Here is a 114,511-nt window from a genome sequence, read left to right on the forward strand (position 1 = left end):
AGAGCCCTGTTTCAGGTAGCTGGTTTTGAGGCAACCCCGAGTTTGTTCGCTCTGAGTTAGTGGAAACTCTGGGTTTTCCGTTTCAGGTAGCAGGTTCAGCGCAACCGAGAGTCAGTTGCTGCGGCAACATACGCCGTGGGTCTAACCTGCTCGGGAGGTGGTTAGACCTACTCTGAGTTTGTTGTCTATAAGGCTGAAGGCAGCTCTCCGACAGAAGGAAGTGTTAGAAATGGCATGTCCTTTTCTACGAGAGCCTGTGGACGTAGAGGCTGCTGCGATCCTCAGAAGGAATCTCCGTGAGGAACGATTATTAAGACCCCGGTTGGATATAATTTATTTTCCTGATAATTTTCTTCCCGAGCGCTATCGTTTTTCAGCGCAATCTACCATTTATTTAGACCACCTTCTCAGCCCCCATGTTAACTGTCAAACGCACCGGGGGCATGCTTTAAGTTTTGTTTTTTTATCGCAATTAACGCGTGCAGAATGATCCGCCCCTATCCCACCCGCTCTGTACAGTCACTTCAACGTTGTGGCTTTCCCATGATCAGAGTAGCTGACTAACCACGGACCTATAACTGCTGCAAGTCAAGAAACTCATTTTAAGAATGCAAGGCAGAAAAGACCCTGGTACTGCTTTTAACCAGATGCTGTTCTTCTCTACATGCACATGCTCAGCATAATCGTCTGCATTGTTCACTGAAATAAAACCCTTTGAGTAAACTGTTCAACAAAATAACTTGTCCCACCACAGCCCGTGTTCTAATAAAGACAATCTACTTATTATAAGGAATCCTTTATTTCCTGAAAGCACAAAAAAAATTAAGTAATTTATATTGGGTATGTTTTAAGAGCAGGGAACAGTATCCCAGTTTGCACCTCCCCCACCTTTAACTTATGTTCCAAAATTTGGATCTCCAAAGCATCCTTTTGCATCTTTTGAATTGTTACAATTGCATGGAAGTTGGTGAGGGCATCTGGTTCAAGTAGGGCGATGACGCCATCAGATGATTAGACAGTGCAATTACCTACTTGAGCCAGAATATTGCCCCATCTAATTTGCAACGCGCTGGGTTGCGTGTACATATTTAATTATTTTGAATAACCAACCTCTTATAAAGGCACTTCTATCCTGGGGGGTGGGGGGATCAGAGGAGCTCCCCCCAGTGATGCCCTCATCCACAGGACGCATACTCTGTTGGCTGAGGGCCATCTCCTCAGCCTCTGAGGGCTGTAGAGGTGGACCCCCTCCAGTCTGCCGGGCCTCTGCTTTTTTTCGATTTGCTAACATGGAGGAAAATGTTACCCTAATATTCAGTAAGCGCTATTTTGAAGACATATATATATATATATATTGCATTTTGCCTAGGTGTAGCCTTCTAATATATCTAAATCCTATTCAATATTGGCAGTGTTGGGGTGGCTGGGAAATGTACTACTTACATTTACTGCTTAAATATAGGCCCATCACATGTTGAATATCTGTTAAATTAGGTAGAGCAGGCAAAACAGCACAATTGATTTGATTTCAATTAAACATTAGTTTACCTGTTTAAACTATATTTTTGTACTTCATCTTCATTTGCTGCCAAGTCCTCGTGGGGCAACTCGGGGTTGCGTAAATTGACACACACACACACACACACACACACACACACACACACACACACTACATATTGAATAAGTGGAAGATATTAAACTTTCCTCTTATTTTATTTTATTTTACTAATTTATTTAACTGACGCATTGACTTGTTCAGCTATTTACTGCCAAGCTCTCTCTCGCGCTCTCGCTGCCGCGGCGGAATTGCTTTTTTTTGTTAAAATGGGTAACTGTTCGGCATACGCGTTCATTAGAATTTCCAATTCCGTGGGGGAAAAGTAAGTGGATCTACGCTTTTGTTCCATGTTTGATCATGTTATCAGAGATCCATTGATGATGGCTCTTTATAGTCAACAGGCACGCCCTCAACCCAGAGTGAACATACTCAGAGTTGATTAACCCAACGCTGATCACCTGTTCTGAAACCGAAAACCCAGAGTTGCTTTTCAACCCTGAACTCTGAGTCAACCAACTCAGAGCGCAGGATTAAACTCAGAGTATGTTAAACCAGCTACCGGAAACAGGCCTCAGGTATCGAAAAAAGTATCGTATCGAACCGGTATCGAAACCAAGGTATCGAAATTAGCACCGTATCGAAATATTTTGAACGATACCCACCCCTACCCATATGTGTTACTGTGCTCAAGATGTTCTAGTATAGTGTGTAACACAATGGCAATGGCATCCTCTATTGACCTGTTCTTCCGGTAAGCAAACTGATTCTGATCTAATGATGGCGGTATGGAGGCTTTAATGTGTTTCATGACTAGTTTCTCAAAGCATTTTGCGACGATAGGGGTGAGTGCCACAGGCCTGTAGTTGTTCAGACTTACAACATTTGGTTTCTTGGGAACCGGGACTATTGTTGCTGCCTTGAGACATCCTGGGACCCAGGATGAGGCCAGAGACAGGTTAAAGATGGTGGTGAGAACTGGAGCTAGTTCAGCCGCACAGTCCTTGAGCACCCGTCCCTGGACTCCATCTGGGCCTGCTGCCTTCCTGATGTTGATGTTGCGTAGGATGAGTCTGACCTCATGAGTGCTCAGGACTAGGGTGGAGCCGTCAGAGGGGAGAGGGGGAGACACCGGGTCCTTGTTGTTCCTGTCAAAACGTGCGTAAAAGATGTTTAACTCCTCCGCTAGCGGGGCGCTGCTGTTGACAGGGGGGGATGTTCTTCCCTTGTAGTCCGTTATTGCCCTAACGCCCTCCCACACCTGCCGGGGGCATGAGGCGCTGTTGAACTGAGCTTCAATGCGGGTCATGTATGCTTGCTTGGCAGAAGTGATGCCTTTCTTCAGGTCGGATCTTGCCGTGCAGTATGCATTGGTGTCACCGGTTCTGTACGCTGCATTCCTGGCTCGTAGTAAGGATTTTACTTTAGGTGTCATCCAGGGTTTAACGTTTGGGAAGACACGGAATTGTTTCCAGGATGTAACAATATCCACACAAAATTTGATGTAGTCAAGGACTGAGACAAGATAATTATTCAGAGACCTACGTGTCAACACACCCAGTCCACTGAAAATGTCCCAGTCTGTGGAGCTGAAGCAGTCCTGGAGCCTAGGGATGGCGTCCTCAGGCCAAATCCTGACAGACCTGACTTCGGGCCTACTGGCTCTGATTTTGGGTGAGTGCCAGGGGTGCAGGAGGAGCGAAACATGATCAGAGAGACCTAGGTGGGGGTACGCCTGGGTTCTGTATGGATGGGCTATGTTGGTATAAACCTGATCAAGTGTGTTGCTCCCTCTGGTAGCGCATTTTACATTACGGTGGAAAGAATGAAGTACAGACTTTAAGTCAGCATGATTAAAATCCCCCGCTGCAATAAAGATACTGTCGGGATGTGCCAGCAGGCTATTGTTTACAATGTCCTGTAGCCTTACTAGTGCCAGCTTAGCATTGGCGTTGGGTGGAATGTAAACAGCACAGATGTAAACAGAAGAGAATTCTCTTGGTAAGTAAAACGGTCTGCATTGGAGCAACAAAAATTCCACGTCAGGGCAACAATGTTTGCTAACAACTAGGGATGTGTCGGTCGCGACTGATTCGTTACAACGAACGAATCCTGTGAACGACAAGAACTGGTTCCCCAAAACAAGAAGAACTGGTTCTTTGATTCTTTTTTTTTAACATAAACCAAACATATGGTCACGTAAATAAAATATACAAACGAACAGAGCTCCGTCTCCCCGCGACTTCCATTGATTGAGTCTACAACTTTCTCAAAGATTCAGCCAATGAGAGGTAGCAATGGTGTTGGAATGGCACCTGGGTAAACCAATGACAAGGCGGTACCGTCGAATATGCGCGCTTTCTCTGTCTGACGTATCTTGGGTCATACCATTCGACTCATATATCCCCCTACATTTTTTCGAAAATAGACTTGACCTCCATCTGTTTATTGGATAAACGCATTTCCCAATCCCAGGAGTCTTTGCTCCATTCTACGTCAATTTAAGAACAAACAAAGAAATTAAACTGCAGTTCGTATTTTTTATTTATGACCATGCAAGTTCTGTAATGCCTGAACAATGAAGAATTAAATGTAAAATAAAATTATAAATGTAAAACCATGAATGAAATATAGAGAGTAAGCAAGTGGTATAAATATTGGTGGGACATTTGACATACTATATAGCAGGCATCTCCAAACGGCGGACTGCGGTCTTGACGGTCCTATCCGCCCACGACCAATTAAAAAAAAAGAAGAAATTATAAAAAATAGTTTATTTTTTTTTAAGATGTAATCTGACGTAACGAACGAATCAAATAAACGAATCGTTATAGTGAACTGAACTGAAAGAACTAGTTCCCGGAAAAGAATCATTTTGCCCATCCCTACTAACAACTGTGACATTGGTACACCACGAGTCATTGGTATAGATAGCTTCTTACCCGAGTCAGCTGTTCTGTCTGCTCGATAGGCAGTGCGGCCATCCAGCCCAAGACCGGGGTCTTTTCTCCAGCCAGGTTTCCGTAAAGACCAAGCTGCAGCAGTTCTCGTTCTCGATGTGCCCTGTGAAGCCAGTTCCAGTCGGATCTGCAGCCGCGCACAGCGTCTCCTCCTCCGCTTCTCAGCCTCAGGAGCGCTGGATGGCGAAGTCAGCTGGGAGTTGGCGAAAAGGAGCGTTGTTGATCTTTAAAAGTTAATTCCGGCTGTACTTCATTGTTGGGTCCGAAAGCAGTGTGAAAAGCCGTGTGAAATAATATTAAGTGCTACCAAAAATTACAAAAAAAACATGCCAGTTTGGGGAGCTCCGGGCCGCTGCAACTATGTGCGCCGCCGCCATGGCAACGTAATATCATATATCATATTTATTGGCTTTTCACATTTTTCAACAAATAGACAGACAAATACAAATATTCACATATAAAACAAATAAAAAACAAATCACAAGTAAATAATAATACCTAAAAAAAAATAAAAATCACAAGTAAATAATAATAATGTAAATAATAATAAACGATACTAAAAGAGAGATACATGAGTAATTACAACCTGCATTTTCTATAGAAATTATGCTCCGAAATTTTGCACTGGCATCAGAAATGACAATCTACATATCAAGTAAATCCCTTGCTTGGAGGCTCTCAAGAAATCCCATAAATTGTCCCCACACTTTAAAGAACATTTTCATTTTCCCCTTGGAGGCATATGTCAATTTTTCTAAAGCTAAACAGTTGGAGAGGCTTTTGAGCCAATGACTCACTGTCGGAGTCTCTGTACTTTTCCATGTGACTGCTATACAGTGTTTAGCCAGTAGGGAGCAGAGAATAAAAAAAATTCTGTTCAAACTTGACAACTGTAAATCTGGTGGAAGTATTCCAAGGATAAAAATTCGAGGGCAGACAGGCAACACGGTGCAAATCACATCTGAAATAGTTTCAATTACCTTTTCCCAAAAACTTTTAATATTAGGGCAGCTCCAGATGCAATGAAACAATATTCCTTCTTCGAGACCACATTTAATGCATACATCTGGGTTATTATTATCAAAGCGATGTAGCAGAGAGGGAGTTATGTATGTACGCATGATCAATTTAAATTGTAAAAGTTTGTATCTGGTATTGATAGTCTGGGTTTGTGCATCATGGCAAACTCTCTTCCATTCGTCCTCAGTTATCTCTACATCCATATCTCTAGACCAGGTCAATCTACTTTTATCTGATGATTCTTTAGATTCATTCACAAGGATCTTGTAAATCAAAGAGACCTGTCCGCGTCCTTTTAGATGATCAATAACAGCCTGTTCGAGAGTAGACAAAGGTGGTCTATAGGGGGACTGTTTGAGTGCTGTTAAAATATAACTCCTAATTTGTAGGTATTTGAAAAAATGTTTTGAAGGTATATTATAGATTGTTTTTAAATCATCAAAGCTGTAAAGCAGACCATCCTCATTATACACATCCATTACTTTATTAATCCCTCTCTCTGCCCACAATTTAAAGCCGAGGTCCCTTCTGCCGGGAGAAAATCTGCTATTTCCCCAGATCGGTGTAAAGCCTGAAATAACTGGGTCTATTTTAAAGTAAGATTGAATTTTATACCAGACTCTTATTGTATTCTTGACGAATGGGTGTCTTTAAGCAGATTTTTCAATGTATTAGAATACAGATAGAGCTTTAGTGGGAGAGGAGATGTATTGGCATTTTCTATTGAGACCCAGGGTATTGTGGAATTGTCTGAGAACCAGAACATTGCTGCACTAATCTGGGCCGCCCAATAATACCAGATAAAGTTAGGTACTTTCAGTCCTCCTCTTTCGAATGGCAAGTAAAGTAGGGTGAGTCTAAGCCTTGGGCGTTTGTTGTTCCAAATAAAGTTTGTTGTCATTTTTTTCAATTTGGGGCAGGGATGGGCAACTGGCGGCCCGCGGGCAGCATGCGTGCGGCCCGCGTCCTCACTCAGTCAGGCCCGCACATAAAAAAAAAAAAAAAGAATAATAATAATTGATTGTTACAGAAAACTCGGTCAAGAAAGATGAGAAGAATTCATAGAATTCGAAGGCAAACCCATGCGTCTAGTTTGCTTAGAAGCGATATCAGTCATTAAAGATATCCACTTAAGTCGCCACTACAACTACTACAACTGCTTGTTGGGTTTGAGTTCATTGAGTTGTTGCACTTAATGTTGGGCCACTGTTTTTCAGTTTTTTGACTTCATTGAATGATGATGTATGTGAGCCCTTTGCACTGATAAAAATACTGACCATTCATGTGGCTGTTTGAGCATGGAAAACATGAAATTAATGTATGTTGGTTCAATTAACATACCGTACATAGGTTATGATTCTGGATGATTTTTTAGGTAGTGGCCATCCCCAAAATGCACCAGAATACAGGAAATCATATCTACCAAATTCAAAATTGTGTAGCTTCTCTCAGCTCACGTTTAGTTGAAGTGTGCAGTCATGTGGCCCTCCGATGGTTATGATGAAAAATGTGGCCCTCTTTATCATGAAAGTTGCCCATCCCTGATTTGGGGAATAGATTAGAAGGGGGCTGCAAAGGGATAGATTGGAATAAATATAAAAGTTTTGGTAGGATATTCATCTTAATAATGTTGACACGGCCAATCATAGAAATGGGAAGCTCTGACCATCTTTTAAGGGATTCTGATACTGATTTTAAAATTGGATCGTAGTTTGTATGAACTATGTCGTTGATATCTGGAGTGTCCAACAATTTTATAAGTGTTGGTAAGGATTGCGCTAAGTGTCTCAAGAATATAACAATATCATCAGCAAAGAGGCCCAGACGGTGTTCATAATTTCCAATTGTAACTCCTGTTATTAAGGGGTGGGATCTGATAGTCATTGCTAGGGGTTCGATCGACAGGACAAATAAGAGAGGTGACAATGGGCACCCCTGTCGGGTACCCCTGGTTAGTGTAAAGGGTTCTGAAATAATTGTGTTTGTCAGAACTTCAGCAGTGGGATTGTTGGAGAGCAGTTTTATCCATTTAACAATGTTTTCTCCAAAACCGAATCTGGGCAATATTTCAAATAAGTAAGGCCATTCTACTCTGTCGAAGGCTTTTTCAGCGTCCAGGGATAGAATGGCCGCATCTGGTCTTTCCTTTTCGTTGTGAACAACATTGAGCACCCTTCTTAAATTTTGAAACGCCTGTCTGCCTCTAACGAATCCATTTTGGTCTACATGGATTAGACTTGGCAGGAGATTGTCTAGCCCCTTTGCTATGACCTTGGCTATAAGCTTTGCATCAGCATTTAAAAGTGATATGGGTCGATATGATTCACATTTAGATGGTGGTTTACCCGGCTTCAGAATGTTCATAATAAGAGCTTTAGAGAGAGAAGGTGGCAAGGAATTTATTTTGAATGCATCTTCAAGCATGTCCAGAAAGGGAGAAAGCAGCTTGTCTTTAAAAGTCTTTAATATATCGATGGGAAGTCCATCAGGGCCTGCCGCTTTTCCCCCCTTCATAGCTGCAAGTGCAATTTCTAGCTCTGAAAGCTTCATTGGACTGTCGAGAAGTTCCTGGTCCTCAACAGAAAGAGTTGGAAAATCAAGACTGTCCAGAAAACTGGTTCCTGTGATCTTGTTCGTGTTACTAGGCAGTTCAGATTTATAAAGTTTTTCATAATATAATTTAAATCTCTCATTTATTTCCTTTTGGTCATTTGTAACAACTCCAATTGAATTTTCAATTTCGTGGATCATTTTCTCATTCTGTAATTTTTTAATTCGCCAGGCAAGCAGTTTACCGGCTTTTTCCCCCTGGTCATAAAAGGACTGCATTAATTTATTTAAATTAGATAGGGCCTTGTTTGCTGACTGTTCATTATAATGGGCTCTCAGTATGGTTAGTTTATGTTCAAGTGCTGGGGTATGGTTAATTATGACCTCACCTTTCAACTCTTTAATTTGGTTTTCAATTTCTGTCATTTTGTTCTTGAACTGTTTAGATTTAAAGCTGGTATAACTAATGATCTGGCCTCTTATATACGCCTTAAAAGCTTCCCATCTAATTAAAGAAGAGGTTTCAGTGGTATTGACAAGAAAAAACAAATCTATATGTTGGTCAATGAAGCGGATAAATTCGTGATCCTGCAACCATCTAGTATCAAATTTCCATCTGGGAGGTTCAGAGAATTCTTTGGTAGCACTGTACTCAATAGATACGGTAGCATGATCGGAGATGATTATGCTATTGTAATAACAATTTTTCACATTTGGTACTAAAATTTTGGAGAACAGGAAGAAATCCAATCTTGAGAACGTCTTATGCGTAGTCGAATAACATGAAAACTCTCTCTTGTCTGGGTTACGCTCCCGCCAAACATCGCAAAGGCCCAACTCTTCCATGAAGTTAAGGATTATTTTCCTCGATTGATTGTGGGTGGAGACCTGGTTACCATTACGATCAAAATCTGGATTTAACGCACAATTGAAATCCCCACCTATAATATTATCCCCTCTAAGTGAGGCAAGTGTTAGGAAAATATTATTATAAAATTGTGGCTCATCTTTATTAGGGCCAGAGACATTTACTAAAATAAGATTTTGACCAAAGAGAGAGCCCTGTAATATAATGAACCTGCCCCCGGGGTCTAGAGTGGTGGTATTGACCTGAAATGGTATTGACTTTTGAATTAGGATGGCCACCCCTCTAGCATGGGATGAGAAATGAGCCACAAAGACCTGACCTTGCCACCTTCTCCTTAACCTGAAGTTAATTGTGTCTCCTGTAGGAGTACTATTTTAGAACCCAAGTGTTTAAGCCTTGTCATAACTTGTTTTAATTTGACCAATCTACCCAGGCCTCTGACATTCCAAGAGGATATTTTAAATAGCTGATTACGAGCCATGTAAACTTTGATAAATAGATCTGTCAAAAGGGACCATCCTGAATCTGAGTGGCTGTATCACCGTATCAACGAGCTTAACAAAAAAGGTTGAACAACAGGTCAAAATAACCATAAGACAAATTGTGAGAAATCCAAAAGGAAAAAAAACAAAACAAAGACAAAACAAACACACGAAAAGCAACATCGACATATAACAATTTGCTAGAACCTGCAAAACAACCAGTTAACACCTGTGTCATCGACCTAACGACTGCCTTCTATCTACAGTCAAAACTAAATTATTACACCAACTTCCTTGGCTTTTGTTGATCCTGCAAAGAGGAGCAACGGAAATAAATCTAACTCGTTTACGCTTTATCTCTGACTATTAGTCTACGTAATATAAAGACCCTTTGAATATACAGAATTTCTTATGAAACAGTTCCAGTCAACATTGAAATAAAGTCTACCATCGAAAGCTACTCAAACGTTTCAATAAATGCATCACTTAACATCTGTAAATACGCACTGTATTACCGTATGGCACACTGCTCCGTGTGGGGTGGGAACCCAGGCACATATGACATAACTCACTTATTCAACCTCTTCTGGGTGGCCGCTCCTGATATGTTTCTGGAGGAAGACATGTACATCTTGAGGCGACAGAAATGTATAGTTCTTTCCACCGTGTGTGATGCGGAGCTTAGCAGGGAACTGCAAACCGTACTGGATTCCCTTCGAGCGGAGCCTCTGTTTCACCGCGTCATAGGCTTTCCTCTGACGTTGCACTTCAGCGGAGAAGTCGGAAAAAAACTTCACTTGCCTGTTTTCGAACATAACTTTCCCCTTTGCTTGTGCCGCCTTCATCACTCGAACTTTATCCTTGAAGTTTAAAAACTTCATTATTAACGGCCTGGGAAAGGGGGCAGAGCGCGTGGAATTTGCTGGACCGATGGGGAAGCTGGGGATACGATGAGCCCGTTCAATCCGCACCGCCGTAGGGAAATTCTCAGCACCAAGGATATCGGGGAGCCACTTCTCCAGGAAGGCTTCTGCGTCCCTGCCTTCTGCGGTTTCTGGGAGGCCGATGAGACGGAGATTGGAGCGACGTGAGCGATTCTCGAGGTCCTCGTTCTTCTCAGTAAGAAACTTTACTTGCGTTTCCAACTTCGTCATCTTGGCTGTAAGCTGTGCTGCTGTATCTTCCGTGTCACCTATGCGGGTTTCGGCTGTGGTTAACCGTGCCCTGATTGTATTCAGATCGGTTCTGATGTGTGCTATACCGTCAAGGACTTCACGATGACGCTCTAAACTTTCTGCCTTTAGTGAATTAATGGCCGCAAGTATAGGATCTGGCTGTTGGGGACGAATGTAATGAGGCGACTCTTCATCGGAGACTGCGGCTGTATCCGTCATCTTGGTGTTGCCATTATTCGCGAGCGGGCTAGCAGCCTCCTCGTCGTCACCAGCCCGTTGCTCGTTGCTAGCTAGCGTCGACCTCGTTGTTGGTATTTCAGCATTAAACTGATTTTCAGTTTTTTGTCTTGTTGAATTTTTGCTCTTCCCCATTTTGGTTTGCTTTCTCCGCCTTAGCTGCCGTTCAGGACTTAAAAGGGTCTGTTTTATGATTCACTTGTCAGAGACTCACGAAGCGCGACTTTCTAGCTCGACGCCATAACCGGAAGCGCTTATTATTTTTAATCAACTCCAATGATGGAGCAAGTTAGCTTGCAAAATTAAAGAATGTACCTTACCTTCTACGTCTTTTTACTAAAAAGAATCATCAATTTACACTTCCACAGGTAAATAAGCATTCATGGCATCAAAAACTAGACCACACACGTCAGCCTGGAATAGGCTCAATCTAGAATTGAAATATTGTATATAAGTGGTATTTTTATAAGTGGGGAAGTATCTACTAATAATTTGTGTTGAAAAGATCAGCCACAGCTGTTTATTAACAATGGCTGCTTAAGGCTTGGCCAATGAAATGTCTGTTGGTATGAATAATCCAATAGGATTGCTAACCTTTCTTCAAGCATCTCTTTTGGAGTCTTCATACTCCTTCAGCAGAGCTATGTGGGTCGACTGGTACTGCACCACAAAATCGTCCAGTCTAGTGAGCCTGCTTGACCGGAACCGAATGTGTTTCAGATCCCACTGGCTCTTTTCCATGATTCCCTGGGTCCTGTTGTCTTCTGTTATGTTCTGAAAAAAAGAATCACACAAACACATTAGCTGTGTTCGAAATCGTTCCCTATACACTCGTTCCCTATTCCCTATATAGTGTACATGATATAGTGCACTATATAGGGAATAGGGAACGAGAATTCGGACACTACGCTGAACATTTCTAAACGTCATTTGCGTCAGTAAATGCGCCGGGTATTTGTGTGACGCAGACAGATGCGCCCACATCATGTAAACAAACCGGGCACTCACGAGGAAAGCTGGAGGTTGTATTGATGTTGAATGTTACATTTCCTTGTTCAAGTTTTTTTTAACTAATTTTGAATGTTAAATTTTCTATGTTAAATCCCAAATAAATTATTGACATTTCTATACGAAAGCCGGAGACTCCATCATTAAAGGTTGGGTATGGAATTCGCTTTTTTGGCCATTTTTGCAAAATTACTTGAAATCCTTATCATAACCCGCTTACAGCCACTGAGTTAGAAGTACTGACATGAAAATTAAACTTGTCAATCATCTGTGGAACGGGCAGGGCTCGAAAAACTCCAGCCAATCATTTGCATTGCCACCGAGTTGCATTGGACAGTAAGTACGTCAATCAAACGGTCGTACTGCACTCCCCCTCCCCCGCGCGCGACCCCTTCGTGCAGTGCTCGTGACCCAGAGCTCGTGACCCAGAGCAAGCTCCTGTTTGTTGTTATCCTGCGGTAGCTACTGGAACTAGTTAATCCACATTTGGACCTAGCAGTAGAAGACAATTTCCATGGCAGACAAGACGCCACCATCCCCACCACCACCACCACCACCACCAGCAAAGAGAAGGAAAACTCTTTTTCAGAGAGTAATTGATAATAAAAACGCTGAAAGAGAAAAACTGAAATCAAGAATAATCCTAGGCGCTGCTTTCGAACGTTGGCGGCAACTGAAAGAAGGGTCTAAAAACCGATGCTTGTGTGGCGGTTGACCTAGTTTCAAAGTTTATACCGTTTATACTCGGTAATACCGGTGTTGAGACGAGTGTATTACTCGGTGTAAAATGTCCACACCGCGGCAACCCTAGTGAAAACCAGGACTTCCAATACAATTATATGAAACAAACATACATTTTCTAAAAAATAGTAATGATTTATGTGACCGTTTAATGTAAAATAACCTTTTTTCAGCACTAGGTCATATGAGCATTAAATAAATGCTGCGTCTCAAAATGCCTTGGACAGCAGCGAGGATGACTCGCTTTGCCACGGGCCGAAACAGTTCGGAGCGACCACAGCCAGAGCGAACACAGCGGGGCAGAGGAGTGTCAGGAATAGTCTTTGGTGTACACATCAGTACGGCCTATTTGCACTACTGTTTAGTGGCAATGCAGTGTTTTATTCTATGCCTTTTTATTTTCGTATATTATTTCAATGAATACAATTTATTTATTCTTAAAAACAAGATCTGGTCTTCAAATCTTTTTTCCAAATATAGGTCGTCTTACAATGGGGTTTGTGTTTATATTCGGACCAATACGGTACAGCGGGCGCTCACATGACGTTAAGCATTTCCTGGTGCATAATGTGACGCTTCAGAACCTAAAATCCCGTTTCTCCCCGTTGACACGACAACACATAACCGGCGTTTTCAGAAATCTCCCCTTTGGCCGGAGTTTTTAGAAATGATCGTTTTCTGTGATAAGACAGGGCCTCGGACAGGGGGTGTTGCCGCACCCCCAGCACCCCTACTTCCCGCGGTACTGGGTGCAACTTACAGCTGAATGTAGTGCCATGTTGTTAAACGAAAACCTACGCTAGCCTGGCTCGCTCTCGCGCATCTCTGTTCGCGCTCGTGCATGATTGCGCGTCCAGGTACTTGGAATGGGTGGAGTCAGAGTCAGCGTTGAAGGAGAGGGGGTAGGACCATTTGAGTTGTGTATTTTCAAAATCTGCTGGCGTTTCGCAAATCCCATACCCAACCTTTAAATGTATTCGTTTTCGCGGTTATTCAGCTTCTTCTTCTCCTCCGGAAAAACACGACCGCATTGCATTGTGGTATACGGGAGTAACATGTAGGGTACATCGTATGTACCCTATTTTAAGTCCACTATAGAGTGGCAAAGTCACGCCCCTTCCGGTAGGGCTCATGGGACCTATGAGATCGAAAAATATGAATGGGTGTCAATGGAGAGAAAATAATTATTTTCTGGTCCCAGTCTTTATATGCCCTGGATTACACATATGTTGTTTGTGGATTTAAATGATAATTTTTCATGCAAAGAAAACTAAAAATGTTCGTGAAAAAGTTTGATAATTTTAGGTTTTATGTGAGGCCGCTTTGTGAACTACAGCTCTTCGCTGCTCTCGACGCATATGATATACGTCACCACACCCGTCCTTGGAACTCGGCACAGAGATGGCGATCTCTCTGCCCCACTTCACCGCTTTTTCCAAGGGGAGGATAAAAGCATCGAAAGAGGTGAAAACCATTATAAATCGGGGCACGTGCAGAGTTTCAGTTATGCCGATGGGATGATTGTCGGTCTTCTCCACGCCAGTCGCAGGGAGCGTGACGTCACATACGAGCCGTGTAGTCTTTCTCGTTGTGTTTTCTCTACAGCCTTTATCTGAACAATTGCACAATAAACGGTCGAACTCTTTGCATGAAAAATTATCCTTTATATCCACAAACAACATATGTGTAATCCAGGGCATATAAAGACCGGGACCAGAAAATAATTATTTTCTCTCCATTGACACCCATTCATATTTTTCGATCTCATAGGTCCCATGAGCCCTACCGGAAGGGGCGTGACTTCGCCACTCTATATAGTGCCCTATATAGTGGACCACTGAGAATTCGAACACCCTACAAAATGGCGTGCACCCTATTTAGTGCACTACATCCATGATAGGGAACGATTTCGAACACAGCTATTGTATGAATAACATGAACAGTCAAACAAACTTAACATTTATTTGAAAGAAAGAAAAAATTACTTGTCTCTTGATGTTTCTCAGGACAGTATATCTCCTACTGCACTCTACATATGCCTGCCCAGTGCCATGTCTTCCAAGGTCCCCTAAGCATTGAAATAGATTACGTTATTTTCTTTGCATACAATTCCTTGCACAAACAGACAAGGAAGACAATTTGCTTGTTCATTAATTACCTACCAAGCATTATTGCAGTCCAAAGTCCAGCATATGGAAGTAGGTATTTATTCATGTGAGTGAATAAACCTTAGCAGAGGTAGGGGTTTGGCTCTCCATCCACATCCAGTGAAGCTTTGGAAATAACTTCTTTGCAGTGGTTCCCAAAGTTGTTGTTTCCTTGGATTTCCTAGAGTGCATTGTACAATAATGATTACTAGTGTCTTTGAATGTTTAGTGGTGCACATTTGGAGATAAAACGGACCCAATGTCTAACCTTAAGGATACAAAAAAATAAGATTGAAATGATTTATAAGAAGTTATTAATGTGACGAGCGTCGTCAGCCCCTTTTTACTGGGGCACGTGCCCCAGTAAAAGTCTCCAGTGCCCCAGTAAAATTCCATTGATCATTATTAAATTAATCAGCAGAAGCGCCGCTCTCGCTATGGAATCGGCAGGATTCATCAAGTGCATCTCCTGCTGCCTCGGGAGTCTTCAGCCGAGCCTGCCACTTACCAGCCAATCAAAAAACGAAAGGGGCTGCATAAAAGCCAATCAGAAAATAGCCCTACTGTATGTGGGTAAGATTTAACGCAACAACCAATGAAAAAAATCAGTTATTTCCGGATTCGTCCACGTGACTCATGAATCCATCTTTGCATCTTTACCTTTACCAGTGCTTTAATATAGCCTACAGAATGACAGTGACAATGATTTTGAAGCTCGTACATACCCTTCTGTATCTATCTATTTCATATTGTGCACACGTAAAAAAAAAAGTGTTGGCAGTTGGGGGCCTGTGCCCCAGTAAAACTCTAGGTCTAGCAACGCCCCTCCCCTTATTCTTGAGCATGTCTCAGTCCCTTGAAACCGATCAGAAATTCTAAACCGATACATTCTTGAAGTCACCTTTACTTTACTTCATGGCACTTCTCATATCTCATAATCTATATTGTTGCTTGTGTTATTTCCCACAAGTGTATATTGCTTTTGATGAAAGCCTCTGTTCCGTCTTAACCAAAATAATTGCGTACCAAATCCTCTGCATTAATCTCCGACTTCACTGTCTCCTCTTTTGGAATTCCTTTGTTTTTTAGCCAGGACTGCAGGTTTAGCAAGTGTTTCTGAACATTGGCCCCACTGGATGGACTCGAAAACATAACTGCTGCACTTTCCAACATGTCATCCAGGTCACACAAGGACTTGGCTGTTGTCAGCAGACCAAAAGTGTGCATGGCCAGATGATAGTGTTTTGGTGCACTGTTGGATGTAAAAAAAGAAATTAGTTGAATGAATGATATGCAGGTCTAGTGGACATTTAATGAGAACAACATTTGTTTTTCTCTTGCACAGTTGAGGTTAGGAAATCCCAAGGCCCCTCTGCTAAGAGCATTCTAATGTGTGATCATTAGGAAGAGCAGATCTCACCATTGTACTTTTGAAAAGTAGAAAACGTTTTCGGATTTTATTTTGTTATTTTAAATACTTTAGGTCTTAAATGATTATGTTAAGAGAGTATTAGAAAATGATTTAACTCGCCGTTGTGTTTCCCCTGTGCATTAAAAGGCTGATACATAGTATTTTACATCTGAGACCTTCCGCTTTCACAAAAAATATAAGGTTTTCCAAATTTATCCTGTGAGTTAATGTAGATGGAAAAAATACATAGTAGGGATGGGCACGAGTAGTAAATTCCAAACTCGAGTGATCGAAGGAATTCCTCGAGGATCAATCGAGTACTCGTTAAATCAAATCTATTTTTAGAATGCAACGCATCTGCAGCAGGAATAGGCCTGATGATGAACGGCAATATTACCAACCAAACATGTAATGCTTATTCTCCATCAAAACAGTCAGTTATCAGAGTATTCATTATTTATTTTTGCAAACGTTCAAAACACATTTTCCTTACAAAAATAAATATGCGTCTCACAATTTAAATCACGTCGAACCAAGGCCTGTAACAGTTTAAAAAAAACGAAACAAGTAGCCTAACCATTGCAAATAAATGCTTAAAGCTGCAAATAAAACGGCAGCAAATGGACTATGGAAATACTCAGCGTTGTGATCTACTCTACACGCCCGGGATTACAGCTGCGTCTTGCGGCGGTGAAAATAGCCGACACACTTTCACTTTCACCGTTGCTGCGGGTCTGCTTTCCCGAACTCACCGTTGTGTTTCAGGAGCATATGTTGCCGCATAGTACTTTCTGGTAGCTCGATTTCGCTTGGCATATTTTACATTTCACCTTATGATCTCCTATTTCTTTAAAGTATTTAAATTCTTCGCTGCGGTTTGCTTTAACCGCCATCTCTTAACTTTTTGAATTCTGGCGTGCCTGCACACGGCACGGAACGCGCCATGGAAATGGATGCATTTAATTTTCTTTGTGCCCACGTCATGCGTTAGTGGCGCCGACAGAAAATTGATACATTTGCTTCAGAAAACTTTGTTTGTGTGTGTATATGCAAACTCGAGTTTGCCTGTCCACCAACCGAGTTCATTTGTAACGAGGAGTACTCGAGTAATCGATTCCTCACGCCCATCCCTAGTAGGTAATACTTACTACTTTCGACACATGTCTTTGGCATTCTTCATTATATGACTGAGACAGCGATGGAGAACAGGCAACCCAAAGTCCTTCTTGGTTGCTGTTCCACTGGCTATCCTGTAGTAGGCGTTGATGGTGTCATGCAGATTTTTTCGGGCAAATGTCAAACAAATGGCTTGCATTAGGACCATTGAGCCATCGCACATGATGGATATGGGTGCTTGAATGCCTCTGCGTCCGTAAGCCCTTGTGACATTAGTTTGAAAGGCCTCTAGGAAATACGTCGCTGAGGCGGTAGTGTGGTCACAGGTCAGGTAAGTCGCAACTGGAAGTGGAGATGATTTTTTTCAGGGATTTCTGACCACCAGTTCGTAGACATAAAATGCAGGCGTGTCCTTTTCTCTCTTCACGATGCTACCTGTAGCATCAACATAAAGGATGTCCTCCCGGCAGCGCTCCTGATAAATTTCAATGCTCCTTTGGGACCACAGGAGAACCCCTTTTGGATGAAGAAGGACTTTTTGAAGAACTTCATCAGCAGCATGGGTTCTCCTTTTTACCATTGCCTGTAGACTTAAGAGCTCATTTTCATGCAGGCGACTTTTCTTCCCATGAAATGTTTTTCAAAGCATTGGGAGTGTGGGAGTCTGGAGATACATAGCTCGGGGCAACTGTGTCTGCAACTTTTCCCCAAGGACATTTCTCTCTTCTGCCCTGACAGGTCTTTTCTTCAGTTGCATTTTGTTGTGGACACACATCCCCCCCTGAAAGTTCATTGTGGCTTTTAAGTCCTCCTCACTCTCTACAGTGACTGTCACAGTGACCGGGCAGTCCTCAAAACTGCAATATCCCAAACAGGTAAATTCTGGGCCTTGTTTTTGGGACCCGGAAACTTTTAGGGTGTGCCCTTTGAAATAAATTGAGCAAAATGGATAGATGCTCCTGATTCCTTTTGAAATGACATTTGTCCATTGAAGACCTTGAAATCTTCTTATTTGCCGTTTTCTTTTGATGTCATCCCACTCTTTCCGCTCAATATCAGAGAGGCTACCAGAGAGGACGCTGGCGTTGTTTGTTCGTCGCTTCTCTGCCCACGATCTTTTTTAAATTTTGTGACTGTTAAAATAGTTTTTCCTGTGATTTTGCACTTTTAGTGTTTACATTTTTTAACAAGCTATTGTTACGAGCCCTACCCATTTTACGGGACATTGATCCTAAGACTCACCGGCGTTGTTAGAGGGGTAGCTAGGCAACTAGTTGCTTCCAACTGTCAATCTTTGCCCCACCGGGAAAGAGCCCTCTGGTTCCAACTATCTACATCGCCTTGCCGGACAACTTTCCTCCCTTCCACCACCTTCCAGTACCTGGAGTTATCGCTTGTCTGGCCAGCAGCATCCCTCCTTGTGTCTGCACCAGGTTGTGACTTTACCAGACTGACACCGGCTGCCATTCTCCAGTGAATTCGCCGTAACCTGGTCGTAACCTGGTCGAAGACTCTGGGTAACTACTGTCTCATCAGAATACCGGAGATTCGGACGAGAGGACGCTGGCGTGCTTGGCTGCTGCTTCTCGCTCTGAAAAACGTTGTTTACGTTCTTTACTTTCTCGGCTAATTTACCTGTCTACCTGGATCTTCCTCGAACTAACAACCACGGTGGTGCTAGGCTACTGCTCCAGAGCCCCTCTCAGTGTTCTGTGCAGTGCGTTAGCTTGGACACCTACCGGCCAGTGTCGAAGGACTCTCCGCGGCAGGATCCATCGCCGTAACCTGGTCGAAGGTAAACCCGTAAGAATCTCCACCTGTACCGGTGCGGATGCTTTGGCCCTCTGCCGTGGCCAAGACCGCTGCCTTCCCATCAAACAAATCCTGCTCCCATCCAGTGGACATCTTCCATCGTAGCTCAGCTGAGGGTAGAGATCCGGGGCAGGGGTCCACCTGTCCTCAGCCTCAGCCATGGCACTTCGCTACTCATCCTTGCAGCTCCGCCAGCTCATTCCCCAAATTCCTCCTTCCACCGAACTCATCACCACTCTTAAAAATTCTCGACTTCTCCTCCGTCCCCGTTACATTCATCGAGGGTCCCGCCGCAAGTTTATGTACAGTTCCACCGCTAAAAACGTAATCCCAGCGCTGTGGTCTGATCGCAGCTCACCCACCGGCTCCCGCGCTTCCTCTCCGCGTCATCACAACAACACACGTCATCAGAACGCAACCAGAGTGAACACCTTCAACCTCCGTCCAATTCCTACTGCCGCCCCATCAATTTCAAATCAAAAAAGCACCTAAAAATTGCCCTCTTCAACACAAGATCCCTCAACAATAAAAGTCTCATTCTCAAGGAATTCATCATCGACCAACAACTTGACCTCCTGTGCCTTAATGAAACATGGCAAAAACCCCTGGATTATTTTTCACTAAACCAAACCACCTCTGCTGGATATTCCTACCTGGACAACCCACGCTCTGAGGGCAGAGGAGGGGGCATTGCTGCCATCTACCAACCTCCAACCTCGCCCTCTCACCATCCCTGCTGCTCCATCTTTTGAACACCTGGCTTTTAAATTACCCGGCCCAAAACCTCTCATCATTGCAATCATCTACCGCTCCCCCAAACCCAATCCATCATTTCTACCAGAACTCTCTGAATTCATCAACGCACTCTCCTCAATCTCACCATCTGTTTTACTTCTCGGTGATTTCAACCTACACATTGACTACCCGGACTGTAAAAATGCCATGGACTTTCTGGACCTTATCAACTGCCTCGGCTTCACACAACACATCAACTTTCCCACCCACAACCGTGGACACATCTTAGACCTGGTTTGCTCCATTGGCCTCCACATCCACAATATCTCCAGCACTGACCTCTCCATATCTGACCACCTGGCCATCACACTTGTCGTTGACACTCCCGCCCCACAACTCAAACAGGTCCGCACAATCACTTTCCGCAACATTAAATCCATCTGCCCAGTCTCTCTCTCCACCTGCATATCAAACACTCTTTCCAGCCTCACCTTTCCTGCAAGTCCAACCCCCATGGACCTCGTCAACATCTACAACAGCACACTGTCTTCATCCCTCAACAAACTGGCCCCCCTGAAAACCAAAACTGTCACCTTTACTCACTCGGCTCCCTGGTTCACCCCGGAAATTCACAAATTAAAAAAACAACTGCGACAACTAGAACGTCTCCACAAGAAAACAGGTCTCACAGTACACGCTAGGGATGGGCATTCGAATAAGTAGTTTTAGTCGATCGTCGGGAGGATTAACGATCAATTAGTCGATTAATCGTTAATATTTTACATTAAAATTATTTAAAAAATTATATTCAAAATGAAATGAAAATACAAATGCGTGTTTTCCTCATTGGGATCTTTATTATTAGATGAACAACTCAGTTAAACCAGATCCGTTCAATAGTTATGCGACAACAATCTTGGCAGTTATGCCAACAACAATCTTCCCAAAATAATAACTATAATAATACCAAAAAAACAATCATGTTATAACTTAACCAACCAGTCTACGGATTTTTGTTCAGAAAGATGAGCATGTTGACATGCTCTGGGGTCAGACGCGAACGCAGCCAGGAGACCGTCAGTCCAGCCGCCGAAAACACCCGCTCTGAGGGGACCGACGTTGCCGTGATGCACAAATACCTCCGTGCTAACTTGGCAAGGCGGGGGAACAACTTTCCACAATCCAGGGGCTCAGAAAGTTCTTTATGTCTGATTCGATGCTAACCTCGCCTTGAGTGGTAGGCCTATAGTGCTCCCCAAGAAGTCATTTTTTAAATCATAATGGTCCCACACCAGACTTCGCTGTGGCCTCGTCCGCTTCATGATTACATGCCTACTAGCCTACTATTCTTAGCCTACTAGTCTAAGTTTGAGTACGTAGGGCGTTCCGATTCAGATGGGGCGAAAATAATTGTACTGAAACAGTCAAATCGCGAAGTGTGTGGCGATGTACACTTTTCGTCGGCATCCACCTTAGCTACGTAGCGCAAGAAGGCGGAGCCAGGCTGAGCCAAAGTCGGCTCATTTTCCACATAGCCTGCATTAAGTCATTTTGTAGTTTCTTTTGTATTTATAGCTTTTAATAGCTGCTAGGCGTAAAGAGTTCACCGTTCAAAGCGGGATGTTTATTGCGGGGGAGGAGCCGCAAATTTAAATATTGCCCCCGTGTGGTAAAATGTTTAATTGCACACTGCATTAGTTTAATCAATGAAAAATCTACATAATCGACGAAATTCTTAACGATCAATTAGTCGATCGTCGATTAATCATGCCCATCCCTAGTACACGCCCTTGCATACAAAGAGCACACAAACCTCTACAAATCAGCACTAAACAAAGCCCGTTCAGTATACTACTCTGGCATCATTCACTCTGGATCCTCCAACCCACGCACCCTGTTTTCCACCATAAATAAACTCCTCAAGCCCCCCGACAACATTTCATCCTCATTCACCCCGGAGAAATCCAACAACCTCATTTCATTTTTCAACTCCAAAATAGAAAACATCCACAACCAGCTTGCAACCTCCTCTGCCTCCACCCCGGTCCCCGAACCCACACCTCCTTCATCCTCAGACCACCGGCTCTCTACCTTCTCACCGATAACCACTGCAGACCTCTCTAAAATACTCTCCACCATGAAATCATCCACCTCCCCCCTGGACCCCATGCCCTCTGAACTCGTCAAAGCCTGTTTTATCTCTCTCGCCCCACTGATCACTGACACCATCAACTCCTCCCTTACCTCTGGCACTGTCCCCCCACCCCCGTTTTTTAACCCCAGGTTAAAAAACCTGGTCTTGACTCTGACGACCCCAACAATTTCAGACCCATCTCCAACCTCACATTCATCTCAAAATTACTGGAAAGAGCCATCGCAACTCAACTCAAGACATACCTCCACATGGGGATCAGATATGATCCGATGAAAGTGAACGATACATCACCTGAGGGGCCCGACCCTATCCAGCTGTAATATGTAGAATAGTCAACACCTATACTATTCTAGTAGAAGCGCCTGTACACTGTAAAAAATTATTTTAGAGGGTGGTAAATACAATCCCTGCAAATTGGTTAAAATTTACTTACGAATATTGATTAGCAAGTTAACTTTATAATAATGGGTAAATTCTACCTACACTACCTATTTTTTAACAGTAACAACTTCTACCTAAAAAACGATCATAAAAAATACCCAAAGACCATCAGCTTTGCTCTACAATACGCATGTCAAGAACTGCGGCGGTTACTCGTACTCGTCACTTCTGCTCGTCGTCGTTGGAGGTTGGTTGCGGTCGGCTGGAGCTGCTGAATTTTATTGTCTGGATTGAAGGTAAGCTATGATTCCTGTTTATAATGTTGCTGTGTATCATATCGGGAATGTAAATAGTAAAGAGTTTTGTATTTCGGACCATTGAGACGCACGGTCAAAGTGTCACATTGCCGCCGACTGGCGGGAAAACCGGTTTGAAACCGGCTTAAACCGGTTTCAACAGGCTTCGCCTGAGCACGGGGACCGCCATAGGCTTAAATGTAAAAAATGTATAAACATATCCAGGGGTATCCATGTCTCGACTAAGTTGAAGTCGCAAATAAATACCATGTGATGTACATAGACACAATTAGCTTGTGAATACACCATGTATTCATACCTCTATTTTAATGCTAACATCAAATGAAGCCTAGCTAAGCTAAGTAACGGCTTAAAATGCTAGTTGGCCTGTCGGCTTGCGAAAAAAGTATTTAAACAAGCGGTCTACTTGCCCTGACTAAATTTGTGTGATATCTAAAAGACGACCCACGTTCATTCAAACACAAATGTTCGTCCAGAAACCTTTTAATTTTCTAACTGTTTAAGTAATGCTAACAAGTGGCTCGGCCTCGTGTCAGACTTTTCAGAACATCATGTATCAAACACGCACACGTTAAAGGGGTAGTTCGGAATTTTGGACATAGGGCCTGATTCCCAAGTGAGCATTGGTATTCTATATCACTGGAGACAGTTTAACACATTTCATACAGTCCTTCTAGTTGCAGAGTTCGCTCGTGCTAGGCTAGCGCAAGTCAACGGGCAATGTTAGCCTGCTATTAAAAACAGTCTTACCCACTCCACAGTACACCCGAGGTAAATCAATTATAACGACAGACTATAAATCTAAATGTCTGTTTATAGAATAATGTTAGAAATAAAACCAACCTTGCATTGCATTTTGAGGGAATTGCGGGGTCTCAGCAGCAGTGTTTATATTCCTGTACGTAGGCTACGGCAGCGGCGGACTGATACCTAGGTTACCTGCCGCTGTCATTGCTACAAACGCAGAGTACAGTGAACGAAGGAATTCTATAAGCATATTCAATTAACAAGATATGCCCACGTTTGGAGGAGTTAGCGATGCATCTGCTTTTGAAGACGATTATGAGGAATTTGTTGTATCCAACGAACCGTACATGTACGAGCCGGTGTTTTGATGTCCAAGCCAGCAGCAACAAGCCACAGTTGAGTCCTTTCTGGATCTCGCACTGGAAATTGGTGGAAACTTTGTGGAGCCCATCTGTACCGTATATTTCTACAATTTCTAAAAGCACACTGAACCATCATGTTGCCTAGTCGTTCAATTGCGCTTCTGTCCCTCGATTCTCTGTTTACGTTCTTCTGTCGTGATTCGGTTACAAACCTAACCAGCGCATAGTAAAATTCCGCTTCTGCTGAGAGAGTAGTCCCTCGATGATTCATGCGATACAAGGTTAGTTTTATTTCTAACATTATTCTATCAACACAGACATTTAAATCTATAGTCTGGCGTTATAATTGATTTACCTCGGGTGTACTGTGGAGTGGGTAAGACTGTTTTTAATAGCAGGCTAGCATTGCCCGTTGACTTGCGCTAGCCTAGCACGAGCGAACTCTGCAACTAGAAGGACTGTATGAAATGTGTTGAAAACTGTCTCCAGTGATATAGAATACCAATGCTCACTTGGGAATCAGGCCCTATGTCCAAAATTCCGAACTACCCCTTTAAAGTAATTGGTTTTCACGTCGGCCGTAGTGATGATTTGTATAAAATTAAAGATTTGCCAACACGTTTTCATCAGTGGCGGGCCGTGACCATGAGGCCTTCAATGCAATCATCCTGAAGTATACCGCTTTTCAAATGACTTAATAATGACGTCAGGGTTATTGCGATGTTGATGTAACCACCCAATTTAACCCTGACAACTGAACGGGCTTTAATGTTTTTTGTTTTTTTTTAAGCCGAAACAACCACAACAAAACACACGCAGCCTACCCTAGTCATAAGCTGAAAAGACCGTAATATTTGTCAGATTCTACAATTTCCGACTGTCCGTGAATGCAGCCAAAAATCTTCCGTCACTTAGAAAAAACGCTGTAAAGTACGTGCTTCTTTCCTAGAACCTGTGCTTTATTTAGAGGACTTTTGCAATAAATTCATACATATTCAATGCTACCAAACAAGAACCAATTCAAAACAATCCCATGTTACTTTAACAAACACATGTTGTTGTTTTTAAACCAAAAGAATATTAATTTAGGCTTTACAAATTAACCAGTGCGATTTCGTTGTGGAGCTCTGTTTCCCTTCTTGCTCATTGAGTTGAAATCCACTCGGGTGTCTCCGAACGTCTTCAACAAGACTGTTGCATGCAAGTGGCCCGCCGTACTTTGGTGTCTCAATGCCGACTTTGTAAGACAACTCAGGTTGGAAAACCCACCGTGGCTCCAAACAACACATCGATCCGTTGCAAATAGCAAGCATTCCCAGCAATACAGATTACAATGACCACTTGACGCTGTCAGCCAACTATACCTCGCGTAGTTGCTGGATTGAAAGTGCCGCACAAATCCTTTGCCCGGCTGGGTCAGAGCAGCTAGCTGCGGTGTTGGTCGTCCCTGTTTCACCATTTCTAGCTTTTCTGAGAAAATCCTTTTCGAAAAAGACTTTTTTAACAAGTCGGCCGCAATATCCAGTCCTTCTTCTCTGTCATCCATTGTAATTAAAGTGAATTTAATCTAAAAAAATCGAACCTAATTATCTATATAATTTCGCTGCTAGCTAGTTGTAATTCCTTTTGTTTTCCTCCTGATGGCGCCAAATAACAAGGCCAGCTAGAAGGCCTAGACGTGTAAAAAGATACACCCAACTCGGCATACTCGAAATCTGATTGGTTGAAGAACATGTCAATCAACAACATAGTCCCCATTAGCGTCAAAAGCGAGGGGATTCTCTCAGGATTCTGAAGGCCTCGGCTAGATAATTTTTTACCCGGAGACAGCGCAGGGAAATAATCTGATTGGATAAGGGCTCTAATATATATTTTATCGCACTGGAGGCAACGCAACTGAAGGAAAAACAAATAAATACGTATTTAGACTTATGTGAACAAACTTATTAAAATAGATAGAATGAATGAAAAAGTATATATTAAAAGGTATAAATTATATATTTTATAAAAATTAAAATACTGTATTGTTCTGAAAGTGTCTAGGCCAGCAGAGAAGGCTTTGCTGCCATAGTTCGACTATGCTCATCAATCAAACATGGCGGTGAGAAAATCGATTCATTGGCCAAAGCATTTCTTACCCCGGTACGATAGGCGGCGCTGTGCCGATTTCAACTAGTGGTAATAGTCACCGGTTTACCTCTTTACGTCACTAGCAACAACAAACTCAGGCGGCCGCAGCAGCATTCGAGAAAGATTTTTTCAGTAGACGGCTCTCAGTTCACTTCGGGTCCATGTCATTTCTCCGACGCTCCATTGTTCCGTATGCAGACTCCTCCGGCGGCGGAGGAGTCAGGCACATTAACATCTTATTAATGTGATGGGGTTAAATTATCATTTCGAATATATAAAAATGTTATTTACCACAGCTGTAGCCTGCACAGGAAAGTGTGTGTGTGTGTGTGTGTGTGTGTGTGTGTGTGTGTGTGTGTGTGTGTGTGTGTGTGTCAGGATTAATGTCCCCTTGTTTCTGATCATCTTGTGCTTATTAAAGTCTAAATTTTGGAATTATAACAATCATTGCCTTTTTGTCCTGGACATCGGAGGTGTTGGACACGTCTGCAAGAAGAAAATAAAAGAACCGAAGACCTAACTTGCGCAAGAGGAGCAAAGGAACTGGCTGTGCAAAGTATGTGACTTCACCACATCAAGACGATTGGATCTATTGAAGCACTATAGATTGCAACACGGGCATTTTGGGCGAAACCAGTCCATAAAGTGTCTTCATCATGATTGCCCTTGCACCTTTAGGACATGGGGTGCTTTACGGACACATTTGTCCAGATATCACCCACAGGCAACCAAACCAGGCCAGCTCCTTTCCTTCACGTGCCTGGTTTGCAATTCATGCTTTTTCGACACCGAAAGACTTTATTTTGAGCACCTGGGTTGCCATCTTAAAAAGTTTGAAACTGTGACTTGTGTTTTCAAAGGTTGTGAGTACAAGACAAATATATACTCAACATTCCACAGTCATAAGAGCAGGAAACATAATTCACATTCAGTGCAAGATTTTAAAACTTCTGTTTTTCATGAATGCCAAAGTCCAACAGACGAAGAAGGCGACCTTAATGAAAGCGAAACCTATTGTGACTCTGTCCTTGAAGAGGATTTGGACTCGAACAAAACTCTTATCAAGAGACTGGGTTTACTCCTCCTTAAATTGCAATGCATTTTCAATGTGTCCAATACATGCATAGATGAACTAGTAGAAGAACTTAATTTCCTTTCATCATCTGCATCTGGCCCAGTCATTAAAGAAATCATACTGAGGACTTTGAGGAAGCATAGCTGTACTCTTGAAGATTCACTGATTTCAGAACTGGTTAAAGATCTTTGCCAGCTAAACACTTTCAGTGCTTCTTTAGGGGTGGATGGGCCTTTAAGCACTCACTACAGGAGACAGCAATTTATGCAGGAGCATCTCTCAATGACTGAGCCAGTTGAGTACATACTTGATAGTGACAAGAAAAAAACTTACCAGTATGTTCCGATTCTCCCTTTATTGTCTCAACTTGCGAACAACAGACACATTCAAGACATAATCTTGCAGAACAGAAGGCCATCTGATGTTTCCTCTGGATACAAATCATTGCGAGACGGATTGTTTCTAAGAGAAAACGACTTTTTATGTGGAGATGAACTTACACTCCCACTCATTCTTTACATTGATGACTTTGAAGTATGCAACCCACTGGGAACATCCCGCAAGAAGCATAAAGTCACGGCTGTGTACTGGGTGTTCGCAGACATCCCTGCTACCTTGCGATCTACACTAACTTCTATTTACCTAGCATTCTTTGTAAGGCAGATGATGTCAAGCAATATGGATACCCAAAGGTGTTGGAGCCACTGCTTCAAGATTTGAAATCCTTTGAAGATAATGGTATTTTTATACCAAGTCTGGGTAAAGTGGTCAAGGGTACTGTATTTGCTGTAGTCGCAGACAATCTTGGCGCTCACTCTATAGGTGGGTTTGTTGAAAGTTTTTCTGCCTCACACGTCTGTCGCTTTTGCATTGGAGAGCATTCGCAGATCCAGGAGCACGAAGTAAGAGAAGGACTTTTTCCTCCACAGACTAAGTCCAGCCATAGCATGCATGTCAGAGCAGCATTGTCTGACCTTGATGGAGCTCATCATTGTGGAGTAAAAAGACAGTGTCCCATCTCTGACACATTGAGTTACTTTCATGCCAGGTTATCAGGTTATCCCCCTGACTCTTTGCATGATCTCTTTTGCAAGGGATCGTACCAGTAGAAATAGCTCTCTGTCTTGGTGTGTTCATCAAAAAAAAATACTTCTCTCTTCAGGAGCTTAATCATTCCATCCATCGGTTTCCTTACAAGTGGACCGACAAAACAAACAGTCCACAAGCTGTTCCCCTGACTTTTGCATCACGCAAGAATGTAGGACGCAACGCACATGAAAATTGGTGCTTGTTGAGGATCCTTCCTTTTTTGATAGGTGACAAAGTACCAGAAGATGACCCAGCGTGGGAGGTTTTGATGACCCTGAAAGATGTTGTCGAGCTTGTCATGGCTCCTGTCCACACAGATGAGACACTAGGATATATGGACAGCAAGATCAGTGAACACCGTTACAGGCTTTTAAATGTCTTCCCAGATGAGAAACTGAAACCGAAACACCACTTCCTTGAACATTATCCATGGCTTACAACTGCTTTTGGACCGCTTGTGGCTCTCTGGACAATGCGTTTTGAAGCCAAACACCGATTCTTTAAAAGGATTGTGAGACAGACCGGGTCTTTCAGAAACATTCTCATGACAATGGAAGGAAAACACCAATCAATGATTGCATATCACCTCCATGATGCTAACATTCAAAGGCCAACACTATCAGTGTTGGATGACTCAAGTGGCAGTCGACGTTCTAAAAGACAGCATTAAGGAGTCATTTGCAAGGAAGTTCCCTGGGGAAGTGGTTGTAAACATGACCAACAAGGTTAACATTTCAGGCACGGACTATAGTGTTGGAATGTTGTTGCCCTTTGGATCAACAGGAGGATTGCCTGACTTTGGAGAAATACTTCAAATAATCATTGTGCATGAAAGCCCTGTCTTTGTTCTGAAGTTACTGAGTGGTTGGTACCATGAGCACCTTAGGAGCTTCAAAGTGGAGCCAACAGGAGAGCTTGAGGTCCTTCAGCATTCAGAAATGAAAGATTCATACCCCTTGGCTGCGTATAATACAGCACATGGTCGAATGGTGTCCCTTAAACACTTCATTTGCACATCAGAGTAGGTACACTTCAGTTTAATTATTCTGTTATCATGCCATATCAATCATGTGTCAAGCACTGCATGTGAAAAGAACAAAACCTTTTTGCTTAACAAGGCACAAAGTCTAAAGGACTGCCCACACCAAGTATAACTATTTAAAAGTAGCTAACTCAGCTGCATGGAGTAGTCTAGACTGTAGCTTTATAGCTGTGGTGTGGACTCACTTGAGTTATAACAATTTTAGAACTTAATTTTTTTATAATGTAGATCTTGATGTGGATGGCCCTTAGTGGTAGTCTGGGTAGCCCCGCCCATTCTTCTGGCGAATTGAGTTCGCCCTGCACAAGGGTCATTGTGTAAAGTTTCTCATCAAGTTTTAAAAAACTCTAAATGTCTTCTCTTTCCCTCTGCAGCTGAGGACTACGTACTCAAATGACAATGGCAGTGCAGTTACGAGTCATTATCGAAGAACACGATATTCGAAAGTTGACGCTTCCATCAGGAATTCCCAATAGAGTGGAAGAACTTATTTCCATAGTCTGTAGCACACTCAATCTACACGAGGAATTTAGATTATTATACCAAGATATCGATTTTGGGAATCAATTTTTCAGTCTTACCTCAACTGCCGAACTGCATGACAAGGCCACTGTGAAGATAATAAGAACAGAGCCTTTGATTAACCTTGACTTGCATCCAATAGATGAGTCAGGACTGTCCTCTACACTAAGTGAAGTGGACAACAGCCCTGCAGATGATGAAGCATCCCCTCAAGTGGATGTGCATCGTCCAGCTCACAAGACATTACTCTCCCTGAATCATGCCGCTGTAATCCATGGCCAGTGCCATTTCAAATTCCACAGTTTTCCCGAGACATTGAAATAATCCTTGCAGAGGCAAACAAAATATATCATTCCTCTGGAACATACTTCAGAGATCCAAGCGTTAATTCTGCAATAATGTATGACCTTTCCAAAGTAATCTTCTCTGACACAGCCTACCCCTCCAGTCTGCAAGTATCCTCATGTGGCTGAAGCCCTTGTTCAGAAGTTTCCATGCCTGAAGGTGCCAGGGTCCTTTGCAGGGATGTATGGCTGGCAGATGCGCATCAAAAACAAGATGCACAATTACCGTGCCAAGCTGAAATCGCGAAAATATGCCTATCCGGAAATAGAGGTGAACACATTAAAGAGGAAACTGCCGGTCGATGCAACCCCATCCAAAAACGTGAAAAAGCCGAAGAGAGCAGAGATTAATTATCTCCCGGCACATCCTGTTGGAGAAAATGACAACAGTTTGGAGAAGGACAGGCTTGAGTTAATCAATGAATTAAAAAAAAAGAATAATGAAAAGATTATCGCGGAAAAAATGTCAAAAACCTTTTCTACTCGAAGAGTAGAGGTGGTGACCCTCAGCCCAAGTGTTGGTGCCTTCAAAGATAGGTGGCCTGCATTATTCAGTGCGGCTCAAGTAAGTAAAAATATTTTATGTTCCACCAAGAACTGTCATTTGTCGACTGAAACTTTGAGAAATTGATGTGGGAAGTGTATTATGTTGTCTCTTTACTAGTTTCCTAGATCAAAGAAGAGTTCCGTCGATAACGACAATTTCCTTGGAGGAGACGTTCATGAGGAAACTGGATGGGTACACACCACGTCTTCTGCAGCTGATGCGTGCCAAAGGAGGAGCTGTTGGTTCCAGGATGCGTCCTCTCCTGGACACTGTAAATGAGGTCTATTTTTGTTTCACTTTTTACTACTACTGTTTTTCTGCAAAAACTCAGAAGTTTGCATACATTCTAACTGAAGTCAGTAAAACTTTTTTTTTTTTTCATGTCTACATGAATTTGGTTAGAACATCTACTTTGCCACAATGCCACAAGATATTTTCCAACAATTGTTTACAGACATCATCTTCTCATCTCTTACATTCACCTCACATCCTCTCCTGTCCTTCCATCCTCTAATCTTCTATTCTCCTCCTAACTTCCTCTTCTCCTCCTCTCATGTTCTCTGTCTCTTCTCATTTCATCTAATCTCCTATGCCCCTCATCTCCTCTTCTTTCCTCATCTATCATCCTCATCTCAACTCCTTTTCTATTTCTCTCTTCTTCTCCTCTTCTCCTCCTGTCCTCATCTCCTATTCAAATGTCCTCTCATATTCCCCTCTTCTCATTTCCTCATCTCCTATCCTTCTCCTCCCTTGTCCTCCTCTCCTCATCTGACTGACATCTGACAACTATAAGTCCTCTCACTAAGATGCATCTCCTTTCAGTCCCAGAGCATTGACAAAAAGAGGGATGCCGTTGTCTGCTGCCTCATGGAATACTTTGGAGAACAGCAAGAACAGCTCTTCCTGGACCAGGTATGTTATTAAATTATTGATCAACACAGGGTATTCTACGGTGGCCCTGGAGTGCAAAACACAACAGCAATTCACACAACACACCCTCATCCTGATTGGGTGCACTGTTGGTCATTTACAATGCTTAATATAACGTCGGCTATGGCAGTTTCTTAATTTGCAGTGAAGGGGAACGGTAGGCTACATAAGTGTTGCAGAGTAGGCTAGGCTAGTTGCAGTGTCAAAGAAAATGGACGGAAAGTTATTAATTCACTGCAAATGAAGAAACTGCCGTTGCCGACGTTGTATTAAGCATTGTAAATGACAGACAGTGGACCAATGTCAGTGGACCAATGTGTACCTACCCTTTCCGTTGTGATGAAATGCTGGTGTGTTGCGTGAATTGCTGGTGTGTTTTGCACTTCAGGGCCACCGTAGTATTCACATGGTTACACATCCTCTCATCTCATGCCAGGATATGGATCAGTTCATGCACGCCTTGTGGTGATGTGTTGTGCTGTGTGAAAGAACATCAACATGTGATCTGTTGAATGTTTGAGGGTGCATTCACATGTCTGTGCTTCGTAGATAGTTTTGTAAATGGATGATTGAAAATTTAGAAATTAAAGTTCTCCACTCCACATCTGCTGTCCTCTTCTCATCTCCTGTTCTCATTTCGTCTCAACTTCTATTCTCCTCATCTCCTGTCCTCCTCTCCTCTGCTCTTATATTCTCCTCCTCATCCCTTCTTCTCACCACTCGTCTCTATTGCATTATGGGAAATGGGGATGCACCATTTGTGAAATTTGGGCCAATGCCAATGTTTAAAATAACAATGTACTACATTTGACTAAGAACTTAAATGTATATGAATAGCATATTGTTAATACACTAAATATGCAAAAAAAAATTTTAGATGGAGGACCAATGTGAGGGACACATGGACCACACCATGAAGGTGATTGTTACCCATGAGCCCACGAGTGAGGAGGATCAAGTGTCCATTGTGATTGAGGGCAACAAAGTCCTGACCAGGTGTGGGAACCGCAGCCGGGCTTGTATGCTTTTGATGGGGTTGATTTATGCCCTCAACCTGGAGTATGCCAAGACTCTGAGGAACACCTTTGAGGTATTCCACAAACTTTTTCTGGAGCTTGATGGGGCAAAGCTGCCCAAGAAAGTCCACAGCCTCAAAATGAAGCTACTGGAATGACTTTGTTGGACCCCCTAGGTTTAAATGTTCTGTTATGTACGGTTGTTCAGAAACCTGTTTGAAATGACCTGGCTGCACACACACACACACACACACACACACACACACACACACACACACACACACACACACACACACACACACACACACACACACACACACAGCACTGAGTTGTATTTATCTGTCTTTATTTTTTTGCAAAAAGGTTTAAATGTTCTATTATGTATGGTTGGTTGTTCAGAAACCAGCCTGGCTGCAGAAACACCCACATTCACAGCTGCAAAGTGACCCACACACACACACATACTCACACACACTTACACACAACGACGCACTGAGTTGTATTTATATATCTTTTTTTTTTGAGCTAACGGGTTTACTGAGTTCGAAAAAAAAACTGAGTTCGATAAAAAATATATATGCATATATATTATTGTTTGAATATGTTTTGTGATTCTCTTGAATATTCTTCAATATACTTTTGATCATTTGGTTGATTTCATCAATAAACAAGTTGATTTCATCAATACTGTGTCTGCTGTGTCTGAGAATAACTTCAAGTAAATCTAACCTTCCCTGAATAGGTAATAGTTCATTAGTCATATTAGCTCATTATTACTAATGATAAAGTAGATTAATAATGGCTAACAATCTTGAGTTAATATTACTAAATTATTTTGAGTAATTTGTATTGAATAATCTTAGGTAAACTTTACCTAATTTATTTTGGTATTTCATAGCTTTTCAATGTAGGTAGTCTTTACTCAAAATATTGGATTGAAATTTACCCAACCAAAGTAGATGCAAATTGTTACCTTAAATAAATTGGGTAAATTCTATAGGTTGTTTACAGTGTATATAAGATAATCAATATCTCGGATTTACTTGAATAACACATTTTTAAACAACCATACCAGGCTATGTTTGTTATTGTGTAGTGTTGCTTGGTTGCGAGTGCAACCCGTTATTTTTGTATCACTGCATTGATAATGGTACTGTTGATTTTCTTTGAGAAAGTTGTTTACAGGTTTCCTGTTGCTGACACAACGACGATTTAACGCCTGATGGAGGCTCCCATGATGTGAAAGTAACCTCTCTGTGAGCTGAGCCCTTGACAAGGAGGGACGAGTCTTGGGTTCATGAATTACAGGCCCCGACGGTGACAGAAGAAACAATGGCTGAGATTATAACAATGTCCAAAACCACCCACATGCAACAGCGCACCAATACATGAAGATCACCTGAACCACCCAAATCAATGCTAGCCTATCAATAATCTTGAATTTTTAAAAACTTTTAATATAACTACTAATTTTGTACTTGCACATGTTGAAAATTGTATGACCTTGTTACACATAACCAAAAAGTATTAGCCTAGGATTTCTATGGATACTTTTGTTTGTGTGCTGTTTGACCATATGATTGTATGATAACCAGGATATATGTTCATTGTTGTATTGTTACGTATTGTTACGTATTTTAAGAACCTGAGCTGCCTCCTCTAGGAAGCAGATTCAAACACACAAGCTGTATTACCCTCACTTAACCACTAGGAAGCAGGACCAAACATATAAACCGTAAATACTATACATAGCCACAAGGGGAGCAAGACCTTATTGAAGGCTGCTCCATCCACAGAAGGCAGCACCTTTAGATAGGTGAAGAAGCCGAAGCCATTACGTCACCCCGGCCACGCCCACTTCATATAGGCCACTTGACCCTATCAATCTCGACAGAGAAGTAGGACGTCAGAATCTTCTAAATGCTAGCAGACAAAGGGTTAATGTTTTTGATCAGCTGGGAGACGCTCAGCACGTGTTCAACACGCTTCCACCTCCTTTTGCTCCGTAGTTACCATACCGAAATACTTTAACAAATAAAGTAACTTAAAAAGATATCCGGATTCGACCACTTTCCTTGAAGAACTCTGCACAACCAACTTTAATGTAAGGCTGTGCCCCCCAAAATTTGATGAGAGCGTACACAGCATTGACTTAATACCTCAGAATACTCTTGTCCAGGCTCATCTGTTCCACTAGCCTGTGGCGATGGGGAGACTGGAGGTGTGTGCTTTGAAAGAAATGTTAAGTATTTTAAGAAGCTGCATTACCCTCAGATAGCCACTAGGAAGCAGGATCGAACACTGCAATAACTACCTTAGCCACAGATATCAGCACCTTTAGACAGGGGCGGAGCCATTACGGCAGCCCAGCCACGCCCACTACATAGGCCACGCCCACCTGACGTCCTCTAGCTGGTGATTTGAAGTGAGGAGGCCAAAAATCAATAGGTAGACGGCGGAGAGCCACCGGGCCTAAGCCCGGGGGCTTGAAGTAGATCACGGTATTTTCCTCTCCACGCGTTAGATACAATTCCCTCCCTAGCTTCATAGTTTACCATACCGAAACATGCCTACTTTAAAGGAGAAATCCGGTTTAAAATGGATCTGGGATATGTTTAAGATGATAACGAGATGGGATGTTCATTTGGGAGCACAAAAGCGCATGTAAACGCATTCTTAAATAGGCTGTTTTTAGCCGATTCTACCAAAACGCTGTAAACTGGGAACCATGGGGGCATCTTGTCATGGTAAAAACTAAATCGTTATTTTAAACAACTTAAAAGGCTAGAAGTAGCCTGACACTTCTTTGATAGTATAATATGGGTCTTAAAATATAAAACAAGTCATTGAGAACTTTGTAAGTGTACAGATTGTTTATTAAAAAGTACATGTTATACACACAATACCATCAGTAGATCACCCGTCGACGCCATTTTGTTTTCAAGACTCGATAAGTAGATTGACGAACACAGAGATTGTGTGTTGCTGACGGATGTCACAATCTCTGTGTTCGTCAATCTAAAAAGAGAGCGTACACAGCATTGACTTAATACCTCAGAATACTCTTGTCCAGGTTCATCTGCTAAACTAGCCTGTGGCGAAGGGGAAGCTTGAGATGTGTGCTTTGAAAGAAACACAACCAACATTTAGTGTAAGGCTTTGTGTCCCCCAAAATTTGATGAGAGCAGTGACTTAATACCTCAGAATACTGTTCTCCAGACTCATCTGTTCCACTAGCCTGTGGCGATGGAGATGCGTGCTTTGAAAGAAACACAACCAACATTAATGTAAGGCTGTGTGCCCCCCAAAATTTGATGAGAGAGCGTACACAGCATTGACTTAATACCTCAATATGATAAGTACACACCTTTTTAAATGATTGATGTGCTCCTCTAAGTCTTATTCGATGGATTTTTGTGTTTGGAATGCCAAGTCCGGTACAAACTTGACCCCAAAGTCCATCTCTAGCCCAGATATTTGTATTTTGTTTAATGCCAGTCTTCATCAGGTCCTCACATTTTTTAGAAATCTGTTTGTCCAAGATTTCTTTTGTTATGTTCTATTGAAAAATAAATCATAGTTTATCAGAGTTTCATCAACAACATGTTGGAAATAAAATTATGACTGTAAAATGTTTATAGAATAAAGTTGCGCACCCTGAATAACTTGAAAAAGTAGACTATATAAAAGTAAAAGGAAGAAAATGTTACAATAGCACTATACATTTTCATTGTCCAGAGTGCATCCTGCTCAAATAAATTCAAGAATTAAATCAGCATCATAGACAAAGTAAAGACTACAATAACACAGTTTTAAAGAAGTGAGTGGGACATACTTTTACAAAGGGTAGGCCTACTGTTTGTGCTAAGCCATGTTGGGCATAGGTTTTACTTACATGGGTTCATGTCATCCATGTGCCATTAATTAGAACACGTATCTAGTGTTCTATATATATCTATGGTCACGCTTGAGTCACTAGCTGCGTTTCCATCTAAAAGGTGATGCAGATCTTTAGAAAGTTCGCAAAAAAGTAATTCGAATTAGGTGCGTTTCCATCAAGTGGTTGGAGCGGAATAGGGTGATGACGTTACACGTTGATGTCGGCAGGGTTGCTATGGCTGGTCGTTATGCAGAAATCGGAAAGACTGTCAGTCCTGTGTGTTCAAAGTTCGCTACGTCACAGCTGTTTCGAAAAATGTGTTTCCATCTCCCATTTTGCGAATTTACTCTCTTTCGCATTTCTCAAAAACCACCTCAAGCGAGCGGACAAACCTTTTTGCGAATCAGAGGATTTTTATGCGAATTTTGGTGTTTCCATCACCGTTTACTGATTCGATACTTCAAAGTTTGCATAAAATCAGGGGGATGGAAACGCACCTAGGGCCCTATTTTAACGGTCTGAAACGCAAGTGGGAAGCGCAAAGCGCAAGTAGCTTTGTGGGCGGTTCTACGGCGCTATCGCTATTTTACAGGCGGATGAATGACGCTTGTGTCGCGGCGCAAGTGTCAAAAGGGTTGGTCTGAAGCAGCCTAGTTACCCGTAGGTGTGGTTTGGGCGTAACGTCCAACAAACCAATGAGAGTGCCAGCTCCCATCCCCTTTAAGAGCCATGAGCGCCTTTGAATCGGACGAGTTGATATTTTGACAGCGCGTCTGCAGTCTCCGATGAGACAAATGCACTTGAATTTCAAACTGCAAATGGCTCAGTTTATCGCCAAATAATATGGCCTAATTCACACATGGAATAAGGGGTTTTCTTCCACAATTTCAGAAATACTGAGTCCTCAAATAAATTTCGGCAAAGAAAACGTATATGATATAACATGTGATATGCGGTAACTGTGGTTCTATTTAATGATATACGCAATACATTATAAACATTGTTTCTTATCAGTATTGTATGCTATCCTAATATGCATGTGTCCCCGCGGTAATAGACATTGCCATTGATTGTATTATGCGTTACGTGTTTAATTTGCGTGTGTTTAAACAGAGCACACACGCGCGCATTCATTCATTCTTTACGCTCACTCGCGGTAAAACAATGTTTTTCACGATCAAATACTCATCAATCCTAAAAGTTATGGGCAGGAAGGCCTACACGATGTCTCTGTCAAGAAAATATGTGTTTGCTGTACGGTGTTTGCAGATGCATTGATTTAAAAGTACAACTTATTACCGCTGCATCAGCTGTTCTTTCCCAAATAATTTACCAAGAATGTGCGGCTAGGTAGATGGGAGAAGCAAAGTGTATGCGCGAGGTGCACAAGCAATCCGTGCCCTACAAAGGCAAAGTGCAGTAACTACGTATTTTGTCAAAATTGAGTTCAGAGTGAAAATGGGTTTTATAACACCTTCTTTGTCTTGAGACAAAAACTCTTGGTCCAACTGTGTCCCGTTTCAGAGATATCCCCAAGTCAAATTTGCAGTAACTACAAAATCCAACCTAATACCAAGGCTAAACGCAGTAAGTGAAGTTACTGCGTTCTGCCTTTGTTCACCCGGCTTTGACACAGTAGATACTGTGGTCTGCCTTATTAGCTCCATCCGAATCTACTGAGGAAAACTCATGGTGGAACTTATGTATTAACTTAAGTATCCAGACAATGGTAAGGACGATGGAAAAATATCAACAACTGACCTAAATCTATTAAGCCATTTTAGCCAACCTGCTCCCTTGAAGCCTGTAGCATCTTTCCACTCTGGAACCGCTGTCATAGTCCAATTACGATCACGTCGCTGTTTTGTTTCTTGTCTTCATTTCTGAAACTATTTTCGTTTCGGGGCAGCTAATCTAACTGATGTGAAGATAACAAAATCAGCCTACTCATTTAGTTAGTCGACTCCATTTAAGTCACTGTTACTTTAGCATTCTAGAGTTAGCTGATCTCCTGAGGAGAGCCGTGCAGCGCCTGCAGCCGCAAATACGATATTGAATGAAAATGAAATGTCCATTTAGATTGGTTGTTTACTTCTCATTCCACACGCTACATTTAAGCGTCTTAGAGTACCATATTAAGCGGTATATACATTTTATTTATTATTATTATTATTATTACATCACATGGTTTAGGTAAAATATCGCGTTGTCTAAAGGATAGCCAATGAAGTTCAAGCAGAAAGTCCAAAGGTTGCAAAACCACCATCGAGATCAGTTGACGTCTTCGGTTCATTTCTTCTATTGTATAAAATAGCAGTCACTCATTTTGACGTTAGATCTAGTTTGGGATATAATTGGCAAGTAATTTTTTATTATATCTACCTTATCTGTAGTTCTCATGGTTATTATATTTCAAACTAATGTAACTGAGTGACCTCTATGAATTGTTGATAGTCTTTTGCCACTTCTTGCCAAAACAGTAATATCCAATCTTGTATAATACTTACTTTAATACACACATATGTATGCATCCAAGAGTTCCAGTGAATCACTTATCTAAGCTTCCCACTGGCTGCCACCATGCAGTAGCCCCCCCCCCCCCCCCCTTAATTTTCTAATTAAAATGAAAATCCACAAACCAAAATACTATTGATTGTGTGTAAAATGTTAAAGGGACACTATGTAATATTTTGAGTAATTTATTACCTCAAATCAACATATTCATTCATAAATAAGTCCTCATTGGTGTAAAATGATCTCTGCCAAAAATCTCACTTATCCTCCTGAGCGAAGAATAATTAATATTAATATCAATATGGTTACATAGGACGGGTAAGCTTCATGGAGGCTTCCATTTTCTTCCGGTCTATGAGCTGCCGAGAGGGTCAAAAAGCACTACGTCGTACAGGAATTGCAAACGCGTTTTCACTCTGAGCCAGCGTAACGGTGGAACAGAGTTTAGTATAGCGAGACGAGATTTACCGGCAAATTTGAACATGCACCGCATTTGTTTGAAAGACCATAGTTATGCCACGCCACAGGAGAAGGAATCATCGACGCCAAAAAAAAACGACGATGTGTAAGTATGTATTAGGTGACCTTGGGTGTCTTGAAAGGCGCCTCTAAATGAAATGTATTATTATTATTATTATTATTATGTATAACATGGTTTTCCATGGCAACGAGATGGGCGCTCCTATGTTTGAGCGACTCGTCATTGAAAGGCTACTTTCCTCCTCATCCTCATCCTCATCCGCTTATCCGGGGTCGGGTCGCGGGGGGAGCAGCTCAAGCAGGGGGCCCCAGACTTCCCTTTCCCGGGCCACATTGACCAGCTCTGACGGGGGGATCCCGAGGCGTTCCCGAGGCGTGTTGAGATATAATCTCTCCACCTAGTCCTGGGTCTTCCCCGAGGTCTCCTCCCCACTGGACGTGCCTGAAACACCTCCCAAGGAAGGCGCCCAGTGGGCATCCTTACCAGATGCCCGAACCACCTCAGCTGACTCCTTTCTAAGTAAAGGAGCAGCGGCTCTAATCCGAGTTCCTCACGGATGGCTGAGCTTCTCACCCTATCCCTAAGGGAGACGCCAGCCACCCTTCTGAGAAAACTCATCTCGGCCGCTTGTACCCGCGATCTCGTCCTTTCGGTCATCACCCAGCCCTCATGACCATAGGTGAGGATAGGAACGAAGATCGACCGGTAGATCGAGAGCTTTGCCTTGCGGCTCAGCTCTCTTTTCGTTACAACGGTGCGGTAAAGCGAACGCAATACCGCAGGCTACATACAGCAGGCTACTTTATTACATATTTAATTTACTTTTTCATATTTTTGTCGAGTTTAAATCATGACAATATTCTTATGACTTATGGATACTGTCAAATGCGTTGGAGGAATTCAAAAGCCATTCTTCATCAAGTTATGGAGGTTTATTCTCTGCTGGGGTCACACGTATCCAAATCCACCAAGACGCACTTACGCTAGAGCGGACCTTCTGGAGCTTCAACTCGCTTGCCAGACAGTTGATTTATCACCCGAACAACTGGATTTCATACCAACAACTCTGATAAAGAAGACAATACGGAGGAAAAGAAGATCGAGAGGAGGAATTAGGAACAGGATAGGAGACGAGGAAGTAAACTCTTTGCCAGGGCGACTAACTGGCGGCGCGTACAGTCGCAGCGGCCCCTCTTGAGATCTGTGAGATTGAGATTGAATGTTTGAGTGTGAGACTTCCTACGAACGTAGTTTATGACAGGGAAACAATATTAAACATTAGGACATTGAGAGCGAGTAACATCACTGGCATTCGCTGGCATCTGGACATACTACGCAAACACAGGATACTAACGGACACTGTGACACCGTGCCCGGAACTGCCCGGAGGAGGAAGCAGCAGAGACGGGGTGGACGTAAACAAACTGAACAGCTTCTTTCAGCTCCTACCCTCCAAGAAACGCTATCGCAGCTTAAGATGCTCCACCACCAGGCTGCGGAACAGCTTCCTACCTCAAGCTGTCAGGATGCTCAATGCACCAGCGTCCCAGATCTTCTCACTGGACTTTATTTATTATTTATTTATTATTTATTTATTTATTCATCATTGGGACGTTTGTTTGTTTGTTTGTTTGTTTGAAATGTATGTTGATCTTGATCCGTGAGAAACGCCTTCTCGTTTTGTTGTTCAATCAACAAAATGACAATAAATTTGATTTGATTTGATTTTGATTTGATTCCGTACGTTACAATGTAAATTGTTGGTATTTAGAATACTGTTACATTGTTGAAATCAACGGATTACAATGCGTTGATTAGGATACGAACCTCATCATCACTCGAATGACTCGATGAGGTAGCCTAGTAGGTGTCATGTCACAGCTTCTTGGCACATACTGCCCACCGTAGTTTTTGGACAAGCGAGCACTATTAGTTTGAATGCAATATACAATTGTACCACTAGATGGGAGTAATTTTTACACAGTGTCCCTTTAAGGATATTTGGGAAGATAATGGCAATGTTGATGACAAAAAAAATGCAATTGAAGGGTTTGATTTCAAAACGCCATCTATATTTATAGTGTGTATCTCCAGTGATATCAAGAAAATAGTATTTTTGTTGTTTTGTTAAAGTTAAGATACATCACAGAACACTATCCCAACTGCAGGTTCACTGATATAACCTAAAACCTTTTTATATAAAAAAATGATTCATGAAAATTCATTAAAATTGTGGATATAGCGTGTTGGAACCAAACTCTTCAATTGTTTAGGGCTGCGATGTGACACGGACATAAGGACAAAATAGATTATTGAAAGTTACAAGCAATTTCAATACTCTCAAAAACCTTCATAAACGAAGCACAAGCAAATTAAATTAAATAAAAAGGCATTGGTAATGCAAAAAAGTTACTTTCAGAACACATTTAAATTGTAGATACTGCACTTTGCCTTTGTAATAGTACTCTAGTTGTTCGAGGTAATACAAAGGCAGAGTGCAGTATCTACAATTTTGAGGTCAAAGGTCATATCGTTGGTCTTTTCTTTTTCTATACAATTTTCCTTCCTATAAAGGTATTCATTGAAAGTATCACCACTATTGTACCTGCAACAGGTTTGGCCGGCCAGTATGAAAACTTTGAAGGCATTTTTCTCAGTTTCAATGTTGACGTAGTTACTGCACTTTGCCTTTGTAGGGCGGTATGCATCGCATGCGCATGTATGCATGCGCCCTTAAAATAGCATCTGAACAACGCGCCACTGACTTTAAACCAGGTATTTCCTGGTCAGTAGCGCAATGGTATTCAGAAACGGCAAAATACCGTTTGCGCCAGAACACGCCTCCTCCTTCCGCCGAACCGCCCCTTGGGGCGCATGATCAATCCCTAATTTACCGGCGGGTGGCGGTGGTCGGAAAAGAACGCTCTGCGCCAGTTGTAAACTAGCAACGACACATGCGCCAGTGACTAAGTCACTTGCGCCGGATGCAAGATAGGGCCCCTAGTGTCTAACGGAGTTAATTAAATAATGCTATCTGTTATTAAAGTCAGTTTCTGATTAATGTAGTAACATTACACCTACTTTATCATAATAAGTAATTATGATAAAGGGATGGGCTTATGGGATAAGGGATGGGCGTGAGTTAATTTAATGACCAAACGATGTAAAAACATTTTTTTTATATTAAAATAAAGTTGGGACTATTCAAAATATGTAACTTTAAGTCATATCTCTATCTTCAAGCAGAATATCGATATAAGATAAATTTGATAATGAAGATAACTTTATTTTCAAAGTTCAATGACATTAACACTAGCCATATAACGTTAAACTAATTAACTTTATATATTATTAATAATTAATATATAATTATTATATAACGGCTCCATATTTCTCCGCCGCCGTCCGGTTTGAACTGCAGCTGTCAGGGTTTCTAGGTGACAGGAGCGGCGCGTGATCACACAAGGTAAAGGGCTGTAACGGTTTGTTACGTAAACCAGAAATGCTCCGTAGGCTAGACCGTCCCATTTCAAAGCCGTTGGTTCGGCCGTCGGAGTGTCCTTTGCGGTCTATGAAGGCCGTTTAAATTTAATCAAAAGTTACAAATGTAAAAATTTATCTTTCTGTGTGGCGCGTGCCGTGCCGTGTGCACAACGCCACAATTCAAAAAGTTAAGAGATGGCACTTAGAGAAAAGCGCAGCGAAGTATGGAAATATTTTACAGAAATAGGAGATCATATGGTGGATTTGTAAAATATGCCAACCGAAATTGAGCTACTAGAGTAGGCCTACTACAAGTACTATGCGGCAACATATGATCCTGAAACACAATGGTGAGTTCGGGAAAGCAGACCCGCAGCAACCAAGTGTCGTGTGTCTGGCTTTTCACCGCCGCAAGACGCAACTGTAATCCCGGCCGTGGAGAGAAGATTAGTTTTATTTGCAACTTTAAATTATTTGCAATGGTTAGGCTACTTGTTTCGTTTAAAAAAAAAAACGTTACATGCCTTTGTTCGACGTGATTTAGTGAGACATTTTCCTTATTTATTTTTGAAAGGAAAATGTGTTTTGAACGTTTGAAAAAATAAATAATGAATACCAGTGGCGGCTGGTGGTCAACAAAATTATTGGTGAAGCAATCCCCGTCGACCGACGCACCGAAACGAGAACTGATTCCCAAACAAGAGAACTGATTTTTTTTTTTAAACATATAACAAAAATATTGTTGCGTAAATAAAATATACAAACGAACAGAGCTTCGTCTCCCCGCGACCTTATATTGATTGAGTCTAAAACGTTCTCATCTATTCAGCCAATGGTAGTGCAATCTAGTGTTGGCTCGTTCGTTCGCGAACCGGTTCGAATGAACGAGTCTTTAGAACGAACGACCCGAACCGGTTCGTCTCTCTCGTTCGTTCGGTCGTCTCGTTCACCCTTGCGATTCACCGGAAACTCGACTGAACGAACGAACGAGTTTCCGGTAGCACTAACTCCACTGAGTCTCACTGACTCAGTTGAGAACCGTGCTATGGCGTGCATTCCATGATGCGATTCACCGTTACCGGAAACTAGGCTGAATCGCAAACGACTCCTCCACGTTCAGTCGAGTTTCCGGTGAATCGATTCACCGGAAACTCGACTGAACTGGGAGGAGTCGTTCACGAATCATATGTTCGTTCAGCCTGGTTTCCGGTAGCGGTAAATCGCATCATGGAATGGACCCCATTGCACGGTTCTCAGCTGAGTCAGTCAGACTCAGTGGAGTTAGTGCTACCGGAAACTCGACTGAACGAACGAACGATTCGCGAACGACTCCTCGTGGCGAACTGAATCACGCGAACTGGGTCACGGAAACGAATCATTGAATCCACCGCAATCGCATTGCAATGGCACATGGGTAAACAAATGATAAGGCACCACGATCGCTGTAGGCTTCAATATCATGCAAGCACTTTGTTTTATTTTTATTTTGGTTCTACACCACAATTGCATGCTTTAAACATGACACGGGGCCAACAGTATAGGCGTTTTTTCAGCAAACTCCCTGTTAGCCAGTTTACCTTGTCATACATGGAGCAATTTAAAATGCTCCTTACCGTAGCACCAACGAGCTGTGTTGTTTTCACAGGAGGTTTTGGTCTGCCCTCTGCTTTCACTCGTAATTTGTCCTCATATGAAAATGACTGAAAAGAATCCTGTAAAATGCAGTCAACGGTGTTCATCCCCCCATCATCACCGTTAGTCCAATCCATCTTGCACGTGAGCTAGTGACTACGAGCAAAAAACCCTACCCCTAAACAACACTAACCCAACAAAATCCTCACCTACACAGAAAAAAAAAAGTGTATCTTATTAAATTAATGTTCAACAATGTTCAACAGTCGTCACTTTGACAGTGACGACTGTTTCGTCAGTCGTCACTGTCAAAGTCAGTTCACGATAGCTGCCCAATGAAGACGTGACTGGCCAGAGTGTTGTGTCAATCATGTTCAAGTGACGGAAGTGCAAAATTATACCCTATCGGTCACTGCTTCACGGGTGGGACTTATCTGCCATAAGGATCAATTGAAACGGAAAAAAAACACGAGCCGCCTGGGGTTCACTCGATTTACATTGAAGTCAATGGGAATAGTGGTGAAGCAAAGGAAAGTCTGCTTCACTGAAATGATCTGTTCCACCGCGGGTGGCGCTGTTGTGACTCACAGAATTGATTTCAGGAAAACAGCTTGTCTTACTGACTGTATTTCTGTTTCAAAGCACTGAAAATGGGACTGTTGTAAGATTTTCGGTTAATTTATTTTTTAACATTTTTTTGGTGAAGCACTGCTTCACCTGCAGTCTTATAGAAGCCTCCACTGATGAATACTCTGATAACTCTGACTGTTCTTGATTGAGAATAAGCATTACATGTTGGGTTGGTGATATTGCCGTTCATCATTAGGCCTATTCCTGCTGCAGATGCGTTGCATTCTAAAAATAGATAATAGATAAACGAGTACTCGATTGATCCTCGAGGAATTCCTTCGATCACTCGAGTTTGGAATTTAATACTCGTGCCCATCCCTGCATATGTAGCATTGTTAATTTATTCTGTGCATGAGAGAAATAATCACAAATTGATACATTAACAGGTGAAGGAAACAGCACAATGACTCCGGTCGAACACACACGTGTAGGCCTATTGGAATGGCTCATTAACGGAAAAACACTCAATTAACTTTTATCTCGCCTCACCTAATTATTGTAACTTCTGGAAACGTTTTATTATATTGACACAAGGTGAAATAAGGCCATTCATTGTATTTGTTATGTTGACAAGGAGTTTTATATGTTTTAAAAAAGAATGGTACTCACCCTCGCTCTTTCTTCGACATCTTTCGACCTTCTTCCAGGGGTGGACTGGGACCAAAATTCAGCCCTGGCATTTTCTGTCCAGACCAGCCCACTACATTATCAGCAGACACTACATATAAGTCCACAAATCTCGCAGCATCTCCTCTCATGTATACTACAAAGGAGAGTCATATTCCTTGATAGCAGTTAACAAATAAAGCACATAACTATGAACTCAAGGACTAAAATTGACAGCCATAGCAATCAATCAATCATTCTTTATTAATTATAGTGTCAAATCACAACAGAAGTTATGTCATGTCAGAGAGTGGCGGCAGAAAGTGGAGGCAGAGAGAGAGCAAGTCCTCGAACATGGACGGAGGGGGAACAACTCCTCAGGCTCTCACATGTCAAGTGGTCAACCTGAGAGGGAAATGGATACATTATTAAGTCTCTAATCATCACAAATTAAGTATGATTTCATAAAACATAAAAAATGATAAACTCACCAGACTAGAGGAGACTCAACAGCCAAACTTTGGTGCAGTGAATGCAGAGAGTGGAGTCAGAGAGAGAGCAAGTCCTCGAACATGGACGGAGGGGGAACAACTCCTCAGGCTCTCACATGTCAAGTGGTCAACCTGAGAGGGACATGGATACATTATTAATTCTGAAAAATAAAGAAAATGTTTTCCTCTGTCCTGCACCTAGAGTTGAAAACGTTTTGGATGTGCGTTTCTTTTAATACTTTTTTTAAAATATTATAATTATGAAGTATGAATTTATATAACATTCAAAAATACATGATAAACCTACCAAATTCTAACAGTGGTCTCAAATGAGAGAACAAGTCAACATATAGAACAGAGGGAGAACGACTCCTCAAATATATCAGAACAACCTGTAATGGAGAATAATTGATAATTTAGTGTACATGATCACGCCATTAAGGATAATAATAATAATAATAATGGATTGAATTTATATAGCGCTTTTCTAGACACTCAAAGACGCTGTTTATAGGGAAGGGGGAACCTCACTAACCACCACCAGTGTGTAGCACCAACACGGGTGATGCACGGCAGCCAATCTGCGCCAGAACGCTCACCACACACCAGCTTGAGGTGGAGAGTGAGGGAATTAATGAGTCAGCCAATTATACAGGAGGATGATTAGGGGGCCAGATTGAATGAGCCTGGTTGGGCCAGGACACCGGGGAAACCCCTACTCTTTACGATCAGTGCCATGGGATCTTTTATGACCACAGTGAGTCAGAACCTCGGTTTTACGTCTCCTCCGAAGGACGGCACCTTCCACAGCACAGTGTCCCCGTCACTGCACTGGGGCATCGGGATTGATGAGTAAGGGGGCCAGAGGGAAGAGTGCCACCTATAGGCCACCACCCGACACCACTTAGGATCAACACATAAGCACAATAAAACTTCTAAAAGCATCATTAAGATGACAAATAATTAATTACTACATCCATAATGTGTGATGTGTGATCATAACAATAACATTAAATATTTCTCGCCTTATCAGTGGAGCTCTCGTAGGGTTTCAAGGGGTTTCTTACCGGCGTTGCTATGGTTACCGGTATCGCGTGTTCCAACGGTTTATTCAATACTTCAGTCTATAAAATACTATATACAATACTCCCTGAAGCTGGCGCTAGCTTCAGGGAGTATTGTTAGTTAAGAGTATTGTTAATTAATTTGACAGCCCTAATAATAACCCATATTATCCCAATTCGGCATATTTAAACAAAATCAACCACCACAACAGTCACTCACAGCCCTGCAACTCTGGGCTAATATGTTGTCACAAGTATGCAGTTAATTAGGTCACATCATCACATTCAATGTAAAAACGTTTTCTATTTAGTTTTGGATAATGTTACTTACCATATATGCCTCCACTCGCTCGTCTTCCGGCGCAGCAGCACATGCTGGGGTGGTGACCCCGGCACCAAATAGGTCTGTCAATTTAGAACATTTAGCAGCACCTCCACCTCCAGAGACTTCAGCACCTCCACCTCCAGAGACTTCAGCACCTCCACCTCCAGAGACTTCAGCTTCTTAAGTCGCATTTTTTCAGCGCCACCCGGGCGTTTCTTACGGTTTTCCATTTTCACCATGACAGGTCCCAGCGTCCGCCCAGGGAGGGCGGGACCTCATCGCATGGGCCGGAGGTCCCGCCCACGTTTTTTATTTTATTATTTTTTTTTTTTTTATAAATACATAGCGGACCGGACCGGCCCATATTGGGTCAACGGCCCACCGGGACGATGCCCGGTATGCCAGATGGCCAGTCCACCCCTGCCTTCTTCTGACGAGGTTTGCACGTGTCAATAAATATTCAAATATATTTGAATATATTTGAATATTAACAAGTGATTTGATTGGCTGACGGATGCCTTTATTGGCTGACGGATGGGGGAGTAGTCTTTCGAGCAAGGACGCGGGAAGTGGGGTTGCTTAGGGTGCTGCAGCACTCCCCTGGCGGGCCCTGGCTGTAACTGCAAGTGAGAAAGTTTTCTTAACAAATCAATACTTTTTTAGAATTTTGTCATACAACATGATTTTTCATTAAATTATTGACATCCACCCTTTTTATTATATTTATCATATTATCATTTCATTTTATTTAGAACATTGTCTGTGTAGGCTGACGTAGGCTGTGACGCACAACGCAGAACAATGCTTTGCGTGCGGTGCGAAAATTCAAAAAGTCATGCTTGTTACAAGTGCAACATGTGGCAGAAAATAAGTATTTTCCGATTTTTTTTGGCTCCAAGAAGGCAAAACTTCACGATCAAAACACCAGCCGGACATCCGATTCCCTGCATTCCGTATGTGATCTGTCCATGGCTGAATATGGTACTATGCTGATTTGACATAAGCATGTTGGTGTTCAACATCTGTTGTAGTGCAAAACATTCTAAAACTGGTGTAAAATGTTGCTGGCCATATTAATAGACACGTTGAATGTTATCGTTTTGATTCTGGAATCAAAGACGGACGGTTCACTTGACGGAGAAACCGTCACTTTCCTCATATCAGACAACTCGTAACTCTGGATTAAAATGAAGGCTTTCTTTTACTGTCACTTGCCTCTGTAAACCTTTAGAAATAACCTCCTGAATCCTTGTTATAACGCTGTGTATTATCCCGAACCGCAACAGCTTGTCAGCATGTTGTTAGTGTGTGAAATTCAGCACAGTATCAGCCGAGTTTACTCTAATTTCCACATTGTTTACTTGCTAACGTTTGTGAATAACAGTGGCTAGTTGGCAGAGTTAGTCTTTTTACACACCAGTAGAGTGTTTATCAGAGCGGTGCCCTGAATGTGACGTCACCCGTCATCTCGTCTCTGTAAACAATGGATGTTGCGCAGCATTTATTATGACGTCATTATATAGACTCTCTCTCAGCACCCCCCACTCGGACTGACTTCCCGCGTCCCTGCTTTCGAGACTACTCCCTCATCCGTCAGCCAATCAAGGCATCCGTCAGCAAATCAAATCGCTTGTAAATATTCGAATATATTCAAATATATTCGAACATCAGTCAGCCACGCCTTCCGACGTCCGTTGACCGACGGTGCAGTGGGCACGAGGCGTCAGTGTTGCCAGATCAGATTGACAGTTTCCAGCCCAATCACATCTTAGAACCCGCCCACTCCAATAAAAACCAGCCCAAACCACAAAGTTGACACCCGTGTAAGCCCGTAAAATCATAACACATACAATAGAAAACACATCCAGAGCTTCATATCTGCATCAAATAACCACATATAAATGATAGATGAATAGGTTTTTGCAAATTGCAACCAACAAGCGCGTAGTAAGGACAACCATAGGCTACACAAATTGCAAAATAAACCTTTGGCATCCTAGCGCCAGGCCCAGATTAGTAATAATGCCAGCTACACGTAAAAAGGTGTACTTTAAATATTAAGCATATATAAAGCACATAGGGGAGAGGGTGAGTAGTGCCACTTTTTACTCAAAGTGACTTTAAAGTCACTTTGGCACAACTAAAGGTCTCGTGGCACAACTTGCCCCCGGTGCGGGGTAAGTTGTGCCTTTGGAGAGAATACGTTGGGGTAAATTGTGCCATTGATATATATCTCATAAACTGTAATGTTATGTAAAAGCAAGACAAATCCATTAGAAAATTAATAATCTAAGGTTTATTTAAAGTAAATAAAGAGTTCCAACCAGGATAATGCTGAACATCCTTTCTTCTACACCAAGAAGAAGACAAGAACACAAGAACAAAATGAGAAAGGAAACAAGAACAAAATTATATTCAAAATCAGGCCTTAATTGACTGCAACGCACAGATCCGGCCTACTACTTAACATTCCACTTGTTGATGCTGCAGGGGAATATGAACTTCTCCTCCCTTCTGGCTGTACCACCAAGTTTTTTTGGTGTTGGTAGTCTTTTTAGCACATCACCTCTAGGGATGACTCCTTCATCGTTGTCTTTAAATGTGAAGATGGGCTTTCCATCCACAGACCTCTTGCAACTTTGCCTTAGAAATTTTGCACTGATGTCGGCATCATCAACCTTCTCCACCAATCCAATGTAATTATAGGTTGCAGTTTTACCTGCAAAGCTCACAATGACAAAGTCACCAGCAGACAGATCTTTGTCACCATCATCATCATCATCATCATTCTGGCCATCTAAACTCTCATCAGTGGTGTCGTTAAGTGGAATGGAGATGTCAGACTTTTCTGAGCTACTGTAGACAACGACTTTCTTTTTGGGCTTGGTTGGTTTAATCCCTTTCAGAGCCCCTTTCTTCTTATATTCATTCCTTTTCTCCTTTTCAGCCCTTTTATTGTCTCTGTTGTGTGTGTTCTCCAGGTCATCTTCTGCTTCATCGTCAGTGGTGTCCTCAAGTGGAATGCCCATGGTGCTTTCTTCTGAGCTACTGTACACAACCTTTTTCTTCTTGATTTTGGTTTGATCTGAGCCTTTCAGAGCCCTTTTCTTCTGCCATTCAATCTTTTTATTTTCCTTTTCAGCCTTTTCATCTTCTTTTTCTTTGTGTGACTTCTCCAGCTCCATCTTCTCAGGTGTGTCGGTCACGATTCTTGTTTTTACTCTCTTATCATTCTGGGCCTTCTTGTTGTGGCTTTTGGCAGAGGATGTATGACTTCTGGAGACACATAACCCAAATGAGCACAAGAACCATTATCGTCACTTGATGAGTGCTTTGGATTTGGTTCTGGAAGAGTGGCAGGTGGCTCCACTGGATCTACACCTGCTTCGAGACCTGTGGCATGGGTTGGCTCCTTGTGTGATGGTACAGGCAGGTCAGCAGCAGCACTGGTGGAGGGCTCTTCTGGGTTTGGCCTGTCTGTTACCATTGATGGGGCATAATCTTCATCTGGGAAGATATTCCTGTTGAACGGGAATATGCCCGTTGCTCTGAAACCTGATGTGATATTTGTGGGTGTCATTGCAGGCATAAATGCTTGCTTAACAAGTTCTGCAACCTCGTAAATCGATACGGTTCGACCAGGATGTGTGACGACTGAAGGTTTTCAGTGGTCCATACACTGTTTTGACCAATGGTTGCAAACGGTGTGAGGTGGCAGGGTGAGCATAACTACACCATTTTCTTTAGAAGTTGTCACCACCTTCAGTGAGATGTGAGATTTATGGTTGTCCAGAATGAGCCAGATGGAGCAGTTGGTGTGGCGGATGAAGTGCTCCAGGTAGATGGTGAAGGCTTCTTCATTCATCCATCCAGACTTTGTAGAATGACCTATGGATCTTGCAGGTGATCCGTTCATTAAGTATTCTTTGAAACGGACACGCGGGAAAATAAACATGGGTGGGACTGCATTTCCAGTGGCGCTTATACCGTGAAACATTGCTGCTAGTGCTTTTATATGATCTATCAGCTCTGTCTCCATGTTTTCATTGATGACTTGGTTGGCATGTCCTGTTCTCTGATACCCTGTCTTTGTTACTTCTCCTCTCTTTTTCTTCTCCATAAATCTTTTCAAGGTCATCCTGCAGATCTTCATATCCCTTGCCACCTGACGTATGAACTTTGTTCGGGCAGAAGGCAGAAGGCTGTTCCGGTGGGTCTGCCAGACGCAAGACCCGACGCCGGAACACAGGTATAGCCCCGCCAGGCGCAAGGGCCAACTCTGTGCAGATAAGCAGCCCAGGTCAGCCCGAAAGACGCAAGGCTGACCAATTGAGGGCTCAGGGTTACCTCTGAGTCCGAGCCACACCAAGTACCTGCTCCGCAATGGAGGGTCCCGCTGCCACATTCAGGCGGTAGAATCTGGTGAATGTGGAGTGGGAGGACCAAGTGGCTGCTGCGCATATGGTGGCGAGAGAGGCACCCCGCCACAAAGCCCAAGAAGTCGACACGCTGCGGGTCGAGTGTGCTCGAATCCTGGAGGGGGCAGGAGCGCCCGAAAGGGTGTAACCTTGCTGGATGGTGTCCACAACCCAGTGAGAAAGTCGACACTTCGACAGTGGTCTGCCCAAGCAACTAGTGTGAAAACACACAAAGACCTGGTCTGACTTTCTTAGTGGCTTAGTGCGCCGCATATACTCCGACAGGGCCCTTACCGGGCAGAGTGCTAGCTGGTCCGCCGCTGAGACAGGTAGGGACTGCAGCTCTATGCTCTGGGACAGATGGAAGTCAGACAGAACCTTGGGCAAGAAGGCTGGGTTGGGGCGAAGAACCACCTTTGACCCCTCCGGAGAAAAAGTACAGCAGTCCCTGTGGACGGACAGCGCATGGAGCTCGTCTATCCTCCTAGCCGAAGTGATGGCCAAGAGGAAAGCTGTTTTTAGGGAGAGCCACTTTAGGTCCACATTGCCGAGGGGCTCAAAAGGCGGATGCTTCAGAGCTTCAAGGACAAGATACAAGTCCAAGGGTGGTACCTGAGGACCTCTACTGGACGCTGTAAGCCTTCGTGCCCCCCTTAGGTATCGGGAGATCATGGAGCAGCCATCCTCACTAATGGCAAACTCTCCGATATGGACTGCCTTGATAGCTGCCAGCATGCCTCTCAGGGTGACTGCAGATTTACCGGCCTCCAACTGCATCTGCAGGAAGAGCAGGATGTCCTGGGTTGAGGCCAAGAAGGGGTCTGTTTGGTGTGCCTGGCACCACGCTGTGAAGACCCGCCATCGATAAGTGTAGGCTGCCCTAGTTGATGGAGCTCGGGCCTCCTGCATCGTCCGCACCACTGCCTCTGGTAACCCTAGGGCCAGGAGCCGGACCCTCTCAGGGGCCAGGCTACCAGCCTCAGCCCTGTTGGGAAGGTGTGGAACAATTTCCCGCCTGCCTGGGACAGGAGGTCCCCCCTGAGAGGAAGCATCCATGGCTGACCCTCCAGTAGTGTAGGAATCATCGAGAACCAAGACATGTGAGGCCAAAACGGTGCAACCAGGATCAGCCTCACCTGTTCCATTTGCACCTTGTGCAGAAGGGCTTCTCAGGGAGAAGAAACGTGGGCAATGAGAAGATTCTCTGGTCGCAAACAGGTCGACCTCCGCCCTGCCAAATCGGGACCAGATTCCCTCGACCACCTGGGGGTGGAGTCTCCACTCTCCTGGACTTGGTCCCCCTCTGGACAACATGTCCGCCACCACGTTTAGGTGCCCTGGCACATGAACGGCCCTGAGTGAACTGAACTGTGGATGAGCCCATAGCCATAGAGCTGTTGCCAGTTTGCAGAGGGTTGGGGAGCCCAAACCCCCCTGCCTGTTGATGTACGCAGCTGTCACTGTGCTGTCGGTTCTGACTATGACATGCTGTCCCTTGAGCCGCGGCAGAAAGTGCTTTAGGGCTAGACAAACCGCCCTCAGCTCCAACAAGTTGATATACTGATACCCCCAGCGGCCCCTCCAGGGTCCGTTGATACCCTGACCTTTGTGTACGGCTCCCCAGCCTGCTAGGGATGCGTTTGTAAATACGATCTGGCGGTGAGTCACTGACCCCATGGTCTGCCACCTCCTGATGTTGGCTGGGTCCCTCCACCAGCGTAGGGCTCTGTGGAGCCTTTGGGAATCCGTCACCTTGGCACGGGCGGGGCTCTGTGGACACAGGCCTACACTTAGGAGACACCTCTGAACAGGGCGCATGTGAAGAAGGGCCAGAGGGACAATCTGGACGTAGCCCTGCCCTTTACCAACAGAAATGATGAGACATTATGGATAACACATAATACAATATATAAAAGGATACGTTTCTTTGATGATGGAATATTTATTTATAATAGCCTTATGATGATGCACCTACTTTTTGGAGGTGAACCGGGAAGCTGAAAAGGGATGGAATAACACCATCACGTAGTCTGACAATCTGACCTGTCCTGTCCTGTCAAAATCAGCCTGCTTAAAATGTTGACTGCAGACAATTGAACGATCACTTGCAGTGAATCCTTCTCTCCTCAAAGCCACTTCCCACTTCTTCCTCACATCTTTGTCTTCAAAAGTGTCAGATGTAATCTAGGTCAGTGCTTATGGAATATGATTTTATCAAGTCTCAGTTCATAGCTGGGTGAACACATAGCCTAATTCAAAAGTAATTCCATGATTACCCCATTCCAGGTGTCAGGTAAGTGTGGCAGGGCCTTTTCCTGTTTATCACACATTTTGTCCCACACATTTCACGAAGGTGGGCTACACAAAAATGGGTTGGAAAGCTAGACTAGCTATACTGTATAGCCACTGTCCATCTGATTGTCTACTTAGTTAATACTACCCCCCTACACAATCTGGACTGTGGTCCTAACTTTTAGCCCTGTTGGCTTTTACAATCTTTATCTTCATCATTTATTTATTCAAGTATCAAGTATATTATTATTCCACTGTGATCCTACAAAGAGAAAAGCATTCAAATATTTAATAAACGTGAACAGCAATGAAGCCCATGTGCTGGAGGAATAGGGCCAAAAGCAAAAATGGGAAATCAAACAGGAATAACTATTCTAAACACATAGAAAATGTTGTAAATTAGAAATATTTACATGGAGACGGGTTTAAAAAATCTACACATCAGAATGTCCTGAAACTTCTTGGGTGACACTATGGGGTCGTGAACTATGACCCTGAAGTGGAATGAGTGTGGAATAACAGGGCGTTTCCTTTTAAATTTAATCCAAAATCATATCTTAATATGTCTCATATTTCAATATCTAGTGGGCTTTTAATTTGAAATTACACATCAGCATATCCTGAAACTTCTTGGGTGACACTATGGGGTTGTGAACTATTACCCTCAAGTGGAATGAGTCTGGAATAACAGGGCGTTTCATTTTAAATTTAATCCAAAATCATATGTAATAATGTAATAACTGGGACCCTGAAGTGGAATGAGTTTGGAATAAGAGGGCGTTTCCTTTTAAATTGAAGCCAAAAAAATATGTAATAAGTCTCAAATAGCTCAGGAGGTAGAGCAGTTGACTTGTAACCGAAAAGGTTGCTAGTTCGATCCCCAGCTCCTCCTAGCTGAGTGTTGATGTGTCCCTGAGCAAGACACTTAACCCTAATTGCTCCTGACGAGCTGGCTGTCGCCTTGCATGGTTGACTCTGCCGTCGGTGTGTCAATGTGTGTATTAACCGATGTAAGTCGCTTTGGATAAAAGCATCTGCTAAATGCCCTAAATGTAAATGTAATAAGTCTCATATTTCAATATCGAGTGGGCATTTAATTTGAAACTACACACCAGAATATCCTGAAACTTCTTGGGTATCACTATGGGGTTGTGAACTATGACCCTGAAGTGGAATGAGTCTGGAATAACAGGGCGTTTCCTATTAAATGTAATCCAAATTCATATCTAAATCATATCTAATGTCTCATATTTCAATATCTAGTGGGCTTTTAATTTGAAACTAAACATCAGAATATCCTGAAACTTCTTGGGTGACACTATGGGGTCTTAAACTGTGACCCTGAAGTGGAATGAGTCTGGAATAACAGGGAGTTTCCCTTTTACATTGAAACCAAAAAAATATGTAATAAGTCTCATATTTCAATATCTAGTGGGCTTTTAATTTGAAACTACTCTTCAGAATATCCTGAAACTTCTTGGGTGACACTATAGGGTCGTAAACTGTGACCCTGAAGTGGAATGAGTGTGGAATAACAGGGCGTTTCCTTTTAAATTTAATCCAAAATCTTATCTAATATGTCTCATATTTCAATATCTAGTGGGCTTTTAATTTGAAACTACTCATCAGAATATCCTGAAACTTCTTGGTATCACTATGGGGTTGTGAACTATGACCCTGACGTGGAATGAGTCTGGAATAACAGGGCGTTTCCTTTTAAATGTAATCCAAATTCATATCTAAATCATATCTAATGTCACATATTTCAATATCTAGTGGGCTTTTAATTTGAAACTACACATCAGAATATCCTGAAACTTCTTGGGTGACACTATGGGTTCTTAAACTGTGACCCTGAAGTGGAATGAGTCTGGAATAACAGGGAGTTTCCTTTTAAATTTAATCCAAATTCATATCTAAATCATATCTAATGTCTCATATTTCAATATCTAGTGGGCTTTTAATTTGAAACTACTCATCAGAATATCCTGAAACTTCTTGGGTGACACTATAGGGTCGTAAACTGTGACCCTGAAGTGGAATGAGTGTGGAATAACAGGGCGTTTCCTTTTAAATTTAATCCAAAATCGTATCTAATATGTCTCATATTTCAATATCTAGTGGGCTTTTAATTTGAAACTACTCATCAGAATATCCTGAAACTTCTTGGTATCACTATGGGGTTGTGAACTATGACCCTGACGTGGAATGAGTCTGGAATAACAGGGCGTTTCCTTTTAAATGTAATCCAAATTCATATCTAAATCATATCTAATGTCACATATTTCAATATCTAGTGGGCTTTTAATTTGAAACTACACATCAGAATATCCTGAAACTTCTTGGGTGACACTATGGGTTCTTAAACTGTGACCCTGAAGTGGAATGAGTCTGGAATAACAGGGAGTTTCCTTTTAAATTTAATCCAAATTCATATCTAAATCATATCTAATGTCTCATATTTCAATATCTAGTGGGCTTTTAATTTTAAACTACACGTCAGAATATCCTGAAACTTCTTGGGTGACACTATGGGGTCGTAAACTGTGACCCTGAAGTGGAATGAGTCCGGAATAACAGGGCGTTTCCTTTTCAATATAATCCAAAATCATATCTAAAATGTCTCATATTTCAATATCTAGTGGGCTTTTAATTTGAAACTACACATCAGAATGTCCTGAAACTGTTTGGGAGACACTATGGGGTCGTGAACTATGACCCTGAAGTGGAATGAGTCTGGAATAACAGGGCGTTTCCTTTTAAATGTAATCCAAAATAATGTGTAATATGTCTCATATTTCAATATCTAGTGGGCTTTTAATTTGAAACTAAATATCAGAATATCCTGAAACTGTTTGGGAGACACTATGGGGTCGTGAACTATGACTCTGACGTGGAATGAGTCTGGGATAACAGGGCGTTTCATTTTAAATCTCCAATAAACTATTGGTATAAGCTTACATTTGTCAATTAGCTGGGCTTTTATTTTGAAAGTAAATATCACAACGTCCGTACATTTCCTTTGATAGTATTTGCTTTTAATGACTGTCTTTCGGTATGTACCAGACAAGTGCTTTTATTTTGAACACTAGTTCTGAGGCGCTGAGGCGCTATTACCGTAATGGCTAGTACAGGTACAGCAAAAAACTGGGTCGGCTGGCTTGACTGTCGTTCTCGATGGGTCGGCTGGCTTGACCGCAGTGAAAAATGGCATTCGGGCCAGCCCTAAATACCAATAACTAGGTCTATTGTAAGGTATCGACCACAAAAATAGACTATGCACAATAACACTGCCGGAACGTTAAGAACGAACGTTATTTTACCGGTTCAGGAACGATATGTTGGTGGTGGAACGCAAGAACGAAAACGTTAAATATACCGGTTCCGTTCGGAGCGGAACGATTGAAAAATAATTTCGTTTTCAAGCCCTGGTTACTTCGAAGGCAAACTAAATCTAAAATACAAGATAAACACAAAAACCTACATTCAACCAGTGGTACCCTCACATGGCCCCTGACTCTCTGAGGAGGTACTTCCAGGTAGGCCTACCCCCTCCATGCCAGGGCGCCCTGAATTGATGTCTATTAACAGCTCCTCCACCGGGGTCAAGATCCAGTCTGCGTACTGTCAGCCTTTTCATGATTGGCTTAAAAAAAGGGCTTATTTAAAAGCTTACCAGTTTGTATGTTTTTATACTTAATTTTTACTTGATCCGCTGACCGCTTGGGAGCCATCGGAGTACATCTTTTTTTAGAAGAAAAGGGTTATGTGGTAGGAACAGTGACGGCTGGTGGTGATTTTCGGTGGGTGGGCTAACGAATGCTAACTTCACAGGGCTCCAGACGCCATGAGGTCACCTTTATATCTCTGTTCATAACTTTCATATAATGTGAATGATTTTTAAACAAGAATAAGGTGTAGGGAAATGCGTGTCTTTATTTGAGCACAATTATAAAAAAAAAAGAAAATAAGGTGTTTAAAGTGCTTCAGTGAGCTGAAATTGAACATTTCGAACTAAACCATTAAGCAAAATAAAACTTAAAGTATTAAACAATTAAAATGTTGACCGGTCTCCCTTTGCGCAAAATGCGGCTGTAGACGATCACACACTCTTTGGTAAAGACGTCTGTGTCGCCGTCAATCATGAAGGACATGTAGGCCTATGTGGCGTTTCCGACGTCCGCAGCTGTCTTTTGCTTTAAAGGTCCCATGACATGCTATTTTATGTATTCTTTAATATAGGTCTCAGTGGGCAACTAACACAGTATACATAGTTTTCACGTGACGTCACGCCCTTGTGGGAACGCCCACTTGGAGGGCAAAAGACACAATTTCAACTGCCGGTCCGCTGCCCGCCAGCTACTTTTCTTTGCTAGCTTTGGCTTAACTTTTACCAAAATGCCAGATAGTTGTTGTGCAATTGGCTGCACAAATCGACGAGGAGACAAGCCTGGGTTGTGCTTTTACAGAATCCCGTCTGAGAAAGAAAACCCAGAGAGGAGGAGGTTGTGGATATGTGCCTTGAGACGTGCCTCCGTCCCTGGGGAAAACAAACAATGGCAACCATCCAAGTACACACGTCTTTGTAGCGAACATTTCATCAAAGGTAAGGTTAAGCTCGTTAGTCAACACAGTATTTTAATTATTGTACTGTCAGTCATTATATATTTACGTATTCGTTCTGACATGGTTCGCTTAAGTGGACCTATGCACCCAACTCCAGCGGCCTTGCTGATCATTTTCAGTCTGAATAGATAACAGTCAGATGTAGGAAGGGGAGAGGGTTTTACCAATTTGCATGCAGTGTAAATTTTCCGAAAATTCAGATGATATTATTCGTTTACGTCATTTTATTTCATGAATAAATTATTATGGTAACGTTAGTTATATGAATGAAGTACTGTAACAAACACGTAGCTTAGATGACTAAAGTCTAAACAGCTAGCTCAGGATAACGTTACTTATTTCTCTTCTTTTTTTCTCTTACAGCCAGGAGAAATATCATTTAGCAAAATCCATTACAGTATCATGAAACTGTCTGAGAACATAATGACTAAAACATGGAATACAATTTGACTTTAATTAAAACTGTGTTCCACTACCTACTTTAAACATTTACAAAAACAAAATTGGACTAACTAAATACAATTTTCAGTAAGTGACAAAGACTAAAACGTCTGAAGGAATGATATCACAATGTTCTTGATGTTACTAATAACTTGTTGGCATATGTGGGACATAAACCCTCTTGTGTCATTATAGGTGCCAAATGTGACAACCCGTTGTCCCCTGACTGGGTTCCATCCATCTTCTCACACATTCCAGCCACCAAGAAGAGGAAAAGGGAGAAAGACATGGAAAGGTATGAGCAGCACAGCAGAATGAAGAACAAGAGGGTGGAGGAGAAAAAGAAGAAAGATGCAGTGGATGTCCTCCTTGACCTGTCATCAGTACCAGATGCTGGACCTGCGCCACCTGCTGTGGATGAACAACAGTGTGACAACAAGCCATGCAAGGAAAACATTGCAAGATTACAAAGGGAGTGTAATGACCTCAGGGAGGAAAACCGTAAACTGAAAGAAATTATTAAATCAGGAACATTTGATGAACTGGCTTTTGAAAAAGATGATGATAAAGTGAAGGCAATGACTGGAATCCCCTCATATTCAAAGTTACAAGTAGTTTTAACATTTGTGTTTTCATTTCTGCAGACTGGTACAAACCTCTCTCCCTTCCAACAAATTCTGTTAACTCTTATGAGGCTGAAAATGAACCTTCCCCTGTCATTGCTTGGTTGTATGTTTAAGATCTCAATTCCCACTGCCAGCAGAACATTTAGAAGCACCATTGAAGTGCTGAATGCAAGACTTGCTCCACTTTTGTTTTGGCCAAATCGAGAGGAGCTTCAGTTGTCAATGCCTATGATATTTAGACAGGTTTTTTCGTAAATGTGCTTGTATTATTGACTGCTTTGAAATTTTTATTGAAAGGCCTAGAAACCTAAGAGCACGAGCACAGACATACTCAAAATACAAACATCACCATACCATGAAATATCTAATTGGCATTACACCACAAGGAACAGTTTATTTTATATCAAAAGGATGGGGTGGGAGAACATCAGACAAACACTTGACTGAAAGAAGTGGATTTTTGGATCACCTCAACCCAGGTGATGTCATACTAGCTGATAGAGGGTTTGATGTGGCAGACTCAGTTGGTCTGTACAATGCTGAGCTTAAGATCCCAGCTTTCACTAGAGGCAAAAAGCAGTTGGGTCCAGTGGAATTAGAGTCCACACGAGGACTTGCATCAGTTAGGATACATGTGGAAAGAGTTATCGGTGAGGCAAGGAATCGGTACACCATACTTCAAAGTACAATTGGGATTCAAATGTGTGAAGCTGAGCATCCTGAAGGTCTTACACCTCTAGATAAAATAGTCTGTGTGTGCTGTGCCCTGACAAATTTGTCTCCTTCAATTATTCCTTTGGGTTGAACATGAGAAGAAACTTTAATAACAGTGAAGTCACTGTTATTTCCATCAATGAAATAAGGACAGTGACAAAAATGAATTCATACTTTTAATATTTTAGTGTTTTATTACCTTTTTACAATTTTTTTCTATGAATTATTGGTCCTATTGTAATAAATAATTTGTTTTTGTAAAGTGATTGAAAAATCCTTGAAATGTAACATTACAAAAGAGTGGCAACCCTGTAAATAACTATATACAAAACGGTACTGTGTGTGTATGTATATATGTAACTTACTATATACATCTATATACAAAACTACTGTGTGTATGTATATATGTAACTATATACATCTATATACAAAACTTTACTGTGTGTATGTAAATATGTAACTATATACATCTATATACAAAACTACTGTGTGTATGTATATATGTAACTATATACATCTATATACAAAACTGTACTGTGTGTATGTATATATGTAATTATATACATCTATATACAAAACTGTACTATATATCTATCTGTCTATATACATCTATCTAAATATTTTCTATACACACCTGTGTTGAATAAAACACTTACACTTTGTTCAGATTGTTCTGTTTTTTGTTATCCCTCTTCTCTTTAGCTATTTCACGTATACAGTCACTGCATTTCCAACTTGATGTTTTTAAATGTGTGGTGTCAAACTTTAAGCAACTTCTATGAATGAGTTGTCTTTTACAGATTCCTGACTTACACTCAAGTCTGTCTTCATTGTGCAGTACAGGGACCCCACAGTAACAGCCCTTGCCTTCAGATGTTTTTTTGTCATGTGATGTTAGAATAGGAGCTGTGAACACCTTTGCTACAAGCTCTGGGATGACACATTTCTTCACAAATTTGCTAACCTTTTCACACATGGACTCAAAAAAGTCAGTATTGGGCAGAATCCTCTCAATGTGCATTTCCCCATTCCCTCCTTTCCCCGGTCCCCAGACAGCAAAGTCACAGTAGCTTGCTTGTGTCAGATGAATTTGTGTCTGCACCTGATAGAAGTACTGATGGTCCCTCTTTAAGAAAAGTTTACCGCCAACCTCTTTGAGACAGAACGTGCTGTCCTGTTTACTTTTCTCCCCCAAAGTGCTATTATCAAGACTGCTGGGTGCCTTTACTTCCAACACACCCATTTCATGGCAGTCACATGTTAATATGCCGTCTGGGGATGCCCCTAACCATGGATATTGAGGGTTGATGACCAGGCCTCCCTTCCTGACAGTGAGGTTGGTGTGGTGGCTCTCCATTGTTTTGGTGTACTCCTCAATTGCCGTTCCCTCGTGTTCAGTGCCCCATCTAAAACAGAAAAATGTACACAATGTCATTCTAAATGATGTGTTATTTATCTTCATCATTTGTGTTTTACCAGCAAGGTGATAAGGTAAGCAAATGTTAAGGTAAGTAAATGTTAATCACAAAAGTGCCGTTGAGGGAAAGCACGACAATTGGCAGAAAAGTTTTTAATACAGCCGTAGTCATCTTTCACAACATTGTGGGCTTATAAAAAAACATTTTAAATCTACATGCGGACCACACAAGTTGCATGAAGATTTAATGTGTTGTGTTTTTTTATAAGCCTACAATGTTGTGAAAGAGTGACTATGGCTGTATTAAAAACGTTACTGCCACTTGTCGTGCTTTCCCTCACCAGCACTTTTGGGGTTGCTTTTGCCCTATTTGAAAATCCTGATTTCCACTTTTTTTGTGTGTTGCTTTTATCCAGTGTTAAGGGGATATGAATATCTGAGAGAGTGTGGTGTGTTGTTGTTTGGGTCCTTGTAGGCCACTGGATAGCACAGTTTCTTCAGCAGGGAAACAGCTGGTTTGTCTGGGTCCGTGTGGCAGGCTGCTCGGATGTTTGACGCAGTCACCCTTCCTGCCTTCTGGTCAAACCACATGGCACATTTTGCCTGTGGTCTTGTCTCATTTTCTATGACACGGCACTTGAGGTAGCAAGGTAGAGTAGCAAGTTAGTGATATGTGACATCTAAACAGTGATGTATTAACTTTTATTGACAAAAAATATTTAAAAAAAAAGTGACTATTGAATTCTGAGGAGAACGTTTTCTGCACTTGAGCTATCATAGTTACTGCCTGAGACATTCCTGACATCCATATCTATCTTCAATCACATTTACTGACTGATGTAAAATTGTACCTGTTCTTCTGTTATGCTTAACCCTGTGAACACTTCCTCACTCTTTGCCTGCAGTTCTTGGTGTGACAGTGACCTGTGCTGGGGCTTGTACATCTGGCTTAAGGGTGCTGGGATGTTCAGTTGCACTGCTCGAGGTATATACCTCTTTGCATGGCCAGGGATAACAGACAAAATTGAACTTTTGACCGGTTGCTTTTCAGTGCTTTCTGATGAATGTAGCATACTGTAGAGTGCTGTCCATTCATCTTGGGTTGGAGGTGGAATCTTGACCGGGGGGAGGTCACCACAACCATCAGCAGATCTCTTTCTCTGGGCCTTTGTGAAACCTATCTGGCTCCCTTCTGCATACCCTACTGTCTTTATGGCTGCCATACTAGGCTCGTTCCAGCTACAGGCCTTATCAGTGCATGCAGTGCCACTCAGTTTGTTCACAGCTGCTAGCAAAGCGTAGAGCAGGGGTTTTCAAAGTGTGAGAGAGTGAGCCCCCCCTCAGAGAAAAAATTTCAGCTGAGCCCCCCCAATTTTTTTTTTCTAAATGCCTGTGTTTTGAAAGATATTTGAATTATTTTACACATTTTAAACATCTCTGATCATAATTTTAAAACATTTGAAACATATTTTTGAAACATTTGAAACATATTTTTTAATCGTTACATCTTTGTGCGTTTTTAAACACATTTCTTAACACAATTTAACAACTTTATCTAAGCATGTTTTAGCTTAACCTTTTTTAAATACATTTGAACATCTTAATCTGTGTAAACTGCCAGTCGAATCAGATCTGCATTTTCAGTCCAGAGATTAGACTAATCGGCGGGGTTTGTTTACCGGCGTTGCTATGGTGACCTAAATTATTATAAGCAACTGAAAACGATGCCGGTAAGAAACTAAAAACTGTTATTCTGAAAAAAGTATAAATGCTATCAAAATTCCGTTTCGATAGTATTGAAGATACAAGTGTGTAGATTTGTTTAATGGTTTGAACGATGGTAAACGGTTGAAAAAGGAATGAGTTACGAACAGAGGCGGAGTGGCCGTCGGGACGATCGGGAGATTTCCCAGTCGGCCGGCCGGCCAGCCAGCGAGTTCAGGTGGACCGGCCCACAATTGTGTAGCGGCCTGCGAAGTCAGTTGGACCGGCCCACAGTTGTGAGCGGCCGCGAGGCGTCTGCAAGCCGGCCCTGAGCATAATTTATTCTCCGCCAAGACGCCGTGAAAATCCCCGAAATAAACAATATATGTCTCAAGAACATCCAACCAATATTTATACCACTTGCTTACTCTCTATGTCTCATTCATGTTTTTTTTTTTATATTATTTTTTTTTTCATTATTCTTCATTATTCAAGCGTTACAGAACTTTCATGGCCATGAATAAATAATACGAACTACAGTTTACTTTAATATGTTTGTTCTTGAATTGACGTAATGGAGCAAAGACTCCTGGGATTGGGAAATGCGTTTATCCAATAAACAGCTTGCAGGTCAAGTCCATTTTCGGAAATGTAGGGGGATAGCCCTAAAGACGCGTCAGACAGAGAAGGCGAGCAAGTTCGTGGTTGCTTGCTTTTGCTTGTTGTGGCACTCATGGAAGGCAAGAAGAGAAAAGAGAAAGGAGGGGCTGAAAAGGCCAGAATAAAGAAGAAGCGGATGCTGGAGGGGGATGCATCTAAGTGCTGAAATCAGGCATTAAAGAGTTGTGCAGGTGAATTAGCCAGAGCTCCACCATTGACGTTATTGCTAGGCGGGAGCTAGCACAAGCTGCTAGTCAAATGTGTATGTGCTGGCTGGTATATTTCAGACGAATTAATGACTTAACTGATCTTTCTCTTTTAATGGATGGAGAATACGTTAACAGATTTGGAACATGTAGTAGTAGTCGTCTAGTCGTGTCAACACGTTACACCGGTATTACCGAGCATAAATGGTATAAACTTTGAAACTAGGTCACTCCGTCAACTCTCCTCTCACACTAGGTGACAGCGTCTTATAACGTTCTATATTATATAATAGTATAATATAATTGTATAGATAATATCACGGCCAAAAGCTCTGCGCCTCCGGATGGCTGTAGTGCGGGGAGCACTACGGCCATCCGGAGTGCTTTTGTTTACCGGCGTTGCTATGGTTACTGGGAAGTGCGCCAATTCTCGGAGCGCCAATTCTCTTCCGCACAGAGCAGAACTGTGACCTATTTTACCCATAGGTAAATTCTTAATTATAATTATATCATTCATTTTTACCAATTTTTTTTTTTATTACTGAAAAAATATATAAATAAACGGTGTTGCAGGGGGGTGGGGCCGGACCGGGGGAAGATTCTCCCGGTGGCTATTAGTGCCCCACTCCGCCCCTGGTTACGAATACGATGTCTAGAAGTAGGTGTATCAGAATGGGCTGACGTCTTCAATGAAAACAGCTGCAAACGAAGCGGTATGAAACTAAAACTGTGATTCTGAAGAAATTTTAAATGATATCAGGTTTTTTTCGGGTTTATTTTTTTCTCACGTCGCGCCCCCCCTGAAGAACTCTGGCGCCCCCCAGGGGGGGCGCGGCCCACAGTTTGAAAACCACTGGCGTAGAGTATGGCACCAGGCCCCCAGGATAGGGGCTTACTTCCGCAATCCACCAGTGCTCAGAGGCCAAGCCTGGTATTGCAGCTGTTTAAGCTGGCAGTGGACGGGGGTCCGTCATTTCATGTGGCCCAGAAGTAGATATCGCCGTCCACTCCAATACAAGTGGGGAACAGGATTGTGTCTCCGCAAAAAATGTCTGGATGTCAATCAAAGGCTCATAATTATAATTCTACCCTGTTCTAAAAAAATTTAAGTTTTTTCTTTTCAAAACGCCTCCTCAAGTGTTTTATTAGCAGTCTATGTTGGGTGGGCAGCTGAAAGGAGCCGTACTGAAACAAACGGCTCCTTGCTATGGACCTATTTTGAAGTGCACGGCTCCATTAACTTCCGAATTAAATTAAATTCCGAATTAACTTCCATTAACTCCATTAACTTCCAAAGTCTGAGATTTGTCCTTTTACTTAACATGAATGGCGTTGAACACGGATATATAACACACATATCATTGAAATAGCTGTAACAGGCACGGACGTATTGATTACCTGAATGATTATGGGAGACCTACGTCATTTTCATAATATTGTTAATTGTCTAATATTAACATTTCAGTTGCGTTGGTAGGTATTACATTTTCATTTGCTTGTTTAGCTATATATGACAGGGTTATGGTTAGCTATGTATGACAGTTGACAATGTTGGTGTATTACAATTCATTATTTGGGTAGGCTGCTCCAACTTCGTTGCTGGTCGATATGTAAACATTTACTTTTATATAAATTATTGATTGCATTTTTCGTAAATAGTTAGTTGGAAGTTTCTGTTTCTTAAGCAATAACATTGAACTGAATTTTTTAGGCCTACATACGTTTACTATGTTACTATGGTATTATATGGAGCAATCTTACATATTTATGAAGTTTCCAGATCAATAAAGTTCTATCTCTTTTTATTTGAACTGCCTGTATGTCCTCTTGATTATAGTATTACAGTGTGTACCTTGGTTATTATCAGCTATCATAGAATGGTGTCAATGTGGTATTGGCATATATATTCCAGAATTTGAAAAAGGATATGGATATAGAGTGGGTGACTTTATCAGTATACTCAATCGAGATGGCCACAATAATAACCGCTCTTAGATGGGTTGTAGATACTAAGTTGGTGACAATGTGGTATTGGCATATATATTCCAGAATTTGAAAAAGGATATGGATATAGAGTGGGTGACTTTATCAGTATACTCAATCGAGATGGCCACAATAATAACCGCTCTTAGATGGGTTGTAGATACTAAGTTTTATAACAGATAATTCAATACGTGAAGATTTGGTGATAGAGGTAAAGCATCTTCTTTTAAATATTATAAGCCTTGGTTTAGTTATTAAGTTATGTTGGATTCCAGCCCACCATGGAATATATGGCAATGAAATTGCTGATAAATTAGCTAAAAGATACTAACCTAATTAGATGAATTTAACCTTAAGTATATATATATATATATATATTTTTTTTTTATTAATTTATTTTGTTAGTTTGTTTTATTTTGTTTATTTTGTTTCGTTTGTTTGGTTTTTTCTTTGAATTTATTTTTATGATTTAAAGTATCATTTGCCAACGTCCTTGTCACAAACTCCTGTGTAGTAGTCCAGTAGGTGGCGGTAAATGGGGAAGAACTATGATCCTCCACTAAACTAGAAGAAGAAGAAGATCTCTGCATCCGGTACGTCACGGACTAGGTCACGTGTCTTGGCCACATAACGTGGAAGCAAATCGCTCCTGTATGATGCCCTGCGCCACTGAGCAGTTTCCATAGGAATGAATGGGCGGCCATTTTCGGTCTGTGGTCCATCCTTTAATATGTCCATGTATGGCACCTACATGTGAACACACTTCCCCTAAACCGGCCATACATGTGCAGTGGACAAATCGCACCAATCCCTCTTTCTCCACAGCAACCCAAGCTGTCAACTGGGAGTCATTTAACCTGTAGGAATGGTTTACCTGACATTTGGGAGGGAGAACGTTTTGATTATATTTATGTTATAAGGGACTGCGTCAACCTAACCAAAATATTCATGCATTGTCACTACTGCCCTAGAATGCTGACTGAAAAAGTGAACTGACACTAAGGCCTAAAAAAAAAAAAAGTTTGGTTCCTGTTGGTTGTCAGTTGAGGTCATGGGTAGGTAGGGAATTTATTTTATTTTTTTATTTTATTTTTTCCAGCGGCAGCGAATGATAGGTAGGTTGTTTTCATTTAAAAACGAGAAAATTCGCTCATCCTTGTACAGAATGAAGAGGTGCTGTACCAAAACGTAATTATAGTTTGCATCAAAAAAAGAAAAAAAAAAATATCTATATTTTTTTTTATAAAGCTCATAAAATAATTTGGGTCGCGCATAAATTGACAGGGTCGGTCGGAAACCGTAACCAAAATTTTTTTTTTTTTAGGCCTAACAACCCAGATCAAAGTTAGATAACGCTAATTAACACTCACCTTCGCTTTGACAATGAAAAAATTCTTGTCCTTCACCTCCCAAACGGCAGCATTATTGACCCATCCAGATTGAAAATACATATAACTGTCCGTACTTTTGTATGCTCTCATCCTGGCGGCTGTGTAAGGGGAGGGATTCTCCACAAGATAAAGGTAAACATCTCCGAATTGGAGGTCTGGCAGGGACTTGGCTGTTTTTAACAGCTGAAATACGGCGGCGGGTGCAGTGTATGGGTCGCAAGTGCCCAAAACTTGCAGTTTAAACATATACCTGGCATTTTGTTCTTTGGAGAGATGATTTAAATATTCGTGGCTTGAAACCGTTTGGAAATTGACAGGTTTGCGTTGTTGTTCTCCAGCATTTCCAGTGTTAACCGCCATCTTGGAACCGTTTTTTTGCCCTCCAGGAGGCAGCGTGAGTCACGTGACTGAAAACTATGTATTCAAAGACGTTCCCGAAATTCAGCCGTGGTGCAGAGTTACAGCTACTCCGAGCCAGTCACACATTGAGCTTCCCCCAAATGCGCTGTTTTGGTGTCTGTAGCTATAATGCAAATGAGGAGGAGCGAGGCGGGTCAAGGAGGAGGGTGGGGGTGTGGCCCTGAGCAGCTTGCAGCCACGGTACCATGCGCTCTGTTCACAGTGGATGTATCGCAATGGCGAGGCGCACACAGCCTTTAGCCGTGTTCTGTAAATATTCTAGAACACACGGGAGTCCTGGAGCTCTATATCTAAATCATATAGCCTACATTGATATCTATATCATATAATATATATTATCACGGCCAAAAGCTGTGTGAGCCGATATTATGAATCTCAAACGACTGCGTTGGGTTCTCCGACGTTCCTGGTTCTTCAACGTCCACATCAATGTGAAGTAGACTGAACCGCGACAAGGAGGAGAAAGGGATCGTTGCCGATCCCTTTCATTCTCAATTCATTCTCAACCTTGGCTGAGATAACCCCCAATACGAGTCTCGTTGTGAAATACCAGAGACGAGAGTCCGACGTGTTATGCGCCATAACACCAAAAGCAGAACGGTTATCCAAATAACTAGGAAGTGTACAACACTTGCGTTACAGTCCTGGAGCTCTATATGTAAATAATATCATATAATACATAGATATCTATATCATAGAATATACATATTATCACGGCAAAAAGCTGTGTGCGCCTCCAGACGATATTATGAATCACAAACGACTTTGTCGGGTTCTGCGACGTCTCTGGTTCTTCCACTTTCACATCAACCTGAAGTCGACTGAACCGCGCGCTGCCTGCTGCCGGCTGCCCGCTGCCGGCTGCCGGCTGCCGGGCGATGGTGCCTCGCGGCAACCGGCGGCATGTCGTAGTTCATGTACTTCAGCGAGTCAAAGCCAAAGTTCCTTTCCCCCAATTCCTTCTCAACCATGGCTCAGATAACCCCCACAGTCTCGTTGTGGAAATACAAGACACGTCAAAGAACCGACAAGAAACACTTGCGTTACAGTGTGTGTATTCACACACACACATGTGGCGCTCGCACGGTCGAGTCTCATTGGCGGGCCAACGTCTCTGGGCGGGCCAGGCAGAGTAAGGGGAGGAGCATGATGACGTTTAGGACGTCATCATGCTTGATGACGTCCTAAACACAGACATTCCAAATCAGCGCACTTGAGCCTCCGTTTTTTCAAAGGCGAGCAGAACAGCTAGTGCTCGTTTTACACCAAACGCAAGTTTTAGCCACTGGGGGACCATAGGCAGGCTAGGGGAACTCATATTTATGTTAGAAAACCTCATAAAGTGAGATTTTCATGTCATGGGTCCTTTAAGGTGTCGCCTATCACCACAATGAATTGTGAACATGCCATCTCATTGCTATACGTCGGGTTGACGTTTAATCCATTTTTCTTCATGAGAATAATTTCGGATTTAAAATTGGTGAATGGCAACTCCTCTTTGGCAATGTTGTATGCAACATTAAATTTGATCATTTCCGATAATTTTAGAGAACCTTATTGTTACTGCCTGTCGCTGAAATGCAGCTGGGAGAGGGGCCACTTTCTCTACACACTTGTCATGTCATGTTGGATTATTTAGATATTATGCTTTTTTAATGTTTCGATACGAAACGTTGTTGACCCGCATACAAATTCACAATTACCGGCCATATTCTGACCGCACTCCGGACAGTAAAAGCAGTGCGTTCCGTAATGCACTGCGTAATGATAAAATGTTATATAGATGAGTCAGCATTTAATTAATTTGTCTGACAGAAAAAACTAAATTTCATGGATACATTTAAAGTTTATTCATTTATTTAAATAAATAAATTATGATAGAAACGTTCAAAAACACATACTACACATACGTCATACTGCACTTGCGCTACTGTGCTGTGATTGGTCGAAGGTCACTGTACTGTAGCTACTGTGCTTAAACTTAATTAGCCCAAATGGGAAGCATATGAAGGGGGCGTGTCAGGGCACCTGTCAATCAAACGTCAATGGAAGCTTACGCTACAGTGCTTGGGCTAAATGAAATTAGCCCAAATGGGGGCGTGTCACGACACCTGCCAATCACAATGAAATGGCCTCTTACGCTACTGTGCTTGGGCTGAATGACTTTAGCCCAAATGGGAAGCATATGAGGGAGGCGTGTCTCGATACCTGTCAATCTAAATTGAATGGAAGCTTACGCTACTCCGCTTGGGCTGAATACATTTAGCCCATTCACAGCAAAAAAAACAAGATATATCATATATCCTGTGTTTTTCTGTCACTTTTTGGTGCTGTTGCTGCTTTAGGTTCTACCAAAATATAAAACAATATGTTCTGAGGATTTTAATAATATTTTTTCATTTTTACTGTAAAAGGTAGGGAGGGCTTAGCCCTGTTAGCCCATTTATACCAGCCGTCCCTGGGTAGGAACGTTAAGAATGCTGAACTGGGATATTCATAGATTCATCACTCAAATATTAAGGATCATGCTTATGCGGTCAGCGATCCGCTGCCAGGCTTTGGTTTTCCGGGTTGCAGAGGCTTTAGCGTTCCCTTTTCTTGTGATAATGTCCTTCTCCTCGTCATAACTCTCCAGGAGAACCTGGAGTTCCATTTCATTGAAATAAGCGGCCCGTTTCGCCATTTCGATCAGGGTTTCCATGATCCATACATATCGTCTTTATAGGTTTGGCGTGGACGCGCCAGCCCTGTGTTAACCAACCCCGAGTTGATTGAACTAATGCATGACCCGTGCGGTGGAATCGACAACTCTGGTTTAGTTGGCACAGGGTCAATCAATCTAGAGTTCAGCGTTAACTCTGTGTTTGTTAGTTCGTGGAATACCCCACAGCATTAAAGGTCCCATGACATGAAAATCTCAATTTATGAGGTTTTCTAACATAAATATGAGTTCCCCTAGCCTGCCTATGGTCCCCCAGTGGCTAAAACTTGCGTTTGGTGTAAAACGAGCACTAGCTGTTCTGCTCGCCTTTGAAAAAACGGAGGCTCAAGCGCGCTGATTTGGAAATCTGTGCTCATGACGTCATGAGGAATCTCAGCTCCTCCCCTTACTCTGCCTGGCCCGCCCAGAGACGTTGGCCCGCCAATGAGACTCGACCGTGCGAGCGCCACATGTGTGTGTGTGTGAATACACACACTGTAACGCAAGTGTTTCTTGTCGGTTCTTTGACGTGTCTTGTATTTCCACAACGAGACTGTCGTGGGGGTTATCTGAGCCATGGTTGAGAAGGAATTGGGGGAAAGGAACTTTGGTTTGACTCGCTGAAGTACATGAACTGCGACATGCCGCCGGTTGCCGCGAGGCACCATCGCCCGGCAGCGGGCAGCCGGCAGCAGGCAGCAGGCAGCGCGCGGTTCAGTCGACTTCAGGTTGATGTGAAAGTGGAAGAACCAGAGACGTCGCAGAACCCGACAAAGTCGTTTGTGATTCATAATATCGTCTGGAGGCGCACACAATATGTTATATGATATAGATATCTATGTATTATATGATATTATTTAGATATAGAGCTCCAGGACTGTAACGCAAGTGTTGTACACTTCCTTGTTATTTGGATAACCGTTCTGCTGTTGGTGTGATGGCGCATCACATCGGACTCTCGTCTCTACAACGAGACTCGTATTGGGGGTTATCTCAGCCAAGGTTGAGAATGAATTGGGGGGAAGGAACTTTGGCTTTGACTCCCTCAAGACCATGAACCACGAGAAGGAGGAGAAAGGGATCTTTGCCGGGCAGCGCTTATGCACCTCCGCCTCCGGCGGTGGTCCCTCAGCGGGGCTCAAGCGGGAGACATTCGCCGCCAACAATCCCTTTCTCCTCCATGTCGTGGTTCATGTTCTTGAGGGAGTCAAAGCCAAAGTTCCTTCCCCCCAATTCATTCATTCGTGTTATGCGCCATCACACCAACAGCAGAACGGTTATCCAAATAACAAGGAAGTGTACAACACTTGCGTTACAGTCCTGGAGCTCTATATCTAAATAATATCATATAATACATAGATATCTATATCATATAACATATTGTGTGCGACTCCAGACGATATTATGAATCACAAACGACTTTGTCGGGTTCTGCGACGTCTCTGGTTCTTCCACTTTCACATCAACCTGAAGTCGACTGAACCGCGCGCTGCCGGCTGCCCGCTGCCGGCCGATGGTGCCTCGAGGCAACCGGCGGCATGTCGCAGTTCATGTACTTCAGCGAGTCAAACCAAAGTTCCTTTCCCCCAATTCCTTCTCAACCACGGCTCAGATAACCCCCACGACAGTCTCGTTGTGGAAATACAAGACAAGTCAAAGAACCAACAAGAAACACTTGCGTTACAGTGTGTGTATTCACATTGATGTGGACGTTGAAGAACCAGGAACGTCCGAGAACCCAACGCGGTCGTTTGAGATTCATAATATCGGCTCACACAGCTTTTGGCCGTGATAATATATATTATATGATATAGATATCTGTGTAGGCTATATGATAATATTTAGATATAGAGCTCCAGGACTCCCGTGTGTTCTAGAATATTTACAGAACACGGCTAAAGGGTGTGCGCCTCGCCATTGCGATACATCCACTGTAAACAGAGCGCATGGTGGTGGCTGCAAGCTGCTCAGGGCCACACCCCCACCCTCCTCCTTGACACGCCCACCGAAACAGCGCATTTGGGGGAAGCTCAATGTGCGACTGGCTCGGAGTGGCTGTAACTCTGCACCACGGCTGAATTTAGGGAACGTCTTTGAATACTGTGTTAGTTGCCCACTAATACCTATATTAAAGAATACATAAAATAGCATGTCATGGGACCTTTAAAAGCAGTGTTGTTAAAAAATATATCTATATCTAGTTTGTGTGTGGAGCCAGGGGTGTGTTTGGATACTTAATTGTATTCAATCAATTCATAGTAATGCACCGCATTTAACGTTCCGTAACGGTAACGGTGTTGTGACGACGGAAACATTAATTAGTTAGATTACCCCGTTACTGAAAAAATAACGGCGTAACGCCGTTATTTTAAATGGCGTTATTACAAACATTGGTAATGATAGGCTATATTTTGCATGGATTGATTTGTTTAAATATGTAAGTAGGTGGTGTTAAAACAATCTACTGTCGAAATAAAAAAATATTTCGACACGTTAGTAACCATTTTTATAGCTTGGACAAGGTTTTTTAACGTTATTTAGCCCCGGAGAACAACACCCTGGCGTGACAACAACCCAGGCGCGACGGAAAATCGGAAACCGAAGATGAACCATGGAAGTAAGTGTGACTGTCAATATGCTTAATATATTGAGTAATATTCATGTTAAAGTCTTGCCGTAGTTTATTTACTTTTCGCTAAATTCGAATACAATAATATTGCGCCCTTTTAGAAAAATTAGTGTCATTTAGTGTCATCCCTAATCACCAATGTGATGCTACAGCAACACAATTTAGCAAAACTGGCCACCGGAGCAGAAAAGTGTCTGTTTCTCCTGGGGAATATCTAATAGGCTACTAAAACCTAGCCTGTATAAAAACAAGGCTATTACTATTATAAGTCATGCAATCTTATGACCATAACGAATACCACAACCAACTGTGAAATGTTACTGTAATTCAATAGTGATCAACGTATACATTTTCTTTGAATTATTATAAAAAATAGAAAATAATAATAAATAGGTCCCCTATAGTGTTTTTATCCTATTGTGCATTTATCTTAAACCAAAGCATTCATGCCTACACAAAGACCCATTCCACACAAAACCAGTTCACTTTGAAAGATGGATACATTTAATTAGAAGATAAGCTTCGCAATATCAGGTTATGGGTAGTATTTAAATATATTGATAGTAACTTTAATTTTCTTGCCCATCTTTACGATACTAATCTCTGTTATTCTAGTCGTCCAACCGCCAAACAAATGGCGGTTGGACTACTTCAACCAGTCTTCAGACTGAAGCGAAAAAGAGAAGTGAATGACGTTTCCAGTGACAGAATACAAATAATATATTGTATAGGCTTAATATTGACTTGACTGTTTGATTCTTTTGACAGTGAGTTGGAGCTGATGGTAGCATGAAGAACCTATATCTTTAAGATTCTGTATATTATTTGTTGAATAAATTGTGAGGAAACTTTGGTGTGGTCATTCTTCAATGTATCTTTATATCAAATTATGATGATATACTTGACCAAAAATTTAATTTGATTCTATTAGACATATTAAATCAATTACTTAATTCTAATGGTAAATTACTTAATGAGTAAAGTGTATAATACACTCAATTCCATTCAATAAATGTCTACACACAGCACTAATTTATTCGTCTAAATAACGTTAAAAAAATATACGTTATAAGCAAAGCTATAAAAATGGTTACTGACATGTATAATGTTTTATTATTTAAATGTTTTGGTCTAATAAGTTCAATAACGCAAAGAATCCTGAGGTATTTGTATAAATAACGTTAAAAAACCTTTTCTAAGCTATAAAAATGGTTACTAACGTGTCGAAATATTTTTTTATTTCTTTGTTATTCAAGCGATAAATACGTTTATTTGTCTATAGAAAATAATCCGAGGTAACTTCCGGCGATAAATACGTTTATTTGTCTATAGAAAATAATCGGAGATAACTTCCGTCCAGCCACAGTACTTCCGTCACGCCAGGGCGTTCTGTCACGCCAGGGTGTTCTTCTCCGGACAGTTTGGGAACTAGTGTGTAACACCGGCAGCAACACGTATCGCTCTTGAATGCAACACAGCCCGTTTATGCAACTAACATTATACAACACCACAGTGTTCCCCAACGAGGAGTCAGACTGACGGAGTCAACGTCAAGGTTATTAATCTACGGTCTATGTAATCTTGCTGACATGTTTTCATTTGAAGAAATGTTGCTCCAACATCGCTGCTCGCCTTGGTTTTAATATGTATTATCTGTCTACCGTTTGTCCATCTAAAACCACAGTAGCCTACGTAACTTAACCCAAAGAAAGATTTTCGACTTTAAATGTCTGTCATCCAATGTGAGAATGCCAGTCGTCAAAGGACGAATGTGAATGATAGATAGTAGGGGTGAGCATTTCTCCTTTATAGATCGATCCGATACGTATCTAGATACATGTGCTACGATTCAGGGACGATACATTTTAATATGGAACGATGCGTTTCGATTCAATGTTCTAACATCCGGTGCGATTTGATAAAATATCAATCTGATAGTTTATGTCCGTTTAACGTTCACACATTCATTTTCTATCAATTAAAATAATCCTTCTATAAAAGAGACGTTGCATACTTTCAAATACATGTAGGCTATGGGGACCATGGAATCTTAGGGTTTTATATTTATTTCTTTATGGCATGGGGGAAAAATGGAAGACACATTTATTTCATTATTTATAGACTTGATCGCTGTCCTACACAATTTAAAAAATAGCGAAGCTTTTGTCAATTTTTCCCCTCCTTATAAGTGCCAAAAGGGTTCGACACGTTTGATTTCAGATTCGCTGGTGTGCGGAAACGCAGAGTTACGTATGTAACTCCGGTTCTATGAATCCTGGATGACCGCCAGAGGCGGTGCATTAAGCACTGGATTTATCCGTCTCGCGCATGCGCAGTTCGAGTACCTATACCAACAAGGTCACATGTGACCCTCGTGACACCGGATTGGCTATACAGCCCGGTGTCGACAGAGGATCTGTTCCCAGAATCTTCTCGCGAACCACGAGACTTCTGAGTGACCTGTAACTCTGGCGGTCATCCAGGATTCATAGAACCGGAGTTACATACGTAACTCTGCGTTCTATTTCATCCTTACTGACCGCCAGAGGCGGTGCATTAAGCACTGGATGGCCAATACCAACAACGTCACGAAGAGTCAAGGTGCTCACCTACTGATCAGAGAAAGCAGAGCTTGGCATTAGGGCCACGCCCATTGAATGGGGAGTGGCAACGTTGACCCGGTAGAACCTGGAGAATGTGCTAGGCGACGCCCATGACGCCGCGGCACAGATGGTCCCCAGGGGCACCCCTCTCAGGGCAGCCCATGATGTGGAGACGCTCCTAGTTGAGTGACACCTCACCCTGGATGGCGGGGGGCGGCCACTGGCCCCATAGGCGTGTGTTATGATCTCCACAATCCAGTGGGACAGCCTCTGCTTTGTTAAAGCACGGCCCCTGTTAAGGCCACCATGGCAAACAAAAAGCTGCTCCGACTGGCGAATACCGGCGGTAGCAGAAATATAAGCCCTAAGGGCCCGCACCGGGCACAGCAGCTCAGACCCACCCTCCCCAGAAGGGGGGTCAAAGCGTGCTAAATGGATGGGCTGGTTAAGGTGATTGCGTGGCAGGGTCTTTGGCAGGAACGCAACGTTCGGCCATAGAGTGACACCCGAGCCATCAGAGTTCCACCTCAGGCATGTATCACTCACTGATAGGGCATGTAACTCCCCGACCCGCTTGGCAGATGTTATGGCGAGTAAAAAGGCAGCCTTCATAGACAGCCACTTCAAACCCCCTTGACCCAAAGGCTCGAAGGGAGGAGATGACAAGGCTTCCAGCACCAGCGGCAGGTCCCATGCTGGAGACCGCATGGCTGTAGGGGGACGCAGCCTCAAAGCCCCTCTTAGAAAGAGGGACACTAATCTGTGGCGCCCTACCGTGGCGCTGTCAACCCTATCATGTAGGGAGGAGATGGCAGCGACATAGACCCTCAAGGTAGAGTGCGACCGGCCACTATCCAGGAGGGACTGCAGAAATTCCAGCACCGTGGTCACAGCGCAGTGCACTGGATCCACGGCCCTAGCCGCACACCAGTTGGAGAACAGCTTCCACCTGTTTCCGTACTGCAACCTGGTCGATGGTGCCCTGGCACTCATGACCGTACCCCTGACAGCCGCAGTGCACTCCCTCAGCAGTGGGTCGGGCCCTGCAGTGGCCAAGCCCAGAGCTGTAGGCGAGAGGGGTCGGGATGCCAGATCTGACCCCCCAGCTGGGACAGGAGATCCCTCCTGTCGGGGAGGCGCCATGGCGAGCTGCAGCAGAGCCTGAGCAGCAGTGGATACCAGAGCCTCCCCGGCCAAAAGGGGGCCACCAGAAGGAGCCGGTGGCCCTGCAAAAGGACCCTCTGGAGTGTCGGCAGAACCAGAGGCAAAGGGCTGGACGCTTCTGCCCAGGAGAACCAGAGGGGGCAATGCGCCGACTCCTCCGAGGCAAAGAGGTCCACCTCTGCCCTGCCAAAGAGGCCCCACATTGACTCCACCACCTCGGGGTGAAGCCGCCATTCCCCCGGTGGAGGCTTCCGTCGGGAGAGGAAGTCTGCCGCCCGATTCTGGGCCCCCGGCAAATAGACTGCCCGTAGGCTGGCCAGACGGGGAGAAGCCCAAGTCCACAGGCTCTGGGATACCCGGAGTAGCCGTGCTGACCTGGTGCCCCCCTGGTGGTTCACCTGCGAAACCGTGGCCATGTTGTCCGACCGGACCAGGACATGCCGGCCTGCCAAATGGGGCAGAAAGCTGGCTAATGCCAGCTGCACAGCCCGGAGTTCCAGCACATTGATGTGTTGTGCCACGTCCCGGCCAGACCACCGTCCCTGCGCAGTCCTGCCCTGCCACACTGCGCCCCATCCCGAGAGGCAGGCGTCGGTTGTCACCAACTCCCGGCGTGCCGGGATTGCGCCCATGGGCACGCCTGCCTCCAGATACGCTCTCCTTCTCCATGGAGCCAGAGAGACAAGACACTGCAGGGTCACCTTGACCCTCCTCTGCCTGTGCCACTTGGCATCTAGGTGCAGGCTGTTCAGCCACATTTGGAGTGGGCGCAGGGACAGTAAGCCCAGAGGCACCACAGCTGAAGCAGCTGCCAGCTTGCCCAGAAGCTGAAGAAAATGAATAACAAGCATGAATAACAACCTCCTTCCCCCTCTGAAGAGGGGAAGGAGGCGGAAGGATGTCGTTCACCCGTCGAGGTGAAAGGTAGGCCTTCATGGCGACCGAGTCCAGGACCAACCCCAGATAGGTAACCCGTTGGGAAGGGTCCAGGCAACTCTTTGTTTGATTCACCGTCAAGCCCAGCCGGGCGACGTGCAACAGCAGGCGGGCCGTGTCCTGGGCCACCTGTGACCTGGAGGGCGCACAGACCAGCCAGTCGTCCAGATACGGCAGGACCTTCATGCCCTGCGCCTGCAGGGGTGCGAGGGCTGCCGCCACAACCCTGGTGAAAACCCTCGGGGAGAGGGAAAGCCCGAAGGGAAGTACCCTGAATTGGTAATGCCTGCCCCGATAGGCAAACCTCAGGAACCGCCTGTGGTGTGCCGCAACCGGCACATGAAAATAGGCGTCCTTTAGGTCTATAGTCGTGAACCACTCCCCCCTGGCAACTACCCTCAGGGTGTCCGCCGAGGTGAGCATGTGAAATGGTAAAATTTTTAAAAACATGTTCAGGCCCTTTAGGTCTAGAATGGGCCTGAATCCGCCGTCTTTCTTGGTCACCAGAAAGTAGGCCGAGTAGAACCCCCCGGGTTGTAACTGAGGGTCCACTGGCTCGATCGCACCCTTGGCCAGGAGGGCGGATAGCTCCTGGGCCAGAGCTGCGGCCTTCGTCGGGTCGCGGACGACTGTCATCCTGACCCGGCCGAAGGCCTGGGGCCGGCGTCGGAACTGTAATTCGTACCCCCGGGTTAAGGTGGAAACCACCCAGGGGTCTATAGTACAGGCAGCCCAGTAGCTGATCTGCTGCTGGGAAAAACAGCCGACGACCGGCCCCGTGGTCCTAGCGCCTGGCCCCCCGGCCTCTGTCGGCTCTGGAGGGGTACCGGTGAGGCTCCGCGGCCCGAGGCTGCCCGGGCGATGGGCGGGCGGGGGCGCGAAAGCTATCAGCGGGCTGCTGGGCGGACCGCCGAGACCTGCGTAGGCCCTCATCTCTTGCTGGGTAAGAGCGTGGTGGCTGGTAGCGGCCCCGGGGGGCAGCCGGGGGGGCTCTAGGCCTGCCAGGAGCGGAGACACTCCTGTGAAGACCCGACAGCTGCAGGTTGGTTTGCCTAGCTTGGGCAGCTCGCTCCAGCGTCTCCAGGGCAGCTGACCCAAACAGCTCCCCCGGTACCACTGGCACGGCTCTAAGGGCCTTCCTGCACGCCTCCGTCAGGGGCGACTGAGCCAACCAAACCTGGCGGCGAGTCTGGACCAGGGTGGACATAACCCGCCCCAATTCCCTGGACATGAGCGCAAAGGCCTGTAGGGACGCGTCGCTCAGGTCCTGTGTAGACGGCTCAACTGCAGCTTGTTGCAGCGAGGTCGAGAGCGCCAGCATTAGGTGGGAGAGGGAGTTGCCAATCCGCCCCATACGTGCTGCTGCGTCATAGGCCTTCGAAAGCAGGTCGTCTGTGACCCTGCACTGGGGCCGAGGACACCTGGCATCCGGCCGCAAGGCCTGATCGGGGGTTAGAATGAGGGAGGCAATGGCGGGCTCAACGGGTGGCATACAACCCAAACCATACTGCGCTGGATCCCGCATGGCAGCCAAGGCTCGAGCACTGGAAGAAGGACGGGGGAGAGCCTTGGCGTCCTTCCAGCAGAGGTGTAGCTCCTTTAAATACTCCTCCGAAGGAGGGACAGAGAAAGGGGCTGTGGCAGGGCTGCGCCTGAAAAAGGCGCTAGGCTGGGCCAAGTCTGCCTGAGGAGCATCGAGCCCCAGGCGAGCCAGGGCCGTACGGATGACGGCCCCGATGGGGTTACCCTCTGTGCTGTGCCCAGAGCTCTGAGCAGAGGAGCGGGAGGCCTCCCCAAAAGCATTTGAGGCTTCCTCCCCCGTGACACCCTCACTGAAGAGGTTGGCTGATGCCGCCAGCGACAGGACATCGTCCGTCCCCGGCACATCCCCCAAGGAAGGGTCAGGCCGGATGTCAGCCACCGCGCCACCTGCGCCAGGTTGCAGGGTCAGGAGGAGTTCCTGTATCCTCTCCATATCGGACGACAAGCGATCCACCTTGGATGCTAGCTCGTCCCTAGCCCTTTTCCTGGGGGGGGGGCCTGCTCTACCCCGACGCCAAGAATGGCCGGGCTGAGCTGGAGGAAGTGGCGCCATTGATGGTAGGTCGACAGCTGCCGGATGTTCCACCGCTGCGAGCCTAGCCAGCCTGAGTGCCAAGGGCATGGAGCCGCAGTTCATACAGGCCCTCTCGGTAAGGCCCTCCCTCAAATGCTCGAAGCCGAGGCAAGAGGGGCAGCGATCATGGCCATCGTAAGGCTCAAGGAGGGCCACACAGGCGCCACACACATGAGCCATCAGCAGAACACTGGGAGAGGGAGCACTGCCTTCACCAGTGAGCTACTAATTCAAGAAAAGCCAAGAAAGTGTTACCGGGAGAGGACGCGAGAGCGCAGTCTTCACCAGCAAGTGACTGAAAAAATAATTACACACTCAAATATACAGCAGTGTTCTCGGGAGAGGACGCGAGAGCGCTGCCTTCACCGGTAAGTGACTGAAAAGAAACACACAAGTGTTACAGGGAGAGGGTGCGAGAGCGCTGCCTTCACCGGTAAGTGACTGAAAAATAAACCCCAACAGTGTTACAGGGAGAGGGCGCGAGAGCGCTGCCTTCACCGGTAAGTGACCGAAAGAAATAAACAACAGTGTTACAGGGAGAGGACGCGAGAACGCTGCCTTCACCGGTAAGTGACTGACTGGAAAAACTTTTACCAAATAAATTTGGTAACCCAGAACACAGCCGAGCTGTTTCTATAAGGGAGCTATCAGTAGTGAAAATAATCCCAGCAGTGTTGCCGGGAGAGGACGCGAGAGCGCTGCCTTCACCGGTAAGTGACTGAAACTAAACAAAAACTTGGAAGCTTCTACTCAAGGGAAGCCTTTCAGCGCTGTACAGACCAACAGCCCCTGGAGGACGAGTTCACCCGTTGCTCCGACCCTTGGTCGCGAGGCTGCACACAGTCTGGAGCGCGATCCTTTTCAAAAAGCGAATACGCTATCTGCAAGCGGTACTACAACATGCGTCTTTGCGAGAAGATGAAAGGAACAGATCCTCTGTCGACACCGGGCTGTATAGCCAATCCGGTGTCACGAGGGTCACATGTGACCTTGTTGGTATAGGTACTCGAACTGCGCATGCGCGAGACGGATAAATCCAGTGCTTAATGCACCGCCTCTGGCGGTCAGTAAGGATGAAATAGAACTCGTTTCACCCTTTTCGGACATATAGATGCTATTCGCTCACTCACTTCTCCGGTTGTTCCCTGCTCGCGAGACGCAGGGCGCGCGCAAACAAGCACAAACACGGATCCGCCCGCTTCCTTAAAGGCACCCAGTGCAACTTTCGAGGCTTAAAAATAAACATTCAATTTCTAGTCTTTTTTACACGTAGTAAGTTTCAATAACTCCATACCATTGCATAGCGACATTTAAGCAGCAAAGATGAGCCATCGTTGTGTGGTGAGAACTGATACAAAATCGATAACAACAACAATGCCGCCATTTTCTTTATTTTTTGTAACCTACAATAAATAAAGCAGGCTTCCAGTCAATGGAAAAATGGCTTCTCCCCACCGGCGATTGTTGTTGTTTACGATTTTCTATCAGTTCTCACCACACAACGACGTCTCATCTTTGCTCCTTGAATGTCGATATGTAATGGTATGGAGTTATTGAAACTTACTACGTGTAAAAAAGACTAGAAATTGAATGTTTATTTTTCATTGAATGTTTACATAAAGTTGCACTGGGTGCCTTTTAAGTTTCATTTTCTGGATCCGTATGGAAACGGAATGAAATTAGTGGACAATGCTGTCTTGATATCAGGCTAAAGCTTCACTCAACCGATTCGCAACGTTTCAATAATCGATTCAGGTGCCCACGTATCGATGTAGTCGCATCTGTTATAATACAACCAGATACTGATTCGTATCGGTGAATCGTTACACCCCTAATAGACAGGGGTCACTCACATTGAACTTAAGGTTCCTACCATAACTAGCTTTACCTCCTGGATGTAGACACTCTGTAAGAGGGGCCATGTAGTGCCCTATTGTTGAACATCTAAGTCTTATCTGATTGTATTTAATGGCGTTAATATCCCCAATATTGCACATCTAGGGGCAGCTTGGGTCATCCCGTTTATATCGGCATGCCTAGGGTTTACCAAAATCATTGTGCGTCATGTATGTGCAACTTTCTGTCAAGAAGTCTGTGGAAACATGTTGAGTATTCGGAGAACGCTTCACAGCCTTATTGACAGTTGTACTACTCTTAAATGACCAACAATGATTTTTGTGCAACGTCGTTTGCGGCTCATCAAAATCGAATTACTTATCCTGTAATATATGAACGATGCTGAAGTTAACGTGTTAACTGAAAACGGTCCTTTCATTTATCTCCAGTAGTCAAGAGTGTGAGGATGAACATGACGGAGGAGATGGTGGAGAGGTTTGTGGATGCAGCATCTAGGGGGGATGTGGCGGCGGTCTCGAGCCTGATCTCCCGCTGCGCCTCCCTCCTCGACCGGCCCGGAGCCAACGGCTGGAATGCTCTGATGCTGGCCGCCCGCAACGGACACTACACCGTAACAGAGACCCTGCTGTCACACGGGTTCGAACCGCAAACCTCTATAACCCAAACCAAAAAAGTTAAAATGTTCAAAACTCATGTTGCTCTAACGCTGACACTGTGCTTTAACTGAACTTTAGCAATCAAAGCATACAGTAAGAATTAAAATCAGCCACTGGACCAAGTGGCCCTAGAACTTTGAACAATCTCCTCTCTCCCATTCGACCGCTCCCCTCCTTTCCCTCCTCTAGGGCCGATCGCTTGGTCGTAAATCGCTCATCCCAGACAGCCTATGACATCGCCAAGTTCTGGGGTCACACGCACATTGGCAACCTGTTGGTGGGGACGGACAACCAATCCCAACACATCCTAGCGACCACTGACCCGAGCCAGGAGATCTACTTCAGCGCCGAGCCTCTGGACCGTCTAAGCGAGAGGAGGAGCGATGCGACGTGGCAGCAGGACAAACAGAACCAACCTGACTCCGTCTTCCTGCTCTTCTCCGAACTCAGCCCTCTGGTTCACAGTCTGGAGCCCAGCACAGGATCTGGGGTAGGTAGTCGGGTCCTCGGAGGGAGACATAGAGGGAGGTTGTCTTGGGTTCTGGTCCCAACAGACTGAGACCAGAAGTTTTTCTGGTCCCAACAGGCTCAGACCAGCTTGTCCCGGTTCTCCTCCTCGCTGGTAAAGGAGTTGCTGCTCAAGCCAGGCTCAGTGCTGGTCTTCCTGGGCGTGGAGAGGAGACGTCCCTCCTCCTCCCCTGAGACCTCCAGTGAGCCTCCTGCCTGGTTTGCCATCAACTCCACAGAGGATCCAGAGGTTTTGCTTAAGTTGGGTGGGGAGAAGGACCTCTTCTGGGCACGAAGACCCAACAGAGACCTGCTGAACTTCAGCCAGGACGAGGCAGGTCAGTAGAAGTAGAATGTTTTATTTATTAACTGACATGTTCTTCAATAGGGATTCCTAGTTTATTTATGATAGACCCAGGGAATAAGACCCAGGTGGTAGAGATACATGGCATAGGCACCCAGAGCATAGGGACCCATGGGGTAGAGACCAAGGAAGTAGCGAACCAGGGCAAAGGGACTCATGAGGTAGAGACCCAGGGGGGTATAGAAACAGGGGGTTGAGCCCCAGGGCATAGAGACCCGGGGGCTAGAGACCCACGGCATAGGGACCCAGGGGGGTAGTGACCCTGGGTACACATGCAGTAGCTAATCAACAGTGAAGTATCACTTGCCTTGACCTTCTCAGTTATACTCTGTAACTGGACCTCAAACCCCCAGGTATCTTAGCGCAGGCACGGGCGGTGTTGGCGTGGCACAGTCGCTACGCCTTCTGCCCAACCTGTGGGAGCAGTTCCAGGTCAGAGGAGGCGGGGTACAAGAGGACCTGCACCAATGCCAGCTGTAGCAGTCTGCAGGGGGTCCACAACACCAGCTACCCTCGCGTCGGTGATAAGACCCATGCTCTTTTTCTTTCACCACTGTAGTTCGTTTAATTTTGCATGATGTGGTTTGATTTGTGGTACGATGCAGATAGTTTTAATGCACTGGCTTGATCTTGTTATCACAGATCACACCAGTCTTTTCAATACTCAGTTAATTTACCGTCTCTGAGAATATTATACAAAGATAATAGGTAGGCTTGTAGGGATAGGGAATACATCTCTCTGTGCCCATCCCTAAACCAGCTACAAAGACAATCACTGGGCCTTTCATTAATGCTCCAAGTGAAACTGTAGGACTGACCCTTGTGCTTGATGTCCTTCATGGTTTAAAAGACAAACATCCACAAGCCCTATTCTTTCATGTGGTGTCTAACCTTTGACCTCCTGGTGTTGTGATTGAACCTTGACTTAGACCCAGTGGTGATCATGCTGGTCCTCCACCCGGATGGGGAGCAGTGTCTGCTGGGACGCAAAAAGGTCTTCCCCACTGGGATGTTCTCCTGTCTGGCTGGCTTCATAGAGCCGGGTAACTAACACAAACAACACCACAGAGGAGGTAACTTAACACAAATAACGCAACAGAGGAGGTAACTAACACAAAAGACACGACAGAGGTGGTGACCAACACTAACAAAACAAACATAGGTGACTAACACTAACAACACAACAGAGGAGGTAACTAACACAAACAACACCACAGAGGAGGTAACTAACACTAACGACACAACAGAGGAGGTAGCTAACACAAACCACAACAGAGGAGGTAACTAACACAAACCACAACAGAGGAGGTAACTAACACAAACAACACCACAGATGAGGTGACTAACACAAAAAACACAACAGAGGAGGTAACTAACACTAGCAACACAACAGAGGAGGTAACTAATGCTGTGTCTGAAATCGAGCACTTACGTAAGTGCACTTACATTGAGTGCACTTCATTATCCCTACAGTACACTTACTTATAGGCTCAGTGCTCTCCTTTCTGCAGTGCACTGTCAAAACAGCCTTTGCGCACCTACCGGAAATGAGTTTGCAGTTTGACGGTTCTTCTTCTGTGGTGTTTTTCTTTCTGCTTGATCATTTCCATAATTCGCCTATCATTTTAATAGCTATCCATTTAAATTACAATCAATCAATTTCTATTGATTTTATTTGTATTTATTTTAGCGCTGTATAGTACTAATCAACTGCGGCCGTTGAGGGTGGAAAGTGTCCAACGGTCCACACTCAAGTTTTAGATAGTTTTGAGTGCCAAAACGATCTAAAACTTGAGTGTGGACCGATGGACACTTTCCAACAGCAGATAACAAGATCTTGGGCTGGGGGGTACCCAGTCTATGCTTCTCACTCTCCTAGGGGAGAGTGAGCAGGATAGACTGGATACCCCCAGCCCAAGATCTTGTTATCTGCTGTTGGACACTTTCCAACAGCAGATAACAAGATCTTGGGCTGGGGGGTACCCAGTCTATGCTTCTCACTCTCCTAGGGGAGAGTGAGCAGGATAGACTGGATACCCCCAGCCCATTATGCCGGCGATTTGAAAGGAGAGGAGCAATACATTTCTTTCTGCTTCCGATATGCTTTTGCGGGAGCCAATCAAGAAGCTGGCTTTTCCCCCTGGCACATTATTGGCTGGTTTAACACAATGACGACAGGGAAGCGACGGCAAGCAGACAATTACGTACAGTCATTTTAACTAGGCCCGTCGACGCCTCTTGTGCTGAAGAAAATGACAGCAGCCTCCCAAGACCAATCTGCAATGTGATTGAGCTTGGTCAAGGCAATAGCCAGGCTATGAGCAGGAGGTATAAACATGTGCTTCTCCTCTAGGAGAGTGAAGAGTATCAACTAGGGCTGTAACGATACACAAATTCACGATTTGGTTTGTATCACGATTTTTGACCCACGGTTCGATACATCCCACGATTCTTTTAAATTTAAAAAGCATTTTATTTAAACAACACTTAAATACCAATTATCTTAATGTAACATTTAATAACAAATAATTTGGAACACTGAACAGATTTGAACCGAAAGAATACTATTAAAGTATAGCTAAATTAATAAAGAAATAACCAAAGATTGCAGTTGGAGGATGCTTTTTGCTGGTAGGCATAATAGGGCCCCTTTAACTGTTTGGTTGGTTTATTCAAATATCCTTATTAGCGCTTCTTATTAGGCTATGTAGCTTAAATAATGACATAATCAGGCCGTATAGAATGCAACATGTTTAATAGCCTAACTTTCAATAGATGAGGAAAAACATGAACGTCGCAATAACGAGGCATAGTGTTACGAGTAGCATATGTGTGTGCGGTGGAATGGCAGTGTGCGTATGCGTGTGTGAGTGACGTCAGCGAGTGAGTGGACGAGCGAGGAGAGCGAGCGAGGAGAGCGAGCGGTAGCGCGTGTGTCTAGTGAAGAAGCGAACGAGTCCGGTAGAATAAAGTACCCATCCTGTCAATAATCGGTGGCCGCTTCATTCCGACCTATAAGCAGACAAACTGCCAGTCAAATTACACAAAACAATAGAGACAGGATCACACAGGCAATTTTTTTCGCGCTTGGCCCACTCTGGATAAATGTCGTTCATATCGCATATGAGGACTTCGACGGCTGTGGAGAAATGCAATCCTCCGTAGCCACGGAGAGCTGTGATCACAGAGAGGGCATCTCGTCACATATTTACGGCATCGATAGGAGGGGGCGCTGTCAGCAGACTATTATTTAGACAAATTATTAGCAAATTTCAATCTGACAATTTGACCGAAGAGTTAGAAAGGGCATATCGCGCTTCTGCCTTCTCACACCGCGAGACAGGTTCGTGGCTTTGAGTATCGCGATTTTCGGTTTGATACGCGTATCGTTACAGCCCTAGTATCAACATGTAGTTCTCCCCTAGGAGAGAGTGTGGAGAGTGCTGTGCGGAGGGAGGTGGAGGAGGAGAGCGGGGTGAAGGTGGGGTCTGTGCGCTATGTGGCATGTCAGCCCTGGCCCGTCCCCTCCTCCCTCATGATTGGCTGCCTGGCCGTCGCACTGTCTACGGACATCAAAGTGGATGAGAATGAGATCGAAGAGGCACGCTGGTTTCCACGGCAAAAGGTCAGCTACTTCCTCAAAACTTGATGTTACTCCGACAGTGTGCTTGTGATTGTGAACATGTTTTCTGTCTTTCAGGTGATTGATGCCCTCTTCAGGGGAGGTAGTCCCGTCCTCCTCCTCTCTCCTCAACAGACCATCGCCCACCAGCTCGTCAAACACTGGATTGGCTGCAACTCCAACCTTTAACACCTCACATACTACACATGAACAGCAACATGCTACAATCCCATACATGCATACAACCACCAACATGAATACAACAGTCAACCTCCAACATGCTTCATACAAAGGACAACATGCAACACCAAAACACATAACCACTATGGAATACCTGAACCCAACATCGGCCTGGATTAAGTTTAATCAAAAGTTTTGATTGGACACATTCATTGCAGATATTCCCTTAAAGGGCAGACGGTCCAAGTGGGACCTCATCAGCTACCAAGCACTTCCAGACTTGAACATAACATTCAAATGACACAGTTCTTTCCAGAGCAGCCATTGCTTTTTTTAAAAGTCCAAAGGACGTCAGATATTTCCAAGTTATGGCCGATGTAATAAAAATACAATTTCCTGAATAAAATGGTTGCATGCTGCAATCACTAACCTGGCTGCCCACTGCTCCTAGCTAGGATACCTTCAATGCAGAGGAAGAATTGATCCAATATGAGTTCAGTTCATAATTACAAGTTCATTTGAAATGATTTAATTACAATATTAAAGAGTAACCTGACTCTAAAACCAAACCGCAAATACAGAATCCCCAGTTTAGCAGAGTTATTTAAATTAATATGTTTTTTTTTTTTACCAAATTGTAAACTGCGCCAGGAGAAGTATATATGATCCTGGTTCAGTCAGGTGGAAGATAATCGTGTCCAGGGTAAAAAATGTAATCTTTGCTTTAGAATGTATCAAGAAGTGTGGTTGTTCTATTGTACTTCAGCACCAGCCACTCGGATACAGGAGCTCCCAAAAGGACTGGTCTCAGTGAAGTTTGAGCTGAGGATGTAATCTCCCTCGCAGACCATCAGAGGAACCCCTGCGCGGTGCAGACCCTCACCTAAACAAAGATTGAAAACCTCTGGGTTGTGGAACTTGCTGAGCTGTGAGGTCACTTCCTCTTCCTGGGGAAAAAAGCAATAGCTGCGTAGGAGGGGTCGTTGAATGAGGGTCTGCATCCTGTCAGAAAGTGCTTCCTTGGCGACGAGGCTGTTGGCGATGTAGTCCGGGCTTGGGAAAGAACGCACTTATTTTATACAGCGAGGACATAGCTATGACCTGCGCAGCGGCCACGTATTCCTGGGAGAGGGGTAATAATAATAATAATAATACATTTAATTTAGAGGCGCCTTTCAAGACACCCAAGGTCACCTTACAGAGCATATAGTCATCATTCAAAACTATGTAAAACAGACTAGGAATAAAAGGAAAACAGAGGTTAAACATGAAGAATAATAATAATTAATAACACTCAAAGACGCCTAAAGTGAAGGGGGGACCTCACTAACCACCACCAATATGTAGCACCCACTTGGGTGATGCACGGCAGCCAATCGGTGCCAGAACGCTCACTACACACCAGCTTGAGGTGGAGAGTTAGGGATGAGGTGGAGAGTGAGGGAATAGAACATTTAAACACTATCGACCATATTTAAACACTATCGATCACATTTAAACAATATCGACCACATGTAAACACTATCGACCACATTTAAACACTATCGACCATATTTAAACACTATGGACCACATGTAAACCCTATCGACCACATGTAAACACTATCGCCCACATTTAAACACTATCACCCACATTTAAACACTATGGACCACACGTAAACCCTATCGACCACATTTAAACACTAACGCCCACATTTAAACACTATCGCCCACATTTAAACACTGGACCACATTTAAACACTATGGACCACATGTAAACCCTATCGACCACATGTAAACCCTATCGACCATATATAAACACTATCGACCACATTTAAACATGTAAACCCTATCGACATGTAAACCCTAGGGTAGCTCTCCTAGAGAAGCTGGAGGGGCGTCGGTACTCTCGCTGGCCTCTAGTGCACCTCCAGTGATCTTGATGGGATGTTTGTCCCCCAAAAAAAAGTCTTCGATATTCAAGATGTTCCTCACCAACGCCTGGATATATGAGCAGAACATAGAAACATACTGCATATGTTGTACTAATGGTACTTATTAGGGCACGACCGATTCATCGGCCTGCCGATTTAATCGGCCGATTATAGCCTTTTTGAAAATAATCAACATCTGCCAAAAAGACGCCGATTACAACCTTTTTTTTTTTCTTTTTTTTTTTATGTTATTGCGCTTAGTATCCTGCAGATTGCGCTCCTACTCGCCTTGCTAACTAACAACTTTAGCTGGAGTAAAAAAGAGGAGATTGAATTTTACCGTACAACATGAAAGTACGCTCGCTCAGGCAGCTGCGCGCTCACCTCACCAATGTACACAAGACGCGTTGTTTGAGCATGTTGTGCCTGTTTTACTTTAGGTCCCATGCCATGTTAATTTGTTATACTGTAGACTCTAACGGTGAGACCATACTGCTCAGCACGCACGTGTTAGTCACTGCTCACGAGCGCAGCACATTGGGAGTTAGTTATTTATTTTACATTTTACATTACACTCATTTTTTACTGTAAATGTATTCTAAAACACTCAAAGGTTCTGCATTCAATTCACATATTCATCAAAAGTGTTTAAAGTATATTTAAGGTATCAAAAACTACGTTTTATATGCTTTTTTTTGTTTTGTTTTTAATCCTTTCTCTGAAAATAATCGGCATCGGCACTCAAAAATCTATATCGGTCGGGCCCTAGTACTTATATAAGACACACACACACACCTGTTGGTGTTGGTCCATCAGCCAGAGTCCTATTGTGCTTCTCCTGGGGCTGGAAATCCTCGACACAAAGTAACTCCTGCACCTGTACCACAAACAGGGATGGGCACAAATCCATCAAAATGTATTTCCAAATAAAATACCAAATACCAACCTTAAAAATGTATCAAAATAAGCTACAAAATACAGCAGCCAAAAAATGTCTCAAAATAAAATAATGTATTTTTGAATTTTCAAAATACTACAAAATACTTCTTTCCCCAAGGCAGTTTTTTAAACAACCTTTCTCTAATATACTTTTTCAGCTATCCTTTCACTTGTACATCAACTGGAAAAACAAGAGCAAGAGACTCCTTCCATCATCAGTCAACAGATTAGATATGCTGACCCCTCATGTTAGAGACATCCCAATATAAACCTCTGCCCTGAGAAATGTTCGGTAGCTCAAGGAACCCTACCTTATTTACTCTATTGGTGTAATTATTTGCCCACAATGAATCAGTGACAATAACTCAAAGACAAACAATCCAAATGGATGATTTATTTAAAAATTTAAACTAGGAAGCATTTGAACCTTCTGTTATTTAACACCATCACTACCAAACTTATGGTAAATTGCATCGCAGTTGAATAATTTTGTATACACACTCAAAAAAACAACTCATTGGATGAACTCAATTAAATTGTGGGCAGGATTTCCATCCAATAAATATATGTTACCCCAACCTAAAACAAGTCCATCGATTCAATACAATGTATTTGAGTTCATCTACCAATTTTTTTTTAAGTTGGTCCAGCTGAAACTAAATTCATCTATCTAATGAAATTAGATTGAGTTACCACTGCATATTTGTAACAAAGAGAGGTAAACAAAAGTTATTATATTAAAGTAGTTAAAATAAATTGTGTTTGTTCAACCTAAAAATATATGGTTCATTGGAAATGAATTATTCAAAAATCCCCCCCTCCCATTCTACCCCCTACCCCAATATAACATACATGAGACATTAGCTGTTTGAGGTTATTTTATTACAGGGTTCCTACAGATTTGTTCAAGTCAAATTCAAGTCTTTTTAAGTCCCTTTTAAGACCACTTATATAAAAATTAATACCTATTTCACGGCCTATTTCACAGACCTACCGACAACGTTTGTTCAAAATTTGTTCATTTATTTCAACAAATGTGAAAATGTGGACTGTAAAGCATTATGGAATATTGCAGCATAGTGGTGAGTACTTACGCCAACAGCACAGACTCCTGAACAATAAACAATGAAAATCAACTGAACAATAAATACAATTATGATCACACAGTCAACTCCTAAACTCTGCACTCTTAGCAGCGATCTCTTTATCAAGGAGAGCCAGTTCTGCCAACTTCTCCTTATGGCCTCTCCGCAGGATGTTTGACCTGGTGATCAGGCCAGCCATCTTGCTCCCTGCCTTCGCTTCAGCCTCCTCAGCCATCTTGTCCGCATCCCTAGCCAGACCCTCAGATACCTCCTGTACACGTCTCCTCTTAACCTTCAGCTCCTCAAGACAGTCCTCTGCTTCCCTCCTCTTGAGAGCCTGGTCTTTTGCCTCCCTGTTCCTTCTTTTGGTCTCCAGATGGGTACGATACCTTGTCCTTGCCCTTGCTACACTTTCCAGTAGCGGTTTACTGAGTGGAACCTGGGTATCGGGTTGGGGAAAGAGAACCAGATTCAGTGACAAACTCAAGAGACCAACTATGTTGATTCTATCAACTTTTAAGTCAACAGCATAATACTACTCCAGACAGGAGTCATCTTACCTTGGTAACACCTCCATGTTGTATGATGTAGTCACACACCAGTCTCCGTGTGACCACAGTATCCTCCGCCAAGTTATCAGACTCCACCTCTTTATTGATTGAGAATCCACGCTCAACTGTAGCTTGACCGTGGGAGAGGATGAGCAGCTTCTTGCAGAAGGCCCACAGCTCGGGATAAGGCTCCATGGCGTTGCTCAGGAAGATGTCCAGCCTCTTCTGCATGGGTTGAAAGGAGAGGAAGTCCTCACTCCGGCTCTCCAAGGACAGGAGACTGTCAAACTGCTGCAGTATGACATCCCCTACGACAAAACAAATGAGAAAATAGAGAAAAACATTGATAAATCTTTGGGCATTACCAGCTAATTAGATTGAGGATAAATTCATGTGTAGCCTATAATTTGCCTTATTCTTACCCGAAGAAGTATCAGTAAGCTGTTTGTCCTGGAGAAACCTTTGAACCAGCCCTTTCATGTGATTCCTGCCTCTTTCTGGTTCTCTATACATTACTGACGGATCCAGGCACACCATCTGCCTAACAGTCAGATACTTGAGGGGGCTCTTGTCCTGCACTTTCTTGATCATGTTACTCAGTCCCTGCATGCACTCTCTCTTGAACTCGAGCACCCTGAGCTCTGCACCTTTGATTCTCTAGAGAGAGAAATTAGCCATGAATATAGAACATGTCTTCAATGACACCTGGTTCACCCTAACCATTTGTAAAATTATCTTTTGAAAACATCACACTACCTAAAGGACTGACTCTGCACCTAGACCAATGCTGATGTCTTGTGGGCTGAGCCAGATGGTCTTGTCTGTGACATCCAGTTTGGTCAGCTGCAGGGCAGTGATATTGTGTAGTACTTTTATGAAGCGTCTGAGTAGACTCTGTCAACAGACAAACACAAAAATGTCTGGTGCGGCACATTAATCACCAACATCAAATTATCTTATGATGATGCACAATGTAGCCACTATTTTTTACACATCCTAACCACAAACACCATTTTGTCATAATGGATCAATTGAGCCCAATCAGTGGTTATAACGTTAAGTAAATTGTTACCATCATCAACTCGGTCAGGTCCTTGGGGAGGAATGGGAGCACAGGCTCATCCGTCTGATATTTTTTCAGGAAGGGATTGAAGGTCCTGGCAATTGCTGCGTAGAACTGCAATTTGGCCAAGACGAGTGGATCCTTTATGGCTGCTGCAACTGTGTCATATGATGCTGAGAAAAAGACATACAGACAGTCAGACATTTCAACTTAGCCATATATTACAAAAACTATGACAAGGCCACACCACCACCAGGGTTAGGACACAGTCACAGACCTATTCACATCATTTAAGAAGGGCCTACCTGTTCCAGGGTTCGGGAGTCTCTTAGTTTTCACAGCTTCCATGTACAGGAGAAATGATGGCCAGACTGCCAGGGCTCTCTCCACAACCGGAAGGTTTTCTACCCAACAATGGGCACAGAAAGATAGACGGAACACACTGGACTTGGTTACGGTGATGTAATCCTCTCTCTTGGCAGGCGTATTGTGAAACAATGTGTGCATTGCTCTCAGCAATTTGTCCAGCTGCCATACAGTGAACCCACACTTGAAGGAGTTGTGTAGCGTGTGTAGGCCACAGCTCCCCACACAAACGAGCTGAAGACCTAAAGGTTTCAATGCAAACTTGATATTAGAAACCAAATTAGAACTTTGAAATTGTTTATTCAATGTTAAGTGCACTACAAATAAAATACATTTTTATAATTACTAATGGATCAGAAACACACTCACCCACACACACAGTAATAGCATTATAAACTCCTCACCTCCGTACTGCTCAGCTTGATCTTTCTGGAAAAGGTCGAAGAGTTTCCAATTCACATTGGGCCCATCCATTGAAATAGACACCAAGTTCCTGAGGTTCAGTTTGTCCATACATTTCTGAAAAAAGGGCTGCATTTCATTACTCAAAATAAGAGGACTAGGTGAGCATCACATATTGTTAGACACACACACACACACACACACACACACACACACACACACAAAATGTTGACTATTGGTCCTTTCTCTGGTATTGGCTAACACAATGGCTGGCTACGTGCATGCACAAACCTGTCCTTAAAAAAAACCTAAACGTTCGTTTTCAGAAATGTGCAACTCACCGAGTTGTTGTGTACGTTGATGTTCCAAATCAAGTAACAGTTTCTGTCATGTTTTATTGCACATGTATCGCATTTTATAAATCCCATTGATTCCGGTTGGAAGAATCATTGCCCGGTAGAAACTGTATTTCGCTACGATACTTGATTTGGAACAACGAACGAACACCACTAACCACTCGGTGAGTTGCACATTTCTGAAAACTTCGGTGTCAACTGAGACCAACCAGAAATGGGGCTCAATGGCTCAATGTTCAAAATACCGGAATTGTAATAAAATTGCTCTGCAGTGAAAAAAATAGCAGATTCTCACCTAGCCTAACGGAAAGTAGACTATACGTTAAACCGTTATATTCCTGCAGAGGTAACTCGTTTTATTTTCCCTCTGAGCCATGTGCTGACTGACACTGAGCATGTCCGGCATGTCTGCGGACTCCGCGACGTTCGCGCCCATTATTCAGGATACATAAATTGGCCTTAAAGCTTTAAATCAAAGAGAGCCCCTTGTAAACAAGTAAATCTATCACAAAAAAAAAAATCATCATTACAAGACAGTGTGCTTATGTCAGTGTGCTTTCTTTACTACGATATTAAGCTAGCTCAAAACTGAAATGAGGCCTCACACAGCCACTGCCTGCCAACTCAACCTTTAAAAAACCATGTGAAATTCTTCTGTTCTTTACATTATCACGGCAACTTTACAGATGCCAATTTATAGAACAGCATGCAATAGCTCCCAGTTTGGGACTACTGAAAAAAATGCAAACTTACCGACGACGCTGAAGTTGGCATCCGATTCGCAGCATCCGATTCGGCTTGAAAACCACTTAGAATCTTCAAATCGGTCCTGATTGAAAACCACTACACCTATACTCTTCAAATCTGGACTACATTATCACAGTGAGGCTATACATTATGTAAAACATAGTTTCAGATTTTTGAAACCTTTACCCTATTTGTGAAAATGCAATGCGGTCTGGACCCCTAAATGAGCCTGTATTGCATTTTCACAAATAGGGTAAAGGTTTCACAAATCTGGAAATATGTTTTACATAATGTATAGCCTCACTGTGATAATTTAGTCCAGATTTGAAGAGTCTAGGTGTAGTGGTTTTTAATCAGGATCAGTTCTAATGCGGTCTGGACCCCTAAAAAGCATTAAAATGTGCCTTTATTGCATTTTCACAAATAGGGTAAAGGTTTCACAAATCTGAAACTATGTTTTACATAATGTATAGCCTCACTGTGATCATTTAGTCCAGATTTGAAGAGTCTAGGTGTAGTGGTTTTCAATCAGGACCGATTTAAAGTGGACCAGCTGCCGAATCGGATGCTGCGAATCGGATGCCAACTTCAGCGTCGTAACTTACCGAGAGTAAGTTGAAGTCGCTCGCTGCAGGCAGAAGATGAACAAAATGGCGCGCTGCTTCAGGGCATGGAAAGAGGGGCGTGGTCACCTCACGTGCGCATACTTCCGTCATTGACCTCAATCTTTTTGGGTTGAACGGATAGGTCAGCAGCGTCAGCGGAGACGATGAATACATTTTAAGTTGTACGAGTTAAACTATTTTGGTTTTTATTTGAATTAATATATATTTCATTAGACAAATAGAATATTAATTTGTCACATCTAAGAAGTGCTTGAATCATTTTTATGAGTGCACCTGAAACTGGTGTGTGCACAACCTCTATCAATGTAAATAAAAAAAAAAAGCAAAAAATCAATCAATCTGGTTGTCACATTAATACCATCCAATCAGTTACTAGAAGCCAACAATTATGACATTATCAATCATTTCTTACTTGAAATGTGCACCTAGGAAGCATTGACCGGTGACCGCCCGTAACGTTTGCAATGTTGCATGCCCATAGCAAGTGTGAAACAGCGTCAAAAAATCACAGTGGCCAACAGCGGTATCACAGGCTTCACCATGCAAGGGTGCCACAGACAGACAGACAGACAGACAGACAGACAGACAGACAGACAGACAGACAGACAGACAGACAGACAGACAGACAGACAGACAGACAGACAGACAGACAGACAGACAGACAGACAGACAGACAGACAGACAGACAGACAGACAGACAGACAGACAGACAGACAGACAGACAGACAGACAGACAGACAGACAGACAGACAGACAGACAGACAGACAGACAGACAGACAGACAGACAGACAGACAGACAGACAGACAGACAGACAGACAGACAGACAGACAGACAGACAGACAGACAGACAGACAGACAGACAGACAGACAGACAGACAGACAGACAGACAGACAGACAGACAGACAGACAGACAGACAGACAGACAGACAGACAGACAGACAGACAGACAGACAGACAGACAGACAGACAGACAGACAGACAGACAGACAGACAGACAGACAGACAGACAGACAGACAGACAGACAGACAGACAGACAGACAGACAGACAGACAGACAGACAGACAGACAGACAGACAGACAGACAGACAGACAGACAGACAGACAGACAGACAGACAGACAGACAGACAGACAGACAGACAGACAGACAGACAGACAGACAGACAGACAGACAGACAGACAGACAGACAGACAGACAGACAGACAGACAGACAGACAGACAGACAGACAGACAGACAGACAGACAGACAGACAGACAGACAGACAGACAGACAGACAGACAGACAGACAGACAGACAGACAGACAGACAGACAGACAGACAGACAGACAGACAGACAGACAGACAGACAGACAGACAGACAGACAGACAGACAGACAGACAGACAGACAGACAGACAGACAGACAGACAGACAGACAGACAGACAGACAGACAGACAGACAGACAGACAGACAGACAGACAGACAGACAGACAGACAGACAGACAGACAGACAGACAGACAGACAGACAGACAGACAGACAGACAGACAGACAGACAGACAGACAGACAGACAGACAGACAGACAGACAGACAGACAGACAGACAGACAGACAGACAGACAGACAGACAGACAGACAGACAGACAGACAGACAGACAGACAGACAGACAGACAGACAGACAGACAGACAGACAGACAGACAGACAGACAGACAGACAGACAGACAGACAGACAGACAGACAGACAGACAGACAGACAGACAGACAGACAGACAGACAGACAGACAGACAGACAGACAGACAGACAGACAGACAGACAGACAGACAGACAGACAGACAGACAGACAGACAGACAGACAGACAGACAGACAGACAGACACGATCGATACGATATAACTTTATTAATCCCCCGTAGGAGAAATTTGTTTGTTGTAGCAGCAGTGGAAAGACACAGGACAAAATAACAATGTAAAAAATACAATAAATAAATAAATAAATACAAAGTGCTAATGCATAAGGAGACGCTTATAGTTAATAGGGACAAAAACAAGACAAACAGAAACAACATCAAGATGGGTGATGCATATACACATATATACGCATACCTAAACACACACACACATGCATATGCAAACACATAGACATACACAAACACAATCATCATCGGGCACTGTTGAACAGCCTAATGGCTACCGGCACAAAGGAGCACCTGAAGCGCTCCGTCTTGCACCTGGGGAACATCAACCTGTGACTGAAGGTGCTCCCCATCTGCCACAGCTCAGCATGGAGGGGATGGGAGGGGTTGCCCATGATGGACTTGAATTTGTCCCTCATCCTCCTCTCCACCACCACCTCCAGACTGTCCAGCTCAAGTCCCACAACAGAGCTGGCTTTCCTAACCAGCTTGTTGAGTCTGTTTGACTCCCCAGCCTTGATGCCTCCTCCCCAGCACGCCCCAGCAAAGAACAGCGTGCTGGCTACCACAGACAGATAAAATGTCCTTAGCAGCCTGCCACACACGTCAAACGACCTGAGCCTCCTGAGGAAGAAGAGTCTGCTCTGACTCTTCCGGTAGAGGGCCTCTGTGTTGTCAGACCAGTCCAGTTTATTGTTGATGTGTACTCCAAGGAACTTATACGAATCCACCGTCTCAATTTCAACCCCCTGGATGGTAATAGGGGTTGGGGGCTTCCTCTTCCGGCGGAAGTCCACCACCAGCTCCTTGGTCTTGCCGATGTTGAGTTGGAGGTGGTTCTCCTCAGACCATCTGACGAAGTCCTCCACCACACCTCTGTACTCGTCCTCCCTGTCCTCACTGATGCAGCCCACGATGGAGGAGTCATCTGAGAATTTCTGGAGATGGCAGGTTCCAGAGTTGAAGCTGAAGTCAGAGGTGTAGATGGTAAAGAGGAAGGGTGAAAGTACTGTTCCTTGGGGTGCGCCAGTGTTGCTCATCAACACATCTGACAGGCTGCTCTGCAGCCGCACGTACTGTGGCCTGCTGGAAAGGTAGTCACCAATCCAGGCCACCATGTCAGGGTGTACCTGCATTGCTGAGAGCTTCTTCTCAAGCAGGGGAGGCTGGATGGTATTAAACGCACTGGAGAAGTCGAAGAACATGACTCTCACTGAGCTCCCCGGCTTCTCCAGGTGTGAGTAAGCCCTGTGCAGCAGATAAATGATGGCGTCGTCCACGCTGAGTTGGGCCTGGTACGCGAACTGCAGTGGGTCCATGGAGTCACACACCTGGGGCCTGAGGTGCTGTAGAACCAGTCTTTCGAAGGTCTTCATGATGTGTGAGATCAGCACCACTGGCCTGTAGTCATTGGGAGAGCTAGGACGAGCTATCTTAGGCACCGGAACAATGCAGGAGGTCTTCCACAACTGGGGCACCTTCTTTAGCCTCAGGGAGAGGTTGAAGAGGTGTTGGAACACTCCAGCAAGCTGTCCGGCACACGCTTTAAGCACCTTGGGATTGATGTTGTCCGGACCCATTGCCTTATACCTCTGGAGCTTAGATAGCTCCTGCCTCACCTGGCCTGATGTAATGACAAGACTGGTAGCAAGGGGGAGTGGAGGGGGAAAGGGAGGGGAGGTGACTGGGTTGGGGGTAGGGGAGGTGAAGGAGGGGGGCACAGACTGACTCGCTGAGCTCACTGGGGCAGGGGTTGAGTCTAACCTATTGAAGAATAGGTTCAGCTCATTAGCACGTTCATGCCCGCCCCCCACAGCTGGACCTGGCAGTCTGTGTCCCGTAATCTGCTTCATCCCATCCCACACCTCCTTGGCACTGTTCATTTCCAGCTTGCCCTCCAGCCTCTCCTTATAGCGGTTTTTGGCCGCCCTTAGTTCCCTTCTCAGCTCCTTCTGAACTGATTTATATTTATATATATATTTAACTGATTTTTGATAGATAGGCAGGCAGGCATGAAGGTAGGTAGACAGATAGACAGATGACATCACAGTGTTTGACAGAAAGTATTTTACCGTATTTTTAAAATACAAAAATACACAACACTGAAGTATTTTGATACAAAATACGAAGGCATTTTCATAATCTCAATAAAATACAAATTACAAAATAGTCTTTTGTATTTGAAATACGTGTTTGAAATACATGTTTCAGAAATACTGCCCATCCCTGACCAAAAAAACTGTTAAGGGCTCAACATGGTTTGTACTTTGTGCACACTGCACACAACATGCAACATTGCACTTACAATGTAATGTCTAATTCTACATAAATGTTAATTAGAATCAAAGGTAAGCTAGGTTAGGTGTAGCCTGCATTTGTGAGACAGCACATGTCTTCATGCTTAGGGGTCATCTTAGCTCAGGTAGTAGAGCCGAAAGGTTGTTAGTTCAATCCCCAGCCCCTCCTAGCTAGGTGTCGATGTGTCCCTGAGCAAGACACTTAACCCTAACTGCTCCTGATGAGCTGGCTGTCGCCTTGCATGGTTGACTCTAAAAAAGCAGCATTCGAATGTTAATAATTATGTTGGTAGCAATGCTTTTACTACCAAAACAATGAGGACAAAACCGAGATATTTGGTGGCGAAACGGAAATGCTTAAAGTTATCATGGATTCAGATTTACACTTTGACAGTCACATCAAATCAGTAACAGAATCTTCATATTATCACTTTAAATACGTGTTAAGACTTAGAGGGCTTATCTCCACAGAAGACTTCCAAAAACGTATACATGCCTTTATCACTAGTACTTGATAACTGCAATGGTCTCCTTACAGGTCTCCCAAAAAAAAACTCATAGGCAACTACAGCTTGTTCAGAATTCTTCTTTTGAGTTCTAATAAAGACCAACAATTTTGAACAAATCACACAAATTCTTAAATCGTTACATTGGCTCCCTGTATGTCAGAGAATCTATTTTGAAAGCATGTTGCTAACCTATAAATCCCTACATGGTTTTGGGCCAAAATATTTAACTGATATGCTTCCACTACATAAGCCTTCTAGATCTTCTGAGACCAATCTGTTCATTATCCCCAGAGTAAACACGAAACATGGGAAAGCAGGATTTGTTACTATGCAACAAATAGCTGGAATAAACTCCCTGGATTTAAGACCTGCCCCAACTCTGACCACTTTTAAAACAAGACCGAAGACTTTTATGTTTGCTTTAGCTTTCTGCTAAATCTTAAATACATTGCACTTTCATGATTTCATAATGCTTTTTTTTTTTTACTTTGCCTTTATTTTCTATGAATTTTATAAATATATTTTAACTTTGCCTATGTTTTTCTTTATTTATCTATTATTTTACTTTATTGACAATGTTTCTATGTGAAGTACTTTTTTTCATACAAGAGTTTCCCTCTTGTATGAAAAGTGCTATATAAATAAGGTTGCCTTGCCTTCCCTTTTTTGTAATTGTTTAGCTTCAATCGTGACATTATTTTTCATCACGGGAACATATTGTTTTGTTTGAAATCAGCCACAGCGTGACGGATTCATGGCTAATCCAAGTTTTTATTACCTTAGGTTATGGCGTATTTACTACGTTTTATATTACTTCTCTGAAAATAGCGCTGTATCATCAACAAAAAATCCCATGTTGGATTGTGATGTTAAGCCCTCTACTTGTACCACAGTACATCTCTATATGTGTACGTACACTGCACTGGACAGGACGCAGAGTAACATTGCGACCACCCATAGGATCACGGTGGCTGTTGAGACGTCTGAGGAGGAAACCAAATAGAACAGGTTAAAGCAATTCATAATTTCAACACTCAATGGTCTGCCAATAAGAGTGCATTCAACCCTTAGTGATCAGCCAAGGAGTTTGCCGTTAAAGGAAACTTTGTTATTGTTCCTTGACCCAATGTTCACACCATTTTTGGGTCTTAAAGGGACACTATGTAATATTTTGAGTAATTTATTACCTCAAATCAACATATTCATTCATAAATAAGTCCTCATTGGTGTAAAATGATCTCTGCCAAAAATCTCACTTATCCTCCTGAGCGAAGAATAATTAATATTAATATCAATATGGTTACATAGGACGGGTAAGCTTCATGGAGGCTTCCATTTTCTTCCGTTCTATGAGCTGCCGAGAGGGTCAAAAAGCACTACGTCGTACAGGAATTGCAAACGCGTTTTCACTCTGAGCCAGCGTGACGGTGGAACAGAGCTTAGTTTAGCGAGACGAGTTTTACCGGCAAATTTGAACATGCACCGCATTTTTTTCAAAGACCATAGTTATGCCACGCCACAGGAGAAGGAATCATCGTCGCCAAAAAAAACGACGATGTGTAAGCAAAGCATGTATAACATGGTTTTTCATGGCAACGAGATGCGGGGCGCTATGTTTGAGCGACTCGTCATTGAAAGGCTACTTTATTACATATTTAATTTACTATTTCACATTTTTGTCGAGTTTAAATCGTGACAATATTCTTATGACTTATGGATACTGTCAAATGCGTTGGAGGAATTCAAAAGCCATTCTTCATCAAGTTATGGAGGTTTATTCTCTGCTGGGGTCACCACGTATCCAAATCCACTGAGACGCACTTAGGCTAGAGCGGACCTTCTGGAGCTTCAACTCGCTTGCGAGACAGTTGATTTATCACCCGAACAACTGGATTTCATACCAACAACTCTGATAAAGAAGACAATACGGAGGAAAAGAAGATCGAGAGGAGGAAATAGGAACAGGATAGGAGACGAGGAAGTAAACTCGTTGCCAGGGCGACTAACTGGCGGCGCGCAGTCGCAGCGGCCCCTCTTGAGATCTGTGAGATTGAGATTGAATGTTTGAGTGTGAGACGTCCTACGACGAACGTAGTTTATGACAGGGAAACAATATTAAACATTTGGACATTGAGAGCTAGTAACATCACTGGCATTCGCTGGCATCTGGACATACTACGCAAACACAGGATACTAACGGACACGGTGACACTGTGCCCGCAACTGCCCGGAGGAGGAAGCAGCAGAGACGGGGTGGACGTAAACAAACTGAACAGCTTCTTTCAGCTCCTACCCTCCAAGAAGCGCTATCGCAGCTTAAGATGCTCCACCACCAGGCTGCGGAACAGCTTCCTAACTCAAGCTGTCAGGATGCTCAATGCATCAGCGTCCCAGATCTTCTCACTGGACTTTATTTATTATTTATTCATCATTGGGACGTTTGTTTGTTTGAAATGTATGTTGATCTTGATCCGTGAGAAACGCCTTCTCGTTTTGTTGTTCAATCAACAAAATGACAATAAATTTGATTTGATTTGATTCCGTTAGTTACAATGTAAATTGTTGGTATTTAGAATACTGTTACATTGTTGAAATCAACGGGTTACAATGCGTTGATTAGGATGCGTGCTCAGCCGCACGCATTATGGGAATTATTGTTTTGATTATCGGTAACTCCAAGACTACCAAAGGCTATGTCAACTTTTATGTTATGACATTTTATGTAATCTGACATTAAATGACCTACTGTTATTTATCATCTGTATAGTTATTTGTCATGTTGGAAAGTCCACAACTGCTGGAGTCAAGTTCGTTGTCTGTAAGAATGCTTGGTCAATAAACCTGATCTGATTTGTCCAGCCTAGTAGGTGTCATGTCACAGCTTCTTGGCACATACTGCCCACCGTAGTTTTTGGACAAGCGAGCACTATTAGTTTGAATGCAATATACAATTGTACCACTAGATGGGAGTCATTTTTACACAGTGTCCCTTTAAGTGACTAAAGTCGACGATTTTGGAGATTTTGATTAGGCTTTTATCCAATACGACTTACAACCATTCATTCGCACACCGACGGTGGTGTCCACCACGCAGGGCAACAGCAAGCTTGTCAGGAGCAGTTAGGGTAAGGTGTCTTGCTCAGGGACGTAACGAGATGTTAATACTAGCTAATACTAATACGTCCAAGCTCCAAATACTTGGAGCTTGGAATAAACCAACCCGCTTGAAGATTGCTTAAAAATAAGGCAATTTAGAGGGATTTTGAGTGTGAAAGGACCTCTGTCCCATCAACGTTCAATAATTCAGGTGGCTGGTTACCCCGCGGCAAGATGGCGGCGGTATTGACACAAATGTTCCACTGAACAGCGCAGCTCAGGCGATATCTTCTAGTCAGTATATAGTATATAAGCCTATGTAGACGGGTCAAAATATGATTTGACCCTAAAAAAATTGCAACAAAAGGTTTCTCAGCTGTTTTTTTAGTATTGGGTGTCCTGAATAACATACTACCAAAATCGGACTCGGTAGGTGTTATTTTCAAGATGGAAAAGTAATTTTGGTGTCTAACCCTATGTTTTTGTTACCTAGGAATCCAATTAGCTTACATAAAGTATAGTGAAGTGATTACTAGTACAACAATGTATTAAAAATGGTTATTTATGTTAAAAATGAAAAAAGTTTTTCAATATAAATGGGCATTTGTCCTTTTTCAACCAACACAGTCTCACTCCGAGAACGTCAAATACCGACTGTTGGCAAAGGCCCTTTAGCGTCGGTGACTGACGGGAAAGGTACCCTTTTTATTCGGTCGGTGACGGTAAAGGTACCCTTCGGCGTCTTCTGCATACGGAATGGGGGGTGCCTCACTACGTCTCTAATAGACGATGTGAGCATCTTTCCTATTGGATAGTTTTTTAGGATATTCTTCTGTGAAAATGGCGGACATACTTTTTATCCTGGGTGGAAAATATGATATTTTAGAATAGTTACACCATTAAAAGTGTTTATGTAAACATTTTTAGCGAGAAATGTGCATTTTACTTTCATAATCGTCGTTCGGCGAATGTGAAGGATGTTTGGTTTGATAGATATGACGAAGAATATTTCATCGGGCGATAATGGCCGGCGTACAGGCATCCCGGGCTCACGAAAATAGGTGACACTGTCACGTTATTTAATCTATTGAAATGTGATCAGGTACACGTATTTTCTAAATGTTCGTGTCAAAAAGCAAAAATTTCAAACTCATGCATATCAATTGGAAGTATTTGTCGTGATTCGTCACTAAGCACGACTTCCATCTAAGGTTCTGTCCGGGAGCTTTCTCCCTATTGTCCCTTAAGGAGCTCCGTACAGAACATTTATTGTTAAAAATTGTCTGTGATAACTAAGAATATGACAGCTTTTCCAGTCTCACCAATATGCGCACAGATCGCACGGTTTGACACTTTCAAGATGCGTGCAGTAGCCTACATACGCCAAATGACCATTTCGTGTGCATACGATACGCAAAACCCAGCATTAACTACTGTGGAGGGCGGATACGTCCATTTCGCGTGCATATGTGCATATGATACGAAAAACCCAGCATTAACTGAATGGGAGATGCAATATTTTAAGACAGATTCACCATTTAACGTGTTTCTAATGACATTTCTAGCGAGAAATGTACTTTTCCCTTGAATAATCCTCAATCAGTGAATGTGTATGATCTTTATTAATCTTTATTATCTGAATGGGAAATGCAGCTCACGTGTTTCCTGCTTTTGTGTTATTAAACCGTTACTTTATGTAACTTTTAATGATATCATCTTGTTAGAAACACGTACGTTTTCGTGAACACTGGATTACGTCGCATTTCAACATAAAATAGCGTGTTATACACACACACACACACACACACACACACACACACACACACACACACACTGCATTTCGCTGCCAAATAAATAAATACTAAGGCAGAATAAAGAATAAATTAATTCATTATCATTCAACTTCAACATGCGTTATTACAGTATAGTGGTGGAGGGATGACGTGTGTTGGCCAACCCGGAAGTGAGCGTCGCCCTGGGTTCCCTTGACAAAAAGCCAACGGGTTTTTCCATTTGATTTTGGATTATTGCAGAAAAATTAGCATCTTTGAAGCACCTCCTCAAAAACTGAAAATAAATAAAAAATAACTGTGCTCCAAAGAAAGAAATGTAAACCAATGCATTCCGAATGGGAGTGTTTTCTCCGATTTTTCCATGCTACACAGAACGAAATGTAAACCCATGCAAATAAAGACTTCATGGTCATAATCATTTAAATATCATTAATCTCCTGAGGGTGGTATTCTATTTTTTTCAACGGGGCTGAATCCAGTCACTTGACCGTCATGGTTGCTATGGTGGTTGCTATCCACCAGCCCCTCTAATCCTTACATGGCTCTAAAAACCACGCGGCAAATGAGCTGCCGTAATTTGTGTTGTTTTTGTCGTAAACTAGTGTCCGATGGTTAAAAAATAGACGGATATTCCAAGGTATCCTTAAAAGGCAGCTTGGATGTTTTTATTTTCTGCAGTTTAGACTTCTTCTATAACCTATTTTTGAAAGCAAAACACCAAGCTCATTGATTTAACGAGGCAGGGTTATTTGTTTTATTTATTAAATAAATATTTATGAGAGGTCATTCCTTCTCCTGAGTTTTCTTCCTATTTATGTCTAGTGTACAACCCTACTGTCCACAAGCATCACCCCCCCCTCCCCATATGGATTTGGAGAATTGTTGCCACGTCCCAGTGGTGGAGGTATCATATATATGAAAGAGGGCATTCAATTATACTACAATGATCAATTAGGAGGCCGAAGCCCTAAAGGAAGTGATGCAATAGGTGACTGGGTCGACGACATTTAAGTAAGCTTTACTTTGAGGTCTCTTATATATCAAAGGGGGTCTCAAAGGACGCATATGCTTCAACCTGTGGCTCCGGTCCTACAGGAAATGACTCAGCAAGTGCTCCATCTCGTTGCACCTGCACCCAGCGGCTCGCTTGCAAGATTTTGGCCTGAAGTTATTCCCAGACCTACACCGTAGCCATCCAACCTGCATATCTGAGAATCAGGCCTCTCTTTAATAATGACAAAATGTATGAGAGAAATACACATTAACTTTTGACTCATAAGCGGCGTGGTGCCGGCTCCTTTTGACCTTTTGACCCCAGACTTCTGGGGGAATAGCTGAATCAATTCATTAGTCAATCAAAAGCATGTAAATATCTTCCCGGTGACGTAAGAGGGAGAACAAGGTGTCCTTCAACATCTACGCTTCCAGGCGATTGCAACGGTGCCACACATGAGCATATTCGAACATGTTTAATGGTAGTAATTAGCTGTCGAAATTGGAGGCCTTAATCAATAATGAGCAGCTATTGATTTGCTTCCCGATAGAAATTTGTGACAAATGACATGTTATTTAGCCTCTACACGTTGAGTTGAGTCCAATGACACCAAGCATGACACTCTAGAAAATGGTAACATGTATTTTACATGGTACACCTAGGTCTAGGACATGATCTCGGTGTAGCAAGAGGGCGAGCTTCATCTCATTGGACTCAGCTTAACGTGTAGATGCTAAATAACATGTAATTTGTCAAAAATCTCCATCGGGAAGCAAATCTATAGCTGGTCATTATTGATAAAGGCCTCCAAAATCGACAGCTAATTACTACCCCGAAACATATTCAAATATGACCATGTGTGGCACTGTTGCAATCGCCTCGAAACGTAGATGTCAAAGGAAACCTTGTTTGCCCCGTTACGTAACCGGGAAGATATTTTCATACTTCTAATGAATTGATTCATATTTTAAGGTTCTCGGAGTGAGACTTTAAGCGGCTGCAGCAGAAGTGTTGAGACGAAAGATGATATCAAGACATTTATAGAATATTCACATTCACATTATGATTCTTCGTCATAACATCCGACCAAACATCCTTTACAGTCACCAAGCGAGGATTATGAAAGTCCAGGCCCCCCCTTCCGGCACTCAAGGTCCGACTGGGCCAAGTTTAGGGCAGGAAGGGCCCCCCATTCCGGCCCTCGGGGTCCGACCGGGCCAAGTTTCGGTGCGGGGGTCCCAGTTAGGCCTTAGAATAAGGTATTCAAATTTCAGGGCGGTAGGACCTTCCTATCTCAAAAACTGTTTTTCCACCACATTCTGAACCATTAGGTCTTGCAGGTAACACATCTGAGGGGCTTTGTCCTTTAGGCCGAAGCCCTAAAGGAAGTGATGCAATAGGTGACTGGGTCGACAACATTTAAGTATGCTTTACTTTGAGGTCTCTTATATATATTAAAGGGGGTCTCAAAGGACGCATACGCTTCAACCTGTGGCTCCAGCCCTACAGGAAATGACTCAGCAAGTGCTCCATCTCGTTGCACCTGCACCCAGCGGCTCACTTGCAAGATTTTGGCCTGAAGTTCTTCCCAGACCTACACCCTAGCCATCCAACACGCATATCTTAGAATCAGGCTTCTCTTTAATAATGACAAAAAGCTATTAGAGAAATACACATTCACTTTTTGTTATCTCATAAGCGGCGTGGTGCCGGCTCCTTTTGACCTTTTGACCCCAGACTTCAAAAACGTGGCCACAGGCCAGCTGTGACTACACACCTTAAGCCACAAATGTACACCTCCATCCCACAAAAAATGGGGACTAGAAACGAACCTCTGTCTTATGTACATTTACCGTACTGTGGGAGGTCACGCCCCTTTTCCGGCCTTTTCGAGATAGCTAGGGATGCTAAAATGTTTACACACATTTCCCGGGGCCCCGAGAACGACATATCCGAGATTTGGAGTTCTAGCCCTTAGAGAAAAAAAGTTTTCCCAAATGGACTGTCATTTGGACAAAGCCCCTCAGAAGTGTTACCTGCAAGACCTAATGGTTCAGAATGTGGTGGAAAAACAGTTTTTGAGATAGGAAGGTCCTACCGCCCTGAAATTTGAATTCCTTATTCTAAGGCCTAACTGGGACCCCCGCACCGAAACTTGGCCCGGTCGGACCCCGAGGGCCGGAATGGGGGGCCCTTCCTGCCCTAAACTTGGCCCAGTCGGACCTTGAGTGCCGGAAGGGGGGGCCTGGACTTTCATAATCCTCGCTTGGTGACTGTAAAGGATGTTTGGTCGGATGTTATGACGAAGAATCATAATGTGAATGTGAATATTCTATAAATGTCTTGATATCATCTTTCGTCTCAACACTTCTGCTGCAGCCGCTTAAAGTCTCACTCCGAGAACCTTAAAATATGAATCAATTCATTAGAAGTATGAAAATATCTTCCCGGTTACGTAACGGGGCAAACAAGGTTTCCTTTGACATCTACGTTTCGAGGCGATTGCAACAGTGCCACACATGGTCATATTTGAATATGTTTCGGGGTAGTAATTAGCTGTCGATTTTGGAGGCCTTTATCAATAATGACCAGCTATAGATTTGCTTCCCGATGGAGATTTTTGACAAATTACATGTTATTTAGCATCTACACGTTAAGCTGAGTCCAATGAGATGAAGCTCGCCCTCTTGCTACACCGAGATCATGTCCTAGACCTAGGTGTACCATGTAAAATACATGTTACCATTTTCTAGAGTGTCATGCTTGGTGTCATTGGACTCAACTCAACGTGTAGAGGCTAAATAACATGTCATTTGTCACAAATTTCTATCGGGAAGCAAATCAATAGCTGCTCATTATTGATTAAGGCCTCCAATTTCGACAGCTAATTACTACCATTAAACATGTTCGAATATGCTCATGTGTGGCACCGTTGCAATCGCCTGGAAGCGTAGATGTTGAAGGACACCTTGTTCTCCCTCTTACGTCACCGGGAAGATATTTACATGCTTTTGATTGACTAATGAATTGATTCAGCTATTCCCCCAGAAGTCTGGGGTCAAAAGGTCAAAAGGAGCCGGCACCACGCCGCTTATGAGTCAAAAGTTAATGTGTATTTCTCTCATACATTTTGTCATTATTAAAGAGAGGCCTGATTCTCAGATATGCAGGTTGGATGGCTACGGTGTAGGTCTGGGAATAACTTCAGGCCAAAATCTTGCAAGCGAGCCGCTGGGTGCAGGTGCAACGAGATGGAGCACTTGCTGAGTCATTTCCTGTAGGACCGGAGCCACAGGTTGAAGCATATGCGTCCTTTGAGACCCCCTTTGATATATAAGAGACCTCAAAGTAAAGCTTACTTAAATGTCGTCGACCCAGTCACCTATTGCATCACTTCCTTTAGGGCTTCGGCCTCCTAATTGATCATTGTAGTATAATTGAATGCCCTCTTTCATATATATGATACCTCCACCACTGGGACGTGGCAACAATTCTCCAAATCCATATGGGGAGGGGGGGGTGATGCTTGTGGACAGTAGGGTTGTACACTAGACATAAATAGGAAGAAAACTCAGGAGAAGGAATGACCTCTCATAAATATTTATTTAATAAATAAAACAAATAACCCTGCCTCGTTAAATCAATGAGCTTGGTGTTTTGCTTTCAAAAATAGGTTATAGAAGAAGTCTAAACTGCAGAAAATAAAAACATCCAAGCTGCCTTTTAAGGATACCTTGGAATATCCGTCTATTTTTTAACCATCGGACACTAGTTTACGACAAAAACAACACAAATTACGGCAGCTCATTTGCCGCGTGGTTTTTAGAGCCATGTAAGGATTAGAGGGGCTGGTGGATAGCAACCACCATAGCAACCATGACGGTCAAGTGACTGGATTCAGCCCCGTTGAAAAAAATAGAATACCACCCTCAGGAGATTAATGATATTTAAATGATTATGACCATGAAGTCTTTATTTGCATGGGTTTACATTTCGTTCTGTGTAGCATGGAAAAATCGGAGAAAACACTCCCATTCGGAATGCATTGGTTTACATTTCTTTCTTTGGAGCACAGTTATTTTTTATTTATTTTCAGTTTTTGAGGAGGTGCTTCAAAGATGCTAATTTTTCTGCAATAATCCAAAATCAAATGGAAAAACCCGTTGGCTTTTTGTCAAGGGAACCCAGGGCGACGCTCACTTCCGGGTTGGCCAACACACGTCATCCCTCCACCACTATACTGTAATAACGCATGTTGAAGTTGAATGATAATGAATTAATTTATTCTTTATTCTGCCTTAGTATTTATTTATTTGGCAGCGAAATGCAGTGTGTGTGTGTGTGTGTGTGTGTGTGTGTGTGTGTGTGTGTATAACACGCTATTTTATGTTGAAATGCGACGTAATCCAGTGTTCACGAAAACATACGTGTTTCTAACAAGATGATATCATTAAAAGTTACATAAAGTAACGGTTTAATAACACAAAAGCAGGAAACACGTGAGCTGCATTTCCCATTCAGATAATAAAGATTAATAAAGATCATACACATTCACTGACTGAGGATTATTCAAGGGAAAAGTACATTTCTCGCTAGAAATGTCATTAGAAACACGTTAAATGGTGAATCTGTCCTAAAATATTGCATCTCCCATTCAGTTAATGCTGGGTTTTTCGTATCATATGCACATATGCACGCGAAATGGACGTATCCGCCCTCCACAGTAGTTAATGCTGGGTTTTGCGTATCGTATGCACACAAAATGGTCATTTGGCGTATGTAGGCTACGGCACGCATCTTGAAAGTGTCAAACCGTGCGATCTGTGCGCATATTGGTGAGACTGGAAAAGCTGTCATATTCTTAGTTATCACAGACAATTTTTAACAATAAATGTTTTGTACGGAGCTCCTTAAGGGACAATAGGGAGAAAGCTCCCGGACCGAACCTTAGATGGAAGTCGTGCTTAGTGACAAATCACGACAAATACTTCCAATTGATATGCATGAGTTTGAAAATTTTGCTTTTTGACACGAACATTTAGAAAATACGTGTACCTGATCACGTTTCAATAGATTAAATAACGTGACAGTGTCACCTATTTTCGTGAGCCCGGGATGCCTGTACGCCGGCCATTATCGCCCGATGAAATATTCTTCGTCATATCTATCAAACCAAACATCCTTCACATTCGCCGAACGACGATTATGAAAGTAAAATGCACATTTCTCGCTAATTTTTTTTACATAAACACTTTTAATGGTGTAACTATTCTAAAATATCATATTTTCCACCCAGGATAAAAAGTATGTCCGCCATTTTCACAGAAGAATATCCTAAAAAACTATCCAATAGGAAAGATGCTCACATCGTCTATTAGAGACGTAGTGAGGCACCCCCCATTCCGTATGCAGAAGACGCCGAAGGGTACCTTTAGCGTCACCGACCGAATAAAAAGGGTACCTTTCCCGTCAGTCACCGACGCTAAAGGGCCTTTGCCAACAGTCGGTATTTGACGTTCTCGGAGTGAGACTGTGTTGTTTCAACATGCCATAATGTTTGTTTTTTTTCGTGTTTTTTTTCATTCCTGCTTTTTCACTTTGTATTTTTTTTTTCTTTGATCTGCACGAGGGTTACAATTAGTTGTCACACTCTTCCTCCCATAAAGGTTGATTATGCAGATTCTCACAATTTTCGACTTGGCATGGTCCACAAGCAGGCATGCATGGCAGTCCGTATCGTCTGCAACTACACCGTCGTGTTCGGCAGGCAGTTGTGCAATTACAATGGACCATATGCAGGAGGCTTTCTGGGGCAGCAGTTTTGTTGGTCATAATTGGCACAAAGTGATTGTCCTCCAATTTCCATCCGTCACTCTCCATTTCGGTAATCTGGTAATAAACTCTTTGTCAGTGATATTTAGTCGAATGCTCTGCAGGAGGGAGATGTTCTGGGCTAACAAATTAAGTGGCAGACACAATTTTCTTGATAAGAAGTTTGTAGCGCAAAGATGCAAGATAATCTGTATTCTTGCCACCAAACATAACTGGAATCACCTTTTTCCCAAGGTCCTCTATGACATTCTTTGCTTGATTAGGGAGCAGTAACCCATTCGCACAGGTCTGGATGGTTGATTCACCCTTCACAAGTTTCTGGAACGCTGACTTTTTGCCCACACCGAAAATGTGTGAAGTTATGTCCCATCCTGTGAAAGCATGAATAAACAGTAACTGAGAACAAAAGTCTCTACCCAGGACTATAGAGGCCTCTATTGTTCGTCTCAGCATAGTAGAGAAGAAGAATGAGCAAGTCGGTATCTTCTCCTATCAAGGTTGTGGGCTGATGTTGTGACGCCCTGATCGCAACCTTGACAATGTCTACATCAGCATCCCCTGGTGCATTTATAACAGTGCAGCCCTTCTTCTCCAGTTCCTCAGTCACAAGCTTAATAAGCCCTTGTTAGTTAACAGATACGGAGAGAAAGTCATCCTTTCTTCCCACAAACTCAGTTTGTGCAGTGAAGTTAATGACTGGGTGGGTGTTTTGCCCACGTCGCTGGTGAGTATTGTCTTTGATGGAAGCACTGTCACTATAACCATCAAACACTAAAGCTGCTTTACCATAATGCTTTATGGTAAAGTCAGCATAGGACTGTGCAATGGCACAATAACTGTCACCCCTTTTCCATGGCAAGCGATGAATCAGGGAGCCACCATCAAGGACATACTGTTCAGTTGGTGGGATAAAATCCAGTATAGTTATGCTTGATTCCTTGCTTGACAGTTCAGCCACTGCTTGTGCTAGTTGGGGTTTGTCAGCTTTCCAGAATATGTCTTTGGCTTCAAACAGGGCTGCGGGGAATGTGCTGAGCTCATAGGTCATTACATCTTCCAGTGAATGTTCTCCGGTTTTGGACATAATAAGAAATCACTGGAACAAAAGAGCAGGATCAATGGCTTGATCTTTGTCAACTTTGATGCTAGATTCATATGCAAGGGTTTTTGCCCGGTCTTTCCGTTTAAATGAGATCCCAAAAATGGGTTTTTCAACCATTTTCACAATGATCTCATTCCCAACGGTCTGAAACTCATGAACATTCACGTCTTCTTTGGTGACTACACCAGTCACAATGTTTCTCAGCGATGGGTCTAGAGAGAATGGTTTGAAAGTGCTAACTTTGTCCAGCGTGATCTCGTTCCATCCTGGAAGCTGTTGATTCTCGTTGTTGCTCACTGGTCGCATAGATAAGATCACTGAATTCCTGCATGGCGTTGTTGTACTCAGATGTTATGGGTGTGGACATTGTCCACCACGCACGCATTTCTTCCATTCCATTCCACTTCCATGAGTCAAGCCTCCACTACTCTTCAACGACCGCATCAAGGTCTGCTCAATGACTAGGTCAGAGCTAAGGCCTGCCCAGAAGTCGTTGCTACGGCGTATCACATGGAATCCTCTGGAAAATTTGTGTCTTGTTTCGAGTTGGCACATTTCTTGGACGTAGTAAAAAGCAAATTTTAGGTAGTTGTAGTGCCCAGCAGCAGCAAATACTGGCAGGCAGTCCATCACTGCACGCAAGTGCATCGTCCAATTTCCTGTGCGATCTGCTTTGATCAGCGCTCTTGCTGTCTGTAGCATCTTTTGATAGTTCAGCCACAGCCTAGGTTTTTGACCTTGTGCTGAGTTCTGCCTTCTTATTGTCAATTTTTTCTTTGATTTGTGTCAACATGTCCGATGCTACTGCACTCTCCAAAGTTGTCTCTTTTGCTACTAAGGACGAGTACATTTCTTCTGCCTCATCAATCAGTGACTGAAACTGTGGGTTATCCTCCAGCAGATCCGACACTACTGGGTCATTAATACATCTGTTCCAGAGTGCGACCTAATTTCTTAAGGTGCGAGTTAAAATTGAATGAGGTCACTCCGGTGCTACTTGCAGGACGACGATTAAAAAAAACAACAAAAAAAAACGTTTCATGTTTGTTTGTTTTTTCTCTCCCCACTCCCGCGGTTGTGGTTGATGATAAAATCTTACTTTCTGGCTCATTCCTGCGAGTCCACTACTCTC

At 43.3% G+C, this 114,511-nt stretch overlaps 3 protein-coding genes across 7 annotated transcripts; 2 read left to right on the forward strand and 1 right to left on the reverse strand.

The window, feature by feature from the left end:
• Positions 1-39,833: 39,833 nt before the first annotated feature.
• Positions 39,834-88,382, forward strand: nudt12 (nudix (nucleoside diphosphate linked moiety X)-type motif 12). Of its 3 annotated transcripts, none has more exons than XM_060064388.1 (8): positions 39,834-40,028; positions 82,913-83,120; positions 83,330-83,630; positions 83,727-83,985; positions 84,365-84,532; positions 84,941-85,054; positions 87,437-87,636; positions 87,712-88,382. In XM_060064388.1, the coding sequence occupies exons 1-8, from the start codon at positions 40,019-40,021 to the stop codon at positions 87,820-87,822; spliced, it is 1,371 nt and encodes a 456-aa protein (XP_059920371.1). In that variant the 5' UTR covers positions 39,834-40,018; the 3' UTR covers positions 87,823-88,382. The 3 variants fall into 3 exon arrangements, with proteins under 3 accessions (XP_059920371.1, XP_059920372.1, XP_059920373.1); XM_060064389.1 differs by lacking the exon at positions 39,834-40,028 and adding an exon at positions 75,227-75,363 and having other exon boundaries at positions 82,916-83,120; XM_060064390.1 differs by lacking the exon at positions 39,834-40,028 and adding an exon at positions 75,370-75,599 and having other exon boundaries at positions 82,923-83,120.
• On the forward strand, positions 58,592-61,359 carry LOC132468267 (THAP domain-containing protein 1-like). Its single transcript, XM_060065996.1, has 2 exons — positions 58,592-58,896; positions 59,553-61,359. The coding sequence occupies exons 1-2, from the start codon at positions 58,689-58,691 to the stop codon at positions 60,236-60,238; spliced, it is 894 nt and encodes a 297-aa protein (XP_059921979.1). The 5' UTR covers positions 58,592-58,688; the 3' UTR covers positions 60,239-61,359.
• A 2,783-nt stretch (positions 88,383-91,165) lies between the features above and the next one.
• LOC132467228 (uncharacterized) lies at positions 91,166-93,760 on the reverse strand. 3 transcript variants are annotated; one of them, XM_060064399.1, is made up of 5 exons: positions 93,669-93,760; positions 93,373-93,536; positions 92,723-93,194; positions 92,310-92,608; positions 91,166-92,188 (listed from the first exon to the last, which is right to left on the reverse strand). In XM_060064399.1, the coding sequence occupies exons 3-5, from the start codon at positions 92,907-92,909 to the stop codon at positions 91,832-91,834; spliced, it is 843 nt and encodes a 280-aa protein (XP_059920382.1). In that variant the 5' UTR covers positions 92,910-93,194; positions 93,373-93,536; positions 93,669-93,760; the 3' UTR covers positions 91,166-91,831. The 3 variants fall into 3 exon arrangements, with proteins under 3 accessions (XP_059920382.1, XP_059920383.1, XP_059920381.1); XM_060064400.1 differs by having other exon boundaries at positions 92,723-92,837; positions 93,057-93,536; XM_060064398.1 differs by having other exon boundaries at positions 92,723-92,957; positions 93,057-93,536.
• Between the last annotated feature and the right edge of the window lie 20,751 nt (positions 93,761-114,511).

The sequence above is a fragment of the Gadus macrocephalus genome, chromosome 11 (genome assembly GCF_031168955.1).
Source record: "Gadus macrocephalus chromosome 11, ASM3116895v1".
NCBI lineage: Eukaryota > Metazoa > Chordata > Actinopteri > Gadiformes > Gadidae > Gadus > Gadus macrocephalus.

Coding starts and splice junctions, on each gene's coding strand:
- LOC132467228 (XM_060064399.1), bottom strand. CDS start 92,909: ATGCAGGGACTGAGTAACATGATCAAGAAAGTGCAGGACAAGAGCCCC. Junction 92,609..92,722: donor GCTTACTGATACTTCTTCGG/GTAAGAATAAGG, acceptor GTTTTGTCGTAG/GGGATGTCATACTGCAGCAG. Junction 92,189..92,309: donor AACATGGAGGTGTTACCAAG/GTAAGATGACTC, acceptor CCCGATACCCAG/GTTCCACTCAGTAAACCGCT.
- nudt12 (XM_060064388.1), top strand. Junction 83,121..83,329: donor GAGACCCTGCTGTCACACGG/GTTCGAACCGCA, acceptor TCCCTCCTCTAG/GGCCGATCGCTTGGTCGTAA. Junction 84,533..84,940: donor CACCAGCTACCCTCGCGTCG/GTGATAAGACCC, acceptor ACCTTGACTTAG/ACCCAGTGGTGATCATGCTG.
- LOC132468267 (XM_060065996.1), top strand. CDS start 58,689: ATGCCAGATAGTTGTTGTGCAATTGGCTGCACAAATCGACGAGGAGAC. Junction 58,897..59,552: donor TAGCGAACATTTCATCAAAG/GTAAGGTTAAGC, acceptor GTGTCATTATAG/GTGCCAAATGTGACAACCCG.